The sequence below is a fragment of the Cupressus sempervirens genome, chromosome 11 (assembly GCF_028749045.1).
Source record: "Cupressus sempervirens isolate cs-2001-9-10 chromosome 11, ASM2874904v1, whole genome shotgun sequence".
NCBI lineage: Eukaryota > Viridiplantae > Streptophyta > Pinopsida > Cupressales > Cupressaceae > Cupressus > Cupressus sempervirens.
In genome coordinates, this window is record NC_143128.1 from 670,604,915 (window position 1) to 670,749,093 (window position 144,179).

At 35.6% G+C, this 144,179-nt stretch overlaps 1 protein-coding gene across 5 annotated transcripts; it reads right to left on the reverse strand.

Moving 5' to 3' along the window:
* Window positions 1-7,474: 7,474 nt before the first annotated feature.
* Window positions 7,475-95,380, reverse strand: ING1 (RING/FYVE/PHD zinc finger superfamily protein). 5 transcript variants are annotated; one of them, XM_089811399.1, is made up of 8 exons: window positions 95,293-95,380; window positions 94,979-95,042; window positions 92,289-92,360; window positions 73,581-73,765; window positions 10,786-10,849; window positions 10,483-10,582; window positions 7,951-8,074; window positions 7,475-7,857 (listed from the first exon to the last, which is right to left on the reverse strand). In XM_089811399.1, exons 1-8 carry the CDS (start codon window positions 95,308-95,310, stop codon window positions 7,747-7,749), a joined length of 738 nt encoding a protein of 245 aa, XP_089667525.1. In that variant the 5' UTR covers window positions 95,311-95,380; the 3' UTR covers window positions 7,475-7,746. The 5 variants fall into 5 exon arrangements, with proteins under 5 accessions (XP_089667525.1, XP_089667529.1, XP_089667527.1 ...); XM_089811403.1 differs by having other exon boundaries at window positions 95,282-95,380; XM_089811401.1 differs by having other exon boundaries at window positions 95,162-95,308.
* Between the last annotated feature and the right edge of the window lie 48,799 nt (window positions 95,381-144,179).

Consider the following 144,179-nt stretch of genomic DNA (forward strand, 5'->3'; position numbering starts at 1 on the left):
ATATGTAAAATTGTAATGTAGTGTGTATTGTAATATCTTAAGAATGTCCTATATTATTATTGTAAATTGAGAAATCCTAAAGATCATCTCAATATTTATTCTTTGGGAGTTGGTATAAAGGAAAGGTTATTTCCTTGTAGTAGTGTGGATTTTTTTATCAATGAGATGATTTGTTGGTTATGCTAACTTGAAAGTGAGATCCAATGTCGATATTTATTGTATGAGTGAACTTAAATGTGAATATATTTTTATCAAAACATAGTTTGGTGTGGTTAATTCATGATGAGCTTAAAAGGAACTAATCTGGCAAGATAAGTTGTTGGTTGGATAGTTGTTACTCCATATTTGTATTATTCGATGAGAATAGTATTGAGGCTATTTGGATAGTGGGTGCAATTTTCCTCTTTTCAACTCCTAATAGGGTTGGCACAAATCCTAATAGGGTTGGAATCTCCTAATAGGGATTCAAAGTCTCCTAACAAGAACTCAAATATGTTGATTGTATTTATTGACTCCTAACATAATCTATCCTCTCACAAGGAATTTTTATATTAGTACATTATCTTGTGGGCATCATCCCCACTGGGGTTTTCCCTTTGATCAAGGGTTCCCCTAGTTAACATATCTGATATTATTTTACTTGGTTATCTTTCTATGGTTATTGCATCTACTCTTTACATGTTTCAAAATTAATAAAGATATTGAGAGTTATTTTAAATGGATAATTGATTCACTACCCCTCCACCATGTTATCTTGGTGGACTTTACTTTATACCAATTGGTATCAGAGCATCACGTCCTTGAAGGAAAATTTTAACAATTTAAAAAAATTTGTGGCACATTTAAGAAAAGAAAGTCCAAAATTTGATGAAGTTAACTATGACAAATGGAAAGAAAAGATGAAGACACGTCTGCTAAGCATGTATCTACAATTTTGGTTGGTTACAATAAATAAGAGACTATAATTGAAGAAGATAGTCTTGTTGGGTGTGAAGAAATAGAGAAATATCTATTCATGTAGAATGTGCTTCCTAGAGAAGCACTATTGACATCCCTTGCTAGGGTAGAATTGTTAGATAATTGAGAGTGGGTGTGAATCAATTATGTTTAGTTATCCTATAGTCCCTTCAAACAATTTTAGTACCAAATAAACTTCATAATCATCATAAACATTCACTCGGTGTACTCATTCAACTTCACAATTTACTCAATCAATTTACTCTAAATTGTTCATTCACTATTTTGTTATTACTGACTAACAGTAATAAAATTTAGTTATTACCGAACATAACATAGTTGTTATCGAGTTGTAGTAATATGTAAATTACATGTAAAACAAGTTGCAACATTCACACACTTGACACCAAGATTTTTAACATGGAAACCATGTTAAGGGAAATGCCACTTGGGATTGGCAACCCAAAATTTTCACTCTTCTGAAGTTAGCTTTGCTAGGAACCAACCTTGTTAAAGGTTTACATACACATTCTTAATGTGACCTTGTTAGAGGATTTACACCAAAAGATCATCTAAACCTTATCACTCATCAATCATATCTAAAGATTGGCCTGCTCTAAAGGACTTATAAACACCACTACTCAATGTTTACTTGGTTGATTCACTCCTTCCCTTTTTCTTCTTCTCTCAACTCTTCTTAGATCTTCTTCCTTCTCTACTTGGTTCACCTATCTCTTTTATCTTCTTTCATATTCGACAACTTCGTACAATCACCACCTTGACAATAACAATCAGCAATATTAGCAACCAGAAATTTGATCCAATAGTTTCTTTCTAAAAAGAATACCTTCTTCTTAATAGTTGCATTCTAAGGATTTGTTTCGACTTCCATGTACAAATTTGGCTATATATTTCTTTATCATTTGTTGCTTATATTTCCCTAGCATGCTTTTAAGTGCACTAGTTGATGTTCATTATGTTGGATTAATAGGTGAGCACATACTAATGTTGTGGTGTTCTGTGGTGCAAGAAATCTACCTTCAATGACATTTTTTTTGTCACTTTAAGTAGTGTGTACACCATATTTCTCTAAGCCAAAAACTTGTCTAATATAAATGACCATTATTAACATGTGATCTTTAATTGTTGATCAGGATAATGTGCTTCTATATAAATATCCTTATGTTTTAAAAATGTAAGACAACTTTACAAGAGTTCCATCATGGAATATTAAGATGGAGTTCCATGATGAAATACTAAGATAAAGTTCAAGACTTCATTTAGTGAAGATCAGCTTATGTAAGTGTCATTTGGATAACTTTGCCTTTTCCTTGTGCTATTTAAGTTGAGTTTCCCTCTCTTATTCTTTTTTTCATGTTGCTCCTATTGACCACTAATGTGGTTGTACGTAAGCCACTTGTACTACACTGTGATATATACGAGACCCATTCTTTTCCTATTCTTTTTCTTCCTTCTCCATTGAAAAAGATCACTGCGGAGTCATAGATCACTAGGACAAAGATTAGGTAACCAATTAAAAATATAAAGGTGGCTTGCTATTAGTGGGGAACACAACCCAAATTACAAAAAAAAAAAAATATTATAGTTGAAAGTATGAAATATGAAATTCAAACTATAACAAATGCATATATACATGCACAAACTAGAGTTGTTACTAAAGTAAAAGTATCCTTTTATACATCTATTAATCTACATATAATAGTTTATTTTACAAATCAATAGATCACATTTATACATCACATATTATCTATTATATCAACATGTTCATCTTCATCAAGTGTTTATGGCACTTCTAATATATACCATCATTGGGATACAATCCTTTCATGTTAGGTTGAACCAAAGATAACAACTTATGACCACATAATCAAAACATGTAAAGAAAGTTGGCCAAGAAAAGTATATTTACAATGGCAGAGACAAACATATGTTAGTGATACTACTGCTATCAATAATGTTATTGTTGGACCTAAAGATAGAAGCATAGGATATACCAAACTGTACTAATGTATTGTTCATTTTACTACATGTTATTGGTTACTAGTCACAACTTAGTATGAATGTTAATTGGTAAAACTAGCATGTCTATTATCTAGGATTGTGTTCTCCCTTTGTTCCTCGGCCCAAATGCTCTCTTGAATAATCAATAGTAGGTCAACTTGTCCTACAATTCTATGGGGAGCAGATTCTCTATAATGGATCTATTTTTAAATTTGACATTAGAATTATATTATTAGTTCGATAATATTTGAGGCATTTATAATTTCGATACATTTTGAGGTATGAGTGATTGGATCTACTAGTATTTCTTATGGATGTTAATTCTAGTCGTGATTTTTACTTTGGTAGTAGCTTGCAGTATTTTGTATCAATAGAATTTGTCATTTATCCTTCGATTGGTGCATATCCATCTTCTTTTCTTACCTTTCCACCAAGTGGAAGTTTGGAGGATAAGAAAATATTTTTGTAGATGGTGGCCAACTTAGTTATTATTATAGATGGCATGTTGGAGAGAGAGGAAATCGTTTTTGAGATGGAACATCTTTAAAATATGTAGGACAATGAGAAAATAATGCTAAACTTAATTGCAAATCATTTCTTTCTTCTTCATCATAAATTTCTCTAAGGCTCGTAGTCTCGTTGCTTCAAGTTCTTTTTCTTATTAATGCAGATGTAACATCATTACTTAAAAGCGAACTTGTAGATGAATGTTCTTAGTGTTACATATACTTTATCAACTTACAAGTAATTTTCAGACATTAATGTTGCCAAATCATAACAATCAAAGCCTCAATAAAACTCTAATTTGACAAAGAATCCATCACATATACACAAGAAAAGGACTATGACTATCCATACAAAGTTGCAATTGTGATGTTCATCATACTTCTTAAAAATGTAGAATAACAGGTATGAATTTGATTTTATGCAAGGATGGGGAAACTCAAGTTTTCTTCTAGAATGGGATGTGGCAAATTCTTATCATTTTGAATACTTGTAGACTTGATGTGAGAATCTCAATCTAAAACTACGAACCTCTTTGAATGAATCTTTGTCTCATTTCTTGGTGACTATACATATCAATGAAATTGCATACCAAGATATATGTGTCTCATGGCATCTCATAATTGCATATCAAAATTTATTTATTTATTTAAACTTACTACTATTGTCAAAATTTCGACAGTCATTGGACACTTTCGACGTTCTTCTCATCGAAAATGAACTTGGCTGACTCCGCCCTCCGTGAAATTTTCGATGAGGACCTCGTCGCAAATGAACTTGGTTGACTCCACCCTGGACGAAAGTTTCAAAAAGGACTTCGTCGAAGACATAGCATCCTCGTCAAAAATTATCTTGGCTAACTCCACCTACTACGATAGTTTCGACGAGGACCTTGTCAAACCTTTATCATCCTCGTTGAACTATGATGTGGGCACCGTTGAAAGCATTTGACCTCTTTTTCGATACCAAAATTGTTCAACATTTTGATGCTCAAGTTGGTCGTCGAAATATTGACAAAAATATTGCGGCAAGGCTTTGGTCGAAAAATTGACAAGAGTTGCATCAAAAAATCGACCAATATGCATCAAAAAATGCATACAATTTTAGTCGTGATATATATCTTATGATTCACATCATAAACACTAGCGAATAACATACACCAAAGTGTTAATTGATTAACAATTAACAAGTCATCCTCTATAAATCAATACCATTTGTGTCTACAATTAACAATAGCATGAAAATATTCTATAAAAGCCAAAGCATAATCATGAATAGTGACATTTATTTGCAATTGAGTCTTCATTGACTAATTTTCTTCCATAATATACATCTAAAAGGGCATAAAAATAGTCATCAAATTTATAATCATGAATGCATGATTCAAACATTTCGTTGCGTTCTGAAGAATGTAATTTTTGCATGGTAAACATTTCTCATTATATGATAAAAATGAGTCATATGATGCTTCCATTGAAATGTAGAAAAAGACAAGATACATGTTTAACATTTGCACTTTTAAATCACTTCAAGCATTCATTCCTTAATAGCCAATATTGTAAGTAGTTGAACCCACTAAACTAGATTATTGACAAAGGAATTTAGCATTAAGTCCAAGAATTCCAAATGGTAAGTTCAATAACTTTTTAAAGTTATACGATCTCGACCAATATTATTATCAATTAGGGTATGTTTTTACTAACATAGCTTACAAGATAAACTGGACTATAATTTAAAATGTAGCTTCTACTTGAGTTTTTAATTGTCATATTGCTCAACAATATTGTAGTGCCTAGTTAGAATACCTTTGTTCCAAATGTCCCCTCTATATTGATTAATCTTTCTACATGAAAAGGTAGTGTTTGCAAATTCTCATGGCTCTCTCTTGAAAAGGTGGTGTATGCAGACTCATGCAGACTCTCATGGCCTCTCTCTCTCTCTCTCTCTCAGATGCTTCTCAACTTAATTTCTTTTTTGGTTTCTCTACTTGCATTCGGTGTAGTTCTTTACTAAAGGACTTTGCAATGACCTCTGGATTCACACCTTTTCTCAGATTAAGCTCCTTCCCATTTTTTGCTTCTCTAATTTTGTGGGTTCTAAAGGTATTCTACCCTCTTCACATGTAGAAACCCCAATTCATGTCTCTTAATCAAACTCTAATGAAACTTGCTAGTCTTGATATACTACAAAGGATGTTGACCCAACTAACCCTTATGACATTACTCTTCTTCAAGTTGGTTCAACTCCTTATACCTATAAACCTATTCTTGGGTTTAAGGCAACTTGCTTTGGTCCTACGTTGGATGAGGTCTCCGCTAGTGTTGAAGCTACTATCCCCGTGGATCATTTCTTTGCTAGGGACTTGTAGTTAGGTCCTAGCTACTAGGAAAGGTACTTTTGTCTTCAACAAAAAAAGCTAGCCTCTCTCCTATGCTAACTTTCAATCTTGATTGTTTGTGGTACAAATATTGTTGACGTGTGCAGTTTGTAATTTGTCTCTAATCTTTGGTATTCACTTCAGAACCTACACAATCTGAACTCGACAACTTGGAAGCACATTGTGTTGGCAAGTCAAGTTGTTCCCCTATGCTAAAGGTTTTTAATTGCTTCTTTTTCCTCATCTAAGGATAGAAATATGGTATTCTAACAAATATGAGATCGGAGAGGCCACTCTTTCAATCAACCCTAGTCTCCTTCCTTTGACCCCTTCACTAAACCATTATATGTGAATCTTAATGGGTTAAATTTCCAAATATATCCTTCAAATTCTCATATGATTCTTGTTATGAAGCCATTAAACTTCAATCTTTTTCCAAGGTTGATGGTTCCATTTCTCAAATGGGACATTCCACATTTGCTTGCATCTTGGTAGAAATTGACATCTCAAAAACCCTTCACAACGATGTGACTCTAATGGTAGGGGATAATCCTTGGATAAAGCCACTATGACCTCCACTTCTAATGTCACATTTGCTTGACTACTAACACTTGGCTTCAAATTGACCTCTTTTGCACCCAAATAGAACTGCTACTTAATAGAAGAATGCTAAAGATCACTTAATTATTATGGTTGTAAAGATTGCACTTCCCAAGATTTAGATGAGAATCTTGTTTCCAGTATAGCTTTGTCAATGCCCTCATTGTGGTTTCTCTACCCACATGTTTGACTCTTTGTGCCAGTTGCTTCATCTCAAATTCTATCTCATCTCCTATTCAATGTTTTTATTTTGCATTGCCATCTTGTTGTCCCTCCTTTGATGTCAACTCCCTAGAGAGGAGGGCACCTCTTGTTTCTCCTTGTATATGTGACCATAATATTGCTTGGACTGGTGTATTTAGTAGGAGGAAAGGTACTCCCCATACTATTTAGTGTGTTGAGAAATAGAAGTAATCAGTTTAGGGTCAGGACCCCCTTGTTTCACATTGATTCTTTGCACTGATCAACAGCTTTCTAGTTGCTAGTTTGTTTTTTGTTTTCACAATCTCATTGTGAGATTGATTCTCTTATCCAAATTAGAGACCCCAATTAAAAATCAATCGAAAATCCACATTACTCAATGCATAATTGAACAGCACATTAAAATAAAATATAGACAAATGTAGCTGTTGAAAGTAATATTTAATGAGATTGGCAGTATTTCAGCAGGCCCATCCTAACTGGCTGGAATAGACATTATTTATTAATGCAAGTTTGAGTGTGGTACTAAAGTTTCTGTAGTAAACTTCATTGAACTTATTACATGAACTGCTTTTATTAAAAAGAGACAGAGAAATGGAACTTGGGGTGGATTATATAATATTCTTAACCATCCCATGCCAAATAAAATATTCCACTGATCTTTCGTGAAAATAAACCTTGTTCACGCGCATCTATATACAAAATAATAATACCTCTTATTTCAATGATCATTTCACAACAGAGAGAAAAATGTACTTCTTTCTAAGAAAGTTTATGTCATATGACTCAGCACCACGATGGAAGAAAAGATAGTTTAGACAATCCAAGCAAGTGGCATTATTTATTAGTAAACGTTACCAAGTCTAAAAGTCACAGAAACTGAATAATATAACACTGATAATATACAATGAACGTCTGTGTAAGAAAAGCACAATTAGATGAATTCATGCTGTCCCTATTTACTTGAGCGTCAGTAATATTACATCAGTTTCACCCATTACAGCAACATGCAGACATCTCTTCAATGAAAACTTAACCCCAGTTCATCATAAGAAATACACATTATTTAAATGAACTGCATTTCTTTACTTTCCCTTTCGCCGTCTGTCATTTCCAATACAATTAGGGCAGTACCAGTTCCCTTTGGGGCGTTCCTTGATCCCAACACAACCATAATGGAACCACTCAATATTGCACTGCACAAGAAGTATGCATGCATCTTAAAGTCAATAACCCATCTCCAAGACTAGATCAAAACAAAAATTATATTAAAATATTAGTATACATACATCTGGACCATCACATGCAATCATCTCGCCGTAAGATACTTGGTTACAGAAACAATAAGTAGGTTCATTTGGATCAACTGGCAAATCCAGATCTATATTCAGTGGCTCCAACACTACTTGAGATCTGAAAAAAAGGAGAAAATTTTGGAAATGTGCATATAGTTTACAAAAAAAATGCATCACGAGAAGTAGAGAATTAATTCTTTGTGGTTGATCAGGTGTTCTGCTAGATCACATTGCACAAGATTAGTATAGCAAATGACTAATCTACCTTTATACAGTAGCATGGAGTAGCATCTAAACTTACTGATGTAATCGAGGTTTAATTGGCAACGAAGTAGCTTGATCGTGAGCAAATTTCAGTGGTATGAAATGTAAATTATTATGCCATCATGTGTAAGAAAAATTTGCAAACAATAAAACATGTGCAATCAAAAGCCTCAAGAAACGGAATAAGAATTTGCCAATTGGCTGACACATTAGTTAAACCTAGCTACAACATTAATGATACAACATGTGATGTAACCAAGACCTATTGTTGCATTCTGTGTATGAAATTGCATAGTGGTGAACTGTGGCTTGTGCGGATTATATGCGAAGTGACTACCAATCTATGCAAAGAAGATATGTGTTCCTGCAGAGCCTTGTTTTGATCTTGGTGGTGGATTCTATCTATTTTCATATCTTCCGGCAGTTAGCCCTTGTGTATTGGCAGTGAGCCCTACCGTATCAGCAGGGAGCCGACATGCAGTGAGCCTTCTTGCAATGAGCATATCAGGCTGTGAGCCTTTGTACAAATCACCTTAATTGGTGTCACCTTAACATGTATCTTTATATTCCATGAGAATTAAGTTGTCCGTGGTATTTCCCAGTTTCCGTTCTCCACGTAAAATCTAGTGATCTTTGTGTCAGTGTTCCTGTGTAATTCATGCGTATACTTTCTATAGATGTTTGATGTGCTTAACCGATGAATCCAAAATTATCATTACGAATGTTTGTGTTAACCAAAAGAGAAAAGTTTTGCAATTTGTGTGGGAATAACTGATTCACCCCCCTCTCAGTTATTCAGTGTGTTCGAAACCACAATCCATTGAAACGTTGTAATTCTTTCTTAGTAAATTATGTTAGAGAGTTTTTCCTTAGTGATCCATCAACAGGATGATAAGAAAGCATAAGGTAAAAATCTCTGAACACAATCTACCCAGAAAAGAATTACAACAAATAGATATTTGTTCTGAATAAGTTCTGCCTTTATCCAGAGTTCGTACATATCATCTGACATTTGGGAATATTACATCAAAAACAGTATTGATTCAAAGACCACCAAGAGAGACACCTCCGATTTTTGCCCTTGCAAGAGACAATAAATGGTGCTCGCAAAAGTTTAACAAAATATTTAGATTCAACTACCATTAGGCTCTAGATTGCAGCCAGTACTCAAACCAACTACTAGGAATCGTAGCCCTCTATTTTCTTCTGAATTTCTCTGTTGTCTCCTCATTGTTGCATGTAGTCCAAACCTCAAACTCTCTGTCTATTTGATATATACAATATGAAAAACATTTACAAATCTAAAATTTGAAAAATACCAAGCACTCGTGTTATACCTGTGCAAATCAAAATTTGGGACTTCATAGCAGGTGTTTTATAAATATGCCCTACATGTAAAACAATATATTTGAATCTATGTTAAGTTTGTTGAAGGTACATAATACATGACCACTTCCAATTGTTTAGATCGAACAAATGGAAATATATAAAAAAATTCCAGCCTAACCTTAGACAAAGTTTTAAAGTTACCGCCAGAGCTCACAAGACAGGCATAAGGGATAGATGTTGGGTAACGTCTACACATAAAACTAGAACATGTATCTTACCAAGGGGGGCAGTTGTTTTTTGAACTGCCTTTATATATTTTACATTTTAGTTGGCTATTTAGCCACTACCTAGATGTTGCAGGTCAGGTACAGGCGTGTGTGGGAACATTAATGAGGAGAGCACTAGCTGTGCATTGCATTGAAAGATGTCATTCCCTTCTTTGGGAGCTTCAGACCCATTACAAAATGCTCACATAATATAGACCCTTGTGGCCCTATATATGTCATAGTTATGTAATTTAATTATTCTTTATTCTTTGCACTGTATCTTCTATTTGTATATATCTTTTAATATTTTATGTTCCATGTTTGTTGTTTAAAAATTAATATTCATTATTTAACTACAAATATTAAATCAATCGGAACTATCTGGAATTTTTCTACAACCCACTTCATCTTCTAAGGAGTTATTCAAACAGGGGTTACAAATGTTCAAATCCTGAAAACCATCAACAGACTAAAAGAAAGAAAAGAAATCATGTTCTACTGTCCATAAGGAACATCAGGCAAAACCTTCTTCAGAATAATTAAACTTATTGATATATCAGATATCTATTGCTGATGAAAAATCAGAGAGAATAGTAAGAAGAGGAATATCAACAAATGCTCTCAAGCCAATCCAAACAACAAAAAATGGTCTGAAAATGATTATTACCTTTTGCGCCCAGGTTTGCTGGTCTCATTCCCCCTTCCCATTCTGCCACTGTTGTCAGTATTTTGATCCATGGTTCCTAAAGCACCTGCAAGTTCCCTTTCTGCAGACGTGGAGCATCAGGAAGTTAGGAAATAATGAAGAATTGAACAAGAAATATTATTTAAAATCAAATAAAAGCAATTTTCGTGTGCAACCAAAATAAGATAATCACAAATGACAGAAAGAAATATACACCAACATCCTTAATCTTCCTTTTTAGTAATATAAGTTGACAAAACTAAAAGCAAGGAGTTACAAAAGTACCACGCCGAAGCTCCTCATCAAATTTTTTCATATATTTATCCAGGCGCTGAATATGCCCATCTACCTACAAATCACCCTATTAGTAATTAAATTGTAATGTGGTCTTATTTTAACAAAAATACAAAAGCCATTTTATACACCACATGACAAATAATAAGAAAAACTTAATGAAAGTATATACCTCTGTGAGTTTGCAATAATACTGTCCAACGAAAAAGAGATTATCACAATGATTTGCAAATTGCCAGTTCTATCATATGGATTTGTTGATGTCATTCCTGACTAGTGAGAGGTTGTTGAGTTTTTATGCTTGGCAAGTGACTCACAAGACATCTTTACACCAATCCCTGGCAAGTAACTCAAGACTTGCTTGATAATCACAAGTTCTCTCTGAAGCCTCAACCATCAGAAAATGATAACAGATCCTCAAAAAAAAATATCTTATATTTTGTGTTTTTCTTGTCATTATTGTCTTCTGTTTCAATATGAGCAGTGTAAATTAACTGTTGAGTTGAGAGATTGAAGGGATTTATCAACGGTTGGTTAGAACTTAAAAGTGATAAAAGTTTGGGCAGAGTTCCAATATTAGAGATTGAAGGGATTTATCAATGCCTGAGGATTCAACATGTATCTTACCAAGGGTGGATGTTTGTCCAATATTAAGTAAAATATATAAATTCAAATTGTTTTGAATTATGCTAGAAGGAAAAGCAGATACCTTCCCTTCATTTGGATTGAAACACCAACAATCAGCACTTTTACCCCCAGTTTTTAGCAGTTACTTTCTCCCAATAAAATATCTTTACAGATATGGTTTGCTAAGTCAATCACAGTTTGGACTAATGCTACTAGTACTACAATGAAAATAAACCTATGTGATACATAAATTCATTTCTTACGCATCATGCATTATTCGAATTTATTTTATGTATGTATTTCTTTTTGCTTTCTGAGACCTGAATCTAATAGAACATTATGGACTGTTGAAATTTTGCCAAATCCAGACTTTCAAGCTATGCTTTGTGTTAACTAACATGGATCGGTTTCTACAAATGTAATTCTATTGCCATTGTTATTGATGTTTTTCAAATGCAGATGTCTCTTCATGAGACATGTCTCAATGATTAATCATTAGCAGTTAATATATTAACAATATAAATCACAATATAACATATGTATTATATATATAATATATTAATATATCTAATATATATATGTATACTATATAATATAATATATCTAATAGATATTTATAATATTATATATATGTATATATATCAACATTGTATCTTAAGATTAAATCAATCCGACTATAGCTATAATCTTAACACTCCCTCTTAGCTAGGGAGGATTTGTTATGGAACACAATATGCTCTCAGGAATATGGAGATATATCATCTCATAGTGATATTCCTAGAATGTCATACTTACAAATATCAACATAAATTCATCAACACACACATATATATTACATATGAAATTTGCTTCAATTCAACACTCCCTCTTTAAAGAGGAGAGAATTAGAGCAATAATAATAATACAAGATTTGAACACCACCTTAAGTGTGGTTAAGTTATGGTGTCCAGAAAGATCCAGCCTGAAGAACCATAACAAATTGATTTTCATGGTGTCCAGAAAAATCCAACCCAAAGAACCATGAAGAGTTGATTATCAAGGTGTCTGACAAAATCCAGCCCGAAGAACCATGATAATTTGGTTATCAAGGTGTCCGGCAAAATCTGGCCTGAAAAACCATGATAACACTTGCTCCAACACATTTTGGTGTTGGGAGATAGATCAACTATTGATAAAGTTGTCACCTTACGATAGTTATCTTATGGTTGATATGTTCGCTATCATGACTTCCAACACTCTAGGACAACTTCATGAGGTTTGTCATGATAACAAGTCTACAATTTATAAGATCGTCACCTTACAATGGTTACCTTCTGTTTATATATGTCAATGAAAGATCGTCACCTTTCATTACATATCATATGTGAAATAATAACCACCATGAACCAGGTCAGAGGGTGGTAAAAGGCTTTCACCTCAATTCTATCTCATAGAGAAGAATACATTACAATAAATTACTTAGAACTTCTCCTCATAGAGAAGATATCATTTACAAAGGATTGCACCTCAAAATTCTCCCTTTGAACATCAATCCTAGGAAGTCAAGTCCTCTAATTACTTCCTCAGAAGCTCTCTTCACCCAAGGATGCTTGTCAAACTCACTCTGAATCTAATATCAGTCTATTGATATTCTAGAGATAATACTTCCTCATGATGCACTCAATATTAGGCCCATCAAAATCATGCAATCATACACATGTATTTCTAGACTTCCTCTAAGTATTAATCTTCTAAGCTCTTGCATTGCCTTAGAAGAAGTGTCATACTCCCTCTTAATGTAAAAGAATCTCATAATCTCAATCATCAAAGATGTTCGCTTCAAGAGCCTCACTTTATCCATCTTGATCATCAGGGTCTTTAGAGCTACTGTCTTTAAATTGAGTCTACACAATATTTGGTAAAATATGTAAAGTACCAACCTTCTTTTCCTATAAGAATGTCCTCAAACATAAAGGAAAAGATCAAGGCAAATAATCCTTATAATGTGTGTAGAATTACAAATAAGAGAGAGAATATAATAAGCAAGTTAATATAATACTTGAGAATAATAAATACTTATCTGCATATTAACGTTCTTGATACAAATTGCTCATATATATCAAATAAGATGATGTCTCTGTATAAACATTTGTCAACCAATGGGAATGAAACATTGGTTATTATTTCCCCCCATAGTGTAAAATTCCCACTCTCATATTGTTTGGACAATTTTTACATTTTAGGGAATATGGAAAACTTCTTTTTATTCATTCTCTTCTAAAGAACTATCAATGGTTCCCATCTTTCTTGTGGTGTTGCTGAAACTCCTCTTGCATATGTCCAATCTAGTGCTTGTATATCACACTCTTCACAATGTCTATAAAGGTATATGAATCATTGATTTCATCTATTATTTTACATATTCATATCCCTTCTTTTGTTATAATCTATATTTTTGTTTGCACCTCTAAGTTATAATACAAGACTTTAATCACTGCTGGTAACTTATCATTTGAATATCATTGATCAATTTGCTTTTAACATTGTTGCTTTCCATACAAGTCCTCTTCATGGTAATGGACCATAACTATAGCGGTCATTTGGATGATCATGCCAATAAAATACTTAACTCTATCAATCTCCAAACATCATTTCTAGTATGTAGAAATTTGACTGAAAATTTGGGCTATCTCAGTTACCTCTCCTTATGCATAGATGGGCATAATAGAATGATCACAATGGTGAAGATGCTTTAGAGAATTTGAGAATCAATTTTGCTGCTTGAAAAAATCAAATCACAATCCTTCAGATTCAGTGATTCAATGTTCAACCTTCCTCACTAGAAAAGAACACATGGCATTTCAAAATTCTTCTATAATCAAATGTGATGAATTCTCAATCGACATCCACTACATGGCGAGTGTGATGAATAAAGGTTGCATCTCTATTAGTATTGTGCTATTGACTACAAATATATCTGATCCAATACAAGTTGTGGGCTGCTCGAACAGATGACCATGATGGAGGCTGAAATAATTGTAATTTAAGACATGATATAACCTCATTCTACACAAGGATCTATTTGGTCAATACGGTTAACTAGTAACCCAAGCCAAGAAGGAATACTCATACGACAATTTGTAGTCAGTGTATTTAATAGACCCTTCCTCATCAATCGAAATATTGATAATCTTTCTCAAGAGGTTGGAAAACTTTAAGCATGCAAGGGCTCTGTCATTATTGGTACTTTCATGTCCTCTTAACTATAGTATCATACCATTCTAGCATTATCTCTGATTATAAAAATCAAACAATCTTTAATTTCATATAGTGTTGATTATGATCCCTCTGATCTGAAGTATGAACAACCCTCCTGCTGATCATTGGTACTATTCATTTGTCAATGGCAAAGCCCGGACCAATATGTGATGATTCCAAAGCTTCTAGTTTACCTCTTAAATATTTGATGCCTCTTAAGACTTAATAGTCATGCACCTATGTCACCCTAAATGCGCAATGTAACTTTTGTTCCATCCCACATGACAATGGGCCCTTGTCACCGACTACATTCTAAGGTTTGACCCCTGTCTACCAACGTACCGTGTGAGGGGATCTTTCTTTTTATAATATAATTGTGTCTATGTTAACGGCTTTATCCACGCCACTATATTCCAATGAGTGCCACAACTAGCTGGGATTCATAGCTTGTATCATGATCTACTGTAACTCTTCTCCTAGAAGTCTTAACTCCTTTGACATTGTGGGACTTTGTAGCAGAATATGTTGTGGAGACCTTGTAACAAAAATAGTTCGTTGAATATTGAATAAACACAAATGATGGTCACACTATTGTGTGGAGGCAACAATAGTTATAAACAAGATCACATTGTTGTAGTCATATATAAGATTCTTGTGAGTATCGAGGCATGTATATTCTGATTCCTTGACCATGATAAAGGTGAGTTGGAAAATAGATTTTATGTGCAAACCATCAGCCCATCTTCTATTTCTCCAACTCACTGCCCTCGTTATGCATTCCAGTTAAATAGGTTAGGACAGTACGCTTATGTGCTTGTCTTTGACCATATCTTGTAGCATTTCCAAGTTTCCTATAAGTTTCCAATGCATAGGAATGATCTACTATGATCCTCGATACCCAGTCGTTTCCTCTTTTGAATATCTGCATTCATCCATTTTCTTTCTCAAATTTTGTCGACAATCAAGTTTCTTGCCTCTGAATTTTTTTGCATTGGCTAGAGAAGAAGATGAGGCAATCTGATTTCTTTATTCAAACTTCAAATGATCTCTTACGTCTTGGATGATATGATGATGGATTCCTTTGACAGACCGAAATTCTAAATTTCAAGGTGATCGTATTATTCCATTCAATTCATTTATAATCTAGCTCTGATACCATGTTAAGTAATATGGATCTGTTTTTGCAAATGTAATTATATTGCCATTGTTATTGATGTTTTTCAAATGCAGATCCCAATCTCTTATAAATATAAGAAGAGACATGTCTCAATGATTAATCATTATTAATTAATATATATTAACAATATAAATCACAATATAACATATGTATTATATATATAATATATATGTATAATATTATATATATATATATATATATATATATCAACATTGTATCTTAAGATTAAATCAATCCGACTGTCGCTATAATCTTAACACTCGGCAATAAAAAACAACTATACAAAATAAAAGACAACAACAGAGATAGCAAAATAATCTGCAGATTGCAAATGCTGTAGTATGGATTTGAAAAATACGATAATTATAATCATCACTAAATGATAAAAATTAGCAAATCTACAATCATCCACCGGATGCATATTATAGACAAACAAAAGACAGGTTTTTTTTGAGTGCACAATCTCAGATATAGAGAAACGAGAAATATTTCATCTAAACACTGCTATAAAGAACAAAATAGAGAGCCAGTGGATATAACAAGCATAGAATTTTTCATCAACAAATTTAACAAAGAAATTGGATGCAACATTTTAGATTTTATTCCATATTTGCACAATCAAGACTAAATTTTAGAAATTAGTGAATTGGCTAAATTCGTCCTCTCTTCTTATGTGTCAACATGTAGATAATTCTATGAAGTAGAAAATCAAAATAATAACCAATTTATGTCCAAGAAGTGACAAAATAGATAAGCAACATATAAGGAGGAGAAACAAGATTTCTTGTGATCATGGATATGCTTCACCCCTATGAGCACCACCTAGATATAAGGAGTGTTAAGTGAAACATTCATATTTATGAGAGATACTTGTAGAAGTTATTGATATTTAAAAGTGCAAGGGAAACCCAAAAGAAGACAAACCAATTGTAAACATCAAACATTTCTACAATTTTCAAGATCATAGAGGCACAAAAATGAGGGAAACAATTCAAGGACCCCATCAGATTTCAGGAGAAGATACGCGACACAAGGGTATAGCATTACGGAAAAAAATTAATATATATATATACAAAAAGAGATGGGTTTTCAATATATCATGATTAACCATTGCGTTGTATTGTAAGTTTCACAATCAGAAAGCAACATATCATTAAAATTGAAAATTACCCATAACACAAGTGGAATGTCAGTTCCAGTCATATGAATAATTCAGTTATTGAATGTGGTTAAGAATGCTACTTAGTATCAATAGCTGAAAAACAAATATGCCACATGGAAGATAAAATTCAGATAAGAAACATAGCAGAGGGATCTTGTTCACTTGATATATATGCTAGCTATATATGGATTGCCAATATCTAGTGTCAGATTTCTTTAAATGTAAGCAAAGGAGTGCACCATTTTATAGAGAAAATACTCTCTCAAATAGTAATATGCACATCTTAATCCATCTGCTGATAATAGACATTAAAATTAATATATTCACGACAGGTGCATCTCTGGTTCCTTTTGTGTTCTGTCATAGTTCCATAGAGTTTCCTACCAGGGGGACAGCAGGGCCAAGGACCTAAATTTAGGGACAGCAAGGCGACAGTGGGTGGACAGCGGCAGAGAGGCAGTGAAGGATTGATGCTGATATACAAATTGAGGTGAATTGAAATCTTCAAGGCAAAATCTGCAATATAACCTATCTGAGAGTGCCCCCATAAATGGCGAATTGATTTTCACAAAGTTAGAAGTTGCAATCAATATTATATGCTATAAAGCAAGCGACCCTGCAGCATCCCCAGCAGAGGTGGCAGAGGTGGTGGTGCACTGGGGGTATGTTTCCCCCAAGTGCCCAAGTCTCAGAAATGTTCCGATACAGGGGGCATGGGGTTCTTTGGTGGGGACACATCCCCACACAGAATGCTGATAAACCAAACAAAAAATTCTATATTCTTCTACCTAGACAATTTATCACTACTACAGACATGTGTACCCAATTGTATACAGATATCTAACTAAATCCAATATAAGAATTTATCTAAGAATAAATCTTTTGAAATCTCTTCTACTAAAACCTCAGCACATTGTTGCTTATATCTTGAAAGAGAAATGCTGACATATTCATGCTTCAGCTAATAATATATCATTAAACTGTAGTTTTAAATACCCATACATTTACCTAACCAGTCCTGACTGGCATGTCTCCTACAATTTTTGGGCATAGGAAACAAATGTTGGGTGATTAGGACAATGATTGTTTTATAAAATGTAATTTGTAATTTATGACAACGCATCTTTGTCATGTAGTAATGGGGAAACCTGTAAATTTTCCCAATGGTTCATGGAACATCTGATCATATGCTGGTACCATAAATGCTAGGTAAATGTTCTAAAGACGTCCTCAACACCCCCACTCTAAGATCTAAATATGAGAAAGTTGTCATGTAGATGTGCAGAAGCATGCAAGCATGGTCAACAATTTATGTCATTTGAGCCCATCAACATGCTCAAACCTGAAGGGCAGTTGTGAGTACTGTTCTTTTGCCAAACTTTAAGCCACAGTTTTGAATACTATTGTTTCCAGGCACTTGATTGTTGACAAAATGGTGCCAGGGGAAATGCTACATTCCGTACTGATTCCAGACCACGGACCATATTCTGACTCTGTGGGCTATCATCAAGGAGGCTTGGCATCACTTGGCAAAGGCTTACTACTGCTTTGTTGACTTCCACAAAGCTTTTGATTCGGTTCGTCAGACAGCTCTCTTCTAGCAGCTTACAGACATTGGGCTTTCAAGGACTCTACCGACTGATATCATGAGGCTTTATGAGTGTGGTTAGCAAGTCGCCAACTCAAGGATTCTCAGATTCCTATATAGAGCACTATTGGGGTGAAGCAGGGTTGCCCTCTTTCCCCCATTATTTTTGGTATTTACATTGATTTGCTCACGTCCTTCGGACCCGTCACTCCTTCCTTCAAGGCGTCTCTCTTCCTGGGGATGGTTGCTAGTTACACCCGGTCCTGATATCCATTTTTCTTTTTGTCGATGATGTGGTTCTTTTGGCCTCTTCCCCAAACGGCCTCTACCTAACTCTTGATGATTTGGCGTTCTGTGATGTGAGACAATTATCTGTGAACGTGGATAAGACCCAGATGGTTTTCAAATGTTTGAAGACCTCTCGTCTCCTCTTTTATTTTCAAGGTCGTGAGGTTGAGATCACTTCATCCTACACTCGTTTGGGGGTCAAGTTCTTTGGGTCTCGTGTCAACTTGAGACCTACCATGCAGCACTAAGTCAATAAGGGGCTCAGATCCCTTGATGTGCTTAAGTAGCAATGCTTCATCTACCACTTCCAGGATACTATGACCAAGACATCCCTCCTAGACTCCTCCTCGGTCAAACCTACTATCTTCTTCGGCTCTACTATTTGGCAACCCTCTCTCCTAGAATCCAATTGGGTTTCAATTGAGAGCCCAGATCCTTCTCCTTCGACATATTCTTGGATGTCATCAATCCACTCCCATAGTATCATCTTGGTCGAGTTCAGTGTGCATCCCTTCAAACTTGGGACCATCTTTGATCTAGTTTGGTTTATTCATCTGTTACAGGGCTTTGTTGACTCCCCAGAGGGACACCACAGAGATTCTTACTTGACCTACTGCTCCTCAAAGGCAATTGCTAGGTCTCATCCTACTGGCAAGGCCCACTACTAGTTTGCTTAAGCTTTTGCTCTTCTTGGTTTGATTGAGATCTAAATTGATTGCCTTCCCCTTTACAATTCTCCCTAGATGCCCCCACTTACCTCCTTCCTTCCTGACAGGATTTGAATGGGCTCTCGTGAGGGAAAATATCTACAACTAGTACATTATCATGGCTTGGACTAACCCTCCTAGGGGTCTTCGGCCATGGATGGCCTTTCACGTTGAGCACTATATGGATATTCAAGGCGGGATCATTGTTCGCCCTTGGTACCTCACTCTCCATTGGACCCATGAACCTCCGCATCTCTTTGGGATCTTTCAGGGTGGGCTCACATCGACTTCACATCCAAACAGACCATCATATTGTTGAGGATGGGATTTTCCACCTCTACTGTCTTGGGGAGGTGGAGTTGGAGACAAAAAAAAAAATTTGTTGCCTTGTATACTATGAGATCAGGAGGAGATTCCAATGCTTGTTCAGAGGGTGCAAAAGCCTATCCTCTTTCTTCAAATACATCAACCAACGATGCCTTGCACTCTATCTACAAGAAGTCATGAAGCTCTGCATTCACATTTTGAATCTCAGTGTCATTCGAGACAGGTTTCTAATCAGCTCATCACCTCCTTCACTCATGTGTCCCCCCCCCAAGAGGACGAAGAGGTCACTCATTATTCCCTTTGCTTCTTCGAGCCACACCAAATCCGTGAGACCTCGCAGTAGGAACACCCCACAGCTCCATCCTACCTACAACAGTTCCTTGAGACAGCCCAAGACAACTAAGGGTGCAAGTCTATCGAAGTATGAACCTGAGCATGAGGCAACTAATCATGGGGCTGATCCAGGAAGCCCAGTCTACTTATGCTGCAGCAGGACCACCCTCTATAGATTGCCCCTCTTAGAAGTTTCCTCTCAAAAAATTTGCAATAAGAGTATCAGCCGCACCACCAAACAGTGGTGGCACAAGAAAATGGAAATGCAATTTTTGTGGCGGAGAATGGCTTAGGAGCATCACTATTGTTAATGCAAAACTGCTCTTTTGGATAGGATATGGTGGGAGTGCATATCTATTTTTGATGGATTCTAAAAATGTAGAGTATAGAATTGAAATTAACAAGCTTTGGGACATTTTGTAATGCACCCTACTGGCTCACTCTAAACTATGCTGAAGAATGCTTGTTTTGGATTTGAATGTTTTATGTATTTTTTTGTGCTTTATCAAATATATGTTTTTTCTGCTTTTTCAGAATAAGAAACATATAACAAAGCATGGGAAATAAAAATTCAAATATTTCCTTCTATCTTTAGAATGCAAATTTAAGGCAAAGAGGATAGCTATTTACAATGCACACACTGAATACTCAAATTGCAAAGAAAACTTGGTAATGCTCGTATGCATGTTGGGTTCCAATGTTGAAGAACATTAATCATTAATCTGCCCAGCAATGGTAGAATCCCCTTTGCAGTTGAAACACAGGTCTGAAATAGAGTTTGCTGGATTTCCTTGCACCCACGTTGACTGTATTAATCTGATTGCAGCCCAAAATTCAGAATGCTGCTTCGCTAGGTCTGACTGCAGCCTCTTAAATGCTTGACGTTAGGCAATATGAGCCCCTATCAAGATACCAATCTGCCTCAGAATACTCAGAATGCCTAGCTGTCCCAATTCCTAGTATGAAAGTAATCTCCAGCATGCACAAACGATCCCACAGAAGAAAATTGGGAATATTTCTTTGCCCAAAACGCCAAAAACAAATACCAGATCAATTCAGCAGTGAAATTACCAGACTTTGCACAATTCATTGGCCAAAACCTAAGTTGCCGATATGGGTACGGGTACAGGTACGGGAACGTTGGTACGATACGCTGGTACGGCAATTTTTGGAGGGCAGTTTGGGTACGTTTGAGTACGTTCATAAAGAAAAATATTAAAAATTATAACTATATAAATATTTGCAGGCTTAAAAGTAAAAATAAGATTAAAATTCAGAATACCACAGATCATACATGTTGAACAAACTCAAAACTGACAAACTCAAAACTGCAATTAATATTAAAAATTCAAAATGTTTCAAAACATGAAATTTATGACAGTATTCAATTCAAGGTTCATTGGTTCAACATTAAAATAACACACTTAGTCATTACTAACTACGTATTAATGATATAGGCATCATAAAAGATAATCAACAGCAACATCAACATCAAAATACCACAGATCATACATCCTGAACAAACTTAGAACTGCCATTAATATTAAATATCCAAAATATGTCAAAACATAACTGTTATGACAGATTATTCAATTCATTGTTTATCGGTTCAACATTAAAAAAACACACTAGGTAATTACTTATTATGCATCAATGATATAGGCATCATATAAGATCATCACCATCAACATCAGCAGTGACATTAGATGATGTAAGTAGATTAGTATCACGTGCAGCCCCACTGCTACTTGCATTAGGAGGACAGTGGCTACCCTGTTGCACATCCAATAAAGAATGCATGGCAGCTGAAAAATCCAAATCAATTCGCTCCAGATCTACATCCCAAAACTTTATGCCTCCTTCATTGTACTCATTTTGACTATGAGTAAGAAGGCGCAAGTTGGAATGCACATAAACCAGTTCTTCTGCCTTACTTGCAGCCAATCGATTGCGTTCCACTGAGTGAATGAAGGAGTATGTACTCCAATTTCACTCAGATGAAGAACTAGCAACCTATTGAGACAAAGTTGGAGCATAGAAAATGTCATTCAACTTTTAAAGTTAATAAGTTTTGTTATTTTTACAAAATGTAAACAATATAAATTTAGAGAGTGCAATAGAATTAAAAAAACTTACTTGTGATAAAAGTTTGATTGCAAGATTTTGGAGATGTGGCGACGTATGACCATTAAGGTACCACCAAGCATGAGCATCCTTTGTAGACTTGTCACGGAGAGTAGAAGCACTTTGACCATTGGAAGCTACAAAATCAGCAAGCTCACTAGTAACTATATTCTCCATTTCATGTTCAGGGAAGAGTTTTGTAAGTGCTTTCCTGCACCCTTCGCTAACTTCTGCATCTCTATATGGTGGTACCCTTGATGGCATAGTAAGAATGTCATCACTATAAAATTTGGGAGTCAATGCAAATGCAAGAAGATGAAGTGGGGTGGTCTTTATTCCACCACTCAACACAAATTGTTTGCACCTCTTTGAAGAAAGTTTCTTCAGGATCTTGCTCCTTTTCATTGATGACATGTTTCATTTTCTCAAGCATTGAATCAATTCCATCATATACCTCTCCCAAGCATGGATGATCCATGTCAGTATAACGGATCATACTCATGATGGGCTCAGTGAAACTAAGAAGATATTCCACTCGTTCCTACCAACTGTCATCTAAGATCATTCGTTTTACATTTGTAGCCCTTTCAGTACTAGATTGCCTCCACAGTGACCAGCTTTGACTAATAACCATACTAGCAAGTGACTCTCGCACCTTCAGAAGTCTCCTCAACACAATTGTGTTGGATGCAAATCAAGTCTCAGCAACCTATTCAAAAATTAAAAATTAAGAACTAAAATTTGAAATACAAGCTAAAGATGTGCTAAGTTAAAAAAATAAATTCATAATTATTGAAGTGAAATACAAAAATCAAAAAATATGAACTAAACTTAAAGTATTTCAATTACCTTTAGCAACTCCAACCGCGAAAATGCTCTAAAAATAGCCTGTGACGTGATGGTTTGTGATGAACATTTGAATCTCTTCAGCTTCTGCATAGGTTTCTTTGATCCAATTTATTTTCCTACCTAACTTTTGTAGCATAAGATTGAGAGAGTGCACTGCACAAGGTGTCCAAAATATGTGTTCAAATCGAGTCTCAATCAACATGCCTGCAGCTTTACAATTCTTTGCATTGTCTGTTATTACTTGGACAACATTTTGAGGGCCCACATCTTGAATACATTGTATAAGGATGTTAGCAATAAATTGTGTATCCTTGACCTGCCATTCACAATCTACAGCTTTAAGAAACATTGCCCCTTTAGGGCACACTGCAATCACGTTGATTAATGGACGATTTTTGGCATCCTTGCACCCATCAGAAATTATTGACACCCCTGTTTGTTTCCATGAATTCCTAATAGGAGTCAATGCAATGTCTATCTTTTAACCTCCTTTGCTAGTAAGGTGCTACGCACCTTCTCATATCCTGGCCCCATGTACCCTTTTGGAGCCTCATTTACTTTTCTCAACATATCTTGCCAATATGGTGATCGCACAACATTAAATGACAAACCATTTGCATATAAACATCTTGCAACACTTTGATCTGCAATCTCCCTAGCATCATTCTTAAATGCACTCTCTAATGGCCCCTTGCTTCTCTTCACATTAATAGGTTCTTCAATTCTACCCAAAAATGGGTGGCTCTCTACTACAACATCAGGAAAGTCATTATGAGATGGAGGCTTACTTGATCTCTTCCCTTTCTTTAAAGGATGGTTTGTGCCACGAGAAACTCTTGCATCTGCTTCCTCTTGCTCTCTAATATAGCTTGCTATTTGTTGAGGCAGTAATCCATTACCATCCTCTCCTGGACATGCTTTGATACCCTGTTGGGGAATTGCACAAAGATGGGCTTTCACACGACTATATGAACTTTTGTACCCCACATGACAAAAATTGCATATCCAAACAAATGTTCCACCCCCTTTTACTTGTTCTATCATTTAAACATATTTCCACAAAGGTGAATTTGGATCAGTTTTGAAGGTGGGAGATGAAGAGCTAACATTAACATTAGTTGTCATTATCCTGTTAACAAAAAATTAAAATTTAAAAACTAACATTAGATGGAGAGGTCAAATATTTGATCAACTATAAAAAAATCAATTAATATAATTATAAATGTGTATTTAGAGGTTATATTTTAATAACAAGTCTATATTATATTAATATTATTTATTTAACACTTCTATTATTGATTATTGAATTTTTATTTATTTAATTAATTAATACATTAATATCCAACATACTAGTTTAAATTTTAAATTTTATTTTAAACTAAATATTATAATTAATTTATATTCCAACCATAAAACTATTAAATATTTAATAAATTTTTGTACATTTTGAAAATAAAAACAAAAATAACATAAATCAATCTTTATAGACCATTTGTCAAGAAATATTGAATAAACTTACGAAAGTGAAATTTAATAAACTTATATCCTATTAATATTGAATAAACTGTTATTCTAATCTACTATTTTAATATAAAGAAGCTTAATTGTGAAATAGTTAATACTATTTGACCTCGCAACTTATTGATTTTGATATAGATAACCTAATATATGCCTTTATTTATAATTAAATTAGTCTCCATAAAGACAATTTAAAATGCATCCTATAATCATATTCATAAAAATAATTTATAAACATTAAGTTTTAACTATACATTAACTATAGTCTAGAACTGCAAATATATTACAAAATAAACAATCTCCTTTTTATAAACATTAAATTTTAACTATACATTAACTATAGTCTAAACTTTAAAGAACTGCAAATATATTACAAAATAAACAATCTCCTCCTGCGTTCGTCCTCTGCCTGTAAAAATGCAGGCGTTTGTTCCTCTGTTCGCCCGTGTTCGTCCTCCGTCCTCCGCAAGCATTTGTTCCTCCCTCTGTCTGTGCTAAAATACCAAAACGCCTCTGCTCATCTATGTTTAAACGCCTACACTCGCCTGTATCTTCAACAAAAACAGTCATCTCTGCAAAAACGAATGAAATTCTAGAGTGTATGTTTTGCCGTCTCATGCCCTATTTATTCTTGAAATGACGCGTTTAGAAAAAAGGGTTTCCAATTTCGTGTTTAGAAAAACATTCCCGAAACTATTCAACTGAAAAAAACATTTCTAAAAACGTCAAATTCGTTTTAGAAATTTCCCACAGCAACTAGATTTGACGAGATTCGGCAGGAGATTAATAAAGACATTTCAGGAAAACAAAATACGTATCAGATGCGAATCTCAACAGTATTTTAGGTGTTTCAATTTCCAACATGTTTCGTACCCAGAAACAATGAGATATAGGTGACGTACCTGCAACTTAGCCAAAACAATCAATTCAAAGAGCTCTCTTGCCAAGAGAATAACTCAACAACAAAATAACAAATGCTCAAGTATGTTCAAACCATATCTAAGGAATGAACTTTTTGTAATATTTCCATTCAACATAGCTTTTCCTTAAGACTCAACATCCAGATGTAACAACCCCTTTTCCTGGGTCTTAGTTAACAATTATCATAACATTGACATAGTTACTTTCCATATTCATGATCATGAGAAGGGAGTTATAACAGCTATTTTACATGTTCATATGAGAGAGGTTAACAGTTATAATAGTTTAACTGAAATATCTTAACTAACAATTGAGGGAGTATTCAATCAACAAATATGATGAATATAATTGCCATCGTAACCAACTGTTACTCAAAGGCATGAGAGACCTTTTCTGCTAATAAAGAAATGTACCTTTCATAATCACATGCAGACAGTTTTACTACTTTAAATGTTCAAGTGGAAGAGAACCAACAGCTTTAACCGAATAACTAAAAAGAAGATAATTGATTAAACGATATTAACCCTCTAATGTATCTTCAACTTGAAATTGCAAATTCATAAAGTAAAAATACCCATTATTAGAAGATATTTGTATACAGATCATAACTCTATCATGAGCAAGTCTTGGCACCTGGTGGAGAGGACAAGCATTGCCAAGGGCTTAACCTCTCAACAGTGGACCCTTGAGTATCCCCACACAATCTCCACTAAAAAAGGCCCTCCCTACCCTAGGATTACACATGGGACACCATTGTCCTGCCACTGAGCATCCTAGTGATAGAATATAATACCACAACTAGCTTGACAACAAGATTCATCCCCTTGGACCACCATGATTTGACACAATTTTTATGACATCTTTTATTTCTTGATTATTGTTATTGATTGTTCTATCTTTTATCATGCAGGGATAATCCATAATTTAATAGTTACCATTGTCACCCTTCATCCCAACCATACTAGATTTCATGGGTGAATTTCTGGGTGGATTCATGAGCATATATGATTACTAAATATAGCCACAGCCATATCATTTTGCCAATCTGACATATGGCATCACAGATAGAAATTATAATTATTGTCATATTATTCTTCATATCATAAAGGTGCTGCCACTCATCTCAGAAAGTATATTTCAGATACCTTTGTACAAGCCTGATGTAGTCAAGACGGAGAGAGTGGAAACCAACACCCATGCACGGTATTGTAAAAGGAGAAGGCACTGATTTGCAAATGCACACTGGGCAATCAATCGAGTAGGAAATCAATCTTCCTCTTGTATCTGATGTGCAACTGATAAGAGAATGAAATGGTTTCTGATATGCTAGTAACAAGTATGATGAAAAGATTTAAAAGTCCTTGGGGGGTGAGAGCAAATACAAGAATGCTCACCACAGACACGTGCCTAGTTACGCAAGAAAGGTTGAGGTGGCGAAGAGATTTACAAAGAAAACAAAGAGTCATTGGCCTAAGTGGCAAACATATAATATTTAATTTGTCACTGCGGTGACATAAGGCCCAATGATACAATTAGCAAAGTGGCCACTTATGAAAATAATATTAAATTCATAGCCGAGGAGGAAAAATAATAATAGCTTCACTCACTCAATGTTTAAACATAAAGACATTGTCGTACTTACCTATACTCATGTGTATGTACACATACATGTATACATGCATAAATCCTAAACATATGTATTTTATGTGTACGTTCAAAACAGGTGTATACATCTTAATCAACTTACAAACATATACATATATGTGTGTACAAGTATGAATATATATAGTTATCGCAGTGTCGTTATATTAAGACATACTTTGTACAATCAAAAGGTTCTCTTTTGTTAATGCTCATTTTATACCCTTGCTTTCCCAGTCGTTTCCCTTAGCCATGGAGGTTAAGATTCATACATGTTGGCTGAATTCCTTCTCTGGCAATGTTTTCACCCACCCCCCCGCAACACCTTTTTCACACTCCTGCAAAAGAAAATTACTATAATAATAACATATTTCTCATCATTTAATGGAGTCACAACATATGATCATATTAGCTATTCATTTCTAATTCATAGAACAACAACCAATATTCCAAGTTCCCATCATTAAGGATAACCAACACTCCACTTCCCATGAATCTATAATGAATAACCAACTTCTCCATAATTTCATGATAGCAAATAATCATTTTCAAATAATATCATAACAATTAACTAACATGTCACCTTCACATGAAATTATAACGAATAACCATTTTTCCATTTCACATGCTCATATTGGTTTAACTAATTTTACCAATCAATTGACTTCACATGAAATCTCAATGGCTATAAGAAACATTTGTAATTGAGCCAAAAATTTGGGATGCAACACGAGGCTTGTTGTTCACACTTTTTACTAAGGAGGCTTCATGTTTATACCATTCATTTAGAACATATAACTCATTAAATTATTTAATGAAGTAAAACTTAATAACTTCCACTATATCCTTATTGTCAAAAATCCATTTGAATACTGAAATAGTCAGACCACAAGCATCACCACAGTGCACTACTAAAAATAGAAACCAACTGTCCTAACCTACTATAAATAGTAAGTTGATCACTACAAACCCTCAAACCCAGTTGTTAGCTCACGAGGGTCACAATGATGAGCTAACATGACCAAGCTCCTGAAGCCTTCTAGAAAGGGGGCACCACACATTCTTGATGATAGTGCAGTTCCAGTGCCCGAGTCTTTGGCTGTTAGGGAATAGATTCAAGCAATTCAGCAGTCAAAGAGGCAATGACATACTTCTCCTCACATAATGCATCAAAAAGAATGAAATATGTCAGAATCAGATTCAGTACCTTCATCTATTTAGAGTTTAGTAGGGGAGGGCAGCGAGGGAAATGCAAAGTGGAAAGTTCAAGTAACCCCATAGCTGATTTGTTTATTGTCCCTGTTAAGGATCAATTAGACGATGTCATTGGTAGGTTCTTTGCCAATGGCATATTGTTGCATGTAGTTCGATCTCCTTGGTGGTGGAGGGGCAACATTATTTGTGCCACTAAGTGAGGTCAAATTATCTTGGATAACCAAAATAACAAGATCAATGTTTTGAAGTAGTCGATGAAGGCACTCTTAGAAAGGACAGGGTTGTCATTGCACCAAAAGATCGACCTATTAATGCCCGATACAACCAATAGACTTATAGACCACAGGAGTCAATTAATCCATGTTGCGAACCCTACGAGGGACGCTGGCCCACTACCAACAATCCCCCTCCCAACGTCACTCACCGTGGCCTACAGGATTTGAACCTGTGACCCAACTCTGAAACCAATTATTAGAAAGGACAAGGTTGCCGTTGCACCAAAAGATCGACTAGTTAATGCCTAATACAACCAATAGTCTTATACAACAACAAGAGGTTGTTAAGCCATGTCACGAACCCTAAAAGGGATGCTAGCCCACAGCCAACAGGCATATCGGATGGAGTCTGGTTGCAACATAGTTAGGGATGGGTGGACATACATTAGCCATTGTCCACTCATCAACGTCATGGTTACATGCACAGAGGGCCCATACTTTCTTAGGTTAATTGATGTTCAAGGCATCACAAAGATGCTAATTTTCAATTCCACATCTTTACGAAGGCTATTGAGGAGGTTGAGTCACAAAACATGGTCCAAGTAGTGACAGATGCAGCACATATGCATAGGTGTAGGGAAGCTTATTGAGGTAGTCTATAAACATATTTGGTGGACTCCATGTTGTGTGCATGCCATAAACAATGCACTCAAGGACATCTGAAAGATTGACTAGATTAGAGGAGTGGTCAATGATGCAAGAGATATACATATGTTTATCCGTAACCACCACACTATGCATGCACTCTTTAGGAGCTCTGCGAAAGAGTTTTTGAACTAGTTGAAACTAGATATGCATTGTATTACATTTTGCATTGTCTTACATTCTCTTAGAGAGAATGTTAGAGTTGCAAGAGACACTACAACTCATGGTTATGACACAAGAATGAAATCATTGAGTTGAGTTCAAGACAAAGTAGGCGAAGAGCATGAAGGAGACATTGAAGAGTGATCACTTTTGAAGTGATGCAAAAAAAATAGACTCCATCATTACTCTGATTTTCCAGGCAATCAAATACGGTGATGGGGATACACCTCCCTTGGAGAGATGTATGAGTCTATTGATTCTATGCAAATCCAGATAAGCAAGGTTGTGCGAGAGAGAGACCCAACTTTAGTATTTCCACAATGAGCACATTTAGCCAATCATTTAGCATTTATGGGAGAAGCTAAACACTATTTTGCACATGGCTACCTATGTATTGAATCCTAACTTGTACATGCCTAGGCTTGGTAGAGTTATACCACTTCAAGATGATGAAGGCAAGGTTCTTCGAGTGCATTGGTAAGGTGTCTAATGCTCATACTGCTGATGAAATTCACTCTAAGAAAACGGAATTTGACACTCTTATAGGTAATTGGTAATTCAATTTTCTTTATTTACTATTTAGAGTTTAGTAACTATAATTTTACTAATGGGTATGTTTATGACATTATGTTTGTAACAACCCCTTTTTCTAGGTCTTGGCTAACTAACATAACATCAAAATACAAGTACTACTTCACATTCATGAGAAGGCAGTTATAACAGTTATGTTCATGCGAGAGAGAGAGAGAGAGAGAGAGAGAGAGAGATTAACGGTAACAATCAGATTAACTGAAATATCATAGTTAACAATTGAAGGCATCATCAATAAATCTAAATAAAGCATTTAAGTTTTTCATAACCTAAATTCCGAAACTAGAATCCACCTAACGCAGCATATGCAAAACCTGAGTTAGTCCACATATACGACTTAGGGCACAAATAGTTAAACCACTCTATCGTAATGACCAATACCATTTAGGGCATCAAATACCACTATATCATATAGTTAAAAGATACGTTCGTTTTCATTATTCACATAAAAGGACAGTTGTAAGAACCATCAAGTAAGCCTTTTTAAGCATACAAATACATTTCACGTTCAATTGGAAAATCAACTAATCTAACTATTTACCAATTTCATTGAAGAGGGATAACTGATTCAACGATATTAATCAATCTAACATATCTTCAACTTGTATTTCAAATATCATATAAGTAAAATACCCATTACCAAAAGATATTGAAGGCAGATCATATTGTTGTCTTGTGCAAGCCTTGGCATCTGGTGGAGAGGAAAAGCATTGTCAAGGGCTTAACCTCCCAACTGCGGACCCTTAATAACCCCACACAATCTCAACCAAGAAAGGCCCTCCTTGCTCGAAAAATAGAAATGGAACCCCATGTCCAACTAGTGAGCATCCTGGCATTTAGAGTATCAACCCACCATTCAACTAGACAACAAGATCTAAACATTGGACCACAATGAGCTGATTTAGTTATTAGATATGATTATTTTATACTGATTTATGTTTACTTCATTTCGCAAGAGTATTCCCATTCTCACCCTTCATCTCCACATTGTTGGTCATCATGGATGAATACCTAGTGGATTCATCACCAAAATTTGATTATTGATTATAATATGTTGTCATCTCAATTATGACTAGTTCTAGCCTATGGCATATGTGATGTGAAATGTTGTTCTTTCCAAAAGATTCATTATCATGTGGTTGTAGTACTTGTCTCAGAGGTATATTGGTAATACATCTGTACAAGTCGACAATTCTTGACAAGGATTAAAATACTCATGCACACTTGCAGGTTCTATGTTTCTCTCAAATGATACAAATGATGAAGGTAACAACTTTGTTCAGCTCAAATTATGCATAGTGATTTTTAATATTAAGTGATATATAATTTAATTTAACTAGTTAGCTCATGGTTGTCCAACATACACTATTATTTGTCTATCTATTTTCCCTTAACCATAGTGATTCACGACTCGTACCTATTTGCCCAGTGATGGTGGTGCCCCCCATGCCCAATTCCTTTCTGGCAATGCTTCCCACCTTCGACGTGATACTGCAAAAAAGAAATCCTACATGATTATATCATATTCCTCAATATAGTCACAATTACCATAATAAGTTATTGTTCATAAACCACCATAATGGCTAACCACCATTCCATTTCCCATGATGGATAACCTACTTTCCAAGACTTCAAGATAACAATATAATAGCATCATAATGATTAACCAACATGTTATACTCATATGGAATTATAAAGATTAACCATCTTACCATTTCACATGATCATAACTAATTTTACCTGTCAACACACTTCACATGAAAGTTCAACAGTTATATGAACATGTTGAAATTGAGCCAAAAATTGGGATGTAACAATGTTACTATGTTAAATGTTCAATGGTTCTAGTTCATGATGAATTTTGCTACATCACACATTACTTGGTAAAGACGGATGGATTATAGAGGTCAAAGATTACCACATTGGCCCTTTGAATGCTAAGAGAGTGTAGAAGCTAGTTATTGTACAAAGTGCCTTGTGTATCATGGATCACAAAAAACACATGTACAAGGAGAGCCCAGCAGCATGATGGGATGTAGGTCTAGAGGATCCATCTCAGATTGATGAGGATGAGACTGCAGCAGCCATATATCTAGGGCTTCTTGTAGTTCCTTTGGCAGATCTTGACCGTGAGGAGTCTAGTAGTTTAGTGATGAGGGTTTTGGCTTGGCGAATGATTAGAGGCCTGTCTTAACTACATTATGGCATGATTTTGTATTTGTTTTCCTATCAATCATGATTCATATCATGATACTCATTAGAACTTAGAAGTGAACTAATATAAATCCTATTAGCTGATAATTTGAATTTCTACTTGAACTTTTAGTTTTGAATGATACTATTGGTATGAGTTTTGTTTTCTATGTTGAATGCGCAATGGTTCTGGTTAGTGTTGCAATTTTGCTATGTTCAAGTATTTCAGGAAAGGGGGACAACAAGGGATGACGCTACAATTTTTAAAGCATATATTTGTGTCTATGAATTTTTTAATATATATTAAGATATTATAAATAGAGAGAGAGAGAGAGAGAGAGGTAGGTCAATAATTGATTATTAACAAGAAAATATGCAAATAAACCACCAATTCATGAGTTATAACAGTAGTATGATGACATAAATGATAGTGGCAAAGGTATAATAGCATTATAACATTAATCTCAAACATCAAAACAATGGTCTATCAATATGAATATCCATATCAAAATGTCTCAAACATGTATCTAAAAGTTTCAAACATTAAAATATAACAAGCTGAAGGCACAACCCATGAAAATAAGCCTCATTCTAGCTACCAAATATCTAAAGGCTCAGGATCATCTAAGTCACTATCTCAATTTGGCGAAAATGGATCATCCAATGAATGTTTAAATTTTAAATTCAATGGCTTTAAAATTTGTATACATATAGATAAACAATATTACTTGAATTGTTTTTATTCTAATACTTAAATATTTAAAAACTATCAAATTAGATTAATTGTAATATATTTTTATTTAATATAAAAAAACTAACATATATTTATTATGATGTTTATTAAAAATCTTAAATTAAATATTAGATTTATAATTTAGCCGATAGGCTATTTGTGAAGCTTTGCTTCTCGAAATAAACTCTTAGCCGGAAATTTAGTCAGTACTCCTGGTTTTTTTGTTTTCCGATGACTTTTTTTTCCATAATAATTTTCAACAATTATTTTGGTTATTTCAACTACTAAAAATTAAAGTGGGTTTTAATATGGGAGACAAAAGAATGATACAAATCTCAGTAAACTGGTACTTTGCATTCAAAAAAAATGGCATGTAAGACCTGTCGAGAGGGAACTCGCACTTTGCATTCGAAAATAATGGCATGTAAGACCCATCAATAGGGGAAGTTTGGACTTTGGAGAGAGGCCTCTCTAACCCTTGTGTTTAGCAAAATTCAGCAGAATGTATCAAGCTTGCAGAGAGGTTTTGTAGTTCTGAAACAAAGTTCACTGCCTTCAATTAGCTGTCACAGAAGGTCCTTCAAACACAACGGTATTCCATGTATCAGATTATGCTTCATTCTCCATGGTTGGATGTCCTCTTCAATTTGCAAAAGTGCAGCATTATTGATAGGAAGTCTCACACTCAATTGCAGATGGTCTTGAGGATCATGGCCTATATAGATTCATTGACACAAGTGATTCTCAGGAGCAGGCCATGGCAGCCAGAAGTGCTTTCATCAACAATCTTTGGCATCAGCGATACGGACATCTGAATATTCACTATCTTTCTCAGTTGGCTTGAGGAAGATTGGTGGTTGGACTACCTGAGGTTCAAATACAGAATCACAGGTTATAGGCATTTTCTCCTATTTGTTGATAATTTCAAAAGGAAAATGTGGGTGTATTTTCTTCGGCATGAATTAGAGGTGTTCAACATATTTCAAAAGTTCAAGGCCTTAGTGGAAAAAGAGTCAAGTTGTCAAAATGTCACTCTTCAATTCAGCAATGCTAGAGAATTTTGTTCATCTAATTTCTCCAACTTCTGCACATCACATACTTTTAAGCATCAAGTTACCACACCTTACACCCCACAGAAAAACAGTGTTGATCGGCACAGGAATCGTGCAATCACTAAGATGGCTTGATCTGTGATGGAGCATAGAAACGTCCAAAAGAAAGTTTGGGCAGAGGTAGTCTATACTACAGTTTATCTTCTAAATCAGTCTCCCACACATATCGTTAAGAAGATGACCCCAGAGATAGCTTGGTCTGGATGGAAGCCCAAAATCAGCCATTTTAAGGTTTTTGGCTATATAGCTTATGTTTGGACTCTGGATGCCAAGTGCACCAAATTGGATTCCCCACGACTCAGAAATTAATGTTCACAAGGTATAGTGATACAATTCTTGAGAATCAGTTAGGGCTTTTATGTTTCATCTTTGATATTATATTTTGTCAAAGGATTGGACTATTTTTCTGATGCCCAGTTCTATGGGTCTACTGGGGCTGATTTTTTGTATCAATTGATCATCTATTTCATTGTTTATGTCGTTGGTACATAATTCACATTGTAACCATAGCAAGCCATCATAGTCTGATTCATGTGGGTGTTGTATGATTGAAATCTTAAATTAAATGCTGCATTGTCTATTTTGAACTTGTCTGTCTTCATAACTTTTGCTTAATTAGCTCAGGCAAAGAAATAAGGAAGACATTATCTAAAGGCTCAAGGTCACAGATCTTGTTTCTTGAAGCCAACCCATAGTAGGGGCTTTCCCCAACTCTTGTACTACAATTTATGGGCTCTCCTAGAAAGTGGCTAAAAACTGGATTTTTCAGACTTCAAATTCCAAGACCAGGACTAGCCAAAAAGAGACCAATATGAACTATTTTAGAAACGACCAAGACCAAGAGAATAAATCACAAATTCCAGTACCAACAAATTGCCAAATATTCTCATTATCAGCATAAAAGTGGGAAAATCTATAAGATTTTAAAATCAGTGAATGGAAAATACTGATTTGTCAGGAAAGAATACACGAAACAATAGATAACCAGCATAAGAAGCCTCAACTCTAGCAAAGAATTTATTAAATGATAAAATTCAGACGCAAACAATAGTTCCAGAGACAATTAAAATAGTCAAAAAAGAACTTAATGTGAGATATGTTGGGCTCTTTTTTTTATAGGGCTGGATAGCAGTTCATCATACAACAAAGCTTGTGATGGAGCCTAAAATTTTGCAAAACATCAAGGCATCCATTTGTGCAAAAATGTTGGAAATCAAAATACATTGCAGCAGTACCATCTGGAATGGAGGATGAATCAAAGTTAATAATTGTAGAATCAGAAATTAATTTCACCAAAACTAACCTTATATATATGAAAGAGAATTCTGAGATTCCATAGCTTTTCAGGCCAATCACAGTTTTATCTTATACAATACTAATCAAGGTTTGCTGATGGAAAGTACTCCCAGATCTGCATGGGCAAATCATGTATGCTGACAATCATGCTGTTAAGAAAACATACAGATAGTGCAGCTGACAGGCAAATCCAAGAAGAGATTGTTTTGTCTATTGCTGATGATGTTATTTATAGGCCTAAGACTAGGGAGGCTATATGTGCTTATGAGGAACTTCTCAGTACCATACAACAGCAGACTAGTGATCAACCACAGGATTTCTTGAGAGGTGCTGCTAATGAAGTGTTGGCTGTTCTAAAGAATGACCAGATTTAGAACCTTGATAAGAAGGAGATTGGGAAACTTGCCAATTCTTTGTCATCTCAGCATGTTGCACAACCTGTTTCTATTAGTAAGCTCATTACTGATTACTGGGATGCTGACAAAGCATGGACAGTTGTGGCAACACTTGCTGTGAAGGTTCTTGACTGTGATATTAGTGTTGTTGAGTTTGAAGATGAAGAGAGTGAATTGGATCAAATACAGTGATACCTATAGTCTGAACAAGGACGACATAATTAGCGAAGGCAGTAAATGTTAGCATATTCAATTTAAGACAAACATTACACAACAACTAACACAGATGTAATTAATCTGGGTTGATCGAGGAATATACAGATAAACATAATTGTTCTATTCCATACACATGAGTGATGACATATACGAACAGAGAGAAATAGACTAGAAATCAAAACATTCTGATAAAATTGAAGAGTCTGCCATGAAATGCTAACTATTACAAATGTGAGATGCTTGTGTTGACTTCAACAATAAATGAAACAATACATTCCATGGACGATTTACAATCTTCATTTTATTCAATCCAAATCGGGGTGGAATCATCTGTGTATCTGTTCACAAACAGCACCTGAGTTAGCATATGAGGCAACAAAAATATTTTTGAGGCCCGCACAGTCTCAAGCCAGACAAAAGATGGAACCTCCATATAAAGCAATTGGTAGACAAGATTCAATGCAAAACCTTAAAAGTTTGATGATGTGCGACAATAATTCTGTGCAGCGAAAGACATCGAGGTGTTCCTTGGATTGACGGTAAGTATTGGAAAAGATCAACGTCCAGCAAATTGTATTGAATGCAAGAAGTTGGGGCATAGATGATTGTCAGATGATTCCACATATTGTGACAAGGCAAACAGTTACCCAGCATATCGCATGAGCGAGTGAGTCAAAGCATAAGACGAAGGATGCGTGCCAGGAAACAAACCATATTACATCCATGTATCAACCGTAGAGGAGCCCATGTCGATTCAAAATATGAAGTTAACGGAAGTAATAATAATCGAATATGGTCATAATATGACCACCTACGGGAGAAGATGCAGACGGAATCAATAATTCATGTTTTGTTTCATATCTGATAATATTTTATTTTTTATGCAGGTATGAAGATTTACTCATGTAAAGGAGCCGGCAATGATCATCATTGTTGAAGGAACGTGAACCGTTGTGCATACTAAGTCTTGCTTGCAGCAGTAGAGATATTCATGCATCACACGGGAAGTATTTCAGGCATATCCTAAGGCTCACGGGATTACCAGACTTGTAAAATTATACCCGTATCAAGTTATTTAATGCAACAAAGGGGTTATCAAATATAAAATACTATTGAATTAGCAAAGTTGATTAGTTATTGTGAAAGGCGGCGATGTATGGACAAAGCAACTGACATCCTTAGATTGTTTATAAATATGTGATGAAGAATCAGATAGAGACACCATTCAATATATTTTTTTAAAAACTCTCTGCATTCCTGAAACTTATGTGATTTTAAATTCTTCCTTGAAAAGATTGAAGTTTGAACCAAGCTGTTGGATATTGAAACTACTGGGCATATATTTCAATATTGTGTATATGAAATTGTGTTGAGTGGAGCATCAACATTTTAGTGTCTTCAACAAGAATTTCTCCACAGTATAATCAGTAAGATTTTTATTTGCTTTAGAGTTAAATTACTATATAGTTTGTCCTTCGTGATCATCTTTATTTTCTATTAATAATCTATTATTGGGATAAGTGGATCAAATTATTTGTTGCTATTTAAACCAGATAAATGCAAATATTGTGAAATATTATTATTGCTTTCTTTATTTGTATCTATTTTGTCCATATAAAGGTAAAAACATCATAGATTGGTTTAAATACACATAGAACGAAATAATTTGACGCATCCTGATAATTGAATTGTTTATAGATTTAATCATAACATCATAAAGTTGTATGTGAAAACATATAGTTTTGACTCTTATCGCCCTTTCAAATTTCAGCACTGATCATTAATTCGCTCATATTTTTTAATCTATATGCTGGCAATATTCTAATCTTTTTCTTTTAGGGGTTTGATATCTATTTGTTTTAGTAATTCACTTTTAATCTTATTTCAGCATTCACAAGTTTATTAAAGTAATCATATTTTGAAGATTAATACTCATTATTATCAATCTGGAAGCTTCCTTAAAATCTTGCCATTTCGGGAAATTGTCTTTGCATTGTATCCATCTGCTATAAATGTCTTGGATCCAAGTTTGTTGTCCAGGATCAAGGGTACAGGCCTTGGTTTTGCAGAGCCAAAAGCGCAAAGGATCTAGATCGAATTGATTGAACCTGTCAAGTTGGCCACAACCAATTAGATATCCCAGTATCGAGCAGGCAAGGCTCGTAGGATTCTAATCTGTGGTTTTGGGAACCAACATCTTGAACCAACTACATTGTTCGTCTATGAGTAGGCATTGTTTGTATACAGGGTCATAAATGCAAAACTGTGTTCCAACAAGTTTCTAGACAGAAATGGCATGGGACAAAGAGACGTGTTGCCTGCAAATATCTTTTGGGAGGCTAATTCTTTAAGGACAGTAAAGGTCAGCTTAGATGTAGGATATTTAAAGTATAAATATGATAATATTAACACATCCATTCTATACATTATAGTATGTCTTAATACATAGCATTTAAGTTGAATTGAGATTTCACACGAGTTGACAAGCGAATTAACAAAATTCAATTGCTCTCATTATCAATGCGTGTATATATTGTATTACAACAAAATGCCAAAAGGCCACAAGTTTCAATTGCAAAATGACAAGAACTTGGAAAATGTGGCACTGCACCTAATCAGCATCTAGTCAATCCAACTATAAGAATTTGCCTCCTTCAATGGAACCCAAATCAAACCATCTTCTGGCTCCACTCATCAACCTAGACTCAACCCAAGAGTCGTGAGGTACTTCCCACGGCCACTGATTTCTCCTATTAAGAGGTATGCCCATTCCTCTTGATTGATTATATAGTCATATGTCGGATTGAGGGGCAGTGGCCCTCATAAGGGTGTAGGGACAGTGCCAATCAGAGAATTTTAGGGGCACCAACACTAGTGTGGTAAAGAGGCAACACTCCTTACGAAGGTTAGGGGATGATTTACCCAATGCACTCCCTATCACAATACACAACAAGGTCACCCCAACCCCTAGGCCCAACATAAGGCCTTTGACACCATACAAACCTTCAAGGCATATGCCATTTAGAAAATTTGACACCATACTAACTTCTTTTCACCGCCATCCTCTCTTCTCACAATTGTTCTCCTCCTTAGTCTAATTTGCAATATGAAAAATGACAAAAAATGGGTTTTCTTTTTGTTTATAATTATTAGTGTGGCAATTTTAGTTTCATGGTTGGTGTGAAGGGGTGTGAATGAAAGTACTTGCAAGCTTCCAATCCTTTTCTTCAATTTTGTGATATTTTGTAGATTGCATTTTACATTGACTGGATCGTTATCCATCCCGTGTTATCCTCTGTGATTCCCTATCTCAAATTGGTTTTCCCCAAAACAATTCCCAATTTTTTAAATCAAGTACAAGGTGGGAACGTTTCCAACCCATCTCCAGAATGTCCCCTCAAGGGTACAATTTTAAAACATAAAAGAGACCCATCCATGGTGATACTTCAACCATTATCTCTCTATGCTCTTATCTAAATGAATAGTTAACTAATAAAACACAACTCCTTAAGAGCAGTCAACTAAGAAAACAAATTTACTTAAGTGATAAGTTTCCTACTAATACAGAAGTAAATCAAGTTCATAACTTCATTATTTACAAATAGCATGCAAACAAGTAAGCAGCAATTAATGCAATATCCAAAAATTGATACAATGAATATACAAGTGCATCTTAAAACCATACAATAGTTAATGAGCAATTTAATATACTAACATCCCCACATAAAATGAACTTTGATGAAGTGAAGGGCAACGGATCCATAAAATGATACCCATTTGATGAAAACTTCCTTCACTCTAAAAAGTTGCCTAAGCTAAACAAATTAAGCCTCAATCGAGGGCTTTGTTAAGATGTTTACAGCCTATTCATCTATATGACAAAACTTTAGATCAATGATGAGTTGCCAAATATAATGCATATAAATCTCAACATAATTTGTGTGTTTCTGCTCCACTAGATTGTGAAAGACCACTTTTCATACTAAAGCATTGTAGGTCAAATTTGGATACCCAAATCTGGAAAGCATGTGCCAACCCACATTGACTTGTTGACTGTAGCAACAATGCCACTATACTTAACTTCCTTGGCAAAAAAGGCAACAGTGGTTTATTTCCTACAAGACCAAGTCATAACATAAGACCTTCCCCAAGATGGTAGATGTCTCCTACAATTGACTTGTGATCATCTTAATCTACTTCCTTATCACTATCAAGACAGCTTACATTTATGGTTTTCTCACTTAAAGCAAGATTCCCCTGACAGTGTGATCCAAAAAAAGCACTGTTGCCATTATTGTACTCAATCTCATTATTTGTAACACTACAAAGATATGATAGAATGCATTTTGTAGTGTGCCAATGGCTATCATGGAGGTCCTGCAAGATTCCCATCAAAAGATATATGAATGAGTCAAGTGTTCTCTTGCATTTTTTGTGGTAACAGTACAAAACTTTTTCAAATTAGTTTCTCATCTCCCTAAGTTGAATTTGATATTCAATTGCTTAATGTTGATCGATCAATCAACTCCAATTCGTATATCAAATTGTTTTACTGAAAGCTTTCGTCAAGTCTTTTCATTTTTCTTTTTATCAAGCCTATGCTTGATTTTTGAGGCCTTCATTGCCCTTTTATTTGAATTTGAGTGCACGTTTGTTGGTTTTTAGTCTTGGTCAAGTCATGGCTTTCAGTTGTCCCTTTGATTTGATCTAACCTAGAGTGTAATCGGAGTTGTCAATGAAGATAAATGTGTGTTTTAGTGCCCAAAAAGTGGAACTTTTTGATGCAACAGCACGAATTAAAAATATCATGTTATATTTTTTATTTCACATTCACTTTTTGAAAAATATAACTTAAATTCACTTTATGTTTTTAAGTTACTTTATCATTTAAATTTTCATTTTAAGTAACTACAGTGCACTTTATGTTATATTTTTAAGTTGAGTTTACTTGTTGATTTTTCACTTAGGTGACTATTAACTATATAGTTCAATTTAATTTTTAGCATTTAAATCAAATGCTCTAGTAAAGATTACTTTTTAAATGATTTTTGCATGTTATATTATTAATATGATATGTGAATATAATTTATGTCCCACTTAAGTAATATGTTAATGAATTTAAATTGACATATGCCTATTAAATCACTCAAAAGTCATCAAAAGTGGACATTTTATATGTCAGTACATGTCAAATTTATCAAAAGTGGACCTTTTACATGTCATTACATATAAAATTCAACTTAGAAACATAAATCCATCAAAAGTGGACCTTTTTTATGCCATTGCATATAACTCACTTGAAATGTGCAATGACATCAAAAAGGTGAGTTTTATAACTTAAATATGCTATTGCATCTAAAATGTGAGCTTTCACTTAAAATATTTAATTACCCCAAAAAGATGAGTTTCTAAGCTAAATGCATATTTTAAAACATGCATGCACTCCCAAAAGGTGTGTCTTGCACTATGGAGGTATTTTTAAAACATGCAATGCCTCCTAAAAGGTGTGATTTACAACTTGGCATATTTTTAATATATGCATTGCACACTAAAAGGTGTGTTTTGCACTAAAAGTTCATGTTCTTGCCCTCAAGAAACCAAAATTTTTGGAAGAACACATGCAAAGAGCCTCTAAGAACCCATTTTTAAAGATTGTGAGAGATTTACTTCATAGTTTTTCACAAAATCTTCTTTACTAGAGTCGTTTTTGTTTAGCCATGGGTTTTCAAGCAATGAAAGTGAATTTAACTTGCTAAAAAACATTTTTTCAAACTCCTTCCAAGGGCACGTTTTTGGAAAAATCTTCAAAAAACACCATTTTTGGCTCGTATTTTGGCCCATAGAGGAATCAATTTGGCATGTTTTGGTGTTCTCATTGCAGTGTGATACACGTTTTGGCTTGTGGAAGCCAAAACGTTTTGATCTCATGCCTTGGAAAATCTCGTCCCATGTGCATGCAACCAAAAAATGATGGGGATTTAGAGAAAGAATAGGGCACGTTTTTGGCATCTGCCATTAAAAACGCCTTGTTTGTTGCCTTCTCCATTTCGAAATTGCAAAGTTTGAAAGAGTAAGTGTTTTTGAAGAGACTTTGGAGCATCTCTTTCCATCATTTTTGGCATCTACTCCTCATGTAAGTGGATATTTTCTTTCTTGCGATTTAATTTGTGCTTATCTTGTTGGTTTTATGCACATTATTGCTTGATAATTGCCACTTGTTGAAATTTATACCATGGAAAGTGCATTTTTCCTTTAAAAATGGTGAAATTGTTCATTTTCATGTTTTTGGTTTTTCCCCCAACTCCAAATTCGAATTTGCATGTTGAAGTGCTTTGCTTGTTGACATGTTTGAGTCATTTGCCAAAGGTACGTTTTTCTTTTGAAGTTTTTGTGTTTTGTGTGAATGCTTTTCGGTTTTCTCCACTTTGGAGAAGTTACAAATTCTTTCCCAAGAACTTGTTCTTGTTTCATTTCATGTGAAAGCGTCAACACATTCTATTTCCATCTTCCATGTCACAACACTTTGCATCTCATCTGACAAATGTGATTACATGTTTTCGATCTCATTCACCATCGACACATATATGTAATCTCATTTTCCGCCTCCATTTTCACTCATCTCACTTTCCATATTCACTTGCACGACACGATTACATGAAAAAGCTTTACGTGTAACTGCATCTCCAAAACCCGTTTTTGACTTGAAACCACTTTTTGAAAAGTCAAAAAATGTCATTTTCATGTGCTTTGACTTCACCTTTTCACCAAAGATGACTATAAAGTTTGTTTTCCCTTTTCCATTTTCCATTTCCATCTCTCCATATGCACTCACACCTTTATGAGCAAATACATGTTTTTCCATTTTTCATGTCTTTCCATGCTTTGTATCTCATCCGTTATTCGCACTTACATGTAAGCTCATCCTCCATCCGCCTTCGCATCTCATCTCATCTTTGATCCCTTATTACATGTTGCACTTATATGTAGTCATTTTTCATGCAATAAAGTCTTGAAAAGCCTAATTAATGATAGAAAATCAGCAATCTTCATTTGCACGAATTCCCATGAGTTCCACCTTCATACGTATCCATTTATATTCATTTTCATCTTCCATTTTCCACCTTCATAACATTTCATTCCGCATTCCATTTCCATTCACATTTCATCTCTGTTCACTGCATATATATATATGTATATGTTTTCTCTTTTGAGATCATTTCATCAGATCTACAAAGTCTCCAATTCGTATTCGAACCTCTGTTGCTGATCGAGAATCAACTTGTATGGTGATTCCCTCTGATGACGTGTTAATGTTTTGGGATTTTTGTGTTGCAGCGCAAGCGCAAGAGATGCCCTCACCATCAAAATCCAAAGGCAAGATGAAATATCAATTTAATAAAGAGTTGGCTGATGCAACTCCATCATTAGTTGCATATATTCTTGATAATGTGTTTGACACAAAGATCGGTCATGTGGACGTGGCTGATTTTCTACGAAGTAGAAACTCATGTTGGCCACGAGATGAGGTGCATCAAAAGAAGTCACATTCACTTGGTGTCTGCATTTCCTATGGCTGCCATGGAACCTAATTTCGTTCTTGGATGTGCAAGACGTTTCAACCCCAAATCAAAGACAATCAAGGATGCATAGGCCTGGTTTCAGTATCACTTTTGTCAAACCCTTGTCAATTGGTAACTATTCAATCAACTCTATGCACAAAGAAAAGAATATGGAAGTAGAGTTGCAGTTGATCACATTGAAGAAATTCAAAGTAGATTTGACTTTGATTATCGAGAAATGAATTCTCAAATCAAAAGGGCTTTCACACATGTTCATCGCATCGACGACATTTGGATTGATATAAGAACAGAGTTGGATATAATGAAAATTGACAATTGCAAATTAACCTTGCACCAGATAATCGATCTTAACATGCTAGAGATTCCTTCAGATTTCAAGTCGAAGACAACGGCAACATCCTTGATCTGAAATTTCATCAAGCCAACTTTCATAAGAGGTGCCCTTTTCCTATTCAATGGCAGCAGAAAGAAGGTACATCTATCTTGGATAGATTTCAATCCATTTTGGCAAACACCAACAAGTGGCTGAAAATTAAAGGCCTAAAAAGAGTTAATCCTAAGTTAGGTTTGGATTGTGGAAGCTTTGGCCCTGCTGGAAGGAAGTCACAACTGGAAATTATAGGGAAAGATTGTGCTTCCTCTTCTAATGCAAAGGGTTCCCTCAAGTTCAAGTTAAAGGGAAAAAAGGGCTCTAAGTCATCCCAAATATCTGAACCAGTTCGAGAATCAGAGGAAGAATCAGAGGAGGAACTGGAGATAGAATCGGATGAAGAAGATGAGGAAGAAGGGATAGTCATGATCATATCTCCCCCAAGGTCTGCACAAACTTGTGCATCGTCCATGCATGAGGCACCTTTTCTGAATGAAGTAGATGATGATGTGGATTCATTCTCCACTGTTTTCACACCTTTATTCCAATTTCAAAAGCCAATACAATGACTCTTCGTATTTCTTCTATTGCTACTCTAATCCTGGCAAATGAACAATATGAGCATTTGGGAAATGTGTTTGAGGATTTTCCAACTCTTAGAAGTGGTCAAGTTTCCCAACTTGATACATCTTTGACAAGTTTTGACCTTTTTATGACCGAGTCCTCTCATCATGCACCAATGAATTCAACTGTGCAGACCAAATCTTGTTCAATCACAACAGAGATACAATCTAGATCAATGTCAATGATCTCCACTATACTTGCTTCCATGGATGAAAGTTTCAGCTTGTCGGCATGGTTGAGCAGAATAGCAACAAAGAGAAGAAAAGTGGTTGCAACTCCGGATAATCTCCCTATTAAGAAAACCAAATCAAAATCTTTGAAAGATAAGATTGTTCCAAGGATTGTGGTTGATTCAGATAAAAAGAAATTTGTAGAAGTTGTTGAGCCACTGGTGAACAAACCTGTTGAAGAACTTACTAGTTCTGATTACAAGTTCACTAAGGTCGAAATCAGTAAACAGTCACGTCTGAGTTGTTTACAAGATGCTCAAAATGCATTAGCTAATGTATCAAAAACCAATCATGAGCTATCGGAGAAGAAAAATCAACTCAAACAGGAGGTGTCTCGCCTGAAAGAGGTCATTCAGCAACAATATTCTCAAAATGTTGTTGTTAAGTCTTGGACATCCAAGGAAGGGAACCTGATTGAAGCCGCTAAGTCTTGGATAGGAGAAATCATCTCTGAAGGAGTTCAAGCCATCACGAAAACATTTGCAGTTCTTAGGCATGTCAGAGAGATGAATGAAATGGAGCAAAATTTGATTTCTTCTTTGACTCAAGCAGATGGTTTGAAGGAAATTCTTAATGATTGGGATGAAATTGCAAAATTTGATCTAGATGCCTTGGTCTCATGTGACATTCTTCCGTCATGTGAAACGTTCTTCAGATTTCAAGGACTTATTGGCTACAAAGAGGAAACATTGAGGAAGCTGATTTCAAAGTTGCAAGCAGCCCTTGGAGATTGTAAAGCAATTGAAATAAGTGTTACTTGTGATTTGGAACAAATGGGATGCCAGGTTCTTGATGAATCTGGTAATCTCATTGCAATTGAAAGGGTAAGTTCAGAATATACAATCAAGATCAATGCTGATTTGGATTCTAAAGACTTCGGTTCACATACGATGAACAAGTTTGTCTTGTATAAATTCTCGACAAAGCACTTGTTAGATTCTCTGGCAACAAATTCCAAGGTTGTGCAATCAGCGTATGCAGATGCAATAAGGATTGAAGCCATATTAAAAACAATGGAGATTGTTGATCTTCCTACAGTGCATGATGTCATTGCTAAGTTCAAGACACTAAAAAACAATCTTTAAGAATGTTATTTTTGTTTTTATTTCTATTTATAGGTCTAAGAGGATACATTGCATGAAAAGATGTAATTACATGTAATGCAAGTCACATGTGCATGAAAAGATGTAATGCAATTTGCATGTACAGTTGCATGTAACCCAATAATTTCTCTTTTAGTTAGACTAGGTCAAAGTTCGTTGAGTTGCTCCCACTTTTTCCTCCATCTTTTTCTCAACTCCTGTGCATATATAAAGGAGTGCCCCCCTCATTGTAAAATATTTTTTTATCATATATTGTATGCAAGAGAGCTCTGGAGAAATTTTGCCAGTAAAACTTTGTTTGTGTAGCACTATTTTGAGAGAAAAGTGAATACAAAAGAGCAATTTAGACTTAACTTTGATTAAGTTAGATTGTTATTTGTGTGAATTAGAAGCTTTGTCTATAATTCACAAAACTTTGATTGAGTTAGATTGTTATTTGTGTGAATTAGAAGCTTTGTCTATAATTCACATACATTATCTTTGATTCATGTTATCTTGCATTCTTGGTGATTGAATATAAAAGAGTTAAGAAGTAATTGGAGCCGGAGCTTTGACTAGGAGCAATTGTGGAAATATATAGCTAAAAGCTTTGTCTGTAGCTTATATTTCTTTCTTAATTCACAAAATAGTTAAGATATCTTTACTTTCGAAAGCCTTTGTGCTCCATTTGTAAAGTTTTTTCCATATAGAAGAACGACAAGACTTAGAGCCAAACCGGTACACTTTCAACTAGCCTTTGAGTTAGTGTTAGTTTATTGGTAGCACGGTTTCCAGCTTTAGATAGAAGTGTAGTTAGAGATTCACTCTGCCCATTACTCGCTCCACAAATAAGTGGATTCTTTGTTCTATTCTTTCATGAAAGTTAAGAAGAAAGAATATTGGTAACACCCCTTTTACAAAGATCTCTCTACTTGCTTACCTTCAGTTGAACCAAGGAATGGTGAGAAGGGGAAGCCTTCCCTTTAAGGTAGGAGAGACTCTGTCTCACACATTGTGGCTGGTCTTTCTATTTTGTGACTAGATTTTTACCCAAAACTGTCAGTTGCAAAATATCCACCCAACATTAAATAAAAGAAATTTCCCACCAACTACTAGTAAAGAGCCATCAGATACAAGAGAACACTTGGCAGAAATCTCAAATCCAGATTTATAAGGACTAGGTGCAAACTTAAATGCTTCCATGTTGAAGAATCATAGAATTGCTTGAGCATATTTGGATTGATGAACAAGAATTTCATTTGCAGATAAGTTATTTGTAGACCAAAGAAAAAATGTAACAAATCCTAGTCAATCATCTTAAAAGACTTCATTGAGTGTGCTTTGAAATCAGGAATCTACTTGATGAAAACTCCTATGCTAATTAAGTCAAAAGCATTGAACATCGAATTGAAAAGTTTCTTCTACTTTGTAAATGTAGATTGCCTAGTCAAAACTGATTCTATGTGAAACTAGAAATGATGAGAAATGTGTCAATCTTTTGATACCAAGCTCAAGGAGCCTATTCAAATTGTGAAACTAGAAATGATGAGAAGCGTGTCAATCTTTTGATACCAAGCTCAAGGAGCCTATTCAAATTGTACAAGGACTTTATCGATCTACAGACGTAATTAATGTTCCTATGGTTGACAGACCTTGGAGGTTAGTACATGTAGATTTCTTCCTGCAAATTTCCATGCAAAAGGCACCTATGATAACCATTTGATAAAGTTACCATCCCTATTTGCAGCCATGGAGAGTACATGACTAGCAGAATTCATCTTTGGTATTGGAGCAAACTTTTTATGGTATTCAACACCTTTAACTCATGAAAAAACATTTGCTATGAGTTAAGTTTTATACATATCAATGGAACCATCTATGGCATGTTTGTTTTGGTACTTCTACTTGTACCTCAACAATTTTCTTTCTTGTGAAAGTGGAACAAAGCCATGTGTGTCTTTAAAGGAAAAAAAACTTCTGCCATAGTGCCTATCATTCAATATGCATAGAAGCTTGATGATAAGTCTCAAGCTCTACGAATTGTGCCAAAAGTTTTAACACCATATTAAGTTGCAATCTAATCTTGCTTGATTCACCTAGATCACCTGCCAATGCACCAACCTCTTTGCCTATTATGTGAACCCATTTGGGTAAAGACCATAGCGTTTGAGAATGTGCTTCTAAATGTTTCCTAGCATGGTAGGGAAGAAATTGGTTGTCCCCCAGCAGCTCATCACCTGAAGTTCTGAACTATAGTGACTCAGAATAAGAGTCAAGGAAACTACTTTACTCTTCACAAGAAACGTCTGAAGTTCTATTCTCTGTTGCGTCTTCCTTTTGGGGGTTTAGCTAAATGTTGTTGAGAGGAAGAGATTTTTCTGGTGCGGACCCGATCTGTTGAAGAGACATTGTCTCGCAAGGAAGAGAAGATTCTTCAGAGTTTAGGCAACATGTGTTGGGTTTTTTCTCCCTTTGTGGGCAAGTCAGAATTCCTTCAGCTTTCTTAATGGGCTGGTATGCTTCATTGCCTCATCTCACGCGGTGGTTGCCACTGTCATAGCCATTGCCGAGGTTGGTTCTCAATTCTGCTTCCGTGAACCCTGGCTTGGGGTTTTGCGGTGGCTCCAGCGATGCTGTTTTTGTAGGCCTGTTTTCTTTGCTGGAGCAGATTTCATTGCAGTGAGCTTTTCTTACTTGGATTCAGGCTTGCTAGGCTTCACTATTGGTGATGTCTACCCCTACTGAGCTGGGGTTTCTGTTTCAATGGTGGTGGTACCCATTTCAGTCTATTTCTCGTCTTTCCTATTTCCTATTGAGGTGGGGGGCACAACCTATGGAGGTGGTTTGTTGCTGGTGGAAAGATTCGGTCATTGGTTGCAAGAGGTCTTCCCCTCTTCTGACAGTATGATGACTGGCTGGGACTTGGCTGGGCCTTTCCATTTGACTGATCCTGTTTTGGCAGTCCCTTTTGAGGTGGGTTTATCTTCTATGGACGTGAGGAGAAATTGTTTTGTTGGGTCAAGGTTTAGTTGGTGATTGGTCTTAGATTCTTCTATGATTTTGGGGGCTTTCCTTTCTTTTTGTTTGCTGGTTTGGGAAGCCTTTCTTGGTCCCGGAATGGATTAGGGTGCCATGTCAAAAATCAAGTTCAAAGCTTCTGCTCGTGTTTGAAATTTTATCATTGTGAGCAGATTTCTTATTTGGGGATCCTTTCAAAACCCCACTTTGGTTTCGGGTTCCAAGTCAAAACCCCTGTTTGATTTGTTTTTGTCCTTGTGGTTTTCTATTTCTCGTCAGGTGGATGCTGACAGTTTTCAAGGGTCCAATCTGAGGGCTGATTGTTTTTGGTTAAAACAAGATGGTTTTGGGATGTCCCTATCCCTATTTTTGAAAGGAGTTCCTCTTTCCTCTTCTCATATTTATTGTTGGACTCTCAATGATTGCACTGATGGTTTAGGGAGCCATGACAAAACCCTGTGTACTAGTTTGTCCCCAGCTTTGAGCAATGCTAGAATGGGAGTCATGATTTGATTTTGGAAGCCATGGAAATTCCTAGGTATTGTTTATTGTTGGAGTTCTCATCCCTGGATTTCTCTGATGTAAGGGTTTGGCCAAAGGGGTTGTTAAGTCTCTGACTTGGTTGTCATGTTTTTGTTGGCTCTGGGCTGTTCTTTTCTTGATGCCCATTTTCTAGCAGCATTGTTTTAGGGTGGGGTTCCAAATTCCCCTCAAAATCTGCTTGTGTAGGGTTTTGGGGCCCCTTCAAAACCTGCTTGTGCCTTAATCAAAAACATCTGAAGTTATATCTAGCTCAACAACCATTGAAAATGAGACATGTCACCCTCCCCTGAAATCCTCATGTTTCCTGGACAAGGACATTTTCAAGCCGAAGCTAACTTGCAGAAACAAAATTGAGATTTGGGGATGTCTAGGTGACTCCCAACCATCTCCAACAGCCCCAAGTTAGAAACTCAAAGTGAAAACAAAAAAAGGTGATTAAGTTGTGAAAATGACAAATTCATAATTAAGGTTTGTGAGGTTTTAATGGCCTTATTTATACTTGCTAGCAGAGACTCCACCCCTCAACCCTAAAGGAATGAATTGTTGATGATCAAATAAATAATAAAGATATATCTTGAATCAGATTTGGACCAACAACAAGGGTGAGGAGTGAATCCCACCAAAACTGTGAATGCTAGAATAGGAAAGATCTTGAATGTCCAAGACAGCAGACAACGCTGAATGCCAATTGGAATTGCAAATACATAATGATAAGAAATAGAAAACTCCACAATGCTTTCATACAATGCAACCCACGACCTTAGAAAGAGCTCCAGGAAGTTTCCCAAAGGGTTACCAAGCAGGCCGACATTATTATGTAGTAATTGGTAAAATACTTGCTTGTTATTAATAGAGACCAAGAGGTCTATATATACAAAAGAACGGAATGATGTTTCCTTAGGAAACGATCATAAAGAATAGAACCATTCTACTCTAGCTGAAAGAAAGCTAAAAGAGCTACAGCTAACTAAAGTTAACTAAATATATACAATAGATTACCATTATCTAATAATAGACTGCATCGGATCCCAAACTGAACACATATCCAGAAGTTGACTTTTTATCATCAACAGAGCCTCCCTAATCTGAATCTATGAACCCACTGAGTTGAGGATTAAAACTTCAAGATACAAAAATCCATAATCTGAAGTGCCCTTCACCTAACAAAGCACACGCTTTGCAGCCATCCAATGATCAACCTTAGGAGCTGTCATAAAGCGTGATATATAGCTGACTGTGAAGTTGATATCAGGCCTAGTAGCAAAGAGGTAGATGAGGCTGCCTACTAGTTGCCTGTATGTAGTATCATCAACGCAAGAATAATCAAACTTTGCAGATAACTTGAGACCTTTCTCCATAGGTGTAGATGCAAGCTTGCAATCCTGCATAGGGAATTTGTCTAACAGAACACTGGCATATTTGCACTAACAAATGAATTTACCAGAAGATTGTTGACAAACTTCAACACCTAGGCAATCATGCATGAGCCCAAGGTCAGTCATATCAAAAGACTAGCAAAAATTCTATTTGATTCCCTAAATCAAAGATGTCAAACTACTAGCAATGATCAAATCATCCACATAAATAACCAGAAGGATCATGTCACTGTCAATGGCCTTGATGTACAAATTTGAGTCCGAAGAACTCCTTTCGAAGCCTTAATCACTGAGGTAATTATCAATTTTTATGTACAATGCCTGAGGTGCCTGCTTCAAGCCATAGAAAGCTTTTACCAATGTGAGAACCTGGTGGTCTTTACTAGCAACCTTGAAACCAGGAGGCTACGTCATGTAGACCTCTTCATTGAGATCACCATTCAGGAAAGCACTCTTGACATCCATCTAATGGACCTTCTAGCCAAACTGTGTTGCCATGGCTAGGACTAATCGGATAGTGCTCATTTTTACCGTAGGAGCAAAGGTCTCCTCATAATCAATGCCATAATGCTGAGAAAGGCCCTTCACAACTAAATGAGCTTTGTATTTATCCAAAGTACCATCCAATTTGTATTTGATTTTGTAAACTCATTTGCAGCCAATGGGTTCCTTCCCTGGTGGAAGATCAAAAAGAACCCAAGTGTTATTCTTAAGCAGGCTTTGGTGTTCAAATGTCATGGCCTATTCCCACTCTGGAATTCCTTTAGCCTCGGAGTATGTTTGAGGTTCAAACGCACTATGAATGTTGGCCATGAGAGCAAAGTTAACAGACTGTAGGTTTGCTCTTTTTCCGAGCACTTCTCCCAAATGAGTTCATCATCACAAAGATCAGCAAGTGTCTTAGCCCGCAACTTAGGCCGGAGAGGAGAACGACCAACATTAGTATCAGGAGATGCTTGGTGATCAGGTTCCTCATCAGAAGAATCTGGATCAAACTCAAGTGAAGCATCTACAAAGTGAGGTGATCCTGCAAGAGAAGCTGGAGGTGTTTGTATAGGTATCACTGGCATAATTGGAGCTGTAGGAACTACTGGAGCCCTCCCATCAGGTGGACCTAATGGAAGCTTAACTCCCAAATCATGAGGCTTCATAGGCTGGTTTGCTAGATCAAGAACAGGAGAAATAGGCGCGAAAGGTCCTTGTTGCTCATCATAGACTACATCACGACTGTAGATGAGACAAGATGTCTCAACATTGATCAGGCAGTAGGCTTTGTGAAGACTACTGTATCCAGCAACCATGAGTTTATGACTCTTGGCATCCAACTCGATGCGTGACGCATCAAGGATCCAAACAAAAGTAAGGGATTCAAAAACCTTCAGGTGATTGATTCTAGGCTTGCGACCTAACCAGGTCTCTTCCAAAGTTATACCTTTGACCGCCACTATGGGTGATCGGTTCAAAAGATAAACTGCAACGTTGACTACTTTTGTCCCAAACATGTTTGTGTTCGAGCATGGATTGAGCCATCTCGGTGATTGTTTTGTTCCAACGTTCAACTACACTATTCTGTTGCGGTGCGTGGGGTGTGGTTCACTGGCATTTGATGCCATGAGTATCCAAGAAGCTAGAGAAATCATTAGAACAAAATTCCCCCCCATTGTCTAATCTAAGAGTGATAATAGATTTCCCAGACTCCTTTTCAACTAAAGATTTGAACTTCTAAAATACAGGAAATGCATCTGATTTCTTTTTAAGGAAATACACCCATATTTTTCTACTAAAATCATCAACAAACAATAGAAAATACCTGGACCCAAGAACAGAAAGAGTGGCCATAGGGCCACAGATATCAGCACGAACAAGTAAGGTACCTGTGAAGCTCGCCATGCATCGCCACTAGTGAAAGGTGTACAATGTTGCTTACTAGTCTAGCATGCATCACAAACTCCAAGCTGATTAGTCTGAATCTCTAGTAATCCAAGAACAAGCTCATCCCGAGCAAACTATGAGAGAGAGTGCACATTTAAGTGCCCATATCATTGATGCCAAAGTGTGCTAATAGAAGACCGTCAAGCAGCCATAGCTAAGTCCCGAGAATCACCAGAATCAGTAAGTCAGAAAAGACCATGATCCTCAAGACCCACTGCAACAATAGACTGAGTCGCCCTATTAGTGATGATACACTGATGTGAACTGAAGGTGACATCCAATTGTAGAGAATGTCACAGCAACTGATGTAGTTAGAATAAAGTAACTATTATGCTTAGTACTTGTTAAAGCTTAATCGGGCTAGGTAGTTAGGAGGTGAGGGAATGTATCGATTGGTTCTCCCAAACAATCGACCCTTCTATAAGTACTTGGAATATTGTCAACATACTCACGATATTTTTGGTATGAATAAATAAACCATTTCCTCGCCAATTGGTATTGTGGTATTAAGGTACATTCTATGTTTTGCTTTATGTTTATATCAATTGCATTATTTTGTATCGTTTGCATTACTCTGTGAACTTCAGTTGTATTTCCATTCTACATTTTTGGCACCTTTGCCTAAGTCCGAACCTGGAGGTTGACACGATGGAGTAATGGGAAGGCCCTTCTTACCACTCATACAAGTAACAAATAGTGACAGAGAAGGAGGAAATAACCAGGATGATCATTTGACACGTAATCTGGTGTCGACCTGGGAAGTTGCGGTCGATTAGTGTGTATGAAGGGAAGCCCGTGAGAGAGCAGTTTTTGAAGGTACGGTCCACGACAAACTTCCGATGCCACTAGCGGTATAGGATCTCCTAGGACAGATTCCTCGCCTATAGGCATGCAATTTGTTACAGGTGGAAGAGGAAAGAGCCAAGAAACAAAGGGAACAAAGGAGACAACAAGTACTCCAACAATTTGCTGAAAGGAGGACTAGGGAATGCGACTTGGAGGAACGTGAAAATTCTGAAAAGGGAAACAGACACTAAACTGATTCGTGCCCCTGATTCCAAACACATATCCGAGGCAGGTACTAGTAAAAGAAACTGAGGAAGTCAACTTGAGGACACTACATCTCTAGCAGCAACAGAAGTGATGTCGTAACTTGAAGGGAGGACAAGGGGATTCCACCAGAATCCAAGCGGGGTTGATTGAGCATGTTGGTATTAGAATAATCTTTATGTTTCTTTTTAATGCTCACTATTGTATCTTATTGTATCTCTGTAAATATTAGAATGTTTCTAATATTTAGGTGTAGTCTAAAATAGAATGTTTCTATTCTATTCGACTCTCCTCCTTGTATATATACATCACTTGATCTCTGATTAATAAGTCAAGTATTTTGCCATTTACGTTTGTAACATGGTATTAGAGAATGTTTTCTTAATTTTTTCGAAAATTATAATTTCTTTTTCGAAATTATCAGAGCAAATTTTTGAAATTATTATGTGATCCTTGCTTTTTAAATCTCAAAACCCTGAGATTTTCGACTAGGGTTTTTGGGCTGAGGTTTATGAAAATCGTAGATTTTTTCTTTCCTTGCAAAATCGCGTTTTTTTTAGCATCATTTTTTGGAGATTCGCGGCCTACAAATCTTGTGTTTTCTCACCCCAGTCTACGGATAGCCCCCATCCTGCCTCCATTGTCGACCTCGTCTCTGCTAGAAATCATGGTAAAAAGGCAACAAAAGTTTGAAAAAGACGTCTAAAACAAAACCGACGAGAACCGCACTTGGACGCATTTTTGCGTTTTCCAAAGGTCACGACTAGTGTTTTTAGGAGCAAACAAAGTTCGTTTTTGCCACAAACTCATTGCCTGTGCTATTCCAATAACAAACACTTCTATTCCAAACAAAATCGGACAATTTTTTGTTGGCAACCTCCATTTTTTCTACAAATTCAACCTTCCAAGCAGCCAACTAGGGTTTTGCTTGAAACCCTAATTTTTGGGGTCGGAAAATTTTTTTATTACATATTCTTGCTGAGTTTTTCAAGATCTCAAATGGGTTGTCGTCAGATTTTTTCTAGGTGCCTCGATTTTCAAGCCAGCGGATCCAAAATCCGACAGCATATTATTTCTGGGTTTTTCAAGCTCTTTTTTGGGTACTTCTCCAATTTTTTTAGGTCTTTCATTTTCTCACCTCAAAGTTTGTGCCATTTGAGATATTCACATATTATGAGCATCTGTATCAGCAGCATCAAAAGTCAAACTCAATTAAAAAGCAAGTCAATGCTGTCCAAACACTCAAGCAGAAAGAATCTATCTACCATGCCTTTATGGCCAACATACCTGCAGATCATTTGAAATCTTCTGCCTGGTACGTAGATTTCGTTGCCTCCTGGCATTTCACTCACAAGCGTGATTGGTTTGTTGAATTCACTCCCTATTCTGACTCAGTAATCTTTGGAGGTGGCGAAGAATACAATATTGTCAGCAAGGGCAATGTTCAAATTCATTCCAGAGGAAGACGACTCATGTTCCTCAACATATGTTATGTTCCTAGCATGAAACATAATCTTCTGTCTATTAGTCAGATTATGAAGCACACCCCTCAGTTGGATGTCGTTTTCAATGGAAATAAGTGTTCAATTATTGCTCGTGCTTCTCACACTACACTTGTTGTCGGTCTTGAGGATCATGGTATTTGTAGGCTTGCAGATTTAGGCGATTCCCTTGAGCGTGTCTTCATTGCCAAATCATCTGCTCTCAGCAACCTCTGGCATCAACGATACGATCACCTAAACATTTAATATTTAGCATAACTTGCTCAAGATAATTTAGTCTATGGCCTACCTAATATCCAGACCCAGAACCATTGCATTTACGAAGCTTGCCAAGCAGGGAAGCAACATAGGACACCATTCAAGGATGGTGAATCATGACAGGCATCTAAAGTACTCCAGCTGGTCCACGCTGATGTATGTGGTCCTATGAATACTCCTTTTGTTACTGGGAACAGGGACTTACTCTTTGTGGATGATTTCAGTCGCAAAATGTGGGTATATTTTCTTAAGCAAAAATCAGATGCTTCTCCTATATTTCAGCAGTTTAAAGCCCTAATAGAAAAAGAGTCTGGTTCCCCCATCCATACTCTTAGGACCGATAATGGGGGGAATTATGTTCTTCTACTTTATCTGCCTTCAGTACTACTCATGGCATTAGACGTCAGCTCACCACACCTCACACCCCTTAGCAAAACAGTGTTGTAGAGCGTCGAAAGCGTACCATCACAGAAATGGCTAGGGTTATGCTAGAACATAGAAATGTTCACAGAAAATATTGGGCAGAAGCAGTATCCACAACTATCTACCTTCTTAACCAATCACCCACCCTTGCAGTTAACCATAAGACTTTTGAGGAAGCCTGGTCTGATCGCAAACCTAGGATCAACCATTTGAAAGTTTTTGGCTCTCTAGCATATGTATGGATTCCTGATGCCAAACGCACTAAGTTGGATTCCAAAAGCCAAAAACTCAAGTTTACAAGATACAGTCACACACATAAGGCCTACAGACTGATTGATGTAAACACTGATCGTTTAATCTTCAGTCGTGATGTTGTGTTTGATGAGGAACTTGGACCATTTCAGCTCTCTGCCTCGCCGCTGCATTCCGAGATTCAATCTTCAGCAATCTCTGACTTGGGTCCTTCTATTTTATATGAGTCATCTGATGCTACTGATACACCACCTCAGCCACCTCCAAATAATACAGCTCCTACTCCTGCTCCTGCTCCTCATCTAGCTATTCTGACAACATCTGATATTGGCTCTACTCTTTGGCCAAAATGGTGGGCTCAAATGATTAGTGATCTTCATCCTTATGAACTCATTGAGGGTAGAACCTCCAGAAATAAGAGCATTCAACACAACACAATTAATGTTGCTCTTATGGCTAACATCCATAATATCCCTGAGACCCAAACATAAGCAGAGGCCAAAGGAATTCCAGAATGGGAACAGGCAATGGATGTTGAGATTCAACTCTTCAAAAGAATCACACTTGGGTTCTTTCAGATCTCCCTCCTGGGAAGAAACCCATTAGCTGTAAATGGGTCTATAAGGTCAAGTACCATGCAGATGGTACCTTGAACAAATACAAAGCCAAACTTGTTGCTCGAGGTCACCCAGCGTAAAGGCATTGACTATGAGGAGACTTTTGCCTCGACAGCCAAGATGAGCACTATTCGCCTTCTTCTTGCCATTGCAGCTCAATATGGTTGAAAGTTCATCAGATGGATGTGAAGAGTGTTTTTCTCAATGGTGAATTATAGGAAGAAGTCTACATGACGCAGCCCCCAAGTTTCGAGGTTGCCAGTTCAGAACCAAAAGTATGTAGACTCCAAAAGGCCCTCTATGGTCTTAAACAAGCCCCTCAAGCTTGGTACATAAAGATTGATCAGTACTTGGTTGCTCAAGGATTTCAACGTAGCCCGTCAGACAATAATCTGTATATTAAACACTCTGCTAATGATATTATTTTTCTTGTTATCTATGTGGATGATTTGATCATTACTAGGAGTTTAGAACATTTGATTTCAGAAATCAAACAAGATCTATGCAGAACTTTTGATATGACAGATCTCGGATTGCTTCATTATTGCTTAGGTATTGAGATTAGGCAAACTAACCACAGTATTTTTTTGTCTCAGTCCAAGTATGCCAGAAATTTGCTTGACAGGTTTCGGATGTAGGATAGCAAACCTTCCTCCACTCCTATGGAGACCCGTTTGAAATTGTCCGCATAGTCTAATTTTCCTCCTGTAGATGAAACACTCTTTAGGCAACTAGTAGGTAGTCTCATCTACCTTACTACTACTAGAACCGGTCTCAGTTTTGCAGTCAGCTACATCTCACGGTTCATGACGAACCCTAAGACTGATCATTGGATTGCGGCGAAACGTGTGTTGCACTATGTACATGGTACTTCAAATTATGGTCTTCTTTACACAAGGAGTGCTACTCCTCAGCTCAGTGGATTCACTCATTCCATTTGGGCTCAGTTGATGACAGGAAATCTACTTCTCACTATGTGTTCAATATCAAATCTGCAGCAGTTACCTGGACCAGTAAGAAACAATAGGCACAGGCACTCTCCTCTACAAAAGCAGAATATAGAGGAGTTGTCAAGGCAGCTTGTGAGGCCGTTTGGCTCCGTCAGATGCTTGCAGATATGCATATTCCTCAAGCATATTCGACTTCTTTGTTTTCAAACAATCAAGGAGTACTCAAACTTGCCAAGAACCCAGTGTTTCATGAACAAACCAAGCACAAAAAGCTTCATTGCCATTACATTTGATAGTTAGTAGAAGATGGATTTATTCAGTTACTCTACGTCCCTATCTCAGAGCAAATAGCAGATATTTTCAAAAAACCCCTTAGTCCTAACAAGTTTGTTAAATTCAGGGGATCTATTGCTGTAGTAAATAGATTGAGCATTAAGGGGGGGTATTAGAATAATATTTATGTTTCTTTTTAATGCTCACTATTGTATCTTATTGTATCTGTGTAAATATTAGAATGTTTCTAATATTTAAGTGTAGTCTAGAATAGAATGTTTCTATTCTATTCGACTCTCCTCTTTCTATATATAGATCATTTGATCTCTGACTAATAAGTCAAGTATTCTACCATTTACGTTTGTAATAGTTGGTTCCCAAAACCGCAGATTGGAAATCCAAGAGCCTGTCACTTCTCCGATAGAATTCTGCAATCAGTTCTGGCCAACGAACAAAAATCACCTTGATTCCCTCGCACTCCAGGCTCCACTACACTTGGGCGGGTAGACCTTCTCCTTGAACTTGATCACTTGGCTCAAAGCTTTTCTAAAGCAAATTTAAACTTTGGAGTTCTCTGATTGCCAAGGTCCTTGAACTCAATTAAAATGAAAACCGGATGCTTGAGTGTTTGAATTGAATAGATTGTATAATGTTTGTTAATAATGAATTTGATGCTTGTAGGAAGGAAGTTATAGATTTTTTGACTTCAATAATAAAAAGACCAGTGTCTCTGCTCAGCTGGGCAAGTGCCTCTACTCATCCGCGCAATAGAGTCAACTTTACTGAATTTTCATGTACAACTTTATAATATTTTATGCACTTATACTGCCAACAGTTAAATAATCAAGATGCGATAGACCAGAAATTACACAATCTTAAATTAGTCTAAATTAAATTTTAACTCCTCTGGTAAGAAGACAAACAAACTGGACACAGATACGGAAACAATTTACTATTTCACAATATCTATGATGATCAAATTTAAAATGATAAATGACCATGTCCACTTATTTGACATTTAAATTGTATACAGAATTCCGAAAAATAATTACAAAGGACGATTCATCTGCAATTTAAATCTCCATGCCATTTAAAAATAAACAAAAGACTTTATTTTATCATTAAAAATAAAATAATAGAATTCATACTACAAAGCCATATTGAGCCCTTATTCCTCTAAACAACAAGATATAAAATGCTTTTTGCTGAATGTGAATGTTCTGAATATGTCTTGTTACAAATGAATACCCCCTATTTATATTTCAAGTATGGGTGGTGACTTTTAAATTTGAGTCACGTCTTCTTGGAAATAATCGAACCTATTGTAATTCACCTTTTAATTTCTTTTACTAATATTAACACAAGCCTTTTAATGATTAGATTTAAAATCTGCAGCATATCCTTTAAAGAATTTCTAAACGAACTCTATACGCAATGCCAATGCAAGCCACTTGATTTTTAAAATTGCTCCAAATGACGGCACCCAACTTTGACTGGTCTCTGTTTTGTATCCCAAGTTTGGCGATATTTCCAGATACTTAGCAAGCAGGCACCTCCCAATAATATTTGAGCTTTAAAGGTTCTCTTGTTGGCAATCTTTGTTACGTAATACCTTTCAAATGTATTAATGTAATATAAATATTTACTGATTGTATCTTCATTGTCCAATAGGTTTAATGGTCTTCAAAACTCCCAATGGTATAATTGTCTTGATAATTTTGCATAAGCAACATCATTCCTTCATACTCCTCTTCAAGGCTGCGACAGCTCTATTCTGCATTTTTTTTGTGTGGGCTTCCATATTTAATTCCAGACCTGTCGGCTCTGCCTGTAATGTGAGGAGCAACACTAACTGTCATGTGTCTTCTATTCTCCTGTTTATAATATTTGTTAGTGGCTCCTCTTTAAAAGCTGAAGATTATATTAGCAGGCTGTTACAAATTAATATGTCTGCAGATTCTGAACTTTGCAAGGATGATGTTACCCCATGCTTTATATGCTGCTTTCTATCCTCACATGGCTTAGATAACTTTTACTTCATATATTTTCTTTTACCGTGACTTTATTCCATAAACAAATCACCAGGTATATTCATATCGAGCCTTTGAGTTTTAAAATTCACAGCGAGAGTGAGAAAATGTCTATAGCTTTGGATTTCAACATAATTCCTTTACTCAACTCATACACTATTATATGTCTTGTTGATAATGACTGCCAATTTAGGAGAGCAGACTGGGTTATCAAATGATGATGGGGTGCTGAGAAGAATATTGATTCGGGCAGACTTGGGCAAGTTCAGTGAAATCATTCTACAATCTTGCTTTAGTTCTTGAATGAGATATATATTCATACTGATTGACTGTGCTATCGAATTGTGTCCTGATCCATTTCTCGCCAGAATATACAGAACATATGAACCCATAGGATCTGCTTATGCTAAGGTGCCTTTGCTTGTACATACATGGAAAACTGGAGCCTACAAACTGAATTGACACCTTCATATCAAGAACAACCACAACACTCACAAGGAATGCTATGAAGAGTGGATCATATAGAAACCAATGTGCATTTACTGAATGATATCATATCAACCGTATGGTTATCCTTCAACACCACTAATTTGAACACCAATGTTCACTCTTGAATCATACCAACATCATTACTAAAATGTAGGTAAATTTTGGGCTCCATCAAAGCATACAATCGAAGGTATGGCCAATTTGGTCATCCTGGAGACACAAGGGAGGAAGTTAGGGTAAAGAAATCCAGAGACACCTAAAAGAAGAGATCTCCGACAAGAAAAAAGTCTCGGAGAAGAGGATACTTCCAGTAATCAAGAATCAAGCTCCTCGTCGAGAGGGAACTTCCAGCCAGGAGAAAGTGTTCCATCAGGAGGAAGTGTTCTACCAAGAGGAAGTATTCCACCAGGAGGAGAAAAGGGCAACATAATGGCAATAGACAAACAAAAATTGCCAAGGTCCATGGGGGACGGCTCGGAGGACCCCATGTGCCACTGTAAAACATGCATAACCATATGGCAAGCCAACTAAGAAAATGACCCAGCTAAGTGGCTAAAAGCTTTCCCCGCCACACTAAGAGGTATAGCCATTGACTAGTATACCAATCTAGAGGCAAGAAAGAAAAACATATGGAGTAATATTCGCACAGCCTTTGAAGAAGAATTCAGACTTTTGAGGGATGATGATGAGATAGTAACGGAGATTTATAACACAAAGCAAGGGAAGAGTGAATCCATTAAAGCCTATAGTAAAAGACTAAAAGTGTTGATAGGAAAACTTGACAAACAAGCCTACGGATGGACTAAAGAAAAGATGGTTCATTGAAGGATTAACATTGTCCCTTAAGAAAAAGATGAAGATAGTCCCACCATCAACATTTGGGGATGCATGTACTCGCGCGATGGACATAGAAAGCGAGAGCAAAACTTCCAAGGCAAGAAGGCATGGAAGCACGAGTGAAAGTTCAGAAGAAAGCGAAGATGAATTCTAAACCATCCAAGCCCTGAGAAAAGACCTGCGGCGATTAATGAAGGATGTGGCAGGGAGTAAGGAAGAAAAAAAAGAAGGCAAAGAGCTCTGGGGCACCGAATGTGAAAAAGAAGGCCATACAAAAGGAGCATGTCCAAATAAAGCATTTTGTGAGATTTTTCAAGTACTGGGGCACACAATTAAAGATTGTCCCTACAATTTAAAACCATGAAGCACTCAAGTATTCCTCACCCAAGGAGAGCAACCTACACCACCCTCCACCCCTCCCAAGAATGCAAATACGAAAGCCTCACAAAGAGGATACAGATAAACAAAAGAGGAAGTAACAATAATAGCAACAACAACAACAATAACAACACACCTCAGCATGATTCTAAGGGAAGGCCTATGATCCAATGTAGGAAGTGAAATGAATGGGGACATTTTGCTTGAGATTACCAAAGTGGAGGACAAAATGGAGGAATGTTGTGTAAATGATGTGGGTCAAGCAATCATGAGGATGCGAATTGCCCCAGACAAAAGGGGGTAAACATGTTAGACATTGAAGATCCAGAAGGTGTAATCCTTGCAGTCACGAAGATGCAAGCTACAAAATTAGCCTATCCAGATGCTGCTACGGAGATGGAGATTTCAAAAGGGAAGACAAGGCCAGATAAATCTACTTCAGGTAGGGGTGTACCAAATATTGTGAGGCAAGTACTAGAAACCACCATTCCAATGAAAATTGTTGATTTATTAGAAACATGACCCCAAGTGCAGGTAGCATTAACACAATGGGCAAGCCTAAGAGGAGCAGCTTCTAAAAAAGAGAAGGACGGAGAAGCACGGACAGAAAACAATACCCTATTCACTATAGGAATGGGGAAAACACCAGCGGTAGTGGAAATGGAGATATTAGGGTGCAAACTGTCAAGTACTATTGTTGACGAAGGTTCTAGAGTAAATGTTTTATCTGAAGAAACATGGAAGGAAATAGGAAAACCCAAACTTTGGCCACCGACATTTCAACTAATCGGAGCCGACCAACATGGAATCAAGAGTATGGGAACCTTGATGGGACAAAAAGTCATAGTCGGTACTCAACAATTTTTTCTTGATTTTGTGGTCATCACTTTAGAGAAGAAAGGGTACAATGCTTTATCAGGAAGAAGATGGTTGGTTACGGAAAAAGCCACCCATAGTTGGAAAAGAAACACTCTATCTATTGAGTATGAAGGAAGAAAGTACATCATAGACCTCAAGAACTAGTCAATAAGTCAGGACTTGGCATTAGACTCGGAGAGGGAAAGACTATGAAGGGATGGAACTAGACGAGGAAGGAGTACTCAGATAAGGGGAATGCTCTAACGACAACAAAAGTTCCCTTAAAGGGTTATTCCACTGGCAGATCGAAGACTATGAAGTTTTCCACGCAAAATGTAATATGTTGCAAATACAAGATTCCGAGTCGAAAGAACAATACCTAGAAGGTTACACGAAGTATAAGGAAGGTGTGGCAACCCTCAACAAGACACCTACACACATTTTTTAATGAAAACGTGGAATACAAGGAGGCCAAATTCCAGACTTTAAACCTAAGGGAAGGGGATCAACCCAAAGAGATTCTAATAGGGGATTATTAGGATTCAGTGTTAAAGGCGGCAGCCCTTAGAATCTTTTTGGAGTATAAGGATGTCTTTGTCTAGATGTACAAGGACTTGAAAGGAGTACCCTCGAGGTTGTGTGTCCACCTGATTCCACTGGTAATTGGAGAAAGACCAGAGCGTAAATGACCTTACAGAATTAATAAGAACTATGCAGAGAGGGTCGAGGAAGAAATCACAAAGATGTTGGAAGCAGAGATAATATTCAAAATACAAACAAGTGAATGGGTATCTCCTATAGTCCTATCACTCAAGAAGGATGGCACCCAAATTTGGATATGTGTGGACTTCAAATGTTTGAATGTGGTGACGGTAAAAGACTCATTCCCCATTTCATTTACTAATAGCATTTTGGAGGAGGTAGTTGGCCATGAGATGCATGCATTCATGGATGGATTCTCAGGGTACAATCAGATTAGCATTGTGGAGGAAGATAAGCTAAAAACTACATTTGAGGTTGAAGATCAGGTATATGCCTATAACAAGATGCCCTTCAAACTATGCAATACACCAGCCACATTCCAGAGAATCATACTACATATCTTCGATGGTATGTCAGTAGAAAATTTCAAAGCCTTCTTGGATGACGGGTCGGTTTACAATGGGAAGGAGCAACACCTCAAAATTATTGGAGAATGCATGGAGAAATGTCAAAGGGAAAGACTGCCCCTCAATCCAAAAAAATGCAGGTTTACGGTTCCACACGGAAAACTTCTTGGACATATTGTTTGCAAAGAAGGATTGAAGACAGAGCCTAACAAAATCAAGGTGGTTTTTGAAATAGAAGCTCCGTCAGATGTAACAGGTGCCAAATCCTTCCTAGGCCATGTAGGATACTATAAAAGATTTATAAAAGGATTTGTAGAAGTATCACTTCCACTGGAAAAATTAACCAAGAAAGGAGAACAGTTTGGGTGGAAGGAAGAACAGAAGGACGCCTTCCAAGAACTAAAGAAAAGATTAGTCGAGACCCCTATCCTCATATATCCCGACTAGGACAAAGAATTTCATGTTCATGTGGGTGCATCCAATTATGCAATAGGTGCCACTCTGACACAAACGAGGAAGGAAGGGCTCAATCACCATGTATATTTTGCAAGCTAGCTTTTATTGAAAGCAAAGCATAACTACAGTACCACCGAGAGGGAAGCATTAGGTATGTTGTATGCAATGCAAAAGTTTAGACATTACTTATTAGCTACACCCTTTACATTTTTTGTTAACCACCAAGCACTAATGTACTTAGTAAACAAGTTGATAATTCAAGGGAGAGTAAGTGGGTGGCTAATTCTGCTACAAGAGTTTACATTCAACATCATAGTCTGACTAGGAAAAACCCATGTAATTACTGATCAATTGTCAAGAATCAAGTCAGGAGAAGCCTCTAGCAGTGGAGTGAACGAAGACTTTCCATATGTAAAACTATTCCAAATTGTTGTACTACCTCAATGGTAAGAAAAAATTGCAAATACTTATCAACAAAAGTGCTCGCAGCTAAGAGGAGAAAAATTGCCTTAAAAAGCAGCACATTTCAGCTAATTGAAGGGTTATTGTACAAATTGGGACCGGATGGAATACTGAGGAGATTCATGATGGAGGAAGAAATCCCAGGAGTTCTAAAAGAATACCATGAAGGATAGGCAGGAGGTCACATAGGACCAGATACTACGGCAAGGAAGGTGCTCTTGGCGGGACTCTAGGCCGACGTATGCAAATGCAAGGGAATGGGTATTGAGCTGCGACACTCATCAAAGAGCAGGCAAACCGCTCAAAAGGGACTTCATGCCACTATTTCCATCCCAGCCACAAGAATTATTTGAACAGTAGGGTCTAGAGTTTGCAAGTCCCCTACTTGTAAGCAAAATCCATCAATGTAAGTACATAGTGGTGGCAACAGAGTATCTGACAAAATGGACGAAAGTGTGGGCTCTTCCGGACAACACTGCTCTCAATACGGCCAAATTTTTGTATGAGCAAATAGTCACTAGATTTGGGATTCCACTCCAGTTGACAAGTGACAGAGAAGTACATTTTGTGAACCACACCATCAGGATGATGACAAGTGAGTATAAAATTTTCATTCTTTTTCCAATCCCTACTATCCAAGTGCAAAAGGCAAAACAAAAGCCACGAATAAAGTAATAGTGGCAATCCTATATAAAACTTGTGGAGTGGAAGGGCAAGATTGGGAAGAATGAATTCCGGTAGAGGTATGGGCATACAAAGCTACTTATAAGGCCCCTACTAAACACACTCCCTTTCATCTCATGTATAGATAGGAAGCAGTGATGCCAATGGAACATATAGTACCAAGTCTATGGGTAGCAATTCAAAACAGATTGGGCGACGAGGAGCGTCTCAAAGGAAGACTATATACTTTACTCAAATTGGACGAAAGGAGGACGCTTGCTCAACAGAGTACAGAGGTGGCCCAACAAAGGCGAAAACACTTGAAGAAGATGAATTTAAACATGGGCAACTGGTACTCAGGTACAATGGATAAAATGAAATAAAGTTGGGAAACTTTAAAGTTTGTTGGTTAGGACCATTTGGAATATAAGAAATAAAAGAGAATTGAGCAATAAAATTATCTACTCTAGATAATAAACCTATTAGAGACCTGGTAAGCGAGTTTAAATCAAAAGTATATAAAGAAAGGAATAAACAAGTAACCAGCCATTTTATTAGTACGAAAGGAGGAAATGAACAAATAAGAAAAGCAAAAAGCGGCCTAAGAGAAAACCTTCACCCTAATTCATATAAAGGGGTTGCTCGACAAAGAATCACCGTTATTGGAATACTACGTATAGCAACCGTACAACAGCATTCACAAGGAGAAATAGTTGTACGAGGGAAAGCAATAGCCGTACAAGGGAGACAAATAGTCGTACAAAGGAGAGAAATAGTCGTACAAAGGTGAGAAATAGTCGTATAAAGGAGAGAAATAGTCGTACGGCCTGCAGACCACGAGGAAATAGCAGTAGTATGAGGACAGCTAAGGGAAGTACAATGTGCAAACGTAGCCATACCAGGGGCAACAAAGTTAATAGAGATTGTCATACGAATAAGAAAAAGTCATACGGTTGGTCATATAAAGGAAGACACCAAGCAAGCAATCCCTACGGAACACATACTCCATACGAGGTCTGTACAAGGGAGCCGTACTCATACTCACCATCTCCAAAGTAGGTCAGTACAAAGGAAGGTGCAACTCAGGACCGTACGGTAACAAATGCTCACAGGTCGTACAAGCACATACTATGGCCATACAGAGCCAATACCTAGTCTGTACCACACTGTCATACAAAGACATCCGTACGGAGGATTACAGGCAGTCACATCACAAGGACGGTTGGTATAGTTGGCATATACAAACAATTAAGGAAATTTTGGAATTGAGGCATCATCACTCAATGGTGAAATTAAGCATAGAGAGAAGAGGGAACATTATTGATTCCAAAAAGAAGAAACCAACGACACTAAAAGCAAAGGAGATAAGGAAGATGGCAAAGAGCAAGAGTAAACCGGCACAAAAGATCACTGCTGAGGATATCACGTGAAACGCGATGGGAAAGCGGAAGCGGATCATCTTGGTGGGAGAAAGAGAAAGCGAAAGTGGATCATCCTCTGAAATAGGCATTGTGCACAACCAACCTAGATAAAATAATTTTCATGCCAATCTTTGAATTAGAGGAGTTTGAACCTATATTACGAAATTTGTTCACAAGTTATGATACATCATGCCATAAATCTATAGTCTAGTATTTCCAGTAGCAGATGATAGTTTCTTATTTAGTGGAGGAAATAAATAGGGTTTTCAGAATTCCCAATAGAGGGGAGAAACTAGAAAAAACCCTTACGTTCATAAAGGACAAGAAGAAGTGGTTGAAACTAATGTGTCGAAAAGATCTTACAAATTTGGAATGGGAAGGAATTCTGAAAAACAGTAATCGTCTCAAGAAAATTTTCATTGTAAATGATGAATGGCAATGTATTGCAGATTTGGTGAAAAGTAAGCTCACAGCCAGTAGCCGCACTTCAAACATTGCCCTTTGCATGATGCCTATAGTGGATGGATTGTATAAGGGACGTGTATAACTTTGCTCAATTTCTTTCTGACAGACTTCGGGAATTCATTGAGTTGAAACACAAGGCCTTTTAAATGCCCAATCATGTTGTGGCTTTATTTTTAGAAGCAGTGCAGACTCAAGTGAGTAGCGAGCATCGAGGGACATTGATACCAGCCAATAGGGTGGAACCCTATAAGCCTACTATGACATACTGGCTCCATATGGACACCATAAGTGTAGGATCTCACAGCGGTGGTGAACCAACAAAAAAGAAACCAAAACAAGCAGTTGTGGTGAAGACACTCGAAGAGGACGAAGAGGACGAAGAGGACGAAAAGAGTTCCAAAAAGGGGGCGAGTGATACGGATTCATCTTCCTCAAATTCCCAAGAGGTAGAAATTCGCCTTAAGTCACCCACAAGGAACCCCACAGAAAGTTGTTTTCTTACCACCCGCAGAGGGGCCACTTCCAGCTGGAATATCAGAATCTCCAGAGATTTACCATGACCACAACATAATTGGTGATCCCGAACTTACTGCTACAAGAGTAACACCTACAAATATTCTCGACCCAAACCAGGAGAGAGTCGAAGAAGTAGTAGGTGGCAAGCAACAAATTGAGAAATGAGGGGCTTCCAGATTATCAATCTGAGGATGGCACAACTAATCCCCCACAGCAGGAAACTCATACTAAAGTAATAGATTTGAGATGCCAGAGAAAGTGTGCACATAAGATGAGGTTGTAAACACCTCTAGGCCCAGAAGTAGTGCACCTAGTTGCCCTTGTGGTGCAATCAACAGGAGCAGTGGATAACCAGCAGGAAGAAATTCACACTAAGGAGAGTATGACAACTATGGCAGTAGCTATGGCAGATACCGTCCTGGAGGAGGCTGACAGATTACTTGAGGAAGAAGGGATGGTGTCTTCCCCTCTACCAATAGTTGTTGAGGACTAGGTAGAGATACAAAGTGAGCATGGGGAGCCTCCTAACATGGTCTCTTTTGCATCCAAGGCAAAGTTGTTTCTCACTAGGTTGCATGCCATAGAGCATTCTACCAGGGAGCTCATGCAACAAGCTAGGTCTCAAAATCTAGAAGTTGTCCTAACAGCAACAAAAGCATTGGTCGCATTTATGCAGATGAGTTGCCATATAGATGGGGACTATTAGAGCAAAGTGGATATTCACAGGAGGACATAGTCGCTACATGGACAAGCAGATCTATCACTCCTGGTGGATAAGGACAACTGCCGCCTCTCATGGAGACCCTTGCAACTATGGAAGTTGCCTTTCGAGGGACCTTCTTGGAACTTCAACGAGGAAAAAGCTTGGCTAAGTTGTCGGAGCTAGAAAGGCAAACTCTTCAAGATCAATGGAAAGAAAAGAAAGTTGCCATGGAGGAGGCCTAGAGGATAGAGAAAACTGACTTGGAAAGCAAGATCACCACAACAAAAGCAAAGAAGATGGACGCCTTAAGGGTACTACAAGGTGTTCGGACAAAACAAAAGACAGTTGAATATGACCTGCAACGGCTACAGGGAGCTCCGAGTCCAAGGATGTCCTCCCATCCCTCTTCTTAAAATCAAAGTTCTTTTTGTTGTTTTCATGTTCAACAGTCATCTAAAAGACAACTTTTTTGGGGGAGGATAGATGTAGTCGGAATAATGTAACTATTGTGCTTAGTACTTGTTAAAGCTTAATGGGGTTGGGTAGTTAAGAGGTGAGGGAATGCGTCGGTTGGTTCTCCCAACCAACCAACCCTTCTATAAGTACTTGGAATATTGTCAACGTACTCACGATGTTTTTGGTATAAATAAATAAATCATTTCCTCGCCAATTGGTATTGTGGTATTAAGGTACATTCTATGTTTTGCTTTGTGTATATCAATTGCATTATACTGTATGATTTGCATTACTCTATGAACTACACTTGTATTTCCATTCTACAATTGACTAACAAAGAGTACATTTAGTTCCATCCCTGGAACATAGTACATATTGAAGAAAATGAGATTCCTCCCAGTAGACTGAATCTGAATGTTGCCTTTGCCAACAACAGTGTACTCTTCTCGCCACCAAAATAAGAGAATCTTTGTAAGGCTGGTAGCCAGTGAACCAGTCTCTATGGTGGGTGAAGTGACGAGAGGCACCTGAATCAATGTACCAAGCAGACGACTTCAAATGATTTGCAAAACTTTTAGCCATGAAGGTGTAAAAGGCAGATTTCGTCTCCTCAGTGTGCTCTACACTACTCGCTTTGGGCTGCAAACCTGATTGCTTAGATTGTGCAGCTAAGCATTTCCGACATTCAACTTTCATGTGCTCAAACTTGTGTCAGTAGCTGCATTAAATGTGCTTCTTCTTAGAGCCATCTAATGCTGGAGCAGAAGGCTTCTACTAAGATGGTTGTTGAAACTTGTCTTTATCCTTTTCAAAGGATTTAGCAACAAAGGTTTGCTCTGTGGAGGTGGAGTTGAAACTGCTACCGAACTGTTGTTTCCACCAATCTTGCTGAAGCAGAAGTGTGCAGAGATCAGTGAACTTCAGATCAAGACCAGAAGAAATGATGTTGAGAGTCTCAATAAAATGCTCATAAGACTTTGGTAAACTTCGGAGAGTGATAACCATAATGTCCTCTTCCTCCATCTTGCGATCAATGGCAATCAACTGATAAAGAATTTTCTGAATCCTATTCAGGTGTGCCTGGAGCAAGGTAAGCTCATCCATGATAATAGAAAATAGAGTGTTCTTCAAGAAGAAAGCGTTGCTTTTGTCAGAAGTCTCATGAAGACCTGTGAGTGGTGCCCATATCTCGACAACTATCTTGCCAGATGGAATCTCAAAGAGCTAATCATCAACCATGGATAATTTGGGAAGCATCACCGCCTCTCGATTATTAAAATCCCAAGTATCCTGATTAGTACCAGGAGCAAAACACCCAGAACAATTTGATTGATATTCCGACATTCAAAAATTGCTATGATCCACTACTTTCAAGTGTCGTAATTTCAACCATTGAATTTGGAGTTGTGCTCAAGTAAAATGTTTGTCAGATATGTCATGCCACGTTTTTCAATGAAAATACATGAAAATCTATGAAGGCACATTCTTCAAGGCACAAAAATGGACGACCCAAAAAATTTGGAGTGACCCAAAAGAGCTCAAAAAATCCAAAGAGAATATGTTGTCAATTTCTAGATCTGCTGGCTCAAAAATCGAGGCATCCAAAAAATTGGACGACAACCCAATTGAGCTCTCGAAAAACCCACCAAGAATCTGTAATCAAAAACAAATTCCAAGGTCAAAAATTAGGGTTTCGAAAAAATTCAGTTGACAGGCATGAAAGCTCGGATTTGCATAAAAATAGAGTTTTGAAGGCCAAAAAAATGCAATCTAAGGGTGCAAATAGCCGAGCTAAGATCATTTTTGGTTTGGCAAAGCAAAAATGACCCCAAAGAGAGTGTAACAACCACAAGTTTGAAGACCGGAATGCAGATAAAATGTCTGCAAAAAACAGCGTGATTTGCAGCAAAAAAACAACCAAAAAAAACCATGATTTGCTGCCCAAAAACAATGGCGTTGGAAGAAGATACAAGCAAAGCACAAGATTGCTGGAAAAAACAAACAAAAAACAACTGTGTAAAACAAGATTTGCAGAGAAAGGAACACCAAAAAATGGGCCTTTGCAGCGATTTGTGTATGTGTTTGATTTGCCCCAAAGAAATCGCAAAAAACAAGCAATAGAACTTCACATTTTCAGATGAAGATGGAAAAAAATCATTGTTGATAGTGTTTTGTGCAAGCAAACAAACAACCAATGCAAAGGGTTAATGGCACAAATTTCAAACAATGGCCAAAAAACAATGAAAGAAACCCTAGACGATTTTCTCAAGAACAGAAATCCTATTGGTTGTAGAGAAAATCTCATAAATGATTTCAAAAAAATTGAACAAATAATTTCGAAAATTATAAATTTGTCGGAAAAAAATTATGTATTGGCTCTAATACCATAATATTATGAAATAATTGGTAAAACACTTGTTTGTTATTAACAGAGACCGAGAGGTCTATATATACAAAAGAATGAAATGATGTTTCCTTAGCAAATGATCGTTAAAGACTAGAAACATTCTATTCTAGCTGAAAGAAAGCTAAAAAAGCTATAGCTAGCTAAATATATACAGTAGATTACCATTAACTAATAATAGACTATTATCTATTAACGTAATAGACATTACGTTTGATTTTATAATCAATTAGTTAATTAAAAAGGTCCATAAGATATTATTAAATTTGGGACTAATTTAATTGAGTCATTTAAATATTTTGATGACGTTAAAGATTAATAATACTTAATATCATCACACAATAACAGATGTTGTATGACATAGAAGTAAATTTTGATGTAGACATTATGTAATGACCCTGCCCAAATCTGCTCTCAAAAAATGCTGATGAAAGCTCAAGGAATTTCATCAAACAATTCAAATGCAAGGGACGTATGACTGATATAGTATTTCAGCTGGCTTTAAATGACTCTTTTTCAATTTGCATCAATGAGAATCTTGTGCTAGAAGATTCCAAATGAACTACACAATGGCCTAACATGAGTGTGCTACTAATTTTGACAATATTCAGTGCATATATATGATCTAAGCATGAGAAATGAACACCTACAGCCAACTAGCATTTTTACAAACAATTGGTATGCAAACTAACTAGCTGATAAATAATGATATTGAATTGCTTAAATGACACCAGCAACTATTATCTTCTTAATTGCAATGAAATTTCTAATACAATGATCATGAAATATGGCCAAGACCTTTGGCATTTACATCGATTACGAAATGATAATGCTGGTATAATGCACACTTACAACTGAAACTTATAATACCCTAAAAAACAATACTAACAAGGGAACCTGGTTGTAGATGGCTGTAATAATTTCCTTCAATGTTGCCCCTTCTGCTTTGCTTTTCTGATTTGCTTTTTCGAACTGCTTTTTCGGATCTGCTTTTTGAACTGCTTTTACGGACTACTTTTTCAGTCTGCTTTTTCAATTCCATTTTTTCGAACTGCTTTTTCGGTTCCGCTTTTTTGGACTGCTTTTTCGGACTGCTACCATGTTAAATCTCAAGACCATATCTTTCAATGGCGTCAAGATTTCCAGCTTGAAGGGATTTCGTCCTTCAAACTATTGAGACAATCTCCAGAAAATTTTCCAATTTCTTTGATATTTCCAAGCATACTTAAAAGAAACTCTTCCATTTCTTTTATAGTGTTCTCACAAGGGCTCCATCCTTCGTTTTCTCAATGTGGGATAAAACATAACTCCCTTTATATAACTTATGTCTCCAATGTGTTATAAAATAAAGAGGACTCTTTTAATTTAAATATTTCCCACAAACTATAGTCTATGCATTAATAAAGTTAAATATTTAAATTTAACTTTATAAAATAGCTTTATCAATGCATAACAAATCTTATCAGTGATAAACAAGTCTTCTTGTCGATTTTAAACAATTACCATCGACATACCACTGCCACTGGATGTCCGACCATATCCAAGATGACTTACTATAAATAGTAAGTATGCTCAAAGTTGCCTCAAAACCCCTCAGAAAGACCTGCAACTAAAACTATCAAGGCCAAATGGCCTCTAAGTCCCTTTAATATCCTGGTTAGCCTATGGGGCCGTGGGGAAATAGGCTAACGACAACATCATGCTATGAATGCTAAAAAAGCTGACATTACACATTATGCTTCTCAATGATGATTCGCATCCTTTCTGTTAACAGTTCCATAGTTATTTTGTATCATTATCCTTCTACATATAAACTATTAAACATAAGGTCCATTGTATGAGACAAAGTAATTGCATTATTCAATTACTGTCCATCTATATCTGGTATTTGAATCATAGAATAAAGTATATGGAAAATACAAGCAAGCTTGCTAATTAGTGTCATGATAGTTCATATAATGCAATTTTCAAGAATGCAATCTTATAAGAAATTGAATCTAAAACACAATAAACTGAGATCCTATTCCTTCTTTTAATTATCCTATCATTTACAAATTTAATATCAAATATAACATTGTCATCTCACAAACATAATGTGCAATAAAGAAAAAGAAATATGAGATATACCATATCATAGGCCTGAATTGCCAAAGCAACTTTTTCATCGGCAATATTAGAGCAATCCTTCTGTTCAGCAAGTGCATCATCAGAAAATCTAAAAACTGAAGCATCAGTTAAGTTGCCAGATTCTGCCCCTTTTCTTATAATCTCCAGCTCACGATCACATCTTTCTTCATTTTGCTTTTGTAGAACTGTTTCCATTCAGAAAAAAGATTAAAAAAAACATGAGACTCAGGTGAGCCTTTTATTATTCAATAAGCTACTTAAACAAATTTCTGATGAATTCATTTTGCTTTTGTAGCACTGTTTACAATCTCAGAAAAAACTTGAAAGAAAAAAAATCATGAAATTCTGGTGGCATTTTCATTTTTCAATTACTTTCTCAAACAAATCTATGATGAACATTATAACATGGATGGAGAGGTGGAAACAAATACCAGCAAAGATGGACTACGGATTTTAAAAAGAAAAAGATGATTATTTTAGTAATTCAAATGTTATGACAATGTTGGCATAAGAATGAGATGGCCATGCAATAATTTCCATTTATTGCTATTACACCAATCCTATACTTCACAAGTTACAAACTCTGGAGGTTTCCTCACAAGGCCAGCAAGTTTCTTGCCCAAAAAATCACCATTGAGTTTTGAACAAGAACCCACTGGTAACAAGATAATTTGCAGTTACTCATGAGTCTCAAAAGAAAACTCATCTAGCAGTAAAAAGAAAAGGTGTACCTTACATCATTCCCAAAGTAAGTTACAGACTCAGGAGTGCTCCTGGCAGGACTAGCAAGTTACTTGCCCAAAAAATCACCAGTGAGTTTTGAACGAGAACCCATTTGTAATGTCCCCATCTTTTTAGCATATCAGTGGAGTTCTTAGCCTTTACATTCTCCGAAGGCTAAGTGGAGAAATAAGGAGAAATTGATTAAATTAATTTCTTATAAAGTCAAAAAAAAAAAAACTGACTTTATATTTAATTAATTTAATTTATTGGAGAATGCATTAATTATTGGAAGGGGGAAGCTTCTAGTAATTCAATTTTCTAGAAGCACAATTAATTATTGTATTGCAAGGGAGAAGCTTCTAGCAAGTGCATTAATTATTGGGAGGGGGAAACTTCTAAAGAATGCAATTATTAAATATTTTATTTAATTATTGTATTGCAAGAGAGAAGCTTCTAGCAAGTGCATTAATCATTGGAAGGGGGAAACTTCTAGAGAATGCAATTATTAAATATTTTATTTCCTTCTACGAGGGTCAAGGAAAAGTATAAAAAGAGGTGAGAGCTTCATTGTTTATCATCCGATTTTGTGAATTGCATTTGATATCAAGTTGGAAGAAGAAACTAAGGTTTCCGATTTCAGTCAGCCATTGGAGAACGTCAACTCTTCAGTGTTGCAACCATTTGAGGTGGTGAAATATCCATTGAATTTGGTATTTGGGAGAGCTTCAATTCAGGAGTTCTATTTTGTGCTTAAATTGGAGAATAAATTTTAATTGCTACAGTATGCATGCAGGATGTCGCACTACAATGTCTATGCTTGATGCATTCCCATTCTCGGGCATCACTATTATCATTGTACTTCATCAACATATGATTTCACTGTAATAATTCTGAATCAAAAATTTTGGCATCATTGTTACATCTCGTTTCCATGTATTTGCACTAATAATACCAAAAGAATTGCATTTGAATATAAGTTCCTTCAGGGGTTACTACACCATTGGGTAAGAAGTTAACTTGCAGCTAGTCACAAGTCCCAAGAGAAAACTCACCTAGCGGTGAAAAAAGAACAGATTGCGACCTTAACAACAAAACCCTGCTTACTTTCATGTTTATGATATTCATTCTTGTGTTCTTGACTCACTGACTTAATTGCGTTATTTTCCAGTTTTGGGACACACTTTGAGTCATCTCCAACCAATTTTGTAAATTTATTGATCAGAATTGGAAGAGATACATAACTCTTTTTTACTTAGAATTTAGCATTCTTTGTTTCTTTCATTTTTGTTGTATTCTACCACTTCTAGGGCTTTAATCTTTCATGTTTTGTTTTGTTTTTTCAATTTTTTGCATTAGAGTTTGCAACTTTGCAAATAGAGATAGCATCCAAATCAAAATGTGATTATATTGGTGCCAAGAGCAAGTGAAGGCATGGCAGCATCTGAATGTAATTGTAGTGGTGCCAATGCCAAGGATTTGAAGGCACGGCCCACTAAGTACAAACACAAAAATGGTAGTGGGCAATTATTATGGTTTGAGGGTTAAGGATAAATCATTCAACTCAAATGTCACCATGCAGAAATTCTTGGCTATGACATCCAAATGTGTAATTCTCATTGGAAACATGTCCCTTCTTCATACGAGAAGAAATTTAAAAAGACAATGAATAGGACAGCTGAGACAAGTTGACTTGTCATGAGTTCTCCTCTTAACATGAACACTAATGCAGTAACCTCTTGTTGTGCCCACACAAATACCAAGCTGGTTCACTGAAGAACTAGTTGAACACAATCTTTGGGGTTCTTTATTCTTTGCATGTAGAACCAAGAGAAACATTATGACACAAGGAACCATGTGCTATAATAGTATACCATTTTGTTGCAAGTAGCCCATATTGGGACTCATTGATCAATGCATTGTCAATTGCCAAAAAAGTGTGCATGATAACAAAAGCATATAATTTGGGTAGACCCTTGTTGAACGAAGTTGCAAAAATCATTGAGGACACAGTAACAGAACAAAAGAGAAATTGGCATAAAAAATGCCATGCTATTGTCTACAATGGTTGGATGAATATTAAGAACTGCACATTGATCAATTTCCTAATTACAATAGAGACAAAAGTTCTTAGGATGAATTACTAACTATCCTACAGAATGAAAACCCAGAGAAAAATACTGAGAAGGGGAGGGGGTGAATCAATATTTTAAAAATTTAACTACAAGTAAAGGCCACAAAACATCAAGACAGATTGCACAAGCAAGTTATGACGACGACACAAGAATTTATCACGTGGAAAACCCTTTTGGGTAAAAAATTGCAGTCCACTAATAATCAAGATGGGCTACAACCCAGGTAAAAAAGTAAGGTCGAAGGACACTTCCGGATTCAACTTGGAGATTCAACCAACACAAATCAATGAACTCCAACTCGGCTACCATATGGCTACAACCCTCAAATTATAAAGATCAACAACTTAAATATGGACTCAAGTGTATGAAAATAACAGCAACCAACAAATACAGAAGAAAATAGTCTAGCAACAAAAAATTTGAGAACTTTGACTTTGTACTACATTTGCTGAAGCAACCCAAGCTGAAGACAGACTTACTTTTGCATAAAACATAGTTTCTTCTAATCTGTCGAATATAGTCTGAAGATGAATGTCTCCTTTTTTATCACTTGGTCTTGTTTCTCAAAAATTCTTCCTCTAATACCATTTTTTCTTGTTCTTAGTCTCACAAAACAAAATCGAGCTTTCTCCTGCATGTATTGACAGCCAGATTCTTAACACATCACACACGCTCGTGAATGAATAATCCTAAGTTACCGATTCAGGGTCAGGGACAGATTCGGGTTCGGGTTCGGGTTCGGGTTCATGGGTTTGGGCAAAAAACAAATTCCCATTTGGGTTCGTGGGTGGATTTGGGACTGTATGTGTGTGCGTCTATATATATATAGACACACACACACACACACACACATATATATATACAAACAAAAAAATAAGAGAAACATGCATAATTGCAAAACTTAGTCATTTCATAGTATGAATATATGTTGCTTGATCATTGATCAATGACAAATGTCAAAGATATACATTAAATACCCGCCCATTAATCTACGTTCATGATTGTAAAGAAGATCACACATTGAATTACTAAATTGCAAAATGAAATTTCAAAACATAGCGTAGTTCATCAAATATTAAAGTTTGAAACATAATGATAAATGGGAGGTGTTTAATAGCTCATCAATGATCATAGTATCAAATGCCCTTCAAGGGTCAAATGGGTCATCAAACAATGAGGGATCAATGGCTTCATCGCCCGCTGCAATTATATCTAGATCCTCATCATTGGAACAAACAATCTCTACAACCTCTTAAAACTTGCAAAATGGGCATACCAAAATGAGAGAGTAAATGAGAGATTAGATGAGTGAAATATTTTTTATTAGGGTCCTTTTAGGGTTACATTATAAAAAATTATGTTGTTTTATTTCATTTTTTGGACCCTACTGTTGTGGGTCCTCCTGGGTTCACCCAGATTCGTGCCAGCAAGGACTCGAATGGACCCACAGTCCGAAATCTGGGCCCTGCCCAGACCTGCAGCGAATCCAGACACAAAGCTGGACCTGTGCGAACCCAGACTCAAATCCAGGCTGCAGGGTGCAAACCCAACTTCGTAGGAATAATCCTTTTTGGTTCCTACAAAATCAATAGTTCACCTTCCTTAAAAAAATATATTTTACAAACCAAAGAGTGTATATATTATTATAGCTGAAGAACTTGCAGAAACGTTGTAGCTTCCACACATTCACATCTTTGTTTTGTAGTTTTTCTTGCACACGTTTTACACAGGAACTTTTGTCAAAATATGTGAAACTCCAGAATATTTTAAATAATTAAAAAAGACACTTCCAGGCTTTGTTCGAACTTCAATCTCATGTTCTAATCTTTTCTTTTCTTTTTAAACCACAACACCCCACTTAGAATAGTCTTTACAATAGAAGCATGTATACATCTGTAGCCACGTTACTAGAAGCATTAACAAATCTAACAACCTCCACATAATTCTGAAAGCATCCATGATATCTTAACGCACACCTCTTTTTGACCATGCATGGGATTTTTATTTAACACTACTCAAATCATTTATCCTTTGAATTTTACAAGCATTGTTTGAAACTTCAGTCAGATGTCGTGAGACCTAGAAATAGAATCGTCCTTAATAGAATGGAGACAATTCTAAAGAGATTTCTGTTATATTTCTGCCAAAAAGGATTCGTCAGTTGTCCACCACAAATATAGAATACAGAAACTCCACCTATTTGTCTTCAAGGGATACACGACACTGTAAAATGCAAGCAGCTCTCGATAAACATTAGGACACACAGCACGATGTGTATAAAACACTTCCCAGCCACTATCATACTCACAACACAAATTATTAATCCACCCAGATGTGAAGAGCCAACTGCTGACTCAGCAAAGATTTTAATCTGATAAAAACAAGTAGACAAATAGGCAGGCAGGCAGGCAGGCAGGCAACTCATGACAAGTAGGCACCTAAGCACCCAGCTCATATATAGCTCAGCCAAGTAAGCAGAGAGGCAGCTCAACCAAACCAAGCAGTTGAAGCCGGTCATGCAGGTGAAAAACCTCAATTGAATTATCTAATGTTTACACAAGCTTGATCACCATCCTTTTGACATCAATAACGAAAACATCCAACACAAAAGGACATAATCTGTCAGTCATTTAGCCAATTAATGCAAGGAAGGCTGACTCCTCTTCAGAATGATTTAAGACATAAGCCCGCCCCTAGTTGGACTTCTCATTGGCCAATTGTTTTCTACAGAACTTCCATACATGACAAAGTACAAGAACACTTTAAGTGCCTTCTAACCTAATGATGCACAACCAAGCCATCCATCCCATTATCCAGAGAGAGAGAGATCAGATTCTCGAAAACTTTGATATTTGTTGATCAAAGTTTGGCAAAAAACTCTGTAACCATGATTAAACCAAATATCGTCAAAAGAAATTGATACAAAACAGCACTGCAATTTTGTGGAAATATCATCAAATTCTCAATGTGATGATGAGAGTGATTTTGAGACAAATCGTCAAAAACCCCAATCCATTTGCAAGAAGTTGAGAACAAAGTTGCCCTAGAAACCCTAGGCACCACTTGATCGACTTCTAAAAAACTTCGATATTTGTTGATAAAAAATTGACATAAAACTCAAAACCCATAATTATACCAAATATCATCAAAAGAAATTGTTACAAAACAGCACTGTAATTCTGTGGAAATATCATCAAATCCTCAATGCAATGCTGAGATCACACCGATTTTGGGAATAATTGTCAAAGACTCCAATCCATTTGCAGGAACACTGTTTGCCCTAGAAACCCTAGGCACCACTTCTAAAGTTTTCAAACCATCACGCCATTGCAAATGGAACCCCTCTTTTCTCTTAATTGTAGGTCTTTGTGGTCTTTAGGGTCTGCAGCTTTTTTCAAGTCTTTTGGCCTTAGCAGGTGGCGAGATAAAGTCAGGGAGATTGAGCCTCAAGTCCAAGTTTCAGTGACTTGAGGGTTTGGATTTTGAGTGCCAAGAATCCTTGGGAATTCTTTTGATTTGAGTGATTAGAGGATTTCCACCATGGAAATTCCTCTAGCAAAGGCATCTCCACCCAACCTTGAGTTTTCATGTTTTGGTGTGATTCGAAGGGCGAAGAACGATGTAGTGAACTGTCCTTAAATTTTTGATCAATGCTTATACAATCTGTAGTGTTAATTTCGTCAAACAGTTTGCATACCAATTGGAGTAACCATTAAAGAATTCTCTGAACTGATTACTGTTACATGAGATTCAAGTGTCTATGAAAATGCATAAAAAATCCTTATGTAGAGCAGTATGGAAACAGACCCCAGGTGAACAATTCAATTAGTATTTTAACTCTGTACTGTAAATTTTATATCAAAATATTCAAATACTTCCACGGTTCAAGAACAGTATTTTCTTCAGCCTTTGAAATTAAATGTGACCTCAAATATATTATGTTATTCAAAAAACACAACATTAAGAAACATCAACCCGTTTCACATGCCAACACAGAATGGACTGTGATAGCACAAACGTTACAGACCTCTCGTTAATCTGGAACTTGGTAGAAGGTGAGTCTACCGTATCGAAGCGTCAGTGCTGATTCTCCAATACCGCTGTGGACCAACAACTGCCTAGGTGTCCCCTCCACGTTTTTATTTCCCAACTCTCCAATAACATGAACCCACTGCAACCTCCCTCACGATTTTAGGAAGCCCGACCCGTCATGGATGCTATGCATTTAACTGGGCATGAAAGGACTAACTGAGCGCCAATGCCCACAAACTGTACACCTTTGATTCCTGTTACTGGACGTGTAAAGAGGGCAACGTGAGATGCAAACTCGACATTCAACCTGCTCTCTATCCAACGTAAATGACCACCTTCTCAAATGCCGTTTGGAAGTGTCTTAATCCCGAATGGCTCTCAGCTCGTTCCTACTGCCATGACGTTCGAATGGGTGCACTATATCTGGGACACACTGCCAATACGCATGTACTTCCAATATCCTGGCTTGTCGAGAGTTTTCCCAAACACCTGATTCTCAACCCGACTGTGCTATCAAGGCAACATTAGCTTCAAAATATTCATGGGGAGCACTACGATTTGCAGACCATGGCTACACCACCAGTATCCTTGTTCTTCATATGCTAAACTGGTAATGACGTCTATTACTGGATGGAAAACACAAAACAGTAGGTACTGAAATTACCAAGGTCACACGTTTGCTACATACCTGTTTTCCATTCTTTGATTCATTCAACCTTATTATTTGCCGATTTCTGCCCAATGTCTTATACTCACATTTAAAGGAGGCTTGGGGTATCGTCCAGCTCCTTACATGTCTCCAAACTTGAGGGGTTTCATCCTCAAAGTCACAGTCCAGTCACATTAAAGCAACCAGGATTCAAAATATCTAGTGCATAAATTTTCTTCTGCATTAATCCCAATGCAAACTCGTGCATTTATAGCCTCGGAATGAGGGAAAAGTACCACGTGCAAAGAATGTGGAATTAAAAAGTCATTTTCGTCCTGTAGTCACTTAAAGCTATTTATAAAGTAAATAACTTTAAAACATTAAAGTGACTTAACTCTGTACCTTTAATAAAGTCCTAGAATATATTAAATTAAATTCCCCTTTTTGTGACTGGATAGCATCCTGCCTGAAGTCGATATTAATCTATCAGGATGTGGAGATAGATTAATTCTGTCGCCCAGAACTAAAATTGAGAAGGGGACATGGCAGTCCTCCCTTCCCAGGATTGCTTGCCCTCAAGCAATCTCAATGCTGGGTGCTGCAATATGGACTCGCCTTCCCAAGTGGCATCCTCATAAGGCAAGTCTTTCAACCTGATCAGATATTCTCTGATAGTCCTGTTGCGTAGCTTCCTCTCCCTGGACTCAATCACCTCCTTTGGTACCAAAACAAGTTTACCCACTTCATCAAGTGGAGGTAAACTCTCTGATGGCACAATCTGCTGGCCCGCTGCCTTCTTGAGGCACGACACATGAAAGACATTGTGGATCCGGCTATCATCGGGTAACTCCAACTCATACGCGACCTCCCCTATCCTCTTGGTGATACAATAAGGTCCATAAAATCTAGGCTTAAGTTTCTTGGCCTCGCTTTTCTTCAATGAGCTCTGTCTATAAGGCAGTAGCCGAAGAAAAACTCTATCTCCAACCTCAAAACTCCACTCTGTGCGATGTCGGTCAACGTACAACTTCTGCTGATTCTGCGCCTGCTGAATATTATCCCTAAGAGCTCTAAGGATATCCTACTGCTCCTCAATCCAATCTTTAGCTAATGGCGCTCTACTGTCTGACAAAGCCAAATCAATAAAGGAAGGAGGCTCATAGCCGTAGAGTGCACGGAAAGGGGTCATCCGAATAGACATATGATAGGTGGAGTTATAACAATACTCCCCCAAGTACAGCCACTTGACCCACGCTCTCTGCTGACCTGCAATGTAGTTCCTCAAGTAGCCTTCCACCCACTTGTTCACTATCTCGGTCTGGCCATCAGTCTGTGGATGATAACTTGTGCTAGGAGTCAATTCTGTACCAGTCAACCTAAAAATCTCCTGCCAAAAGGAACTGAGAAATCTATTGTCTCTATCACTTACAATGGTTTTAGGTAATCCATGGAGTCTAAAAATCTCTCAGAAGAACAATTCAGCTACCTGGGAAGCCGACCAATCTGCAAATATCGCGAAGAAATGCGCGTACTTGGTCAACCTGTCCACCACTACAAAGATGCAATCCCTGCCTTGGACCCTCAGCAACCCGGTGATGAAATCCATAGAAAGGCTCTCCCATCTCTGAGCTGGAATGGGGAGGGGCTAAAGTAATCCTGCTGGAAAACCCTGTTCAGACTTGTTCTGCCGACAAGTCTGACACTCTCTAATATGCTGTAACACATCATCCTTAAGCCCCTTCCAAGAGAATCTCTCTCTAATCTGCCTGTAAGTTTTGAAAAACCCAGGGTGCCCTGCTGTTGGTGTATCATGTGTAGCGCGCATAATGTCTTTCTTAAGTTTAGAATTGGGTACGAGGTAGATTCTATCCTTATAGTATATAATATCATTCAATACCTTGTACCGTTCATCCTGAAGTATGCCATCCAAAATCTGACATGCGTGAGCATTTTTGGAATACTCCACTAGAAGCTGTGATCTCCAATCCACTGAAATTTCAAAAATGATGTAGCAATCCAATACTGGGGGTCTACGAGATAGAGCATCAGCAACAACATTATTTTTCCCCTTCACATATTCAATGTCAAAATCATATGCTTGTATTTTGCTGACCCATTTCTGTTGTCTTTCATTCAGTTCCTTCTATTCTAGGAAGTAACGTAAGCTATTATGATCAGTTTTAACTGTAAATTTACTTCCTACCAAGTATTGTCTGAATTTTGCTAACGCATGCATTATGGCCAGCATCTCCTTATCATATGTGGAATATAATACCTCGCTGCCCCGCAGTTTTCTGCTCTCAAAAGCAATAGGGTGATGGTGCTGCATCAAAACAGCCCCTATTCCGCTTCCCGATGCATCACATTCTAAAACAAAGGGCTTAGAGAAATCAGGAAGCGCTAGCACTGGGCAAGAGCTCATCACCTGTTTCAGCTTATCAAATGCTACCACAGCGTCCTTTGTCCAAGAAAAATTCCCTTTCCGTGTCAAATCAGTGAGGGGTGCAGCTACCTGTGAAAAACCCTTGGCAAACCGTCGATAATAGGAACATAGACCAAGGAAACCCCGCAATTCTAAAACATCTTTCAATGGTGGCCAATCCAAAATTGCTCTGATTTTCTCCTGGTGCACCTTAACTCCCTCAACTCCAATTATATGACCCAAGTAAAGAATCTCAGTCAACCCGAATTCGCACTTAGATTCTTTTGCGAATAAAAGGTTCTCCTCTAAGATACTAAGAACCTCATCCAGATGTTGTAAATGTTCCTCCCAATTTCTGCTGTAAATTAATATGTCATCAAAGAATACCAAAACACACTTCCTTAACTATTTTTTAAAAATATGGTTCATGCAAGACTAGAAAGTGGCTGGTGCGTTAGTGAGCCCAAATGGCATCACCAAGAACTCGTAATGTCCATAATGGCATCTGAAGGCTGTCTTATGCACATCTTCTTTCCGGACCCGTATCTAATGGTACCCTGAGCGAAGATCTATCTTAGAGAAATAAACTACCCCATGAAGCTCATCCAACAACTCATCAATGTGGGGAATTGGGTACCTGTTCTTGATAGTTCTCTTGTTCAATGCGCGGTAATCTATGCACATTCAAAGGGTGCCATCCTTCTTCTTAACTAACACTACCGAGGATGCAAAGGGACTCGAGCTGGGCCTAATATGCCCCATATCCAAAAGCTCCTTTATCGTCTTCTCTATTTCCTCCTTGTAATGCTTGGGATGACGATAAGGTGTAATGATAACAGGTTTAGCTCCCTCCTCAAGCTCAATAATATGCTCAAATCCCCTATTTGGAGGAACCCCAAGAGGAATATCCTCAAACACTCTCCTGTGCTTATCTATAACTGATTGTATGTCATAGTGATAATGCTGTCCTATACCCTGTGTCTCCTTAGACAAGATGAAACACTGAGTAGCCCACTCCATATCCTCATGTCTTAAAATAGCCTCCATCCTGTGAGCGGAAATCACCCTGGGACTACTATTAGAAATAGCTCTAAGGATCACCAGTCTATCATCTTGTAAAAACTCCAGCTGCATAGTCTCATTATCAAATGTATACCGACGAAGAGTACTCAACCATTGTCTTCCCAAAATGGCATCGAGTCCATCCAGATCAACCACATAGAAATCAGCCTCTAAAAGGTAACCATCAAACTGAATCTAGAGCCTTGCTACCTTCTCTGTGCACCTCAAAACTTCTCCACCAACTACCTTAACATCAAACTCAGGTATGGCCATTGTCTGTAATCCCCTCCTAGATACCATCTATGTACTGATAAAATTATGTGAGGCTCCTGTATCTAAAAGGCAAATAATACGCTGGCCTCTAACAACTCCCTTCGCCCTGAAAGGATGACATGCTGGGTCACTCGAAAGGGTAGCTAAAACTGGAGGCTGTTCCGTACTAGTTTGTTTCTTCTTACCTTTACCAGGCTGCCCTTCAACTTCCTTCTCCTCCTCGCTGTCCCCACTGGTATTCTCTTCCTGAGGCTCTTCCACCTCTTCCTCCTCCTCAGAATGGACCTCAACGTAATGGATTTTGCCTTTACCCAAGCATCTGTGATCAGGAGTCCAAGGCTCTCTGCAAGTAAAACATAACTTCTTCCTCCTTAATTCATTGCGTGTCTCAAAATCCAATCTGGGGGTGTCTGTCTTTTGCTGTTTTTTATTTCCCTTATAAGAAGTGGATCCCTTATAGGATTTCTTAGAAGGTTGTGACAATGAGGTAGGTGTGTCCAAATCGTGAGCAATCTTAATGGCGTCATCCAAGGTGTTTGGTTTTAGGACTTTGACCAAACCTCTAAATCTGTCCTGTAATCCTTCAGTGAATAACATCACCTTGCGCTGCTCGGACATATCCGATACCATCGCTGATATCCACTGAAACTCATCTATATAGTGATCCAAAGTCCCGCTCTGCCGTAACTGGGCCAAATCCCTGTAGTAGACCTCGATATCTTTCCTGTCAAAATGGTTAATCAACTTTGAGCTGAAAACCTCGTATGAAGTGATGAGTCTGTGATCCTGGGTAACAAGTCCATGGTGCCACCAATCATAAGCTGGCCCCTCAAGATGCATAGTGGCAAATCTAATAGTTTCTGTTTTCGTCATGGGGTTGAGTGTTAGGTAGGTATCCAATTTATGAATCCATGCTCTGGCTGTAGTTTTATTGCTGCCATCGAAAGTGGGAAGTGTTAATTTGTTCATGGCATGTTTAAGATCCCTATTTTGCATCCTGGGCCTTCTATCATGTTGAGGTCTCTCAACATTATTTCCCACAAAAATAGGCATCAAGGGTCTATCTGTATTCCGAGTTGGAGTTCCTGCTGTACGGGATGTTCCTGCTATGCTACCACCCCCACTGTGGTGGCTGGGCGCTCTCCTATTTTCAGGAGCTAACTGCTGCATGGCACCTGTGAGCTGCTGTAACGCTGTAGCAATGTTATTTTGCCCTTCTCTAATGGCCCGCATGGTTTCCATTACTTCCCTATCTATTGCGTCGTCATTTCGTGCCATTGGAGCCACTAATGCTTGTTCCTGAACTTGTTCAAATCTAGTAGTTTGTTCAACCTAAACTTCTGGCCCAAAGCTTATATCCTCATCCACTGAATAACTATCTTCCACCACTAGACGTTCTAAAGATTCTGACTTTTCCGGCTAAAGATGACAAAATGTATACTGCCTTTTACTCATTCAAGAACCTGCAAAAATAGTTTTCCTCCACAAGCTGGCAGGGTCTTTAGCTCTGATACCACTGTAGTGAACTGTCCTTAAATTTTTTATCAATGCTTATATAATCTGTAGTGTTAATTTCGTCAAACAGTTTGCATACCAATTGGAGTAACCATTAAAGAATTCTCTGAACTGATTACTGTTACATGAGATTCAAGTGTCTATGAAAATGCATAAAAAATCCTTATGTAGAGCAGTATGGAAACAGACCCCAGGTGAACAATTCAATTAGTATTTTAACTCTGTACTGTAAATTTTATATCAAAATATTCAAATACTTCCACGGTTCAAGAACAGTATTTTCTTCAGCCTTTGAAATTAAATGTGACCTCAAATATATTATGTTATTCAAAAAACACAACATTAAGAAACATCAACCCGTTTCACATGCCAACACAGAATGGACTGTAATAGCACAAACGTTACAGACCTCTCGTTAATCTAGAACTTGCTAGAAGGTGAGTCTACCGTATGGAAGCGTCAATGCTGATTCTCCACTACCGTTGTGGACCAACAACTGCCTAGGTGTCCCCTCCACGTTTTTATTTCCCAACTCTCCAATAACATGAACCCACTGCAACCTCCCTCACGATTTTAGGAAGCCCGACCCGTCATGGACGCTATGCATTTATCTGGGCGTGAAAGGACTAACTGACCGCCAATGCCCACAAACTATACACCTTCGATTCCTGTTACTGGACGTGTAAAGAGGGCAACGTGAGATGCAAACTCGACATTCAACCTACTCTCTATCCAACGTAAATGACCACCTTCTCAAATGCCATTTGGAAGTGTCTTAATCCCGAATGGCTCTCAGCTCGTTCCTACTGCCATGACGTTCGAATGGGTGCACTATATCTGGGACGCACTGCTAATACGCCTGTACTTCCGATATCCTAGCTTGTCGAGAGTTTTCCCAGACGCCTAATTCTCAACCCGACTGTGCTATCAAGGCAACATTAGCTTCAAAATATTCATGGGGAGCACTACGATTTGCAGACCATGGCTACACCACCAGTATCCTTGTTCTTCATATGCTAAACTGGTAATGATGTCTATTACTGGATGGAAAACACAGAACAGTAGGTACTAAAATTACCAAGGTCACGTGTTTGCTACATACCTGTTTTCCATTGTTTGATTCATTCAACCTTATTATTTGTCGATTTCTGCCCAATGTCTTATACTCACATTTAAAGGAGGCTTGGGGTATCGTCCAGCTCCTTACATGTCTCCAAACTTGAGGGGTTTCGTCCTCAAAGTCACAGTCCAGTCACATTAAAGCAACTAAGATTCAGAATATCTAGTGCATAAATTTTCTTTTTTGTTAATCCCAATGCAAACTCGTGCATTTATAGCCTCGGAATGAGGCAAAAGTACCGCATGCAAAGAATGTGGGATTAAAAAGTCATTTTCGTCCTGAAGTCACTTAAAGCTATTTATAAAGTAAATAACTTTAAAACATTAAAGTGACTTAACTCTGTACCTTTAATAAAGTCTCGGAATATATTAAATTAAATTCCCCTTTTTGTGACAGGATAGCATCCTGCCTGAAGTCGATATTAATCTATCCGGATGTGGAGATAGATTAATTCTGTCACCCAGAACTAAAATTGAGAAGGGGACATGACAAACGAGGAAAAGAGTTGAAGGGGTCAAGTTGGTAAAGTATTGAAACTACCAACACCCTTTTGAGGCAAGTTTATGAGCACATGTCATGGGCAGAAATCCTCTGGTTTGAGGAATTCTGCCAATCTTAACCATCCCTCAGAGTTTTAAAAATTCTCCCTCAGAGTGTAATCCTAATGCAAGAATTTGATCCAAACATAGACATAGCGGAGGAAGAACGAATTGAAAGGAGAATTGGTGTTAAATGATGCATCGAGGGCGTGAGAGATGTTTTTTAGACAAAATGGTTTGCTACGTGGTGGTAGAAAACCTCTAATTTGAGGAATTCCGCCCCATGAAATCCTCTGATTTTAAAATCCCTGCACTCTTTGTAATACTCAAAACTGGCTATAACTTACAAACAGATTGAAAGGCATGAAGTATGAGAAAGTTAGAAATGTAACACCACTAAGGAGAAGCCAACTGGTGGCAGAAATCCTAGAGGATTTCTGCCCCAAAAATCCTCTAACTCTCAAATCTCCGTCCCCCAAGACATAAACAAGATTAGACATGGTCAAAATCAGGTCGCTGGGCGTGTATGAGGTAGAAATCTGCTCGGTGGTGCTGAGAAAAAAAGTTTTGGACTTATACGTCATAATGGTAAAGTCTATGTTGTCAGAAATCCTCTGATTCGAGGAATCCTCTAATATTCAAAATTCTGCCTCCTCCCCTAGAGATTGCCTAGACATTAGATGGCACCAAATTTGGAGGGAAAATTCTTGTTTTTGAAAGCATTTCCGAACCCTATAGTCAAGGGCAGCCTGTAGAGGCCTAAAAACAATTCAAATTAACAAATTTCATTGGTCAAATTAAGAGCAAGTTGGCCTCTTTGCAAGGGTAGATCCTTTCAAAAGCAAATTGCTATAAATAAAGGCGAGAGATGATTCATTTCAGCATTGATTCAAGACAGATTTTCCTACCATTTCCCAATGACAAAGTCAGCCTTGGTGGAAGCAAAGAACAGATTAATTTAATGGAATTTTCTATTGGCTACTTAAACCAAGGTTGGCCATATTAAAGTTGTGCCTCTTCGAGTATTTGTTGCCTATATAAGGAGGTGAAGAAACTCATTTCAACACCAAATACTCCAATTAATTGGCAGTCAACTGCTCCAGATTAACAGCAAATTCTGTCTTCAGGTTGACGGAAAAATCTACTTACAATTGGCAAAAAAAAAAAAATTATCTTGAGAGGACAGCGACTTTCTTCTTAATTTGGAGAAAGCATATCACTGATAAAATGCAGAAAGGAAATGGATCTGGGCATATAATGCCAACGGTGTCTCGAACTCATCTAAATCACAAAATTTTGAAGAAACTTCATTTCAACTCAAAGACTGAAACCATTTTATCAAAAGCAGAACTTAGAATTTGCAAGGGGGGTGAAATCTGGGCATGTTATGCAGAAACTTATGTCTTTCTTTTCGTTCAATCATATTTATAACTTTATGAACTTAATGGGGCCTCTTTCTTAATCTTGCAGAATAAATTGGAGGAGGGACTAAGATGCAAGGAGGTAGATCAAACTCAAGGGCTCCAGGCATGCTACAAGAATGAAAGCTCTAGCTCAAGATCCAAGTCAAGATATTGAAATGTAAACTCAAATCAAGATCAAGATGGATTCCAGCTACATGAAGACATACTCAAGATTGAGATACATGTGCAAGTCGGCCATGAGGGAAATTTTCAAAATATGGAGAAGACTTGAAAGCGCAGGAAAGTCAGGAACATTAACCATCACAATCATCCTCGAGAGATGGATAGTTTCGGAAGAGTTAATTAAAGTTTGAAAGATTGAATATCAAGAGGTTTTATCTTCATCAGAATTACTTTCTAACAATCAAGCAAGAAACATTCATGGTTTTAACAGATATATTCCACAAGAAAGAATTCAGAACACATATTCTTAAATAAGTCTACAAGATAAAGATGATGAGATGGCACCTAGTCGTCTTCTACCAATCAGGAAATCCAGTCATATGTTCCAATCATATTACAACAAGTGTAAAATTTTCTCATTGGCTGTCAATAACATTGTAATTGTCTTCTTGGGCCACATGGTGGTGCTTTCATGTAATTGGACGATAGGGTGCCCACTATCAACCCTAATTAGGGTTTATGGGGATTAATCTTGGCCCTTGATCTTGAATCGATCTTGGCCCTTCATTGTAATTGAACAACTGTAAAAGGCCAAGGCCTTCTCAGTTGTAAAATAGTGAGATTCAAGAGATTAGAAGACTAGTGAGAAGTTAGCTAGCTAGTAGAAGATTAGAGTAGAGTAGGCTAGCTCAAGAAGGGACTTGAACAAATTGTTACTGTAATGCTATCGAAGTGATTGATAATTCATTGTTGGCTCTTCATGGTAAATTACTTAATGTTACTTTGAAGTGTTGCATGTTTACCTCAATACTCACTTGGAATATATTTTATTTCATCTTATTTAGAAGTAGCTTAGTTGGATGAAAGAATTTGTGGATGTTTACTTGATTGACTCGACATAGACTAGGCCACTAGCCTCTTGCTGATGGTAGGAGTGCCTTGTGTGGTGAACTAGTGATTCGATCCATTTGATGGAATTGAAGAGAAGATATTGATTTGAAAATCATTTGAGTATTCCTTAAAAACTTGCACTCGGTGGGTTGAGTCACTAATAAAGCTACATCTAGTAGAGTCCAAGTTTGTACATATATCCTTCCATTCAAAATTAGGAGTAGAAGTTAGGTTTAAGTTCAAGATGACTTCACAAATTAGAAAATCATAAGTTACATTTTCATTGCACGTTGTCAAGCCAAATCTATAGAAGTAGGTTGATATCCATTGAATGAATAGCATAAGTCCCATACTTGATTACCAGAAAATCACAATTTTCACTGAACAAGAATCCCCAATTGAAGGGAACTCTGAAAGCATTTCATGATTTTACTTTGCAAGCTTAGCATGAAAAGTGACCTTATTCAAGAGAGAGTTGGTGATTTGATATTTCATCTTGAAATATCAAGTATTCAATTTTACATGTTGTGGTGGAACAAAACTCACATCAACACCACCCAAAAACACTTTGCAAGAAAACACTATAGTTTCTTAAAAAAATGTCAGAACATTTCGTTGAATATGGAAAGCCACAATTTTGTGAAAAAAATGTCCAAAACCTTTGTTTTGTAGAAAAAAGGTAAAAAAAAACTCACAAATCTGTCAAAAACACCAAAAAAATCATGCAAAACCCACCATGATTTTGGGGGGGAAAAACAATCAAAACCTGTCATGCAAACCTTTTGGACCCAGAAAATCAGTATTTTTGGTAAAAAGAGTGCAAGAACCTTTGGGATTAAAGAAAAATAAGCCCTTCATCACAACAACAAAGAACCCTTACAGATCTAAAAAACTTAATTGTTTTAGTGCAAAAATGGTAAAGAAATCTACATAAACCATGATTTCAGTCTCAATGGCATTGAAGCAAATGTTTATGAGCATTAGGTGGGGAAATCTTCATAATTAAAAAAACACAAATGGAAAAATATTAGGAAGATAGTTGTTTTGTGACGACTAGATGCGCCAAGAGCATAGACAAGGTTGTGTACATGACAATAACTTAACTTTTAAAAACCTATAAAGTTATCAACTCTATTATTTAATAACTTGTAGGACTTGTACTTTTTCTTTTTCATTTAACTTTTACTAATTGTTCAAATTTCTACGAGTTCTTATTTTCATATTATTTAATTTTTAGCTATCAAGCCTTTGTTCAAGGTTTTCACATTTGGTTGATGGTGGTAAAAACTTTATGGATTATTTATACGAGACCATGGATAAGTTCAACTAGACCACTCTAACATGACTATAGATCCAAAAAACAAAACGAAAATACCTGGTTGACATATAATTGATAGGGGATGTTCCAAGCTCCACCAACACATATTAGCAGCAATGACAGCCTATTACTTGAATAGCAAGTTTTTCTTTTCTAATTCCTTAAGGACTAATGAAGAAATTACAGATGGTCTCAAAACATGCATTGAAATGATGCAATTCCTAGGACAGAATGCACCCACCTGTAAGATTTTTCAAACCCTATCAAAAAGATGGTTAATACAAGACCGATGACACCACTAAAAGATGCACAAAAAATGCATAACCAAGCCAATCTCATCATCACACATTTTTTAGCACCCACATAGATCCAGTTAATTTGCTTTCTAGTGTTTATTTCTTAATATATTGAAAGGCTCAGTAAAATGAACAATATTGTTATCTTACCTTGCGATTGTTGGTCTAGTTGTCGCATAAGTGTATAACATCTATGTAGATCTGAAGGCAATGATGCTATATCTGAGACCATCAAGAAAGTATAGATATAAAGTTAGTCACTACATGGTGTAGAAAACTATTTTTAAAATTAAAAACACCAAGACATGATGACAAAGCTTCAATCCAGGAAAATACTAATATTTTTTCTATTTTTAAGTACCCTGTGAAATAATTGCTAATCTATCTTTGGCATTTGGCATTGATCAATGATGATGTACCATACTATCAAATGGTTTAGTTTTACAATTTTGTATACTTCTTTTATTGTATATAATATACTATAATACACGTACACGGACCTGAATCCGCATAATCAAAACCCAAAAAAAATGCCCATACCCATACCCATACCAGCAACTTAGCTTTAAAATACCATTGTATGAGAAAATATATGTCATAAATTTTTATCATACTCAGAATCATCATTAAGAGTTGATAGACAACAAACATCTGAAAACTAATCTCATAAATGAAATGCACTGCAACATGCTACTAGGCATCAACCAAGGTAGATGCTACCATTTTTATACGCATTATATGTGAAAGAATTATATTGTTTCTTTTCTATTATTTAAATAAAATCTACAATAAAAACATATCATAGCTGGATTCAATGTAGAGAGTTAATAGACAACAAAATATATTCATATTCAAAATATATTTAACATTAAAATATATCACACTTGGATTCACCATTAAGAGTTAATAGATAACAAACAAAGTTCATGAAGGACAAACAATCTCTATTACTTCATGTTTCAATTTCAGTACATAAAATTTGTAAGTTGAATACAAAAATCTAACATGTATGATGTACACCAAAAAACCTGTGAGACACTCAAAAAAGATTGACTGAAAAGAACTCCATCTGGGTAGATAGCTCAACAAGAACAGACCATGAGATAAAATTATTAAGGACAGATGTTCAGATTGTTAATTACTAATTGAGACAAGCTAGTAATCTCCTTTTTAGTTTTTTTGTTCAGTTTGTATATCATATATCACAGGCTAGAAATGCCCTATGAAACACAAGTTTCCAAAGAAATAGGATACAAAACATGACAAACCCAGAAACTTCAATTACTCACAGCATAGCTCTGAAATATTTTCTATAGCAGGCTCAGACCAAATTTGTAGTGATACAGATATTCATTTCAGTTCAAATACAATATAAGCTATCAGAAAGGACATGCATACTACAAATGGAAATATGTTACCTGATCAATGGACATATCAGCAACCACTCAGATGGAAACAATGAGCTGCTATATTAAATAAATTATTCTAGACCGAGGGTCCCAATAATGGAGCTACAGCTCCTATTTTCACCAAGCAGTTTACCCCATGAAGAATGTAAATAACAGAAATGGGCACCTTAAAAAATATTCTACGGGGAATTTAAGCCGGATATATTTCAGCAGAAACTTAACGAGTGCAGTCACATGTACGAAGATGAAACTACTGCTTGCACTCTGAAGTCTCTTGGAAGATATCAGCTCCTAGATCCCAAAAATATTTAATCCTTAGCCAATATTTTGGAAGCGCTGATTTCTAGAAGAAGATTTGTGAAAATGTGAAAAAGTGCACACGGTTGACAGTGCATACTTGAAAATTTCACAGATATTCCCCATGCTTGTTCATGTTTTCTACAAAAAAAAAGAATGATGCAGTTTTGTTATAGATATGTCTGGAAATAAAAAGTGTCACTTCTAAATATTATCTTCTAAAATATTGAAATGCAGCCTGAAGTTTTGTGTACCATGGGACAACTTTGACTGTAAATTACTGCTACAATACTCTTCGGCACCTTCCAAGGAAATTTAAGCCCCAACCATCCATGGCACTACTGCCCATCACTTCCGAAAAATTGTATGGATTTTACCACTAACAAACAGTAGAGACAGATTTTACTTTAGTTGCAGCTAGAATGTACGGAGGGCTTTCAAAAAAATGCCAGCAACTAAACCTTGAATAATTGTTAATTATGAAACAGATATGCGCCTATCTCGATATTCAATCATTTTTGTTTAATGGTCTTAAAAAGGAAGATTGAATAAAAATTCAGACATAAGTCAAAAATGGCAAACTGTAGAAATAATCTTAGAAATTTGGTAACCAATATATTCAATTGGAGAATCGAGATAGACGTTGCTTAGACAAAACATTAGGCGGAAAGCAGATTGCGCTTATTATTTAAAATAATAAGCATTAACAGAGAGATACCCGGGTTACATTTTAAAAATCAAACCCTATTCAAATAATATCATAATTCCAATTATTTAAATTCCGTCAGTTAGGGTTTCAACATACATTTGACTTTACGACTAAAGCATTGGCAGATTAAATTTGGCTTCTGTTATCTCTCTCTACTGGCGCTTAGATCATTTCACCGGAGCAAACACTAATAATAAAATATTTGCCTCCAACCGCAAAAACTTGATAAAAATTTACTACATAGATTGAGTCAATAGTAATTCACGCTAGCGCATGTAGCCAGAATTGTTGTTATACCAACTGGAAATGCTTTTGTAGTTTTATGCCCAAACATTGAAACCTTTAACAAAATTATTTAGGGAACTTTTTGCGCTTAAAAAAATAAACAGCGTTCGAAAGGATATGCTCAGAGAATCACAACTTACTGTTCATGAAATCATCTAAGAACGCCATAATTGATAAATTCTGCTCAAACTTCAGCGGATTTGTCTGCAAACGATAAAGATTTATGTACGTTAGTTTAAAAATGTGCAAAGTTTTAGGTGGATGTATCTACAGAAATTCTAGTACTCTGTAATTCGCGACTCGAGGTTCGACAGAGAGATTACAAAAACGGAATAATAATGGATGAATGAATGTTTTTTAATGGTTTTCACGAGAACGGTATCTTTTGATATGGATCTTAATCAAAAAATCAACGGTATCCAAAAAAATGTCATTCGGTTTACCCCTCCCCAACCTCTTTGGCCTCTTCCATCTTCCCCTCTCGCACCTGAGGTGTTGAAATCCCGTATCCCTTCCTTAGTTGTGTCCAATAATAACCTTGCCTTTTTTTAACCGTGTTGAATTAAATTCTTTAATATAATAAGTTTTTTTACATTCATATTATTATTCCACATGACATTATGAAACTTCCCTTTGAATTTAATTCTTTAATATAATAGGTTTTTTTCTATTCATATTATTGTTCCACATGACATTGTGAAACTTCCCTCTAACAAACTTTCCTATGTCCGCACTTGTGGCCAAGGAATCTTATAACTTATGTTCCATTTAGCCAACCGTTTAATGTTTTGTTTCATCTATGTTTTCTTCTTTCGGTTAAGAGTCTCTCGTTTTACCTTATTATGGTAAAAAGTTAGGACAAGCCTTTCGACCTATCCAAAAGGTGGGATAAAACGGTCTTTTCATTTTTTTAGTTTTTTTTTCTCCTTTGGTTGGAAAATGTGAATTTTAGATTTGTGAGGGGAATTTTATTCGAAATTGTTAAGAAATGTATTTTGTATTTATAATTTTAAAATATTATTAAAAAATTATGCTTATTTAGTCCATAGGTTTTGTGTAAAAAAAAAAATTCAAAATTCTTCTAATTTTCATCTCTCTGTTTTTGTTTTTGTTTTTTTATAGGTAATAAAGTTTGTATTGATTGTCAAAATAAGTTCATTACAACAAAATGGATTGATTGCAAGTATCTCAACATAGCTACAAAACGTAAGAATAGGCAAGCCATATAACTATAGTATCTGCATCTAACATACTAAGAACAAAGAGAACACCCAAAGACTAATCGAACTAGTGAGAAGCCTCATTAGCAGAAAAATTTGGAATGGGTTCGTGAATAGACCGTGTCATTTTAGCTTTCTTCAGCTTGCCTTGCTTCGATTCTGGGGCCTAATCACCAAGTAGAGAAACATTCATGGCATATGTGTTTGAGCCAACCCATCTCTCTTTTTTTTAACTCTTATCTATTTATATTTATTTAGTTTAATTAGTTGTTATTTCAACTTTTAATTCTTATCTTTTTCCTATTTATTTAGAAGATTACTAATGTTTTTATTAGACCTTCCACCCATTATTTTTTACAATAAAAAATATAAATTACTAAGGTTTGAAAAAAAAAATCTAAATTAATTTATGTTCATTAATTTCTCTTTTTAATTGGTCTTTTCCAATTTTACTAGGGTTTAAATTATTTTCTTAGTATCAAAAATAAGGAAAATAAGTGGATAGACATCATTAATTGCATTCATTATATTGTCTCCATCTACGGGTGGAGGTACAATACCAAGCAAACCAGCACGTGCTCGTAGCACACATAATTGATGGACCTGCATCTACCAACTCCTTCAATGTGTCTCTCTATTCTGCAAATAGACAAGTCACCCAAAGTTCCAGCAAAAAAATTACAAAAATCAGGTGTAAAAAACTGAAAGAATTTGTCAATGCGAACCTAGCCAAATTGGTCGTCCCTACTAGAAAAATTCATCTGCCTTCTTTGCTAAATGAATGAATGACAACTTAAAACCTACTTGTAGTTGGGGGTCTTGTAGTAAAAATTTGAGAAAATGTTTTTCATCTAAGTGGCAATGGGTTTGTATAGTCATGAAAAGGGAGAAAGCTCTAGGTTCTTTAAGTGTCTAGCTAGAAGTAAACTAGTGAACCAAATAACTAAGGTAAAATGTTTAGTTATTCAAATATGTACCTTATTCTCAACCTCAAAGAATTTATCCTCAATCTTCTTCTTTTTCCCATCCTCCAGGAAGACAAATCCTGGATGTAGCGATAACCACACATGAGATCATTCATTCAATGGAAAAAAATAAAAGACCTGGAATGGCCTTCAAGTTGGATATCTCCAAGGCTTATGATAAGGTGAAGTGGGACTTCCTCTATGATGTGTTCGAAAGAGTGGGGTTCAATGACAAAGTTATAAATCTAATTAAGACGATGGCAGGCTTAGTCGAGTTTTCTGTTATTTTAAGTGGCTCCCCTTGGGGCAATTTTGGAGTAGAGAAAGGACTAAGACAGGGTGACCCACTATCGCCCTACCTTTTTATTATGGTTGCTGAGGTTTTGGGGAACTCTTTCTCTAAACTAGTTAATACTGGATGTGTTAAAGGGATTAAGCCTGCTACCACTGCTGATACCAAAGTGTTGCAGCAATTTGTTGATGATACTTTCCTTTTTGGAGAGTCTTCAGTTATGGAAGTTGAAGCTTGGGAGACTATTCTCTGTAATTATGAAGAAAGTTCAGGCCAACAAATTAATTACTATAAAAGTAAGATCTATTTCTTTAATATTGATGCCTCATTACAAAGGAAGATAAGAAAGATTTTAGGTTGTCAGTCTGCCAACCTCCCGGATGCTTATCTTGGCTTACCGTTAACCATTGAGGAGGTGACTAATGACTTCTATAATACTATAGTGGAAAGAATTCAAAATAAGTTGGTAGGATGGAAGGGGAAAATTTTAAGCAATGCTAGTAAATTACAATTGCTCTCGACAGCTCTACAGGGTATTCCAATTTACTTCCTATCCCTTTTTAAAATTAACCAAAATATGGCAGACAAAATTGAGAGAATACAGAGGAATTTCCTCTGGTCAGGGACGGAGGAGAAGAACAAATTGAGCTTGGTTAACTGGGATGAGGTTTTCAAGCTAGAGGAGATAAGCGGTTGGGAGTAAGAAGACTTTGTGATCTGAATAAAGCCCTCCTTACAAAGATAGGCTGGAGACTAGGAGAAGATAAGACAGACTAGGGTAATATAATGAAAGCTAAAGATTTGTCAAATTCCCTTTTTCACTTGGTATCTCTTCAATAATGATCTCCCCAGAGGCTCAAAAATATGGATGAATATTGTCAAGAGTAGAAGCTTACTAAGGGAAGGGACAAGGTGGATTGTGGGGAATGGGCATAGTATCAAATTCTGGGAGGATAATTGGATGGGGGGCAACCCGCTGGTCTACAACAAATTCAAAAGACTAATGGAGTTACTAAAGGAAGATGTGGGAGGGAAGGTGGAGGATTATATTGACCAGGGGAGGAAGTGGAAGAAACTATGTAAAGACAATTACTCCCAAGAGGATATTCAGGTTCTTAAGGAATTGGAAATGTTGTTAGGAGCACAAAGACCCCCAATTCTGACCCAAGAGGATACTAGAGTTTGGGACTTAACTTCTAGTGGCAAATTTACAGTCAAATCAGCTTACAAACACCTCTTTAGTAAGGACTTTTTCCCACCATTATGGAGTAAAGTTTGGATTAGTAATCTACTCCCTAAAATTATTCTTTTCTAGTGGACTATTCAGCATGGTAAAATTTTAACTCTTGACAATATGAAAAGAAGGGGTTTTTTTTATCACAAACTGATGTTATCTCTGCAAAGAAAAGGAGGAGAGTATCTCACACATGTTCCTTGAATGTCAGTATGCCTTAAAGATTTGGGCTATGGTGTGGGAGAAATTTGATTTGAATTGGGTTCTGAAGGACAACTTATGTCAATTTGTGAAGAACTAGAGTTGTCCCTTCTACCACCCAAAATTGGTTTTTCTGTGGAAAATTGTTCCACCATATACTTGCTAGCATATATGGAAAGAAAGAAACAACAGAATATTTCGGGAGGTGGAAAAACCTGTGGAGGTGGTTATGGGAATCATGGAGAGATTGCTGAAGGAAAATATAAGGGTAGCCAAATGTAAATTACCGAAGGAAGAACCAGGTAGGCAAGAAGGTCAGATTGCTAAAAAATGGGGTTTTCAAGAGGATTTTTATTTTTTTGATAACTCAAAAGTGTTAAAGAGACAGCAAACGAGATGGAAACCACCAACCCTAATACAATTTAAACTAAATTTTGATGGTGTTGTTAAAGGGGGTATAGGAGCAATGGGTGGAGTGCTGAGAGATTGGAATGGTGGTGTTGTTAGTTTACTCTGGGAAGGAGGAGGTGGAAGTAACAATTTGGCTGAAGCTATGGCTCTGCTTTGGGGTCTTCAGTTGATTAGTGAAATGCAAGTTAAGGAAATAACTATAGAAGGGGACTCCAAGTTAATTATTGATATGGTAAATGGAGTGTCCCAACTGGGATGGAATATTTGAACTATCATTATGGACATTAGGCATATTTTAGAAGGGATGGAGAATGTCCACCTATAGCACATCTATAGAGAAGGAAATGAGGTGGCCGATGCGGTGGCTGCCATGGGTTTTGAATTAATGGCAGTTGCATGCTGGAGAAATATAGAAAATATAAATGAGGATATTAAGTCCTTGATACGCAAGGAAAGAGGGGGGAGTATTAATTAATATGACTACAAAATTTAAAGTCGAGGCCAAATTTGGCAATTTCTTCCTTAGAAAGTTGAAATTCACTAAATTTAATAAAAGTTTTAGGGAAATGAGGAGAAGACGTGGTCGTACAAATGGAAAAATGAATGAATGCAATTTAAGGAGAGTGTCATTTCGCCATTATGGTAACATACTGTGAAATTTAAATTACTTCCCCTCTAAAAGTATGAATAATATCATTATTTAGATTGTCAGAGATTTTAGGGGTGCAAAAATTATGATGTTAAACATGCACGATTCTCATAATGAATTTGCATGGGATTTTGAAGTGTCTTGAAAATGGGCTTGTAAAACTATTTTTCTCTTTGCAGAGAGGCCCAGGGCTAATAGTATTAACAATAATTTTGAAGACAAGGAGATTCAAATGCTCATCACTGAGGTGGGGGAATCAGAAGAAGACGGGGAAGATATGGGTGGAGACTTGAATAGGCTGGAGCCCAAAAAAATTGAGAATTTCAAAGATAGGATGGCCACCTGGTTCTTATTAAAGGAAGGGGGATTTATGCCTTACATGTAGGCGATGGCAAGGTATGACGAGAATTGTGCCCTCCAGTTTGTTAATGGGCGGAATGACCACAAGGTAACCATAAATGGCATTACTTTTCAAGTAAATGAGGAAGTAATTTCCATGGCCACTGGGCTGTCTATGAAAGGGAAAAAATGGAGAAAGGTCACAAAAATGGCAGATGAGGCCAGTATGAGCAGTTTTTTCGTAGATGACGAAGAACCAGTGCGCTACAAAGGAGGATTTAAGAGGGATAAGCTACTAGCTCCATGGGACGACGTCTGCCTAGTGCTCATGAAATACCTTATGCTGGAGGGCGGGTTTGGTGTTTACTACTATTACCACTTTCCCCTCTTGAATCATTTTAAGAATAGGGATTTTATTTCTATCTCATTTTTTTTGCTACATTCTCTGAAGGATATGGTCAGTGATATTAGGGAGAAGAGGAACAAGGGGCATAACTTCACCATTATTTACCAAGGCTTAATTTTTCACTTATACCAATTCCATCTTGCCCTTTGCCCCCCTAGGGTGGTGGTGGTTGACAACCATCACCAACGTAAGAGTTCCCCCCCCTCGAGTACCAATACTAGTACCAGAATTCATACCCCATGGCCTTCCTCTAGCTACAAAAATAAGAAAGAGAAGAAATCTGAAGTGGTTGTGGAACAAAAGGGTAGCAAAAAGATTAAAGTTGAAAAACTGGTGGAGGTGGAAGAGGAGGAGAAGGAGGAGGGAAGCGAAAAAGGTAGGAGAAGGTCAGGAAGAGTTGCCCAATCCTAGGCAAGGCATAAGCAAAAATCTAATAGATATAAGGTTGAAGAGGTGGAGGAGGAGAGCTCTGAGAACAATGAAAGGGAGAGGGAGGAGGAGAATAACTCTGACTCCAAGAGAGAAAAAGGGAAAGAGGAGGTAGAAAAAAGTGAGAATTCTACCGACAATTCTATTGATAATGCCCAGATGTCCGTTGGAAATACTCAGGTGTCCGCTAGAAATGCCATCACTGCGGAGACTACCCATGTTTCGGCCAGCTTCACCTTGCAACCCATTATCTTCTATGAAGATAGTAGCAAAGTGGAAACCTCCCCCATTACCATTTCCTCCCCGATCAAGGAAAAATCCAAAGTTTTTACTAACCCAAAGTTTTTGCAGGATGATAACCAGGTGGAAAAAGCTAAAGAGGAAGTTAAAAAGGAGGGAACTGAAAACAAAAAGAAGGTTGAGGAGAAAAAGGGGGAAATTTCCCAATTGGATCAAAGGGTTAAAAATTTAGAGGAAGGATTCTTCACCTTCTCTAAATTTTCCCTAAAAGTCACTCATGTTGCTGCCACTACCCTCCAAATGCTGGCACAGGAAAAAGAAGAAACATGGTTGGATATGGAAGATCATAAGCTACTCTTTAAGTTTCTTGCTGATGATTGGCCTTAGGTTTTATTGGCTGGGAAGGGAAAGGAAAAAACTGAGAAATAAGTCTATAGTTTTAAGGGATCACTGGATCCTAGTTGTTTTATGTTATTATGTTGTTACTTGGTTTGTTGGTATCCAGTTGTTACTCAGACTTGGTTTGGCTTGACTATGCCAACAATTTTTATTATGAACTTAAGTAGTATGGTAAACTCTATAGACTTCTGCTTTAGATTAGTTGTTTCTATTCATAGTAGTATGTTGGTTAGTAGTTTGGGTAAAATTATAATGGTTAAGTTACTTCTTGTTTTGTTTTTGTTTCAGTAATGTTCTCTATTGGTTTCTGTTGGTGATGTGTTGGTTACCAGCAGTTTGGTTGTAAGGGTTGACCCCCTTGTTTTTGGTCACTTTTAATTTAAAAAACAATCAGTTTAAAAAGACTTAATTGACCAAAAGTGTGCCCTAAAACTTTGGAATGAAAGTCCAATTTGATCTACAAGAAGTCAACTCACCTAACTCTTTTTTTATGCATTTTCTTGAGTTCAATTTGCAACAAAACTAAAACTTTGCATTTGCATGACTGTGTGGAAAATTGAAGACATGAAAAGAAGGATTTGAAAGAAGATTCCATATTTGGAAAACTGTCGCAAACAACAAAAATATGGTTGTCTATTGCCTCTGTGTTTCTCTTCCCTTGTTCATCAAAATTAGCAAAATTTACTTTTAAAATGTTCCCAATGATTTCAAAGATATGCTATGAGGTATGTGAATACTTCATTGAATGGTTTTCAGGGTAGTCTATACTGAAAAGCTACTATTGGAAGCAGTATTATCTTGAAATTATGCCTGGAGTGTGATTGAGAAGAGGAGAACAGGTTCGACTTGTGACTTTTTTCTTTTTTGCTCTGCAACGTTGATGGAAGTGGAAATAGGTCAAGCAATGAACATAACATTATTATTGGCCATGACACCATTTTTGTGACTACAATGATAATGTTGAGGAATTTGGCTCTGAATCCATAATGCTACCAGAAGCTTCTTCTGGGGTACATGATATAGCCTATTATGAAGTCCATCCCTACCTTTTTAAACTTTTTTTCAAACTTTTGTAGATAAGATTTATTCACTTCTGAAAAACATGTAAGCAAATGTTGATAAGGTGATAGAAGAAGAGTGTCCTCCATCGGGAGACAATTTGCACAAGACGATTGCACATTTCTCCTATGCTAGTTTCACAATTTCCAAAGGATGGAAGATATTGAAAATAGGTTTTTGTTGATTTTATTCAATTTTCTTATTGAATATGTTAAAAGAGCTTCTAAGTTATAAGCTAAAGTGTAATACTATATTCCTAGTAAATTATTCTTACAAAGTCTTTACAACATTTATTGAAATCCTTAGAAGCTTCAATCTTCAATTGAATAGTTTGTAAAGATATAAAATTAGAAGAATTATCTAATCAAATTTTTATCATTATCTTCTAACTTATATTCATATAAATAAATCCAATCATTTATTTGCATTTAATAGTAGAAGAATTTAATCATTTATAATACTTTTCATTTGACGTGTGTTGTAAACTTTTATAACATGATCTTTCTTAGCAATCAAACAACTAGTTCAATGTTTCAGATCCTAATGTATGATCCATCTTCACAATAGATAGAGTATGATATGAAATGTTTGTATTGAATACTTGCACACAACCTTTTCCAAAAGCATAATAATATTTATAGATTGTAGAAATATGTTATTTGTAATTGGTTCAATGCTAAGTATTTAAGTATTTTTACTCAAATGAAATATTTATACAACCAACCATAAATTATTATAATAATACAAATATATTACAATATAATGATATCGAGATAATAATTATTTTTAATGGTGTTTTTATTGAATAGTTCCACATAAAAAAAGGAAAGAAAATATGGTAGTATATAGCATTTGACATGATAACATGTAAGCTATTCCATATTAGTTTTAATTAATAAAACAATATATATTTATAGTACTCTAAAAAATATGTTGTTAATATTATATTTGACATTATATAACATCGTCTTTACATTCTTATTGTTTGCATATGAATTACTGATAACTTGATAACATTATTACAAATTGAATTATTAATAACTTTGAATGTATAGTCCAAGATGAAAAATCTAGTTGTCTCATCTACCTTCTAACCCCTTGCACAAGGCAAGGGCTCAAGTTCTCAAGAGCTCTTGTTATTTCTATTTTTAAGTGATGTTTTTTTCCTATTTATTCAACTTTTAATTTTTTAAAGTAATTTAGTTTTTAATTTTAAAATTATTTTTTAATTAGTTTAGTCTTTCATATTTATTTGGCTTAATAAACTGTTATCTCCATTCTTAACTCTCTCTTTTTTCCTATTTATTTAGAAAATTAATTAGTTTTTATTTCTATTTTAAATCATGTTTTTCCTTATTTTTTCAACTTTTGATTTTTTAAATTGATTTAGACTTTAATGTTTTAATTATTTTAAATTAATTTAGTTTTTCACTTTAAATAATAATTTTTACTTTTTATAATTTATTTAGTCAATAGAATATTTGTGGGAGGAGTTGCTATTTTTTTAATATTATATTTTTTTTATTTCTCTTATTATTTTTCATAAAAGATTTTTTTGGTGGAGTTTTTTTAAATCATTATTTTATTCATATATGATAAATTGAATTTAAATAAATAATATTTCTTAATCTATTTAAAATTATTTATTCAAATATTATTATTTTTAAATTAGAAATAATTAATAAATTAATTTATTTACATAAGATTGTATTTTAGAAAATAATTTTATTATAAGTACTTATTGATGTATCATTCCAAGTCTCTCCTGTTATGCACAGACTAATGTTTTCACTCATTTTATCTATTAGTACTTGTAGTAGGTTTGGAAGTACTATTCTAGCTTGATTGTTATCTTAATTGGTGATTAACTTAAATTAAATTTTACCAATCAAAACTTAGTGTATTTTTTGTTTTGTTTAAAATAAGACATTGTTATAGTCTAAATGTAATATTTTTAAGTTTATAATTGATAAAATATATTTTTCATATGATTGGTCAAATCAATTGATTATACATGATTTTTTAGGAATTCAAAAACCTCAAAAAACATTGTGAGTTATTTTAATGTTATGCAAATATTCTCGACATCATTATAAGCACTTCTATTAATGGATTTATTTTCACGTAAAATGGACCTTATTGGTTCATAATCAATTGTACTTTGTTTCCATTTACTTTATCATTTTTAGTGCCACACTATTTTTTTAATTTTTTAATTTTTTATTTTGTGTGTGTGTGTGTAATTTTTTTAAAATCTAAATTTTATTGATCATATATAATTAAAAAATATATTAATAAAATAAAATTAAGATTAAGAAATAATACAAAAATAAATATATATTTAAATTAATTAATGACATAAGTTTAGTTGGGGAATGGTTTAAGGAATCACTCTCCAAATACCCTGCTAGAGTACATAGAGAAGCACAACACAAATATAGAAAAGAACAACTAATTATCTTTATTCCAATGTCGATGTGCTGAGAGAATATCCTTACATTGTGCCACACATAGGGCCTACTTATTTGTAGTCATTTATAAGAGAAATATAATCAATGAGCTTAGGTCTCTACCATTATGACTCTAGTTCTTCTTATCTTGAATCTCTAAATCCTATTCCTAACTTCTCTTATCTCTCCACTTACATCCTATATCTCAAATATATATAGCCACCAAGACACAAAGGTCGACTGATATATACAATTATTACAAAAATATAGGTCTTGCCCAAGAAAGAAATTAGTGACCACTCAACTAAGCAAACAAACATTTGCGAGCATAGACATAGGTCCACACGTGATCTGAGAAGAGATTCCCAAAGCTACAAGATGTCACTTAATCATAAGAACTTCACTAGAACAAATTGCCACATGTTACTCAATGTATTAGCAATGAACATGCCTCGAACAAAGATGAAGGATAACTTTCCTACGAAACAAATTTAAGTTCCACGAACATAAGGAAAGGACCCATGATATTTCCACATTAAGGAACCAACCTTGTAGAAGAAACAAACACGGACAACAAGGGTTGTCCCTTAAACAATAGACCATAATATAAATTAAAGAATTTTTTTTTATTGATGCAAGATTGGCCCAAAAACCCAAGATGCTCCTACATGAGACACCTAGGGTAAATAAATATTGGTGTCCACATCATGAAGTGTTGATGTCCTAAGAAAAATCATAAGGATTCAACTCAGCTTGATAAATCCATCAATTGTCCTCAACTAATTTATTCTACCACTAAACTAGATATTCCTTGTAGTCCTTTCGTCTGGTGCTCTTGCTTATTTTTGTATCCAAAATTTGTTCAATCCCTTCTGCCTTCTTCTTAGGATAATCATGATTATCAGTTGCCTCATCATTAGATTCAAAGTACTCATAAATGTCTGCAATGTTGAATATAGGTGAAATGTCCATGTCCTTGAGTATCTCAACTTTGAAAGCATTTTTATTGTCACATTTCCTCAAGATCTTACAAGGCCCAAAATTCCTCATCTTTAACTTACTATATGCACCAACTAGAAATCGATTCTTCTTCAAATGTATCATTACTTTATCTCCTACCTCAAAAGTTTTATGTCTTCTCCTCTTCGTTGTCATTTCTTTATATCCTCGATTGCTTTTCTTTGGGTTATTCTTCACATCCTCATGTAAAGTATTCATTAATTGCACATACTCTTCAACTTCAACAATGTTCTTTACTTCAGTATTCAAGTTCCTCAAATTAGTAGTGACTCTAGGGTGCATGTCATGTACTATCTCAAAAGGTGTCTTCTTAGTACATCTACTCACTAAATTTTTATATAAAAACTCTTGTTATGCTAAAATCAAGTCCTAATTAGTAGTATTATCCTCAATCCAACACCTCAACAAGTTATCCAAACTTATATTCACAACTTTAGTTTGTCCAAATGTTTTGGATGAAATGTAAACCTAAACTTAAGCTCAATTTTCAATTTCTTCCAAAGCGTTCTCTAAAAGTAACCAGTAAACTTAGTATCTCTATTTGAAGCAATAGTCTTTGGTGATCCATGCCATCTCATAGTTTTCCTAAAGAATATGTTTGCTATTGTATTGCGTTAGATGTCTTCCTAAAAGGTATTAAGTGTGCCATTTTTGAAAAGTGATCAACTACCACAAAGATAGAATCATTATCTCTCTAAGTTCCAGGAAAGCCAAGAACAAAATCCATACTGATATCTTCCCAAGGTTTACTAGGAATAGGAAAAGGTGTATAAAAACCCACATTATGACTAGTTCCTTTAGCTACTTGGAGAATTCTTCAATTATTTATCAATTTTTGAACATCCTTATACATCTATGGCCAAAAGTATATTTCAAATCTCAACTTTACTATTTGATCAATTCTAAAATGTCTTGCAAGTCTACCATTATGTTTCTCCTTGATTATGTTATCTTGCATAGATCCTCTAGGCATGCACAATTGAATTCCTTTGAACAAAATATCTTCTTGAATGAAATAATCGATCCACTCATTCTACTCATTTGATATAAGTTTCTTACACGATCTCCAAGCATCTACAAAATCAAGATCAATTTCATACAGTGTCCTCAAAATCAAAACCAAGCACTTCAATCGTCATCTCCATCAACAAGCTTCTTCTTCTGCTTAATGCAGTTGCTACCTTATTTGATTGTCTGCTTCTATGTTTCAAAACAAAAGATAAATTATGCATGTATGTAACCCATTTCATGTGTCTCTAATTCATCTTGTTTTGACTTCCCAAGTACTGTAAGGCTTTATGGTCAATGTATAACACAAACTCCTTAAACATCAAGTAATGTCTCCACTTCTTCAAGGTTTGAATAATTTCATAGACTTATTAATCGTAGACTAAATATTTATTCTTATCATCATTCAAATTTTCACTATAAAAAGCTACAAGTTTACTTTCTTGACTCAAATCAAATCCTATTACATTTTCAATAGCATCATAGTCCATTGAAAAAACTTTGGAAAAATCAGGTAAAGCAAGCACAGGTAATTTTGTGACCTTTTGTTTCAATGTCTTAAATATTTTGTTTGCACCATATGTTCATCTAAATTCTTTTTTGTTTCTTCTCATAGTCTTTATCATAGCATTACATACTAAACTAGAATTTTTGATAAACTTTCTATAGAAACTTTCCAATTGATGAAAATATCTAACTTCTCCAATGCTCTCAGGTGTAGGCCACTCAAGAATAACTTTTACCTTCTCAAGATCCATCTTTAGTCCATCAACAAAGATCAAAAAACCAATATACACAATATCCTCTTTTATAAAATAACATTTATTCAAATTAATCAACAATTGTTCTTCCTTAGATCTCTGTAGTACTTGTCTTATATGCATTAGGTGTTCTTCTTTAGTCTTACTAATTGTTAAAATGTTATCAAGATACACAATCACAAATTTTCACAAACATTTCTTCAAGACCTCATTCATTAACCTCATAAAAGTACTAGGTACATTAGTTAAACCAAAAGGCATAACCAACCACTCATACAAACCTTCAGTAGTCTTAAAAGTGGTCTTCCATTATATTTCCTTCTCTGATTTTGGTCTAATGATATCCAACCTTTAAATCATTTTATTTGTGAAATATGTTGCTCTACTCAAACAATCAATAATGTCATCCATCTTATGCAAGGGAAATATATATTTTACTCTTATCTTGTTTATAGTTCTAGAATTGGTGCACATCCTCCATTCTCCATTCTTTTTAGGTACTAATACTATAGGTATTACACAAGGGATCAAACTCTCTCTGATCAAACCTTTATGAAGCAATTCTTACACTTGTCTATTCAATTCTTGGTTCCTTGCAAGTGTCAATATATGTAGTGCTTTATTTGTCAAGCTAGCTCCATGTATCAAATCCGTGAAATGACTAATGCTTAGAGGGGGTAAACCATCAGATACATTATTTGAAATGATATTTTGAAATTCTGCTAAGAAGGTTCCAATCTTAGGTGCATGCTCAAGTTCATCATGTTTCTCTATCTTTCTAGTAATAAAAGAAAAGCAAGCATTATATTTTTCTATGTCTCTAATAAACTAATTTTCTTCAACCAAATAGACTCTTACAAATGTATAATGATTTGCCTCAATTTTCTCTACTAAAGTCAATAAGGCTTATCTCTTACCATTTTCCCAAATAGTATATAGTGATTCAATCTACCATCATGTAAAGCTTGACTATTGTACTACCAAGGTCTTCCTAGAAGAATATGACAACAAACCATAGGTATAATATCACACAAGACTTCATCAAAGTAGTTTCCAATTTTAAGTTTCACAAGGAATTGTTCACTTACTAGTAACTTGTGTTCATCCTTTATCCAAGAAATGTGATAAGGTTTAGGGTGCTTCAACCTTTGCAATCTCAATTTTGAAACTAATTCTTCGGATGATAGATTACCAAAACTACCATTGTCAGTGATTACCTTACAACATTTTCCTATAATCTTACATCTTGTCTAGAAAAGACTTTTCCTCAAACAAGTTCATCCTTCAACTCTTCATTACACAAGGCTCATCTAATCATTAAATTTTATGTACACTCAGGCTCATTAGATGAATCCAAAGTTTCCTCTTGAACTAAATAATTTCTACTACTACTTCCTATCTTCTTACTATAAAAGAGGTGTTCAAAGGCCCTATGACCTTCTTCGCCACATTTAAAACAAGTTCCCTTAAACTGAGATTTGTTCTCCCTTTTTCCATTACTATTGCTCCTAGGGTAACCAATATAATTACCTCTGGTGTGATTACCTCTTTCTCTATTAGCATTATCTTCTTTCCATTCTATTTTACCTTTGTCTTGTGATGCATTGACTGATATTCTACTTTCCCCATAGGATCTACCTCTGCTTCTTTGAAATCTCATAGTAAACATATATTATATTGTAGGACTAACCCTCAATGAATTAATGACCAAATACATAATACAAGAGATAACATTATGTGACGTCAAGTATCCAAAAGCATGTAAGTTGACTCTTAAATATGGAACCACGTCGATTAAATACAAGGCATTGCATGAACAACAACATAGGAGAACAATACCTGAGAAGATGAAGCATACTTTTTATTAGTTGTCACATAGAATTATGTGCACTTAGGGTAATGATCCATGATATGTCTCCAATATGATGATAAGCCTAAAGAATCTAGAAATAATAAATAAATATTTGCCAATACAAACTATCAAATAGATAACTGTAAAACTAAAAATAACAAATATATTTTTGGACAATGCAAGATTTCCAACAACCCAAGGACGCTCTTGGATCAAACACCCAAGGTGAGAAAAATATGTTCCATAAGGACTTATGAGCATATGAAAGAATTCAAAACATAAATCCCATGCTCATTCTTAATCGACAAATCCTTTTCATCAATCAACACAAAAGTCTTTTCAAACTTAATGTTGCAACCAACTATATCATCAATAATCTCAAATCTATTATTGCTATTTGTTGGTGTAAATAAGTATTTACTATTTATACTTTACTTATCTTTACTTAGATTAATACATTTCCATATTAGTTGTCATGTAAACATGTAAGAGTTTGCATATTCATATGAGTTGTCATGTAGACAACCCAATAATTTGCACTCCAATTGAGCACATGTTGTCTACTACATCAACTCTTTATGAAATACACCTTTGTATTCTTATCCTCACATTGTTGCACATACATTCATGCACAATGTAGGATAATCCACTCTTGGTGGACATTTGCTTAGTTGTTATGATTATTTCTTTACTAACTCCTAGTCATCCTGATTTCCTTTATATACAAGGCACTTCTATGATGTATTCATCCAATTATTTGATTAATCCATTCTCATTTGATCATATCTTGTCTCTCTTTTGCTATCTCTTGAGCTTCTAGATCTTGGAATTTCATTCTTGCCTTTGGCAAATTCTTACATGATATGAAAGCATGAGGCAGATTCTTACATGGTATTGAAGCCGAAGGAGTGTTCATTGCATAGCCATTGGAGTTTTTTTATATCTCAAGATTAGATCTTGCAGGAGCAAATCAAATGTTGGCATTGCATTCAGAAGGTCAAAAAACCCCTAAATCCACTTTTGTTTCATCCAAATCAAATATTTGAGGCAAAATCTAGAGTCATTTTATTCTTGGAGGTGCGATAGTGACAATCTAGAAAAATAATTACAGAGGTGATTTTCAAACATTGATATCTCCCTCATACAAAATCCTTTTTTGAGCAACTGTTTTTGTTTTGGGGTAGAATTTCATGATCTACACATTGGTGCAGGTTGTTTGTGATCTTTGTTTCTAAATTTTTCCAAAAATCAAAAATTCTAATTTTTACATCTTTAAAGGCTTTGTTTGGGCTCATATTAAATTTTATTAATTATTAAATATTAAATGTTATTTGATATGGTTCTTATTATGAATAATTATTACTATATTTTTTTTTTATTGCAAGCCAAAAAGGAACATAGTAACATGCTAAGAAATTAGCACTAGATGATCACCACCAAAAAATTGTCAACCATTAAGGCTGTCACGAAAAGTTTTAAAAATATAGTATAACAAACCAAGAGAGCATAAAGTTGTATAAAAAACTTCAACAACTAATAAACTCCAACAACTTAATTATCTTCATCCTCACTAGATTTTGAGGTAGTAAACCTCATAGGGCATAGAATCAAAGTTACGCCCTTCATTTCGAGGGAGCCACCTTCCCTGCCTCCAGATCTTCTAAATCAATTAAGAGAGGGGAATATTGAATTCATCCTCCTGTTGATTACCTCCTTTCCTAGATATTGTAGTAAAGCCATAGTGTAGGTCCTTCTTTGAGAGTATGCCTTGTCCGTCTTTAATAAACCTTTGGAATTGTTCCTCTTTAAGCTTGAAGATAGCAGTAACCTGCACATACATTTCCACCCGAATGAGTCTCCTGAGAGACTTAATAAGGATTCTATCTACTCCCTATAAAATGTTATTATTCCTTAATTTACAAAGATACCAAAGAATAGAAGAAGAGAAAATAGACCAAAACACATTTAACTTGTTGTTGTTATAACATATTTTACCAAATATGACATTTTCAATAGAAAAGTTACTCCCCAGAACAAAACCAAATATGTACCAAATATTAAGGACAAAAGGGAAATTAAAGAAGAAATGAACAATAGGTTTTGGCTGAGCACAAACAAAACATCTATTAGGCTCTCCCCCAGACTTAGCAAAAGGGAGTTTATGCAGCAAAAGCCTCCATAAAAAAACAAGTGATTTTGGGTTCCACAGGTCTAGACCATAGGTCAATGAGAAATTATTTCCAAACTTTAAGAGGAAGAGAAAGATTCCAGTAAGCATTGAGATGGCCAAGGATAGCAATATCAGATGTAATCATGGAATGGAATAGCTTGGATTTAACCATGTGCAAAGGAGAGGAGTCAGGCCAGTTAAGTTTAAATGAGCAGGAGTTTTTAGAACAACAGGCTTCTCTAACCCTAGAATTTTCCAACACCTTAGAAATCATAGAAAAAGTCTTCTTTTGAGAATCTTTCAAGGAATACTTGGTTTTCAATTATTCCCAATCCATGAGTTTCTCATCAACAAGGATGTCATTAAATTTTCTAATACCAACGCTTGCCCATTTCTTGGTAGAGCATCCATGTAGCAAAGCTAAGGGTTTGTTATTGCTTTTCAAGTTCCACCAAATAGAACAACTACCACACCAAATATTGCCTTGTTCAATTCTCTAAATGTCTCCCAACAAGGGTCTCACATACTTCTTTCTAAATTTCCTTAAAGACATTAGATCCCCTTGCTCTAGTTTTACAATCCAGAGCCAGGAAGTGTAGTACATTTCATTCATTCCAGAGCTTTGCCCCACATGAATGTCCTTTTCTTAGGTTATGCCTAATTAATATTTTCCAAGGTTCTTCACCCACTGAAGCTTTAGCTAGCCACTTAACTTCCAAAGAAATACCTTCAAGTCTCATATCCTTAAAGCCAAGACCTCCCCATGTTGTGCCTTTTGTACACCACTCTCATCAACCGCATTAGTTTCGAAAGTTCCTTTACCATCAGACTAGAGAAAGTCCCAAATAATTTTCTAAATAGAGGTAATCTAACTAACATTAAAAAACCAAGCTGAGAAGTATGTAATGTAAGAGGAGAGGATTTTCTAGCACACTTGGATCCTTCCAGCCAAAGACAAGTACATGTTATTCCACTTGAGAAGTTTTTCGCTAATCTTCTTTTTCAACCAAACCCACTTATCGTTAATATTAGGATTGATGGCAAAATGGATGCCCAAGTATCACACAATATGACTAGCACCACCCTAATTAATACCATACTTACCACACCACAGTGGGGGGTTGGAATCCCAACCAAGAAGAATTGACTTGGCCACCAAGATCTTACGACCTGATGCCATGTAAAAAGGATCAAGTTTCCTCATTAGACACTTTGTATCCTTCTCATCTAGTCTAAATAGAATGGAAGTTTCATCTGCAAATTGAATATTCAATACCTCCTGCCCTTTTGGCAACATAGGACCAACTTTCAAGGATAAAAATCATCTTGGAGAAGGTAGTATAGGGCCTCAACCACTAATACAAAGAGTGCAGGAGCAAGGGGGCATCCTTGCCTAATGGATCTTGAGAGCTCAAAGCATTGTGATCTTCCCCCATTCACCTCTACAATTGCATTCGCATCCCAAGTAGAGTTTTAATCATCTCAAAATAAGCATATGGAAACCGAAGGCTTTTAACATCATGAAAATAAAGCCCAATTCAATCCTATCATAAGCCTTCTCATAGTCTATCAAAAACATCCCAATCTCATGTCCTAAACATTTTGTCCAATCCATGATTTACCAACAAGTAAGAAGGTTTTCCAAAATGTATCTCCCCTTAAAAAATCTTGTTTACGTGGGACTAATGATCTTAGGGAGAATAGGAGTAATCCTAGAAGCCAACACCTTAGCTAGAATTTTATAAGAAACATTCAATAAAGTAATTGGCCTTCAATTATTTATCAAAGTTTTATCACCTCCTTTGTACAACAAATTGACAAGGCCAGAATTGATGTTCAAGCCCAGGGAACCACCCTCTAGTGAATACTAGTATAGATCCAACAACATTGGGCTAATCCAATCCAAATTAATTTTGAAAAATTCTACTGTAATCCCATCCAGACCAAGTGCTTTTTCCTTACACATTGATGAAATAGCCTCTTTGATTTCACTAATAGAAATGGGAGCTTCCAACATAGAAAAGTCTACATCCTCTAGTTTTTCTGGGATAATACCTCTAATTTGACCCCTTTCCTCCTTCATAGCTTCCCCTTTTTCCTCAGTGAAGAAGAGATTTTTATAAAATTGGGTAAACACATCCAATATACCTTCAGAATCAATATAGTACTTGCCATCTTCATACACACTACCAATTTTATCTCTGGCTTCCTCATCCTTCAAAGCTTTAATGAAAAACCTAGAGCCTTTGTCCCCCAAGGTCATCTATTTAGTTCTTGATATGATTCTAGCTCCTTAGATTTTCTTAGATTGTAGCTTCCTCAACTCATGCTTGGTCATAGAAACATTTTCAACCAGGTTAGGGTTGGAAGGTTGATCTTGAAGAGAGGCTTCAACAGATTGTAGGGAATTGACTAAGGAGAGCTCTTGGGCTCTGGAATCTTTAGCTTTTTTCTTACCCATAGTTTTGAACAAGTTCTACCAGGATTTAACAATTTGGCTCCATCTAACATTAGGGTTCTTATGCTTGCAAATGTAGGAGTTATACCAATGTATACTTCTAGAAGCAACAAGGATATCCTGATCCTAGAGGAGAGAGGAGTCGAGGGCAAATGAATGGGGAAGACCAATTTTGGAAAGAGGAGACCCAATTTTAATAACTTTAGTGAGGATAGGGTGGTGATCTGAAAGAGAATAAGGCAGCACTTGAACAAGATTTTTATCAAATGACTAGAGGCAACTAAAGGACCCCTTATTGTAGCATAACTAGTTAAGTCATGAATAAATCATCTTATCACCTTTTTGAAGATTTGACCATGTGAATCAGATTCCTAGAGATTGGTGCCTTAGCCCTGCCAGGGGGTCAATAAGTTTTAATTTGTTTAACATCCTTGACTAGTAGGGAAATTCATTACCTTTCCATTCAAATTTGAGGCCCCCTATCTTATCTTGAGGTCTCTCTACCATATTAAAGTCTCCTACAATAATCCAGGGGATGCTAGGAAGCTTGGATAGCCACTGCCAAAGTTTAACTCTTTCCTAAGCTTCATTAGGGGCATATATAGAGCAAATGCCAAATGCAAAATCATCCACTTTAAAAGAGACGTAAGAGGCCTTGTTACATGGAGAATTGCTCCATTTATTAATCTTTTTCTTCCAGTTAGGACCAATTAGGATTGCAGTTCCCCCCTTCCCTTTAGGATGCTTGGTAGCTAGTGCAACCAAATTTTTCTAGATACACTTTAATGCAATATCAAGAGAAAAGACAACTGCTTTGACTTCTTGCATTAACAAAATATCAACATTTTTAGCCATCATAAGAAATCGCTTAACAATATATTTTCTATTTGAGGAATCCAAACCCCTAACATTCCACGAAGCAATTTTTAATATATCCATATCAAACTTTATTTACCAATGTTCATTGGGGACTGAAACCCCTTGAAGCACTCAGGCATTTTGGTTCTTTCTTTTTTAGATGCCTTGGGATTTTCACTACTAAAGGGAGGTTTACCCTTTTTTTTTTCTTTTTGGTAACTTCTCCCTTAACTGATGGGGCATGAAGCTTATTGCCTTTATCTATGGTGCTATCCATACAAAACACAAAAGGATCCTCTTCTTCTACTTTGTCCCTCCTAACAAACTCCCCATCTCCATACTCTGAAACAAGAGCAAGTTGACTCTCCTAATGAGAGCACTCCCTCTCAGGGTGGCTGATAAGGGAGTTTGACCATATACTCTCCAGATTATTAGCCTAAGGAACCTCTCCTATGTCACTAGGAATCTCAGAGTTTGTTGGGATAACTACCAAAGAAAAATTGTGGAGTCTTTCTTCCGCTTCCATAGACTTCAACTCCTGGGAAACTTGGTCATCCCTGGCTGAGAATTTGAGATATCAAAATTAGTCGACTTGAAGGAGGGAGATGGAAAGGAAGAGCCAGCCTCCTCACTGGTCAAAGTATGAAGGGGGAAGAGCTTGACAATAGGGGAGGATGAATTAGTAGGAGTCTTTCTTGCTTTCTTCTTCAAGGAACAAAGCACTAGTTGATGAGAATTGAGAGGTCTGGTGCAACTATCTAGGGAATCAAGTTCAAGACCAAGGTTCAAATCAAGGGCCAGCAAAGGACCACAACGAACATCTAGGGATGTTTGAGGAAGAAGAGCTCAAGAATCAAGTGGGGGATGCGTGAATTGATCTTTCAAATTATCAAAGGTGGCTAGGATAGTTTCAGAGTCTTTAAGCAAAAGATAGGCTTGCGATTGAAGCAAAATTTGGGCAGAATTATCTTGAGGGATGATAATAACATATTTAACCTTAGGAGGTGATGGAGGTGGAGGTGTAGAGCTAGGCTACCACTTTTGTGAGAGCTTACTAACCAACATAGGGTAATCCTTCCTTTCATGCCCCTCTCTTTTACATAAATAGCAAGCATTCAACCCTCCTATGTATGTGATAGGACAAATTACTGACCAAGGGCCCAAGTCTAACCTAATCTTTTCAGGGGGTTCCATACCAAGCAAAATGGAGAAAAAGGATTCAAACGTCAGAATTAGGGATAAGGGTATTCGACCTATCAATTTTAAGAATTTTACCAAAGGGTTCTAGAACCTGGGGGATGAAATTCTAGACATAAAGGGGGATATTACTGATGGTAATCCATCTAGGGCTTGTAAGAGCCAGAATCTCATCATTGACAGAATCTAGTGACCACTGAAGGGCCCTAATTTTGTGTTTCCCACTTTCCAAAATTGCTTCCCCACAATGGTTTTTTGGACATTACGGTTGCAAAAAATAATAATGAAGAGCCCTTTTTGGATCATTCGATAGAAAGAAAAATGATGACCAAGTTTATTTCCCCAAACCCTTTGAAACCAATCATTAAGATAATTCCTCGATGGTAGGTTAAGGGGGTCCATAACAACAAATAAAACAACAATGTTCCTTAATCTATTAACTTCTTTATCTATTTCTACACCCATCTAGTCATTAGGCTTAATAACAATGCAAGGAGTATATATGTCCTTATCTTCATCTCCTGTGAAGGTGGTTTGTCTAGCATTAGATGTGGATTCTCTGAGGAACTTGGCTTTGGCTAAGATAGTGAGAAGTCCTTGCAAGGCTTGTTTGAATTAAACCCTAGTATCTAAGCCAATTTCTCTTCCTTTACGACCTCTTTGCTATCCATGTCTATCCGAGGTTGAGTGAAGTGGAGGTAAGAGATTTTCTTCCAATGACGAGGTAGATGTTTATTTTCCATCGAATGTAGCTGGAATGGGGATCTTTAAACAAGCACTCCTCCTTTCCCCAGGTGAGGCCGAAGCCATTAATAGTGGTACGGGGGAATTAATGAGGGCTCTACCAGTTGCAAGTTGTAGAGCCCTCTCCCGCATACAAAAAAACTCAAGCATGAAGATAGAATTAGAGATACAATTTTGTATCTAGTGATTACTATATTATTAGTGTTACCTATTTAGCCTACCACCTAAATGGTTAACTATCAAGTTGATGTTGGATTTAAACTCTATATTTTACATTGCATATATCATATGTTTCAGAGTAAACTGAATGCTAAAAAGAAGTTATAGGATACTAATGTAATGAAAACTTGATCACTTTCATTTTAGAGCTGATATATATATATATATATATATATATATATATATATATATATATATATATATATATATATATATATATATATATATATATATATAAGAATATAAAATGTTCAGCTAATGTACAAGTGTTCACATTTTATATACAGTAATTTACAGAGCATTCAAGAATCCACACAGCCTGTGGAGGCAATAAAACTACAAAGCTGAATAAAAACATGCTACAAGTAAATGACATGAAGAGATAGAAGGAAAGCCTTCATTGCCTGAGCAAGAGGCTGACGATTGAAGCTGAAGAAGACCCGAGCCCACATCCAGCTTAGGAACAACCTACAAAAAATGATGAAGAAAGGAATTAGTTCATACAAACTGAGTAATGAAAGCCTTCCTATGTACCTTCGCTATGTATCATTCAATCATAACATGTTAATTCAGATATCAGAATCAAGAAGTGCCAAAAGAAGAAGAAGAAGAAAATATTAGAAAATAATGTTTTATGCTAATCAAGTTTGTTCCATGTATAGATACAGGTATGAAGACTTGAGGCTATTGAAGGATCATGTGTAAGTTACATGCATGAAGCGTTCTGGCTGAGTTTGTTTGGGCAAAGACATAAGACACTGGGGAGACTATTGAGGGGGCATACATAAGTTTTAGGTATGGGACCTTTCGGTTAAACCAATGTAGCTAATTGAAGACATTGAGGAGATCATTGAAGGGACATGCATGAGTTATAAGCATGAAACTTTCTAGTCAAATCAGGGAGAGGTGAAGACCAAAGACAAATTCAGAGGCATATTGTACAACAACAATTCACCATTCCTATTGATTAACAAACATCAATGACTTAATTCTTTCATATTCATTCCAAATTAGGTCAAGTATGAGCCATTTCATGCTACTGTGACACTAGTGCTACAACTTTAAAGCAATCAAGGCATTGAAATCTAATAATCATACAATGCGACTACTATTATACAATATCATTAGTAGAACTGAAAAGACGCTCAGTCAAGTATACTAGGATCATCCATGAAATCCCTAAGTGTTGATATTGTTTCAAGTTTGGTGCTGATTTTTAATGAAGGTTATGATGCTGATCTCAAAAAAAATGCATATATCAAGAACATAAGGATTGAGCAGCTAAGAAGTGAGTGGAAGATATCATACATCTTTTAAAATTTCTTAAATCCTATGCTAGCTCAGTTGAAAATTCAAGGTAGACATAAGAGATGCAGATCATACATGGACACATTCTTTTATGCATAGAATCAGTTGAAGAAGATGGCAATTATATAATAGTGATGTAGTGGACAACAAACATCCAACAAAACATGCTATTGGTATTTATGCAAAATGTCTAAATATCAAGAAGTGACAGAGGAAACATGCTATGGTATGTTACAACAAAGTAGGAGTTTTGAAATATAACCTTGTTCATACAAATACACTCACATTAACATGCTATAAGTGAATGCACATTCAGTAAAAGACAACCATGCCTAGTCATGGTGAAATGGAAGGTATAAATAGCCAAGACAAAGTATGTTTATTCACGACATTATACAAAAGTATGAGAGTGCAACAAAATCCAAATGAGAAGATATATTCTACAGCAGTGGAATGTCTATCTACTTCTATAAGAAGTTTTATAACCACTATATCATGTGCATACCCACGACAGGAAGCATAGAACATGTCTACAACAGAATAAATGAAAGTCTTCAGTTGCAGCACAACATCAAAGAGAAATGCAATGATACCCATAACAAAGGAAGGTCCGGTTAATATTCAGCTCACAATTATTTGAGTGACTACACCAAACAAATAAAAATAACTCCTTCATTTTGTTCATGCATCCGTATTTCAATAGCAAGATAAAATACCTATTCATGCTCATGACAGAGTCACATTTCTTCAACATCTAACATGCCCAATAACAAAAAAAGAAGCCTTCCAGACTGTAGTATGGCATCCAAATCACACTAGCAAAATACATAAACATCTACCCCAAACGTGCATAACCAAGCTCACGCATGGAGGGGAAATCTACTGCCAAAGACAAACACATAGTATCCAATGCAAAAAATGCCCAAGAAACCCACAGTCAAAGCAAGAATATTGGCGTCCAATGACCAACAAAGAAGAAAATTCACAATCCAATATCCATGGCCATAGCTAGGGTTTTGAAACCCTCTCTTCCTCCTCCATGCGAGAATAGCAAAAAATGAAGACCAAAACAAAAACATTTCCCCTTTTACCTTTGACGTTTTTGCCCTTTGCTATATTTGATACCATTTTCAAGTCCATGCCATGATAGATATTTTATATGTTTTGAAACTCTAAATTTATTCATTTACTTAAGTTTTAACATGTATTTAATGAATAAATGTCTATATTTTTCATTAAATACATATTAAAATTTAAATAAATAAATAAAATTAAATAAAGGAATATATATTTTATAAATGCTATATATTTTAAAATATATATCACTTATATATAAATATATATTTAATATTCCCTGTATTATATTTAATAATACTGATGTGTTTTTTAAATTAATAAACACGTTAATATTAATTAAATATAATAAAAAGAACTTTTGATTGTAAAATTAATAAATCAAGTGGTTGTAATTATAAAACCATTGATTTTATTAATTAATTAAAGGGAATTATAAAGAGTTTTAAATATTTTTAATGCCTAAATGCAAGGAGGGGAAGTTGAGAAGCTAATTTTGAACTCCAAAGAAGACATTCAATTAACACTTGAGTATGGAGCTATTTTTGGAAGCTAAGGGCAGTTCGAGATTGTCATGCAATGATGGGGTTGTAGAGTGCTATTTTTAGTTGCATGGATCAGATGGGGCAGTTTGCATGGCAAATATATCTGATAGATTACAGACTATTGAGGGGTTTTTTTTGGCTGTCAGAGGGGTGGATTTTTCAGTCTGACCATGCACATGCATGATTCAACCAATTTTGCATATAGTTTGCATGATTTTCAATATTTTTAGTACTTTTTAGTGGTCAAGTTTATGCAAATTCAACTAGTGCATTAGGAACTAATGTAGGAGTTAGATTTAATAAATACTTCTCATTTTACATGAGAAAGGGATGCAGTTTGATGAGAGCCTTGATTTCTTGCGAGATTATTGTGCCATCAAGTTATTGTATCCAGTTGTAGCAGAGATTGATTTATCAGTGATTAATACAGATTTAGCGGTTCCTTCTCATTGATTCTTGTACAAATTTTTGAATTCCTTGCTTTTGTGATTATGTTCATCTTTCATTCAAGCTATGTTCCTAGTTGCATGTTGAAGCGTGATACTTGTGATTATAGATTCTTGTTTGTGTCCTATTTTTTATTGCAGAAAATTGTGAAAACTTTAGTTTTCCTTTCAAAGCATCAGATTTCGGGTCCTAACAAGGAAATCTTTATGTGATTGCAAGTTGTCTTTGTATTGTGAACCTTTTCAAATCAATATTAATTTCTGGTTCTTTGGTCATAGTTACATTCAGATTTTGGTGTATCACCTAGTTTTAGTATCTAGTTATTCACATATATTCTCTATCCTTTTCCCGAGTACAAGTTAGTTTCATGGGTGATATCATATAGGAACCAACCTAGAATCTGGAGATTCTTCTCTCGTTCTTAACCCCACCATCCGAGAGAGGTTTCCATGTTGCAATAGGATAGCTAGATTCTTATCTTGCTATAGGCGCAATCCTGATTGACAACAATTAGTTTTAGTAATTATTATTATTAGATTGATTAATGAAATTTTATTGAAATTTAAATAGTTATTATTATAATAATATAATGATTATTATTTAAAGTTTTGGATATATCCTTTTTTTTTGAAAATTTAATCGAAATTGGGAAATTTTAATAAAGTTCAGAGTTGTTAAATGGTAATTCATTTCTATATAAAATTTAGGGTTTTTTTAATATCTACGTGACTTTTAATGGATTGTTGAATGTTTTGAGAATCTTGCAAACTCAGAAAGTTTAGTAAATCTGGCAACTAGAAGATGGAAACTAAAACCCTATCCACTTTAATACTTGAAAACAAAAATGAAAACTTGAAAACCTATTAGTGGAAATTGAACCTTTGTGTTTTCAAGACCTAATGAATTGAGAAAATTACTTTTGTATGTCCTTTATGTGACATGTGGTTTACTGTTGTGGGTTTCAGGTTTGACTTAGTACTTTGACTAGTCAGGATGTTTACCAGAGGCTAGGGGGTTTTGTTCTAAGATGTTGTTATGGTTACGATCTTTTATACCTGACGATGGTGATGTGTCATGTGTGTTCTATGATGAGTTTTATTAGATGTTTTTTTGTGCTGAGGTGAATGATATGACTTTTCTAGTACAACCTTTGAGTCTTCGATTAGTTATCTTTGGATTGCTTTCCAATTGCTTGTTTAGGACTAAGGTGATTATTGTAATTTTTTTTGGTGATGTCATGTGATGTCATGGATAGGTATATGTGTACTTGATTTTGGATCAATCTTATTAGGATGATTGTATTGGTGAAATCTATAATTTTGAGCAGTGATATTTCAATGCTTTCCAGTTGCTAGTTTAAGAACTGATGTATATTTTATGATCTTATGAGATCTTCTACTTTTATGAGCCTAGAGTAGGTAATCTATGTATACATTGAGAAGTGGCTTGCAATGAAGGCCAAAGCTCTAAGTGGCTGCCTGGGTAACACATTGCAAGTTGTTTCCATAAGTGATAACATTTCATTAAATGGGTTTAAAATGAATTAATAAGATATGGTGCCACATAAAGTCACTAGGGGGCCGAATTTTGAAAGGTTACCAGGGTAACCTTAGAGTTGACTCATTAGTATGCCTTGTCTATATGAAAGGATATTGATGCCACATAGAGACACTAGGGGGCCAGAGTGTAGTGAGACTGCCAGGGTAACCTTAGAGTTGGCTCATGTGATGACACTTTTCCACTTGCATGGTAGGTTTCCTAAATGTCTACGTTGCCTTTGGGTTTAGATGATACTTGTGTCTAGGTACCCTTTGAGATAGATTGCTTTCAGGTGTTTCCTTGACCTAGATGTTGGTTATGACTTGTGTTTTGGATATCCATTTTAGACTTGAGTTTATCTCCTCAACATGGTGGGAGTGGGCCATTTAGGTTCCACAAGGTCAGGTGGTAGTGCATTTTCTTATACCATTGAGATCCGACCGTTGGATGCAGTTGCTAGATGTATTTGTGTAGTTGATCCTTTCTTTTGGATCTTCATGTATTTCTATTGGATGATTATTCTCTGTTTTATTGTACTTGATTATCAAACATCTTATGAGATGTATCTTATTGATGATGTATATTCTTTGAGCTTATCATATCCTATGACTTGTACAATGGATGATTAAGCATTTCTGATTATTGCCAAGTGGCATCTTTAATTATATATTGTTTAAATGGATTTGTACTTGTAGTTATTCTTGATGTGGATCTGTTATATATTGTATTTAGAATTTTTTAAACTTAAATATGATTCAACATCATGGGACCCTTAGGAGATGAAATTTGTTTATGATGGTTGTATGTATGTGAGTTATTGCTTCTGATGTATAATATGTTGTTGTTTATCATCTTTAAAAAAAAATGTTTGGTAAACTTAGTAAAACTTTGGGTTAATTCCTTTTGGGTTCTTTGGTGGGGCATTACATCTAGTATTAGAGCCCAAGTTTCTACATTGGGAGCTCTGGGTATATTAGAATGCCACTAGTTGATAACTAGTCAACTGAAAACAAAACTTAAGCATGTTATGTATCTTTTACAACTTCAACACTTGGAAAATTCAGACTTGATTTCTTGAAACATAGAAAAAGAAAAATTGGTATAACTCTTGAGTTGGATTTTAGACATATTTTTTTTATGATTGTTCTTTAAGTTGGTATACCTTTGTTGATTTTGTGAGTATTTTTGTTATTCTTGCCTAGGTGTTTTCAGTGGGGTCTTATCCTCCTACAGGGGGAAAGGGTTTAGTGGGATCCACATAGTGAGTGCTTTAGTTTTATCTTTCTTGTAGGCTTCTAAGAGAAAGCTTAAGTCTAGGGGGAGTGGATGTAGTGCCTACCCCTAGTTGACTTTTCATGTTGTATTGCCAAATTCTTTTAGGCTAGTTTGATGACTATGTTTTATGATTATTGGTACTTGGTTACCAGATTTGATTAAATGTTATTTCATACTTAGTATATATATGTGATGTGTGACTTAGTTATTTCATGTGATTATGTTTATGCTTTCGATGATGATGCATGTATATTCATTTATTGATTTTAGTTATCTCATGATCATTAGTAGATGGATTATTAATATGAAGTTCTATGGTTACTTACCCCATACTTGCATGTGTATGGTGTACCTGTCTGTTTTACTTTATGATTGACATTCATGATGTGGTTGAGGGAGGGAGTCGTAGTCATCTGCTAGTCGAGATCTACACGATGCACCACTTCTCGTCATTACCTCTTTAGTTTAGAATATATGAGTATGTACATGCATGGATTTTATGTAGATTGCATGTACCGGGTATTGACTTCCTTGAATTGCTAGGGTGAGCATACCTTATTGTAGTATCTCAATGGTATAAGTGGGGAGATAATTCTTGAGTCCAAATCCTAACTTTAAGCCAATTTTCCTCGAAAGTAGGATGAGTATCTAAGTTGTTTACCCATTTGAATTCGTCAAGTGATGTGAATTCAGGATTTTGACCCTTGAGTTTGTTTTAGTATTATGTACTTTATTATGGGTTTTCGTATTTAGTTTTGTGGGTCTGTTGTGATTTTTAGTTATAATTAAATCAAATTAAAAGACAATTTAATGAGAATTTTATAAAGAAATTTGATATGTAATTATATTTAATTAATTGAAAAATTAATTAAATAAAAGAATTAAATTTAAAGATTTAGTTAAAATCTAATTTTGTGCATAATAATATTTATTTAATTTAATAATAATATATTTAGGAGTTCATTTTTAAATAAACGCTAAATATTATCATTACTTAATAAATATTTTTATCAAAAATGTCTCCAGAATTAATTAAAGAGAAAAAGGAATTTGATTTAATAAAGTTTATTTTAATTAAATTGCATAAAGTTTATGCATGAGAATTAAAATATAATAAAATAATAAAGGAAAAGGGTTTTTGCATGATTGCACAATTGAAGCCCTAATTTGGGGAAAAACTCTTTATTAAGAATTTAGAGTTCTTTTCTTGATTACACAGGTTTGGAGGAGCCAATTTTCAAAAAAGGGGTTTTCGAAAGAGAAAGAAATTTCTTCATGTTTTGTGTGTTCATTGCTTAGCATCTAATCTAGGTAGGATCTTGTGAGTTTTGCACAATAGTTATTGCATTGAAAATATATGTCTTCTCTGTGTCTGTTGTGTTTCTGTTTTCAGAATTCCTCTAGGTGAAACCCTTGTTTGAGAAATTGTTTTTCGTTATTGTATTGTCTATTATTTAATTTGAAAATCTGGTTGTGAATCTATTGTTTCATTTCTAAAATGTCTGTTTACAAAATTGATGATTGAAACCCTTATTCAGTGAATTCTGGGAATTCATATTTAGTTGGTTGAATTTGGGTTGGGGTTTGAATCAAAGGAATACCAGAGATTAAAATTTACAAATTTGACAAGTTCTTATTTATCTTATATAAGCTCCATTTAAAATAAAATAAAATAAATATAAATATAATACAAAATTTCCATAGTAAAATTACTATTATAATTTTATATGAAATGGAAATGTGTCTATACAAAAAAAAATTAAAAAAATGCAGTAGATTGCATGTGTGGGGGAGGGGGGGCGATTCCTTTTTTTTTTTTGGTTTTTATTGTGTAGGGAATAATTTATAATATTTTTTTATATAAAATAGTGGGTGGGGGCCACCACCACCCCACCCACCTTCCTCCCTTCTCCACACTGCCAAAAACTTGCGGTTGATAGTCTGCAATTGCTAAGCAGACTACAACTACCTAAAGCAATCTGTGGCTACTTAAAGCAGCCCACATGTAAGGGAGGGTAAATTTTTTTGTTTTTTTTTTTAATTTTAATTTTTTTTTTAAAATTAAAATAAAAAAAAACTTACCCTCCCTTATATGCGAGTTTCTTTAAGTAGCTGTAGACTACCTTTGGCAGTCGCAGTTTGCTTAGTAGCCACATACTGTCAACCGCAGGCCGTCGACAACATGGAGAAGGGAGGAAGGTGGGTGGGCGGGTGGTGGCCCCCGCACACTATTTTATATAATTAAAAAAAATAAAAAATTTCTAGCACAATAAAAACGAAAAAAAAGGGAATCACACCCCCCTTCCCCCAATGCATGCAATCTACTACATTTTTTTTTGTATAGACACGTTTCCATTTCATATAAAATTATCGCAGTAATTTTATATTATATTTATATTTAAAAAAAAAAACAAAAAAACCAACATAGATTTGATATAAAATAAGAACTTATTCGATTGTAAATTTTAATCTCTAGTATTCTTTTTATTCAAACCCCAACCTGAATTCAACCAACTAAATACGAATTCCCAAAATTCACTGAATAAGGGTTTCCATCATCAATTTTGTATACAAATGTTTTAGAAATGAAACAATAGATTCATAATAAGAGTTTAAAATTAAATAACAGACTAAATAATAAACAAAAAATAATTTCTCAAACAAGGGTTTCACCTAGAGGAATTTTGAAAACAGAAACACAACAAATATGGAGAAGACAAATATTTTCAATGCAAGAACTACTGTGCAAAACTCATGAGATCCTACCTGGATCTGATGCTAAGCAATGAACACACAAAACACACAATTATTTTCCTTCTCTTTTGAAAACTCCTTTTTCAAAAATTGGCTCCCCCAAACTTGTGTAATTGAGAAAAGAACTCTAAATTCCTAATAAAGAGTTTTCCCCAAATTAGGGCTTCAATTGTGCAATCACACAAAAACCCTTTTTAAAAAAAAATATTTTATTATATTTTATTTTTCATGCATTAACTTTATGCAATTTAATTAAAATAAACTTTATTAAATCAATTCCTTTTTTTCTTTAATTAATTCTTGAGACGTTTTTGATAAAAATATTTATTAACTTAAGTAATAATAATATTTAGCGTTTATTTAAAAATGAACTCCTAAATATATTATTATTAAATTAAATAAATATTATTACGCCCAAGATTAGACTTTATCTAAATCTTTCAATTTAATTCTTTTATTTAATTAATTTCTCAATTAATTAAATATCATATTTCCTTATAAAATTTCTATTTAATTAAATTATTAAATTATCTTTTAATTTGATTTAATTATAACTAAAAATCACAACAGACCCACAAGACTAAATACAAAACCCATAATAAAGTACATAATACTAAAACAAACTCAAGGGTCAAAATCATGAATTCGTGTCACTTGACAAATTCAGATGAGTAAGCAATTCAGATACTTGTCCTACTTTCTAAGACAATTGGCTTAAGGTTAGGATTTGGACTCAAGAATTATCTCCCCACTTATACCATTGAAATATTACGATAGGGTACGCTCATCCTGGCAATTCAGAAAAGTTGATACTCGATACCTGCAATCTGCATAAAATCCACGCATGTATATACTCATATATTCTAAACTAAATAGATAATGGTAGGAAGTGGTGCATCATGTAGATCTTAACTAATAGGTAACTAGGACTCCCTCCCTCAACCACACCATGAATGTCAATCATAAAGTAAAATAGAAAGGTACACCATACACATGCAAGTATGGGGTAAGTAACCATAGAACAACATATAAATAATCCATCTACTAATCATCATGAGATAACTTAAATCACTAAATGAATATACATGTATCATCATCGAAAGCATAAACATAAACAAATGAAATAACTAACACATCACATATATAAACTAAGTATGAAATAACATTTAATCAAATCTAATAACCAAGTACCGATAATCATAAAACATAACCATCAAACTGGCCTAAAAGAATTTGATAATACAACATGAAAAGTCAACTAGGGGTAGGATTACAGGTCTAGTTGATCTTGTGGATTCGTTACTTTGGGTTTGCGAAGATCTTGGAATATGCCTTCGAGAAGATTGGATCGTAGGGCAATTATAGATCTTTGTGATGTTGTAGACACTAAGATTTCAAAGAATGTTAAGGTGTATTTCAGATATGAGATGGAGTTGATGAAGACTAAATTAGTTGTTGAGATCATGAGAGTTATAGTTAGTGTAGCAAGGAATGTGGGGACAAAAGCTGGTTATGAGACAGTTGTTGAAGATTTTGAAGCTGTTGCATCTAGTGGTGAAGAAAAAAACTGATTGAATGAAGAGACATACGGAAGACACAACTAGTCAGTTGGATAGATCTAGAGCTCAGTTGAAATTGAAGCATAAGATGATGTTTCTAATTTCTCACATCTTTGAATCCTGAAGACATGATTGATTAGATTGGTGAGTTGGAAGACTACTTTGATTTAGTGGATATTGGTGATCCACTCAAAGTGAGGTTGGTACAGACTAATTGAAAGGACATGTTGTTTTATGGTGGAAAGAATTGCAAAGAGATAGAGAAGAGTAAGGTGAAATGAAGATCCCTAGGTGGAGATTGATGGTGACAAAATTGAAGGCTAAGTTCATTCCTATTGATTATGAACTTGTGTTGTTTAAGAAGTTGTAGAAGTTGAAGCACAAAGGATATGATTGTGAAGGATTATACCAAGGAGTTCTTTAAGTTAATGATTTAGTTTGAGCATAGAGAACTTTCTAAGGAAAATGTGGCTAGACATATTAATGGTTTGAGAATCAATATTTAAGATGAGATTGGTATGTTGAATATTGATTTAGTTGAGGATGCTTATCAGTAAGCTCTAAGGGTATAAGAGAAGTTGGGTTGTGGTCTCACAACGTACCCCCCATTTCTCCCCCTACTTTGTTTTTCTACTTTTTCAAAACCCTAGTCTGGGGTCTGAGTCCTTTTGAGGTTTTATCTAGTGTCCTAGTTTGCATTCGAGTCTCAATTGGAAAACCCAGTTGTCAAAAATAGGGTTATGAGGAGAGACAAGTCTTTTGTAAAATCAAAAGGTGCACCAACGCACCTCAACTGGTGTGCTAGTGTGCCAAAAGTCAATGAGAAAGGCATTTTTGTGAAGAGAGGGTGAGGTCCCCAGGTCTATAAAACCTAGGTCCCCTTCCTTCACTCTCCACTTCTTTTCATTGATCATATCCATACTCCCCAAAGTGCAACTTCACATCAGTTCGAGGTGCACCTTTCTGCCTAGCACCCTACACAACACAGACAAACAGATATTAAGTAAACCTTAAAAAAGGGTGCGCATTAGCACACCTCAAGAGGTGTGTTGGTGCGCACATTTTTTTGCATCTAAAACTTCAAAAAGCCTTAAAAAAATAATGTACAAACCTTTTAAAGGGTGCGCAGTAGCACACTAGATTACGTGCGCTACTGCGCACACTTTAAACAAAATCAAAATAATGCCCATTTTAACATGAGGTGCGCTGATGAGCACCTCATACAATGGATTTTACTTGTAAAGAGGGCGCACCAGGCACACCTATTAGGTGTGCCATTTTTTGCATTTTAGGGCTATTAATAAAGTTTTCTAGTGTTTTCAAACAATTAGGGTTTTGGGTCTTATTCATACCATTATTAGGGTCTGAATTAATCCATTTTTTCTTTAATTTCAAACTAATGGACGTGCTTTTGTGCAAATTTGATGCTATCTTCATCATCCTCCCTTGCTGAGAAGATGGTGCCAAAACCAGTAGTATTCAAGTTTTAGGGCGTTGCTACAAAATCATAGTTTCAGAATGAGTACTCAGAGATTCGAGACACAGATTTGGCTGAGTTCCTAAAACTATGCAACAAACCAACTAAGAGGTCTCAAATGATATTCACATTGATCTGATTAGGGCTTGTCAGTGCAACATCACACCTGGTGTCAGTTCAGTCCTCAGAATTAATCATGACACTTGTAGAGCATTTTGTCCCTGAAGAAAGGGTAGTCAAGAGCATTACGGGAGAGATCATTCTTGACCTCAAACCCAAGAACATTGAAAAAGTGTTTCATCTTGCGAGGGATGATCAATTCATTAGACTAACCTATAAGCAAGCGGAGAGATGGTATAGGGAACATATTGATGAAGCTTCTGAGATCATCCAGTCTTCATACCTTATAGAGAAATCTCCTCTAGGAAAGAAAGTAGGCAAAGTAGACATGACAAGAGGATAGATGAAGGAAGATATTGGATATTCAATCATACTCTTGAGTAGAGTTATGGGTTTGTCGGCAGTCGGATACCTAATTATTTTTATGGTGCATTTTATTGAAAGAATAAAGAAAGCAGAGATGCCACTTGATTGGGTTTCTACTCTCAGTGAGAATTTGGGTGAGCAGTTGGTGGTGGTGAAGAACAATAGGAAGTTTTATATGACATCATACTTGGTGTACTTGTTAGCCGCAAGGGCAAAAAATTATCTAGGGCTCTATAAGAGGGGTAGGCTCATGCAGGATGCAAATGCATGGCCTTATATTGTATATCCTTAGCTGGTAAAGAAGAGGCTTTCAGAGCAAAGCAAAGAGTATAGGATTGTAAATGATGCTTTCATATTTGCAATAATCTGGTTCATAGAATGAGATTATGTGAAGAGAATATCAGAGGAGGCAACAACACAAATATCACTAGTCAGAGCTTATTGTATCCAATTCTAAACATTTACATATTTGAGGGTAGCAAGTACAACTATCAACCCTAAGAAGCTACCTAGGTATCCTAATGACAGACTTATTCTCTTGGAGATCTTTCGACAACTCTTGTCTACATATGATAGAGTTAGAAAGCAACACAAAATATGTTGGATGTGGCCTATGACTATAGGACCTTTCCAAGTGGATCAAAGGCAAGATATTCCTTCTTTTGAGTGTGAATGGGATCAGTATCCTTTGGATGAGTATAATTCTCCTAGACTGTATTTTGATAACATCAGGAGAGTACAACACTTAGCTAGTAAAACATTTCAGCATGAAGAGGCCCTTGAAGATCACTAGATGAATGCAACAAATGACTACGATGTCCACATAAGAGATTATTGTAGGATGACTTTGTATCTGGCAGAGAAGGCTTTGAAGATAAAGATTCCATTGAATATTGTGCAACAAGACACGAAGGAGTTGCTTGATCCATTGTTCAGCAGGGATAAGATTAGTGATTGGCCTATCATGAATGTCAAGATTGACAAAGAAGAGAACTTAGACATTAACCACAGGGCAAGGCATGTCATCAAGTTGACAAATCGTTGGATCAAGAGACCTTTCAAACTTGATCCAATTCCTGAGACAGTGATCTTCCATGCTCAAGCCCATCTAGCTAAAGGTAGAGGAGCAAAGGTCATAGTGCCTATATTTATAGCCCAGTCAATAGTAAGACCAGAAACAGTGCACTAACTTGATAGACTAGTTGGGTATTATTGGGCTCAAAAGGGTAAAGGTAAGGGAAAAAGGAAGAGGAATTCTCCTCAACAAGCTGAACCAGAAGAGGGAGAAATTCAGGCACCTACACAAACTAGAGAAGAAAATGTGCAAGGTTCAGAAAATGTAGAAGCCATACAAGCTCAAGGTGATCCCCAAGTGCCACTAGTTGAACAAGGCCAAGGGGAAGTAGAAATTGAAGTACAAGAGGTTTCCCTGCCTTAACAAGTAAAGCAAGCCTCCCCCTCCACGCCTAAAAGAAGAAAGCTCAAGAATCCAATAAAGAGAAGGCAAAAGGTGATTAAGAAAGTGATTCCTTTCCCATCAGTTCTTGAACCAATCCCTAAAGAAGCTGAAGAAGAGGATGATGAGGATGAAGAGGATAATTTACTTTTGAACTGAAGGACTCGACTTGTGAGAGCTATAGAGTCAAAAAGGAGAAGAAGCTCCACTATCACATCACCATCTATCCTAGAGCAACCCTTTCAGACTACAACATCAGAAGATGAGATGCAATAGTGGATAGATGAGCAAGATGTGGAGGGCACTGATGTCTTTCAAATGTCATATTTTGACTTTATGCTTGTGAGTACTGAGTTGGTTGGAGGCAAAATCAAGGATACTCCCACCAATCAACCTCAATAGGAGGAGTGGAGTTAGATGCCTCTCAAATCACAAGGGCCTGAGGTAGTTCCATCATCCCAAGTGCAAGTCACATTTTGTGTTGATAAAGGTCTAGTTACTCCCCTTCCTCCTAACAATGAAGAAGAACAAGTTTGAGCAGAATAAGAGGAAGAGTCACAACAAGTATCCACCGATGAAGTGTCATGAGAAGGGTAGATAAGTGAACAACCTAAACAAACTTCTCAAGACACTGAGGTAAGGATTGTGGACTCTATAGAATACAGAGACTCCAGGTACAAATCTCGCACAAAAGGAGAGGACTCCAGAAAGGGGAGATAAAGGAAAAGGCATAGCAGAACAAACTCCTTCATCCTTGAAAGGTAAATCCCTAGTACAACATATCCCAAGGTGCCTGAGAAAAGAAGTAATAAGGAATAAGAAGTAGCAATTCACCACTGAATAGGAGGATAGAATGGAATCAATTGAAGTTCTGAGGAAGCCTGAATCATCTCCAAAAGATGCATAGGCATTAGCCTTCATTATGAGTGATCAGAACTAGGCCTTTTTTGCTTATGTGGCTATCCCTCCTCCACATTCGAATGTTGAAGAATTGACTCCGCAAGATTATCAGATCAGGGAAGTCATGCTTGGGAAGCCTACCTTGGATACCACAAAATTAATGGTTACAAGAGGAATGAAGGAGGTATTTAGGAGCTTGGAGTAGGATGGGGCAAAATTGTTAACACTTCAGAGGCAAAATGAAATCCTAAAGGGATATCTAAGTGAATTTGTTGGTCCCTTGGACCCTAAGCATCCAGAGGAGACTTTGAATACAACAATTGAGAGAAGAGATAGGGGTACAACCCAATTGGATCCATTTGTTAGAGCTTGTCAACAGTGGAGAGAAAGTTTTGAGGGGAAAGGTGTACTAATTATACAAGGAAATAAGAAGTTGTTACACATCATAAAAGATAATGTGGATAGGGTAGTAGCCATTTTGAATCAAGATTTTGGTCTACTGGATGAAGTGCATACCTAGGGAAAAGACTTGCAAGCATTGTAGTCTATTAAAGGACAAAAGGTATCACATGTTGATGGATGTATATACAACTGAGGAATTAGACAAAATCGATGATTTGATAGAGAAGATTGTAGATGGAAATAAAGTAATGGAGACAATACATGCAAAGATTCATAGGCTCAAGGACCAAGCCCAAGAGAAAATTTTGGAAGCTGAAAAACATTATAGTGTTGCATGTCTGGACATTTTTGAGGATGATACAAGTGATAAATTAATTCTAGTAGAGGTAGTAGTTGAGAAATTTTGGAAGACTTTTGAAAAAGCTTTTAATGATGAAGACATCAGGTAGGCATTCAGAACGGAAGAAGCTTTATTACAACTTGATGTAAAACTCAAAGATTTTGTAGAAACTCGTATAGAAGTGGGCAACTATAGGCAGAAAGTGAAAGATAAATATAACACCTTAGATTTTCCAGATGCGACTCAAGTCACTAAGATAATCAAGAAATTCAAGGGCAAATATCTAGATGTAGCTCTAGTATAAAGGGGAACAAAACCCAAATGCCAAAATTTCAATTTTGACACTTAGTGAAATTTTGCATTTTGGAGCTTGCTTCCAAGGTGTGTTGCTATGCCAGGTGCGCTAGTGTGCAGGTGCGCCTTTTTAGTAGTGTCATGGAAGATTTTGATGAATTTAGAGGTGCACCAACAATTAATTGCCAGTTCTAAAATTAGAGATTTCATGCATCGAAAATGCATTCTGATGACAGTTTAACTCCTACAAACATCCAAAGAAGGTTGAGTTTCTATTTTTGGCACCTCCAGAGAATCCTACATCATCTAATGGTTTTCTTATTTTCATTTTCTCATGCTTTCTTTGTTTTAAGACATGTAAAGGCTTATGCATCCATTAAATGATATAAATAAGGATGGAGTCCTACTTAGCATCTGTCAGAGAGTCAGTTTGTACATAAATAGATTTGTTTTATAGTTTAGAAGCATATATTTGCATAAAGAGATCTCTCACTCTCAACACAAATTGAGGAGATGATTTCCTATGAATTCAAGAATGTAATATGTATTTCAGGCTGCTATTATTTTGCAATAATATATGCTTTTGGTGTTTGCATTTAGAGTGTAGTGATTGTTGCCTAAGTGTGTTATATTTTGTGGATGTATGTTCATGGAATGTAATTGAGCCAAAAGTTTATTGCATTGTTTCTAGTTGAGCGATCTTTTAATTCTGGTGTTTGCTACAGGTCTACAAGTTTCGTTGACGTACTTAGTTTGAGGAGAGATTATCATATTGTTCCTACATAGTTTTTCGTCTCACATGAGCGCACTTTCCATGGCCTAGCAATCCGATGAAAAGTGAAACATCTTACAATTACTGAATTCCCATCGATGATTGCATTAGTGGAATTGAGGAAGCACTACTCCTATTTTCATTGGTCACTGATCGATATTTTCAAAAGCTTAACTCGCAAACGTGTTGTTTTCGTGGCTTATGTCCATTAGGATTTTACTTTTCATGTTATTTGCTTAAAATTCTTGTTGCCCTATCTTTGTTATTTTCTTTGCTAACACCTTGGTTAAATTAGGAATTCATATAGTTGCATTTGTTAGATTGCATTCATCATAAAAATAGAAAATACAAAAAAAATTCTTTTTGTGTATGGATTTTTGACACAACAAGTAGATTGAACATCTTATCCGAATAGTTCCAGAACTAGCAAAGACCTCCTCATGAACATTCACATTTATCTTCAACTGAGCAGATTTCAATAGGTCGCAAGATCACCTAGAACCTTGGAGTTAATCCATGGATTAGCTTTTCAAGAGATGAGTTCAAAAGGATTCATGTCATTAAGCATCGTGCAAAACAACAGCTCAACTAGTTGAAGAGAAGGCATCATGGTAATTATCGAGGGAAGGAAAAGAAGGAACACTTTGTGAATGATAAATAGATTTTTGAGGATGAACCAAAACATGTTGAATAGAGAAAGAGGTCCATTTAAGGGTACTTATTTCAAATGTGGTAAAGAAGGACATACATCTTCTAAATGTCCTAATAAGAAGGTTGGTGACAAAATATTTGTTGTGGTAAATGAGAATGTGGACTCAATGAATGAGCTTGAGGTGGAGGAGAACTTGTTGGTTCGACGAGTGTTTCTTAGTAAGAAGATATTTGAACCTTGTCAAATAAGGAATTTGTTCAACACTCTTTGCAAGTTTAGAGGCAAATGTTGGAATGTGATAATGGATGTTGGTATTACTGATAACCTAGTTCCTAAGGAGATGGTTTAGAAACTTGGTTTGAAGAGAGTGAGACATCATTGTCCTCATAGGATCAATTGGTTACAAGATGAACATGCTTTGGAAGTGGGGGATAAACGTCTTGTTAATTTTCAGATTGGGTAGTATGTTGATCAAGTGTTATGCGATATTATGGACATGAGTGTGAGTGCTAATTATGGCCTATAAATTAAACACACTTCAACATGATCATTATATGTAGAATCATCTAAGAATGAACATGGGATTGTTCATCTGAAATAATCCAACAAGTCACTCAGTTGCCTCCTAACTAGATTGATTTTCCTATTCACTCTTAGATTTGAGAAGCTAGCAATTAGACCTCTAGTATGAAAGATTTCTTCTAAGCTAGATGATAAGCAAATTTAAGCTAAATATATGCATTTTAATATAAGAATAAGAAAGAGAAATTAATCTAGATGTATGCATTTTTAATCTATATGAAAGTAAATAAGATATGAATGCAAATGTAATTGAGTCAACAATTTGGCATTAGTTTGATACTATTCATGTGCACCCTCTTCTAAAAATGAGAGATTGGAGGTTTTTAAAATATAATCCAAGAATTTGATCAATAGTCAAGATCAAACTAAATGAACAATTGAGATTGAAGATGAGATTCAACAAGAATAGAAAATTCCCTTGTGAAAAGGAAGTTAACATATCACTTTTGAGTGTAATAAGGAGTTAATTGATCTAATTCCTTTTCTAATTCCAGTCCACTCAATATTTCCAATTTTGAACTGAAGAGAGAATATTGGAGAAGATATTTGATTTAAAAATTCAAATATGACCTCATAAATGAATAATCTAATTAATTGAATAATTAAATTCAATAATTAGAATGGGGGTATTTAATTAAATTAGATACATTTAATTCCTCATGTATATTAGCTAAAGGGGTGAATTTAATTTAATTAAAGTACTAGGACTTATAATTAAATTAATTAAATTAATAGGTTTAACTTAGGTAATTCAATTTCGATATAAGAATTAAATAAATTATGTGATTAATACAGATTAATGATTTTCTGCATTTGACACTTAGGCCAAGTAGAAATTGTCGAAATCAACATTGCTTAGTACAATAGGACTTTGAGTCAGATCAAATAGATTGAAATTGGTTCAACATACCAATGTGTCAATTTGGGTGTATTACATTTGCCCCTCTTTGAATGTATGTGTGAGCAACACATTTGATTCAAAGAAATCAAAAGTCTAAGAATATAGATCAAGAAGTGAGATTAGTTCTAAGATTGATGACACAAAGACCAATTGATGAGATTTTTAAGGTTATCTCTAAAACGAAGCTTAACCTTAAGGAATCTAGATAGAACACCTAGATACCCATAGAAAGAACAAAGATTATCAAACTTCATAGAATGATTCCCAGAACAAGACTCAATTCTTAGGATTTAGGGTTAGATTACCCTAATACATGTCCATTAGAAGCTGACAAGATAAATCATGATTCATAGAATTATCCGTAGAACAAATCTTAATCCTCAAGAGTCAGGGTTAGACTATTTCAATGACATAGAGACCAATTGATGAGATTTTTAAGTTTATCTCTAGAATGAAGCTTACCCTTAAGGAATCCAAATAGAACACTTAGATACCCATAGAAAGAACAAAGATGATCAAACTTCACAAAACTATTCCCAGAATGAGACTCAATTCTCAAGAGTCGGGGTTAGATTTCCCTGATACCTATCCATTAGAAGTTGACAAGATTAATCACGATTCATAGAAATATCCCTAAAATGAGGCTTAATCCTTAGGAGTCAGAGTTAGACTGTCTCGATGACACAAAGACCAATTGATGAGATTTTTAAGGTTATCTCTAGAATGAAGCTTATCCTTAAGGAATTTAGATAGAACACCTAGATACCCATAGAAAGAAGAAAGATTATCAAACTTCATAGAACTATTCCCAGAACAAGACTCAATTCTTAGGAGTTAGGGTTAGATTGCCCCGATACCTGTCCATTAGAAGCTAACAAGATTAATCACGATTCATAAAATTATCCCCAGAATGAAGCTTAATCCTCAGGAGTTAGAGTTAGACTATCTTGATACTTGTCCATTAAATAGTGATTAAAATCAAGAGTTTATAATTATCTCTAGAACGAAGTTTGATTCTTAGCAAGAATTAGGATTATCTTCAAAATGAAGCTTAATCCTGAGCAAGAATTTAGAATTATCTCCAAAATGAAGCTTAATTTTCTAGAGTCCACATAGAACACCTGAATACTAGTCCATAAAAGATAATAAGTTCCAATCATGAGTTGTAGAATCATCCCTAGAATGAGGCTTGATCCTCATAAGTCAAGGTTAGATTTCCTCGATACCTGTCTATCGAACTATGATGTGGATTGTTATAAGTGTGATCAACTGATCAAAAGATGATATAGATGACATATGATGCCAGATTGGGGGTAACAAAGATGCCCCAAGTGATGAGATGCCCCTAGTGATCATGACATAATGTTTAGATTGAGTTGAAGCCAGTTTTGAAAAAGATTCAATGATGTAATCATCATGCCCCCTTCAGGAGCAAAATCAAAAGATGACACACCAGAACTGTGATGCAGATCAATAGATTGGAAGATATTGAAGTGATAAGAGAATAAGAAGAATGCAGAATATAACAGGAGATCATGAAGAAAATTTGGATTTGATTCAAAGTTATTTTAAGGTCCAAAAGACCAAATTTGACTTTGATTGACCAAGGTTGACTTTTCCAAAAAGGTTGGAATTTTTTGAAGAAATATGATTTGATAGTATTTCAAAATTCATAAAGTATCATAAATTTTGACTGCACAAGCATTCAATCGCGTCGGTTCTATTAGAGAAAAAAATTAATTTAATTTAATATATTAAAATACCTTTTCTCCCTTCTTAAAATTTCACTTTATGCACCTTTTGCATTCTCGGTTAATAATTATTTAGTAATTATTAAATAACATTTACCTTTTAGGTTACCCTTTTTGGGTTCTGATCTCCTTCTATAAGGACAGCTCATTTGTAAGTATTTTGTATCTTTTTCATTTCTGAGAATACAATTTGCATATTTTCAGAGTAAACCCTTGCCTCTTTTTGTCTTTTTCTTCTTTGTGATAGGTTTTTACATGTAGGTATTTGAGGGCTTTGTGGATTTGTTTTGCATATTGCTCAAATCCTTCATGGTATCAAAGCCATATCTGTTACAAGATAGAGTTTTTGTTGCACAAAAAGATTGACCCGTTAATGCCCAATACAACCACTAGACTTATAGAACACAAGAGGTGGTTAGGCCATGTCACAAATTTTAAAGGGGAAGGCTAGTGGTTAGTCAAACAATTTCCCCCTCAAATTACCCAAGGGGATTCAAACCTGTGACCAAGCTTTGATACCACTTGTTACAAGCTAGAGTTGTTGTTGCACCAAAAGGTCGACCTGTTAATGCTCGATACAACCACTAGAATTATAGAACACAGGAGGTCATTAAGCCATGTCACGAATCCTGAAGGGAAAGATTGGCGATTAGTCCAACAAGATCTACTTTAGCTTGTTCAATATTTGGAGAAAAAGGAGAACAGAGGTTTGACAGATCAGATCTGGAGTTTTTTCAAGTATTTCTTGTGAAAACAGGGGGTCTCTATTTTTTGGAGCACTTTGAGGCCAAATAGACCTTACAATTGATCCAAAAGGTGTCAAACCCTCATTTTCATATAAAGTTCATCCATTTTGGACAATGTTGATCCGGGAGGCAAAATATTTTTGCCTAGCAAGTCATATGACCTTCTGCATGCACTTTGAGACAACTTTTATATATAAAAAATCACAATTTTTTTTTTGAAAAAAAGCAATTTTTATACCATAGTGGCACTACTAATAGTCACCACTTAGCAATCAGCTTAGCAGCTCCAACCCTCCACCCCGCCACCACCACTTTGAGCAGTGTGTTTTGTAATTATTTATTTATTTATTTTTAAAAAAAAATTCTTGCATTTCTAGGGGCCCTATCATTTTTTCATCATATCTTGAGCATATGGGGGTCTTTTTTCAATCCAAAAAAAGTGCCAGAAAGATGGTTATGAGATGGAAACGATGGTGCAATTTTTTTTGGGTTTTGATGCTATTTGGTTACCTATTTTGGTAGTCAAAGTCAGGTTTTTTTTTTTTTTTTCACTCCGAAGGGCATATCTTGAGCATCCCAACTCTATTTTTTGAAAACATTATATTTTTGGAAAACTTGTTCAATTCTCTTTGTAGAAATGCTAGTTTGTCTTCAGATTCTCCTCGAAGCTCTTCCTATTATGGTTTTTGCTTTATTGTACTATGGTAGATATCTTGGGTGTTTTAGGTTTGGGGATCATTTTTGAGGTATGAGATTTCTTCTTTTGGGTTGTACTATCTATTCTAATAGCACATTTCCCCTTTTGATCATTGTTGATATCATTTGTAAACATGTTTATGCAAACACACTGAGATAAAGTGCCACTCCTTACATTTTGGGATCTTGCTCATCATTGTGACTTATTGTACTCACACTACATTATCAAGTGTCATGGGGGGATAGTTGTTTGCCTTTTAGTGCTAGCTTCCTTTGTCAAGTGAGTTTGCTTTCCATGGTATTAGCTCCATGATGTGTCGATGACACATGCCTTTATAGGTGTTTGTACATCTTCCTCACTCTCGATGTTCTTGGTTCTTTCATTTTTGTAGGAGTTATTGGCCCACTTTCTCAGTTGCATGTCACCTCACCCTTGTCAGCATTAGGGGGGGTTCTTCTATTGTTTCTCATGCTTCCTTGGTTTAATTGATCAAGTCTTCAAGCTTTAGTGTTTTATGCCATTTGTATCTTCGAGTTCAATTGTCTTCCTTTGTGTGCCTCCTGATTCGATGCAAATTATAGTCTTCTCTACTTGATCAGGTTCTATTTTAGTGGAGGTTCTACAAATCAACAATTTCTTTTTGATAGGCTTTGCGACTTTTTCATGCTTTAATGATGTTTCTTCATCATTGCTCTTTGTTCCTATTTTCTGGAACAATCCTCTAATTGGAGGCTTCTGCAGTCCTTCATTAGATTTTCAACTATCTCTTTTTGGAGTAGAGTTTTTCCCACTGCGTTTTCTCTATTTCTTTGTTTCATAGAGATTTAGTTGTGATTGGGTACCTTATCAGGCCTTGTTGTTGGGACCCAAGTTTGTTTTCCACATTACATTGTAGTTTCCTTGCTCTTTCTGCATTGTTTGTAACTGCATTGTTGCTTATCTTAAGGAAGGGTGTTAGAGAAAAAGATTAATTTAATTTAATTTATTAAATTACCTTTTCTCCCTTCTTAACATTTCACTTTATGCACCTTTTGCATTCTTATGTAATAAATATTTAGTAATTATTAAATAACATTTACCTTTTAGGTTACCCTTTGTACCTTTTAGGTTACTCTTTTTAGATTTCAATCTCCTTCTATAAGGATAGATCGTTTGTAAGTATCTCGTATCTTTTTCATTTCTAAGAATACAATTTGCATATTTTTAGAGCAAACCTTCGCCTCTTCTTATCTTTTTCTTTTCTGTGATAGGTTTTTACATGTAGGTATTTGAGGGCTATGTGGATTTGTTTTATCTATTGCTCAAATCCTTTAGGTTCCAAAATTTAAATTGTGAATTTGAGTTATTTAAGTGCATCAAATTTCAAATTTGATCCCAAAAATAGGTTTAGAGCAACCAAATTAGCAATTGTGAAGAAATATGATACTTTGAAAAAACCAACAACCTCTCATGTTGAAAGATGCAAATAAAGTAGTGATCAAAATGGACTCTTATGCAAGTGGAGTATGAAATATGACCCTATGCTAGAGGCATCCCTAGGTCTAGTTACTAAACACATAAAATTATCATCATTGAGTGTTTTAGCTAAACCCATAAATGTCATGCAATTCTCACTGACATCGCAATCATGAGAATATGAATATGAATCATGTCATAGTTTTTTCGGAATCAAATGTAAGTATTTAGGGCACAACGAGCTAGAATAACCAAGAACATTTGTCCCTTTTGATGTAGCAAGTGAACATAAGCATCACCAATGAATAAATAATCATTCATTAATAAAAGTCAATTGTCAAAAATAAATGACATCCAATCAACGAGTAACAATTCACAATAAATACACCATCAAAAGTAATATCCAACAAGTATGCCACTAGAGGCAAATATATTTAAAAAAATCATGAAGGAGACTCGGGCTACATACTATGGAGTCTCATCACATGAGCCAAGTCTAAGGTTACCCTGATAGTCTCTCAAGACCCCAGCCCCCTAGTGACTCTATGTGGACCCAGAATACCCTCTCGTGATGATGAGGAAACTAATCATATCTCTCACTGGGTATCATCCCATTCGTATCCTTAACCTGTACAAGCACTCAAAGCATGGGTGAGGAAAACATTTCTAACTTATCTTTTTAGTGTATCTCAACGAAAAGGGCTAGGCAAGATATTTTAATTACTATATTATCACTTGTTACACAACTTACAATGAGTTACCCTAGCAGTCACTTTGGGCCCTGGCCCCCATGGCAAGCCACTCCCATAGACATGCACCTTGACTACCTTCCCAAAAATTAAAAACCACAATTGTGTCTCATACCACAAGAGTAATATTAGTCAAATTCGGTTCTTCAATAGGCAACTCAAAAATAACATTGGTTCTCAAAACCAAGTTCTAATAAATGCTCAATAGCATAAACTTCATAAAACATAGATCTCAATTCAAATTATAAAGTTCATCATGACATCCAGTTAAATAATTATAAAAGAAATCTCAAAAACGCCTCTAGTTCACATCCTAACTTGGCCAACTAAACAATTCACAAAGAAAAATCATTATGAAAATAAGCATCACAAGAGTATAATAGAATAAAGTAAGAATGCGTTTAGAAATAAAGTAAGAATATACATGTTAATATAAATTGTTATGCTAATATACTTATTTAAATTAGTAAATGTTTAAATATCCAATCTCTTTGCATATAAAATATCATGCAATATTATCATGTTTTTAATTTAAATTATCTTAAATCATAAATGATTTAATCAATAATATAAATATATATCATTAGATTAAATATTAATATCAATTTCATTTCTAAAATATTAATTTGACTTCTATTTAAGTCCAATATTAACATTTACTTTTTCTTTAATTCATAATGCAACTAGAGATAAAATTATAAATTTAATTAAATTATTTATAATTTCTCTCTTAAAGTCAAATGGTTATTTGACTAGATGATTACAAAGTGAACTTAACCACAACTTTTCTTAAAATATAATAAAATTATAAATATTTATTTATTAACTTCCCTCTTGCATCAATGATTATAAATTCATTTATATGCAACTAAGAGTTTAACTAGACTTAAAGAATCACTAATACTAACATTCACTTTATAACTAAATGAGTAGTATTAATTTAATTTTTAAAATTAATTAATAATAATATTTTTTTTCTAAAATTAATAATAAATTATAAATTTTAATTTAAAAAAAAATAAATAAATCCAAAAAAAATGCAAGAGCCTACAACACAACGGTAATTTGTGAGTCTCTCATGTGGGAGGTCTTGAGTTCAAATTTGCTTAACACAAAAATAATTAATTACAATATATAGCAATAATTAATCTAGGCTTTTCCCGTTTACTAATAATAATAATAATAATTCAAAAATTAAATTATGTTTTATAAAATAAAAATACACATGCAATTAGTATTTTCACATGTCTTTGATCTCTCAAATGATGCAACCATACCATACTTACTTTTCTATTTTTAGCATATTTATTTTCACATACATTTATGCATTTAGTTACAACATGCCTTCCTCTCAGTTAATCTTTTGTTTTCCAAATAAATATTGCAATTAAATTATTTTAGATGTAAGAAGAATATTTATCTATAATTAGAAAATTCATGATAATCACATAGTTTTAATGAAAAATTTAAAGTTGAAACCCTAACTATTCAATTTGTTATTTTCTTCCCAATTTTCTTAATCAGTTTTTTCCTATATCAGAAAGAGTTTCAAAAGAATATAGTTATAATAAATTTCTATAATTTTTCTCAGTCAAGTAACATAATTCTTTATTCAACAATCAATACAGTTAATTAATAAGCAATATGCAAACACTTAGGAAGATATGAAGTAGACAGATCTTTCAATAAAAATCTATGATGGGGTTTCAAACCCTGCCTCAAAACCATAGCTAAAATCTAAGACAATTTGTGAATTCATGCAAATCTAAACTCTCCAATATTTTCAATAATTCTTTTGATCCAATTCGGAATTTTCCTCCCCAAAACCTATATGTGTAGATATGAGCTTGAATCGCTTAATAAAGAGTTCAACTCTACCTAGGGTTTCTAGGTTTTGAACATGCAAAGGACTTGTTACAATAAATTTTTTTAATTTAAACTTTTCATGCACACTTAAAGAACTTTTAATAATTTTTTTTTTAAAAATATTTTCTTTTCCTCTAGTTTATTAATTAGTGCAAGCACTAATTAAAGCATAGTTTATGATTTAAATTAATAATAATCAAAGGTCATTGTTTAAATGCAACTCTAATTTAATTACTATTAAATAAATAATTATAATAAAGTAATATTAAATCTTTAATATTTTAGCATTCTAATTCTCTTTTTGTCCAACTTCTCAAATTAGACTTTTAAATTCAATCTTTTAAATTGAAGTACAAATTTAATTAATTTATAATTAATATCATCATATTCTAATTTCTCTTTAACCAATTTTTTAAATTTAAACTTTTAAATCAAAGCACATATTTAATTAGTTTTTAATTAATTAAATATTCTCACACACACACACACACAATCAAATAGTATTTAATAATTCTCAATATTATATGATTTATCAAAATATTATAATTAAATCATTTACCAAATAAATCACATAGCAAAATTCACATAAAAACAACATTACCAAAATAAATCAAAATTCAAAATCAAACAACATAGACAAAGATAAACTCATGGGTTTAGAAAAGGTGGAAAGTCAAATACATGTCCTCCTTCTTAGGACAAGTAATTTAGGTTGTGGCTGGGATTGGACCTA

Excerpts from the sequence above, each read along its gene's own strand:
- ING1 (XM_089811399.1), bottom strand. Across the intron at positions 92,361-94,978 it reads CTTAGATGATTTCATGAACA|ATATAGCATCATTGCCTTCA; the intron begins GTAAGTTGTGAT and ends TGATGGTCTCAG. Across the intron at positions 10,583-10,785 it reads TGATGAGGAGCTTCGGCGTG|AAAGGGAACTTGCAGGTGCT; the intron begins GTACTTTTGTAA and ends CCACGTCTGCAG.